This window comes from Arvicanthis niloticus, chromosome 18 (genome assembly GCF_011762505.2).
Source record: "Arvicanthis niloticus isolate mArvNil1 chromosome 18, mArvNil1.pat.X, whole genome shotgun sequence".
In the NCBI taxonomy this organism is placed as follows: domain Eukaryota; kingdom Metazoa; phylum Chordata; class Mammalia; order Rodentia; family Muridae; genus Arvicanthis; species Arvicanthis niloticus.
In genome coordinates, this window is record NC_047675.1 from 14,891,659 (window position 1) to 15,021,433 (window position 129,775).

At 45.1% G+C, this 129,775-nt stretch overlaps 1 protein-coding gene and 1 long non-coding RNA gene across 4 annotated transcripts; one reads left to right on the top strand and one right to left on the bottom strand.

The window, feature by feature from the left end:
- Window positions 1-37,732: 37,732 nt before the first annotated feature.
- On the bottom strand, window positions 37,733-40,554 carry Cbln1 (cerebellin 1 precursor). Its single transcript, XM_034522585.2, has 3 exons — window positions 40,258-40,554; window positions 39,984-40,103; window positions 37,733-38,760 (listed from the first exon to the last, which is right to left on the bottom strand). Exons 1-3 carry the CDS (start codon window positions 40,519-40,521, stop codon window positions 38,563-38,565), a joined length of 582 nt encoding a protein of 193 aa, XP_034378476.1. The 5' UTR covers window positions 40,522-40,554; the 3' UTR covers window positions 37,733-38,562.
- Window positions 40,555-41,059: 505 nt separating this feature from the next.
- LOC117723396 (uncharacterized) lies at window positions 41,060-97,271 on the top strand. Of its 3 annotated transcripts, none has more exons than XR_013104811.1 (5): window positions 41,060-41,251; window positions 80,089-80,176; window positions 86,048-86,163; window positions 94,655-95,005; window positions 96,902-97,271. It is a non-coding gene; the product is annotated as an uncharacterized LOC117723396 (long non-coding RNA). The 3 variants fall into 3 exon arrangements; XR_013104810.1 differs by lacking the exon at window positions 86,048-86,163 and adding an exon at window positions 41,600-41,785 and having other exon boundaries at window positions 41,061-41,251; XR_004608656.2 differs by lacking the exon at window positions 86,048-86,163 and having other exon boundaries at window positions 41,064-41,251.
- The last annotated feature ends 32,504 nt before the right edge of the window (window positions 97,272-129,775 follow it).

Consider the following 129,775-nt stretch of genomic DNA (forward strand, 5'->3'; position numbering starts at 1 on the left):
TGGCCTTTTTTTACTCATCTTTCCTAGGGGTTGCCTTTCTCAGTACAATGTAGGAATGTTTGCCCTCTTCTTAATTTCCCTTCTAGATGCTAGCTTTTAAAAAGAGAGAGAATTTGCTTATCTTTTCTTATATCCTTAGCCTGGCATGTAAGGAGATGCTTAAGAAGAATTGGTTCCACACACATGTCCCAAGTGTTGACAGGCATCCAGTCATGGAAACAGTTTGGGATTTGGAACCAGATCACTTGGTCTCACCCAGACCCTCCCACTTTTAATGGTTGGACTTTGGTAAGTTTCTTTGTTGTCTCCATATCTTAGCTTCCCATCTGGAGAAGAATAGCAAAGCTATGCAAGGAGTCTGGGAGCTAATACGTTTAAATGTTTATATGGAGTGCTTGGTTCGTGGTAGCCATTACTGTTAGATTAAATCTATTCCCATCCAAATCCATTCCCATCTGGACATTGTCTGTGATTCTGGAGATTTCTCTACTAAATCAACACCCTTCAGAGGGGAGAAAAACGAAAAATTACTCTGCTTGCCCTTTGGGTATTGTAACAATCCCTTCTCAGAGACCCACACATCCCCTATTTAGGCTGAGTGGACTTTATTTACAAGGACGTAGTTAATCAAGTTGATCTGTAATGTAAATGTGCTTCTCATTATGCGAATAGAGCACTAGACATGCAAATCCATAAGCATTTGCATGCCTAATGCAACAGTTCTTGTCCATCCTGTTCTGTTGCTATTTACTATCTAGTTTTTATGACTTATGGATTTCCAACCCTTTAAATTTATATCAGCACCCTGACATATCTGCAAGCAGCGACAGTTTTATGAGCAGTAAAAAAGCTACAGCACACCGCCACTAAATACTAATGACATAAATGGTAGCTGTAATGGCCCCTATTTTTATTACAATACCAAACCTCAATATATCGCAATTACCCCTGCACTCAGAGCAAACCAAGTCACACTGTACAGGATCCATCCAGTGGTGGGGACCAGCAGCAGTTTCCAGTCACAGCCAGCCTGTAGCGCTGAAGAGCTGAGGTCAGCTGTTACAGGAAGACTTTCCTCTGAGGTGTAAGAGACACAGAGCTAAAGCTCAAATGTTAAGGCAGGTCTCAAGTCCCAAGTGTTACCCAGATGTGTCTCACAAATTAAAGCTATCTGCCCTATCATCCCCACAAGCAGGTAGACTAAAATGGGAAAAAAAATACAAGGTCTACCCAGTCTAATTTACTTTGTGACCAAACAAGTCCTTTCCCTCTTGGGACCGAAGATTTGGGTAGAAATATGTATCCAATGCCAGCAACCTGGGACTAACTCTATAGAAAATCCAAGCCCACGATGTAGCCATTAATTTTCTACAGAATGAAAATATATCCAAGAGGACATTTTTACGCCTGGTTTTATGAGTTCTGATCTTGTACCTTAAAATAATAACACCTTGACTTTATTTTACGGCATTTTCTGTCTAAAACACTTTTCTGCCTGTTAATGACATTTATTCTCAGCATCCATGGAGAATCATCCTTTTTATTGCACAAGTAGGGAAACTGAGGTAAGGGGGGCTTGTACAACACATCAGGGTTAGCACCAGGTCTTTAATGAGATGGTCTTCTATTAAACTATGCTCCATGTCTCCAAGGCCACTCCTTCCCAGATATGTGTGTTGGAGCAACATCCCCTACACTATGAGAAGAATGGCAGAATGGGTACTTGGGCCAGCTGCTCCCCAAACCTCCAGCCCCATCAGTGTGCCCTTGTTCATGTAATTCCTGTGTTGTATCCTGGGAGGGCAACTGCCTTAGGGAGTTGTATATCATTGTTATCTTCCTGTGGACTGGGATAGTTTTTCCAGGGACAGTAAAATAGGGGGGCTTGGCATGGGCAACTGCAGGCCCCATCAGATAAGCACACAGGGACATCTTCAGGGAAAAGGAGACTGGATGGGGGAGATTAGCTGATTAGAAGATTCGAGAAATGAAAAGGCTTAAGAGAAAAGAAGAGGTCTGTGATAGCAACATGCCTAATGAAAGGCTTTTCCTACCTGCACTCATCTCTAGGCTGTTACATCTGCTGGGGATGGATGGTTCCCCATGAGGTGGGCACAGCAGTTGGCACAGAGATGTCTGCAAGGCAGCATTATAGCCCTAGAGCTCTCCATTTTTTCCTCCACCCAGGCAGTCCCAATCCACTGCCAGGAATAGCTGGAAGATGGTTACCCCACCTTACTTCCTCCAAGTTCATGTTGAACTCTTCATTCCCAATGTAATTGAATTTGGAGAACAGCTTTCAGAAATATAATTAAGATTAAATGTCATCTTATGGGTGGGGTCCTAATCTTGTGTCCTGGTTAGTTTTATATCAGCTTGACACAAGCTAAAGTCATCTGAGAGGAGAGACCCTCAATTGAGGAAATGCATCCTTAAGATCAGGCTACAGGCAAGTCTGTAGAGCATCTTCTTGATTCATGATTGATAAGGGAGGACCTAGCCTCCCATTATGGGTGATGTCACTGGGCTGGTGGTCCTGGTTTCCATAAGAAACCAAGATGAGCAAGCCTTGAGGAACACATCAGTAAGCAGCAATGGCCTCTACATCATCTCTTTCCTCTAGATTCCTATCTGGTTTGAGCTCCTGCCTTGGCTTCCCTCAGTGGGGTGTGACTCAGGACATGTAAGGCAAAGAAGCCCTTTCCTCCCCAAGTTACTTTTGGTCATAGTGTTTCATCAGAGCAATATTAAGTCTAAGATAACCTTTGTGACTGATGCTCTCATAATAATGATAATAAAACATGAGCCATGAACACACAAAAGGAAGACCATGTGAGGATGCAGTAAACAGGTAGACATCTACAAGCCAAGGAAAAGGCCTCAGTTTCAACCAAGTCTTTAGTTGCCTTCGTCTTGACTGTCAACCTTCTGATCTCTGAGGCCTACTTTCTGTTGCTTGAGCTGACTAGTCCGCAGCGATGACGACAACTGGAGCTGACTAAGACAAATAGTGAGAAGAAGCCACCTGGTGTCACTCTTTGCTATGGGAGGTTCACTAGTCTGAGTCCAGAACATATTTGGACAGTAATAGAAACTTACCTTGCAGCAAAATCAGTCTGATGGGATACAGGGGTTAGGGTTCACAGCACTCCAGTCAGGCACTAGAGACTTGGAAGCTCTCTGGAGGGTCGCTTGTCTTGAGTCTATATTGGTGTGCAGGCCAAAGAAACCAGAGGCTGGTAGCCTTGGCCCTGGCAGCAAAGGATAACAGCAGAAACAATAGGCATCCTTGCTTAAGAAGTGAAGTCAGCTCAGGCTTCCCTTTCCTCAGACCTCTCTACATCAGGACCGTCCACTGAAAATGCTTCCCACTTTAACAGCGGATCTTCTCCCCCAGTTAAACCTCTCAGGAAACACCCTAACAGACACGCCTAGATGTGCATCTCTCATAGGTTATTCTCGATCCCACCCATCAAGCTGATGATCAGAATTAACCAGTACACATCCATCCCTTATCCCAGCACATGTCCTACCTCATACCTGACCATAGCTCTATGTTATGCTTAATTTCTAAATGGAGACAGTAACAAGGTCATAATTCTACTTACCATGATATCCGACAAACAGTCAAAGACATACCAGGTCTTCCCTCCTGAATAGATGTCAGAGTCCCCGAGGAATGTTTACTCTTTTAATGTACCGTAACTTAAGTATGGTAACACTGAAGAACTGACGCTAACTCAATCAGTGGTATATCACATGGTAAAGTGAGAGGAAAGAAAGCACAGATACATGCTCAATATGTGTGTATATATGTGTATATATTTGTTTATATGTGTGTATATATGCACAGAAAGAATCATAACAAAACAGGATGGAAACAGTCACGGCAATTACAAGCCCTTTACCCCTGTAGCTGGTCATGTGGCCATAGCTGCTATTTATAGCAACCTTCTATCCATACCATATTCCTTCCACTGTCCGCAAGCAGATCAGCAGGGCCTGGTTCAGTACCTGGAGATCAGACACCACCTTCATTCTTGAAGGGTCTAGACTGTTTACCATTCTGTCTATTTGCAGATGTATAGTTTCCCTTGACGTTAGTCTCAGAACAGGCTAACACTCATAGATGTCCTTTGGATGTCTTGGACTCCAGACTACTCTTCCCTCCTGCATTGCCTTTGAGTCATCCTGCTTTCAAAGCAACCTGACTCCCATGCTCTTGTTCGGAACTCTAATACACATACTGGTTCACTAAGCTAGACTTAGGGAAGTTGTTTCTTTGGTCCAGTCTTGGTGAGTAGATGTTTATGTACATATTCATAGTCAAGGTGACAAAACCCCTGGCTATGGAAAAACATACTGTGTTTTAGACCCAGACTCAGAGCACACACGACCTTTTGGAAAGCATGCCCCAGCCCTCTAGGCAACTGCCGCCTAGGTGCTGAAACTGTTTTTAAGACAGTTGCAGTATTCTATCAAGCCAAATGCCCCAGAATGGTGGCAGGGGGACATGGTATGACCAGTGAATTTCATGAACTTGAAGTGACTGCTACACTTATTTGCCTGTGAAGCCAATTCTTTGATCAGAAAGAATGTTGTATAGAATACCACAAGGGGGGATACCACACTGTAAGTCCATGGATGATAGTTTGGGTAGAAGCATTACAAGACAGAAAGTCAAATCTGTTAGCAGAGTAAGTATAGTTTCCTGTAAGAACAAAACACTGCCTGTTCTATGATCTAAGTGGTTCAGTGTAGCCACCAGCTTGCTGGTTAGTCCTGCCAACAAATGCCACCATCCTGAAGTTGGATTTTTCCCTCCTCAATTAATATAATAATAATAATAATAATAATAATAATAATAATAATAATACCCCAAAACAAAAAACAAAAAAACCACCCTCACCACCTAAAAGTGTATTGTCTCAGAGTTTCCAGACCTCACTGTGGTTTGATATGAAATACCCATCTGTCTGCCATGTGCTTGAACACTGGTCTCTCCTGGTAGGGATGGTGGGAAAGGTTTTAGAACCTTTAATATGTGGAACCTCACTGATAGTCAGTCAGTGATAAGCCTAGAGGTTTCACAGTGCATGCCCACTTTCAGTTTGTTTTTCCTGACCACAAATGTAATGTGAGCAAATGATCTGCAGCTGCCCACCATTCCCCACCATTACGGAACACAGTAAGCCAGAAGAAGCCCTTCCTCCCTCAGACCGATTCCTGTCAGGTCACACCAGTGAGAAAGTAACTGATACAACCATCCACTGAGTTTAACCATCACAACCTGATATAGCAAACCCTGCCAACTGAGTGACATGAATTGAAGCCTTCATCTCATGGTCCTGGGGTTCAGAAGACTGAAATCAACATGGCGGCACAGCCATGCTCCTCCTGGATACTCCCAGCAAAGAGTCTCACCTTGCCTCCTCCAGTGCTGGTGGCCCCTGGCATTTCTTGCCTTGTGGCAGTGGCATGTCATCCTGCTTCTGCCTTCGATAGCAGTCTCTCCATGTCACTTCTTTCAGGGACACCAGTTGTCCTGGCTAGATTTATGTCAACTTGCTACAAACTATAGTCATCCGGGGGAAGAAAAGATTGAGAAAAATGACTCCATAAGATCAGGCTGCGGGCAAACCTATAAAGCATTTCCTTAACTATCCATGTGCAAGGGCCTAGACTACTGTGGGTGATGTCCCTGGGCTGGTGGTCCTGGGTTCTATAAAAAAGGCAGGCTGAGCAAGCCAAAAAAAAAAAAAAAAGCCAATGAGCACCATCCCTCCATGGCCCCTGCAGCAACTCCTGCCTTCAGTTCCTGCCCTGTTTGAGTTCCTGTCCTGACTTCCTTTGATGATGAACAGTGCAGTGGAAGTGTAAGCTAATTAAATCCCTTCCTCCACAACTTGCCTTTTGGTATTTCACTGAAGCAATAGAAACCCTAAGACCCAGTCACATTGACTTACAAATCCAACACACTCTATGTGGTGTGTGTGATGTGTTGTTTATAACGGCATACTGTCATTTGGGGTATGATTCCAAGTTTTAGAGAAAAAAAACCCATGTTTCTCCTGTGTGCCTCCATGTTGTCTTCATACCTTACAGTGTCAGAGAATAGATTTAAGGGCAACTTTAAACCCTACACTACCATGATGACTCTGTTCTCAATTGCAACACCAGGTTCCTATTTTGAAATAAGGTCCCGTCATAGCTATCAGGGATTAAGACTTGAGTATATCTTTTTGGAGAACCCATTATATTTACTAAATATTGTTGTTCATTTGTTCTTAGTAAATTTTTTTTGGCCTGTAAAAAAAAATTATTTCAAGTATGCAAACAAACAAAAAGTGCCAAAACGAACACTTGTGTCTACCTACCCTTGTCTTTAACAGATGTTCTGTTAAACAGATTCTCCGCCTTACTACTTAAACTCTTTTCTTTTTTTTTCTTTTCAAGACATAAAATATCACAGCAATGTATTTTGTAGGATTTCAGGCTCCACGCTCCACCCCGGAGTCAGCAGCCACAGAGAGCTGCTGTTGAAAGGTCCGGGACTCCCCAAAAAGGGGTCCACTTAAGTCACAGGATAACACGCACCCAAAGGACACACGAGAGACCGTCTTGCTGTAAAATACATGAGGTGGTTTATTATATCAGAGCTCTATCTTCACCATCTGGGATGTTTTTCAAGGCCTGGGATTTCTGGCCCTGGCTTCTATTTGTTAGGACCCTCTTGGACCCTGAAGCTGGCTCCTTTACTTGCAATGCACACACTGGTCTTTTTCAAAGAGTTTTATCTCTCTTTGATTGGAATCTCTTTTTTCTGCTTTCTGTAAATTCTTTCCTGTCACCTTTCTCTTTCTTTACCTCTCTCTAGTCTCCCCTATTCCTCTCTATTCCTGTGGACTCACAGCAACTGATCTCTATTTTTTTTTTCTATTCTTTTTTTCTAGACTTACACTAAACCTTCTCTATTCCTCTTCTCTATTTCTTTTTTTTAAATCTTCTCTCACTTGTTATTACCATTAATCATTTTAATATGTAGTATATTTCTTAAATCTTTCAATGACTTATCTTGTAGTCTCTGTAGCCTCTGGAGCCTTGTCTACACTGACAGAATGTCTCTATGAGCTAGTCTAGAAAGGCTGTGGGTAACTTATCTGATCTCTGCTTAACCTCATGTGTCCTGATTAAACTTAGTGGGGTCTCATATAATCTTCTCTCTCAAGACCTATCAGCGGAATCTGGCGTGGGCCTCTGGGTGTCCCTTACCTTCTGTCACATGGAGGTCTCAGTCAAATCTGCTCCAAATTGACCTGCTGCTGACCACGGCCTGATCAATTGACGGGGTCCCCAATCTGAAGACCAGAACCTGCAAAGGTCTTGTGAAAGTAAGGCTTTTACCTTATTTATTGTTTTGAACTCTGTGTAGACTGATGTATTTGTGAGGCTGCATGACTGCTGTTCACATCACACTAGAGACCACAACCTAATTCAGTCTGCAAACAGTACCTTGTCCACAGGTGTAATGTGAGCTCACCTCTGAAGCTCTAAGAAAGAAACCAAATCAGAATGAATAGCCTTATCTATAGCATTTCACAGCAAGGATTATTAAGATGTTGAAGGTTCATACAGTTATTAACAATTTTTAAAAGGCAATTTGAGTTACATTTGACACTTATTTGAATTTAACTTTTAACAAAATAGAAACTTTGGTCATAGTTTTATAAAAACCTTTTAAAGAGTTATTTCTGATTATAACAAGAACAATAAAGTAAACATTTTTATGTCTAACGTAAGAGCATAAGTCTTCACCACTTCTTTAATTTTATCTTGTCAGAACTCTCATCTTTGAACCAAATCTTAATGAAAATCTCATATAAATAATGAAATTGTCTCAAACAGTAATGGCTAAAAAATTTATCAAAACTGAAGGATATATATATATATATATATATTTCTGATTCATATATATATATTCCTGACTCATATATATATATTTCTGACTCAGGGCAGCCTATAACTTTTAAGCTGTAATTTTAGAAAAAAGCACTCCTTTACTTATAAAACTGGGAAAAATCATTATCAACTTCCTTATTACATACAGAAGCTAAAAAACTGCTGGCCCCCCCTTTTTTTTTTTTTTTTTTCTGCTTTCTGCTGGTGTCCTTCTCCTAGCCACAGAGCAGGGCGAATTATCAGTTTTTCTTGTGTAAATCAAGACTGCCTCACAAGTAAGTTTTAAACTAAATTAAGTAAGCGGTTTTAACCAGTTTTTTTCTTCTTTCTCTTTTTTTTTTTTTTTTTTACCCCGGCGACAGGGGAGGGGCCGGCAGCCATCTTGGCTGTAGTTACCTAAGCCACAGGGCCTGCTGGGTAACGTAGTTTTTAGGTTGGACACCATCTTGGAAGTGTCTCTAGCAGACAATCACTCGCGACCCGTGACGTGAAGAATGGCCTGAAGGGCCGGCGCAAACCGCCTGTTTTCCCCGCCTATCCGTGTTTACACAGCCTGCCCTGCCCGCGTTCATTGTCAGCCCATCGGTCCTCTCGGCGGCGGGAGGGCGTCTCTCCGTGCCGCACATGCGGTGCCACGTGGCGCACGGTGATTGTTTAAAGCTCGGCTCTTTCTCCCCAGCGTGCAGCTGCGGGGAGAGGCTGCCACATCGCATTAAAAAGAAAGTCAAAACAACATATAGACAACATATAGACAAAGGACATTAACATTAAAACATAGTCATCCGCGTCTAGACTTAAACAACCAGCTAAACTCGAGTCACAACCATCTCCCGTGCAGGAAGCACTCCAGCTCCTTCCTACTGGGATGTCTCCCAGATATTTGCAGCTTCAGGCCATTGGACCTCACGGTCTCACAACGGCAGCTGATAAACACTAGAATCAAACCAGAAAACAGAATCGGCAGCACACCCATTGGATCTCACGATCACACAATGGCAGCTGCCAGAAAAACGGAACCAGAATAGAAAACAGAAGCGGCGGCGGGTGCACCCAAATATAGCTCACTCACACAGACACACAGACAGTACACAGACTTAAACCCACCTCCAAGGGGTCTTCGGAAGTCCTGGGGTAGCTGCGTAAGCCTGGACGAAAGTTTCCCGGTCAGGGAACCAAGATGAAAGGTCCGGGACTCCCCAAAAAGGGGTCCACTTAAGTCACAGGATAACACGCACCCAAAGGACACACGAGAGACCGTCTTGCTGTAAAATACATGAGGTGGTTTATTATATCAGAGCTCTGGGCCAGCCCATATCCCATATCTCACATAGGGGATAGAGGGACTGACCTCGTGGCTCAGGGGCATAGCGCTTATATATGGGCGGGGTAGGGAAAAATCGAACTTTCGCGCGGGTGCACAGGATTGGTTGTTTTACCTCTTTTGAACACTAGTAGGCCGTACCATGGGGGAGGGTGTAGTTCTTCCCTTGGCCAGTCAGTTTCTGGGATGTTCTTAACAGGCCTTTGTACTGTAACTGCCCCCTCCTCTGTAACTAATTAGATGGACCCAAACCTGCTGGCAGGTGCTTTTCTGCCCAAGGTCTAAGGCGAAAAATTTATACATATTTGATAAGATGGCCTTTATAATTTTTCACTCTACACTGTGTGTTATTTCCACCCCTGTTTGCATCCCTTGGCGGTGTTTCTGTGTCACGCTATACCTGTCACAGGCAATCTCAGGATCACATTTTAGTCTGACATAAACACTACCTTTGAAATTGGCTCTTACTGTTCACCATTGGCTTTCTGTGATTTATCCATGTTAATACTCAGTTCTCTGCTTTACTTATTTCACCAACAGCTAACAATATTTCCTTTCTGAAGGAGACTCAGTAATAGATGGTTTTTGGCTGGGTGAGCTATCTAGTCTTTCCCACCACTAGCTAACTCTGCCATTATCCAGTGAAATTAATCATACAATCTATTCATGAATGACCGGCACAGTTTCAATGAAATTTTATTTACAAATACTGAAGTATGATTTTATGCATAATTCCTGCCAGTTATGAAATATGTGTTGTCTAAGCATTTTTTGCACCTATTTAAAAAGGTAAGTGGTAGGCTGGATTTAGCCTGAAGCTTGCCAACTCCTGAGCTGAATGATTGCCAAGCTGCCAGTGGAATTTCTAAAGTCATTATATGATCTTGCTGCATCCTCCTTCCACTGTCTCTGTGGCTAAAATAGCATGTGTGCACGCATGTGCACACACACATACACACACACACACACACACACACACACACTATAACACACTGCTTCAGCAGATTCCATGCCCTGGATTGTATGTGTCTCTGGATAGCTAGAAGCAAGTTTTTCTAGTTACCATTCTGTTGCTGTGATACACACGTTGAAGAACAACCTGGGGAAAGAAAGACTTATTTGGCTTATACTTCCAGGTCACAGTTCATCATTGAGGGAAGTCAGAGCAGAACCTCAAGCAAGAGCCTCAAGCAGCAAGCAAAGAAGAGTGACACTTGCTGGCTCTTTGGCCTGTGCTCAGCTAGCTCTCTTATACAGCCCAGAAGACGGGACACCCACATTGACCTGGGCCCTCTCAGATTACTTAATACAATCCTTCACAGGCATGTCCACAGGTAAGAATCTAATAAAGACAAGCATTTAAATGAGGCTTTTTTTCATAGTTATTCCAGGCTGTATAAAATTGACAGGTTTACCTGTCGTGCTAAATAAAGATAGATATATGCAGATGCAATGGGTACAAAAGTTCAGAGAAAGAGCTCATCTTCAAGAAAATTACATATATATGTGTATGTATATGTATCACATAATATATTATATGTTATATATTATATTTTATGTATATATAAAGTATATATAAATATGATATATTATCTCTATAATATATGCATTATCTATATGTAATATATACATAATATATATCACCAAGCAAGTATTCTACCAACTGAACAGCATCCCTCAGCCCAATTTAGGATTATTCTAGTGTATAATGCTGCAGAACTGATATACATGTGATAGAATTGGTGCTTCAAATAATCCCCTTTTCCCAGAGTAGCAATGTTGTCCCAGGACGCTGGGCAGTGGTAGCCAATTTTGCAGCTACACAGTCGGGAAAGGAAGCAGACAATCCACACTGTGCTGTGGCTCACCGAGAGTGTTGGGTAGTTAGCTGCTCTCAGTGCATCTTTAAGGGAATAGTTTTCAAGTTACTGAGAATTTATCAGGATATTCCACATTGTAAGCCAAAGAACATCTACACTGGGGAAAAACACCCAGCAAACTTTGAGAAAAGAGCAGAAAAGATGACTATGAGAGAGAGGGAGGGGAGCCTAAGCAAATAAGGACCAGCCTGTGCTGCAGACCGGAGCACAGTCACACAGGGTGTGGGCACATATTTGGTGAGACACACACTACACGTTTTATCTCCCTTCATAAGGTCTGGAATTCTTTTGATTAAAGTGTCACCCAGCTCTTCCACTGCAGCACTGTGTTCTAGCACAAGGAAGCTCATTGACCACACTCTGGTTTCTCTTCAGATCGTGTAAACCTTTCGCTTATTGACCGCACGTTTGTATTTTGCTCAGGTTGGCAGTAAACTCGGTCCATATGGCCTAAACCAAGAGGGAGTAGTCATTGATATGCAGAACTTAGATTATAAGTGTGTGTGTGTGTGTGTGTGTGTGTGTGTGTGTGTGTGTGTGTGTGGTATAAAACTAGACAGGGAATCATGAGTGAGGAGAAAGAGATTGTAAGAGAAGCATGAGATATGAAGGAAGAAAGGGGTTGAAAGGGGCATTAGAGAAGGTAGACAGTTACTAATAAAGAAAAAAAGGACACCTATGTTTGAAAGTGCCACAATGAGACTCATTGCTTAATTTTTTTTTTTTTAATTAAAATAGGACTCCTGAAGCAAAAAGATTCCGTGAGCTTAAGGTGGACAGGAGCCTTTTGAGGCTCCGCTAGAAGCTGAATTGTGATTGTTATCACATCTTCCCATGATTCCTTCTAGCAGCTACAGAACAGTTTCACTCATATCAAATCAGCTTCCATGGAATCACTGAGCCCATCACTAGGCCGAAGAGAGTCAAGATTCTGATTAGCCAAACTGGAATCACATGCCTGAAGACAGAAAAGGAATTGGCTTCCCTGAAGCATATAGATTGCTGGGTGTTTGTTGGGGAGGTGGGGGAGGGAGGGGTTCTCCAGTGAAAGTTTGAAAGCTGCCTCAAAAGGAGAAGTGAACAGTGGCTGACTGAGTCAACAATCAGGACACAGTCGGTATCAGTTTCTCATGACTTCCTCCTAAAAGCAAATTCCTGAGTGATTTCCCCCAGGGCAACAAAACCCAGACATTATACTAGGCAGCAGCTAGTCTAGATGAGGTTCTGGATGTATCCTGAGATAAAGACACTAAAGAAGACAGAGACCTAAAGGAGGTTACACTGCCCCCAACTCAGAGCAGTTTCAGAATGGGGGTGGCCAATGTACAGCAAAGGGGCTTTTTCTATTGGGGAAATCGTGCTTGTCTTTCCAGACCTGGTTCACAAGACTCCTCTTGACCTTCTACATCCAGGGATACTATATAAAACACTTGGAAGCTGCCTCTCTTGTCCTATAAGAATAATCTGGAGAAAACTAAGTACCAAAAACTATTCTTGGACCCAGTTTTCCATTAGAGAACTGGGGAGCCACAGTCCAGGTCACCTTACCTGGAGCAGAATCCCCCCCCACCCCCCGTGCATAATGGCAGGACACTAAAATGGCTGAGTTTCGGACTGAGGGGAGACTGGCTTCCAGGTAACTGTCTCAAGTTTTAGCTCCTGAAATTCTATCAGCTTCTCATGGTAAAAAGTTAAAAGTAAAATAACACTCCCTCATGCTCTGGCAAAGGAGGAGGACAAGTAACCGTTCTGAAATATGCCCAGTGCATTCTCCATGACAAAGGGCCGCTCTCTAGTGAAAAGACTTGTTTCACAGAGGCAGAGACCAATTACTCACCTGCAGCTCCTTCAGCCTCTCCGTCTCACCTAATGGGCTGTGAAGAAAGGCAAGAAACGCTTGGGAAGGTCATAGCTCAGATGGCAGGCCCACCAACGCAGTGAGATTTAATCACAAGCTACAGACTGCTTCCGCTCCCCAACATAATGCGGCTCCCAGTAGATGGTTACAGTAGAAAGTGCTGGGAGCCTCGAGCCCTATTTAGAAAGAAAAGCAGAAGAAAACCCAATGATGAAATATCCTTGCCAAAGCAAGGATATTAGAGGAATATGAAGCCATATTGGGGTGGAGAACCCGTGAACTCCTAAGTTAATGTGTATTGTTGACCACCACCACGTGAAGGACACCAGTGCCTCAGACTAATGGCACTGGCAAGACCTTCTCCTGTTCCAGGTACTGATGTTGACAAATGATTGACCTTTACCTAAAAACAGAACCTTCAAAGAGTATCAAGATCAGCTTTCTCTTCCTAAACGACTCTGTGGCCATGCCCCCACCAACTGCTCTCTTAGAGAGACTAGCTATAGAGAGCCCCCTACTGAGGTCAGTTAAGAAGCCTCCTGAACATAACTGGCTGGTGCATCTCCCTGCAAGCACAGTGCATCTAGTCCTGGTCATCACTCATAGGCAGGTTTTTTAGGATCTAGCCATGCAGGTCACATGATAACACCTGTGGTTACAGCCAACCTTAAATGCAAACCAACATCTATCTGGGTTCAGATACACCCTCTTATATAAGACCTACATACCTAAGCTCCTCTTGTCAAATACATTGTGTCCAGTTTTCAATTTAAAAAAAGTCACAAGATATCAAGAAAAAAAGTGAAAACAATTACTATGTTAATATTTCCAATGGGGAAAGTAGACATCTTGTAAAAACAGATGGGTAATGGAGACAGAGTAATGAAGTCTGAAGGAGAAACCCAATGATGTCTATGGCCGTACCACTGTGACTGCACCCCCATCTCATCTGATCTCCAAGGGAACTAAAGACAAGCTAAAACCAAAGTCAAAACCTCCTTAATAGAAGGCAAGCCCCAGGGCTGGGTTCCTCAGCACACTGGACCTAAATCAGAAGTCAGTGAACTTAAGGAAATGTCCATGGAAAACCCTGAGAATTAAACAGAAACATGTAAAAGGAATAGAATATCCAAGAACTATGGGTCAATTTTCAAAAAATTAACATCCAAGAAGAAAGAGAATAATGCAGAAAAACATCTGACATGTTAATAGCCAAGAAAATCTCAAGATTCATGATAGGAGTGAGGGCATAGATCTCAGAAGCCCTGGGGCACCAGGCAGGATAGACATCAGACACTAGCCCAGAAAGCCAATGACAAAGAAGAGGAAGGATGAAAATCATAGCAGGATGTGTCAGAATCTGTGAAAGTAACAGGAGAGAGGGGGGAAGAGAACTGTAGAGAGGACTACCAACCCGAGAACCCCTCAGCTAACAGACCATCCTCCAAGACAAGGGAAAAGGAAGACTTCCTCAGATTAAAGCTGAGGGAATCCATAGTCAGTAGATTTCCCTGTAAGAAACTATCAAAAACAGGTCTACAGGGATGGGGAAAGAATGTAGGTCAGGAACTCAGATTTCTGTGATCAAAGGGAAAGGTGAGATAATGTCTCTTATTGCTCCCAGTATTATTTTTCCTATAAGTAGATGCTTGTTCAAAGCGACAACAGCCTCAAGCCACTCTGGAGTACAGCACGTGGACTGATAGCAAATAAGACGGATGCTTACAGCATATGAAACAAACAAAGACAAATCCAGAAGAGATGTGGGCACTGGGAATACCCTGCTGTAAGACACCTGTACTTGGTGAAGTATCGGTGCTATTTGAGAGTACAATTAGATATCTGCAAAGATATGCAGCAAGCTCTACCACAATGGTTTTTTAAAAGTGTGTTTTCTCTGCTGGTTGCAGGTTCTCATTATGCATCTCAGAATAGCCTCAGACTTGTAATTATCCTGCCTCGGTCTCCAAGTGCTAGGACTTTACCCATATATCACCATGAAATATTTCACAACTAGTATACAAAGAGCAGAAAGAAGATGGAACAGTGTGGCATGCTTGGCTAAAACCTAAGAAAAAGAAGAAATGTGTTGGGCTAAATACAACAAACAAAGACAAAATCACAGCCAGGTAGCCCCGACTTTTAATGCAAGCACTTGCAGAGGCAAATGAACTTTGAGGAGTTTGAAGCCAGTCTGGTCTACACAGTGAGTCTCAGGACATCAGAGATTCATAGTGAGACTCTGTCTGCAAGGCAAGGCAGACAAGACAGAAGGAAGGAAGGAAGGAAGGAAGGAAGGAAGGAAGGAAGGAAGGAAGGAAGGAAGGAAGATACAAAGAAATAAAACAAAGAAAATTACAAACAGGTGGTTACCAAAAAATACTTGAAATGTGAATGATGTAAACACACTAAATGACATATTTCAAAATAAACCCCTTTCTATGCAAGTCCATGTGAAATAATAATAATAATATACTGTATATTCAAACAGCTCACTGAAAAGATTTTAAGTGTCCCCACGACAAATAATAAATACCTGAGGTGATAGATAGGTTAATTACTGATTTATCATGACACATTATGTATTGAAATACTAATTTTATCCAACAAATATATACAATGATTACTTCTCAACTAAAAACATATACGTTTTTTACAGCAAAAAAAAAAAAAGTCAAAATTCTTCAAAAAACAAACGAACAGACTAATAGTAAATGCAAAGATGCTATAAGGAAAGAAACTCACAGACCAGGACCCCTGATGTACAGAGATGCAGATCCTCAGCAACACTGACAAACCTAATGCAACATCACATTAAAATAATCATGAGCTACAAGCAAGTGGGGCTTATCCCAGATACACAAGAATGGTTCAGCGTGCAAGTCAATAACTGTGTGAGCAGAATAAAGGCTGAAACCCATGTGATTAACCGATTCCATGCAGAACAACCATTTTGGCAAAATTCAGCAGCTTTTCTTCATTAAACTTCCCAGGACATTAGGGAGCAAAAGATGTGCTCCAATGTAAAAAGGGCCGTATATTATAAGCCCTCCACAAGTAGCACACTCCTTGGTAAAAGCCAAAACATTTCTCTGAGATTAGAGACAAAGTATCACCATGTCTATGCACCATAGTGCTGGATGTCTTAGCCAGAGCAAGTAGGCAAGGAAAAGAGATGAGAGGCATTCAGAGCAGAAGGGAAGATGGAACATTGTTCAGTGCAGAGAAGTTATCTTTATACTGAGGATGCTAAAGACCACACAAAAATCATGATAAATGAATTTAGTAAAATATAGGACACAAAGTTGTTATACAAAAAAAAGTTGTATTTCTCCACATTAACAAACTATTTTAAAAATAAAAAAAGAAGGAAATCCTCTTTATAATAGAATTGAATTGAAAATAATAAAACAGCTGGATACCATGGTGCATGCCTTTAATCCCAGCACTCCAAACGGCAGTGCCAAGCAGATTGCAGTTTGAAGCCAGCCTGGTCTACAAAGTGAGTTCCAGGACAGCCAGAAGTATCTACATAGAGAAACCCTGTCTTGAAAAACTGGGGAAAAAGAAAGAAAATAATAAACTTAGAAATAACCTTAACCTAAGAGGTAAAAGATCTATATGCCGGTCTTAAAGACACTGATTAAATGAACGATAAACAAGGACAGCTATCAGAGATAAAGAGGGGCAATTACATAATGAGAAAGGGGTAAATTTTTCCTAGAAGGTACAGTATTCTTTAACACACATGCAGGTATTTCCAGAGTTAGCACACTCCTGAGGTAAAACTGGGGGGTGGGGGGAAGAGAGAGAAAGAGAGAGAGAGAGAGAGAGAGAGAGAGAGAGAGAGAGAGAGAGAGAGAGAGAGAGAGAGAAATTAAATTGAAGGCAAGAAAATTAAAAAGAAGTTTGAACCAAACTTAACTCAGTTCCAAATCTGGAACTAGAACTGATTCTTTAAAAATATCAATATAGCCTCCAGTCTCTAACAAAGGGAAGGGGTGGAGTGAAGACACAAATACTCCCATCAGAAATAAAACAGGAGTCCTCACTGCTGATTCTGTGGGTATTTAAAGATCCAGGAAGGAGCCAAGCAGTGGTGGCACACGCCTTTAATCCCAATATTTGGGAGGCAGAGGCAGTTCGATCTCTGTGAGTTCCAAGCCAACTCAGTCTACAGAGATAATTCCAGGACAGCCAGGGTTACATAGGGGAAACCCCATCTCAGGGGTAAAAAGAGAAAGAAAACAAAACCAAACCAAACAACAAAAACCTAGTTAAAAAAATAAGATCCACAAAGAAATAAGAATAACCATAACCACACTTTGATAATTTAAATGAGATGAACTAATTTCTTGTAAGGCATGGATATTACCAAAACTGAAGTAGTTACTATCTATTAAAGAAATTAGAACAATAAATAATCATCTTCCAAGAACAAGCTAGGCATACTAGAAGCTAGGCTGGTAATCCAATTCCTGGAGCGGCGGGAGCAAAAGGACCAGGAGATCAAGACCAGCCTGAACTCTTGAGCAAGATCCTAACCCCAAAAGAAAGCAGCAGGTTGCAGGTGACAACACTGGTGAATTTTACCAGAGGCTTGAGGGATAAATAAGACTGGTTCTCTATCGTCCTTTCCAGAAAACAGAAGCAAGGGACCACTTCTAATCCTCTCCGGAAGAGTAATACTAAAGCCAGACAGAGGTGTCCAAAGAAGAAAGACTCCAGGCCAAGACCGCTCCCCAGCATCGACGTAAAGATCCTTAGCAGAAATGCCAGAGAATCTAGTAATGTAACAGTGGACAAAAAGAGTAATACCCTATGACCCAGGCAGTGGGTTTACTCAGGTATGAGGGGATGGCTCAGAATCCAAATCGCATCAAAACAACCCAAAACATCAACAGGTTAAAAGAATGAAAAGGCTTAGTGAACTAGGAATAAAAGGGAGCTTTCTCAACTTGATTAAGAACATCTACAAAACCCCCACTCTAACACTACACGGAGAAGTAAGAAACTGGATACTCCCCCTACCTGAGATGGGCAAAAGGCACTCCACCAGTCCTGCCCATCATAGCAACAGAAGCGGAGTCCGGTGCAGTCAGAAGAAAGGAAAAGGCAGAGTGGATAGATCGGAAAGAAACAAAATAGTCTTTGTTTGCAGATGATGTGATCTCCTATGTAGAAAATTCCAGAGAAATCAACACAGTAAATCCTGGAACTTATAAGTGATTACAGCAAAGCTGCAAGTTACAAAGTTAATATTTATACAAAACTTTCCACTCCGCGCAGCAGCAGGCACATGCTGAAGAAACCCAGAGACTCGGCAGCTGCCATGCTGCAGTGGGTGGGTGGTGGAGACACACACACACACACACACACACACACACACACACACACGGAAGATACCCGGAAGCACACCCACCCCGCGGCATGGCGGCGTGCAGGTGGGCGCCACTATGAGTAAGTACGTGGTTGAGAAATGGGAGGAGAAAGTGGGATGGTGTGTGCACTATGAAGGCAGGAGGACTGGGTATTAGGACTATCTTGTACCTCACTGGTACAAATAGGCATAATTATGCTCTAATTGTATTTTGAGAGAAAAGTTTCCTTTTAACAGGAAGGGTGATGTGTAGGAGGAGCTAAGGTGGGAGGAGTACTGAGAGGAAGAAAAAGAGTAAGAAGAGGAGAAGAAGAAGGAGAGGAGAAGCTAGGTGATGAAAGAGAGATAGAGGGGGGAGACAGGGAAGCAGATGTTCATGTATCTCCACCAGTCAAAGATAGTTGATATATCTAGGTTGGGTAGTGGGTTACACCTCTGATTGAACAATACCAAACTTATAAAGCCTATGATTAACATTTCTTAAAAAAATGTATAAATGCAAAATGAAAAGGGGGCATGGGATAGGGGTTTTCTAAGGGGGGGGGAATGGGGAAACGGGATGGTATCTGAAGTGTAAATGAAAGATCTAATAAAAAAAAAAAAAAAGAAAATATGACCTGTGTCTAAACATATAGACTGTCATAAAATTATAATTGTTTTGGGTATTTTTTAAAAAGATTTTGAATGTAAAAGAAACTTCTGTTGACTTTGTCAAAAGCAAAATCAAAATGTAAGTTTTCTCAGCTACTGCTCTAGTACCGTGCCTTGCCTGTTTGCCTGTCTGCCTGCCTGCTGTCATGCTTCCTGCCATGATGGTCATTGGTTCACCCTCTCAAACTGTAAACAAGTCCCCAATTAAATGCTTTGAAGTATATTGAAAAAAAAAAAAAAAAAAAAAAAAAAAAAAAAAAAAGAAGGCAGGAGGAACTGGAGATGCAAGGGTGGGGAGGAACAGCCTGAGGTGAGTAACTCCTGATACCATCTGAGGCCACGGCTTGGTCCCAGTCCAGTGCTGCTGCTGAGGGCTATGTCTGGGTCTTTGGTCCTGAAGCAGCAGGAATATGTGTCGATGTCCCTGACCCATGTTTCGACCAGAGCCCATGCAGATGTCCCTAGTCTAGGCTGCCTCCTGGGTCCATCTTGTCTGAGGACTGTGCAGAGTTGGCCCCGTTCCTCACCTGCTGTGGCACCTGGGAAAGCTGGCTTCCCTTGCCTGGACAGCATGGAAGAGCTAGCCCCAAGGGCAGAAAAGTGAAAGGCCCCAACCCTAGCTGCTCTGCTGTCCCATCCCCTAGGGTGCAGGAAATCTAGAGAGCTAAACAACACAGCAACCACCCAGGACCAGATGCAGGGCTCTGAGTTGGCCCACCCCAACATCTACCCCATCTCTGAACTGCTGGAGCAAGTGAAGCTTCAGGATCTCCATGATACAGGGCAAAAAAAAAAAAAAAAAAAAAAAAAAAAACAAACAAACAAAAAACGGTATCTGTGAAGAGCCCCAGTGAGGGTCCAGTATTGAGAGTATAGCAGAAGCCAGAGAGGCCTCAAACCAGACCAATGCAATGAACATTTGCAAGAGAAGCTGTTTGGGCAAAAGGGTATATACACTGTGTGACACACCGCAGCTTTTGTTATTGTTGTTGGTTTATTTTTAGTTTTTGCTTTCTTTTAGGGGGTTGCAAGGGTGGAGGGGAGGTATGGGGGATGGGGTATGGGGGTGACACAGTGACACACCGCAGCTTTTGTTATTGTTGTTGGTTTATTTTTAGTTTTTGCTTTCTTTTAGGGGGTTGCAAGGGTGGAGGGGAGGTATGGGGGATGGGGAGATGAGTGGGATTGGGGTGCATGATGTGAAATTCACAAAGAATTAACAAATAAAAGAGCTATACACATATAAAATATAAGTATAAAATTTTTCCTTTCATTTCAGCAGCACGTGAAGATAAAAACACCATTTATAACCACATTAAAATGGCAAACACTTAGATATTAATCTAACAAAATACATGCATTATCCACATGCAGAAAAACTGAAACATGGTGGTGAAAAGCACATCTATCTGCAGGTGGAAAGGAGGAATCGGTTCTCACACGGACTTCCATCTTTTCCTAGCTTTGTTCAAATGGACCTGCCTGTCAAGCGCAGAATACGAAGCTTCTGAAAGGAAATGTGAGCGAAAACAGGTAGCCATTGGCCTGGCAAAGGGCTTTGAGATGTAGTATCAGGAGCAGAGTCTATGAAAGAGAATCTAAGTTGGGCTTTACTAAAAGCTAAGACTTCCGCTGTGCAAAAGAGTGGTGTGTTGCAGAATGAAAGGAGGATCCACAGGCTGGCAGAGAAATATTCTCAAAGCATATATATCTGATAAAGAACTTGTATCCCAAGTATACAAAGACCATTAAGAACTTAACAGTTAAACACAAAGAAATCTGGTTTTTTAGACCCAAACTCATATCTCACTAAAGAAAAAACTTTTAAAGGGTAAAAGATACTCAGCATAGTTGAAATTTGTAAGTTGCTGATTTTTTTTTTAAATGAGATACCACTATATATTAAAGCAGCTAAAATCCAAAAGCCCCAAAGCACTAAATGCTGGCAAGAATGCAGAGCGACAGACACACTCATGCATTGCTGGGGGGTTGTTTGTTTGTTAACGATGACACACAGCGTCACTATGATTCATCACGTAGGCTTTGGAGAATTTCCCAATTAATCTGAAAGCCTTTATCATATATGTGTGTGCTTGTGCATACATGTTCTCATGTGTGCATGTGGAGGCCAGACAACAGGCTCAGGTGTTTTCTTCAAAAACACTGCCCATCTATTTTGAGACAGCCACTTGATGACCTAGAGCTCACAAAGTGGGTCAGGCTGGCTGGCTGGTGAGCCCAGGGGATCTCCTTGAGTCTTTGTCTCCAGTGCTAAGATTATAATGTGTGACACCATGCCTGGCTTTTCCTCAGGTAGGTTCTGAAGGTTGAGCTCAGGTCCTTGGGTTCACCAAGGCAAGTATTTTACTACTGAGTCATCTCCCCAGCTTCTAGTCTGAAAACTTATGTCCACACAAAACCTTCGTGCGAATGCTTCCGGTATCACCTCAGTTGCCTCTACTGTAAGCAGCCAGCATAGCCTGAAGTAGCTGAAGAAGATAATAAAGTTGGTATCTGTAATTGGTTTCTTTAAAAACCGTGTTGTGTTATGTGAATATGATTTTGTTTTAATTCCAGATGTGGGATATGGGGCTTCTTCAGATTGTCCACAGCAACTATGATTGTCTTGTGCTCTCATGAGGGGCATAATTTTTGCCAGCTGCACATAGTTTATGTTTGGAATTTTGTGGACTCTTCAGAAGGTATAAATGTGAGAGCCCTGAGAGGGCCTGAGGTGGCAGCTGCTCCCCTTGATGCTGCTGGTTCCTGCTGCTGCATTTACCATTGCTGGATTTCTGGATTTCTGGTTCATTACATTGCTAGATTGCTGGTTGGAGATATCCTCCTGACAATAGAGATTGGACTTGCCACAAGGAACTTGATGCCCCTAAATCAGCAGGTAGTAGTCTAAAGAGGTCTACACCCCCCTTTCCCCTCTAACCTTCTTTCTCTCCTATCTAGTGGTGGGAGGGGTGGAAGAAATTAGGGTGGAACAAGGGTTGGAAGAGCAGTAGATAAAAGGACCCAATGAAATAACTAAAATTATGCCAACAAGTGGAACCCCACATTAGGTGCTAAATATAGCAGGACTTTCTGGGTCTGCCAGAGGTTAAATAAGGACACAGAGACTTATTAACTTTTATTATAGCTTAGGCCTTTGGCTTGGGCTACCTCCTGGCTAACTCAATCTTAATTAACTCAACTAATCTAGCCCTACAACCTGCCATGTGACTAGTTTTTTACCTCTCTGTACCTGTTCACATCTGTCCACCTCTGTCCACCCCTGCCCCCACTGGTGAATCTCCTGCTTCTGATTTCTTCTCCCAGAGACCCTTTCTTTGTTCAGAAGTCTTGCCCTCCACTTCCTGCCTAGCCATTGGCCTTCTGATCTTTATCAAGCCAATCAGCAAGCAAGGAAGGTAGGTGTTTACGAAATAGAAAACCCAGTGTTGGGCCATAGGAACAATACTAGAATCTGGCCAGCACTCAGCTCTTTGCCAGTACAGCGATGAACAATTGAATATACAGAGATGCCTTTACAATGTACCCCAGCAGGTACCTCCAAATGTGCGTTAATGAAAATAAGTAAGCTGTGGCACATGAGAGGAGATGCAGGAGGACCAACGCAGGCTGCCTGAGAAGCCAGTCTAAGAATGCTACATGCCACACAAGTTCAATCATGTAACATTCTAGGAATGATAGAGAGAGAGTTCAAAGGCCAGTGATGGCTGGTGGCTCGGGAGAGAAGGGAGGGGTGAGTATGTGAAGTGTAAGAGAGTTTTAGGACAATTAGATTTTTATGTATGGCATGGTAATGATGCACGAGTGGAATTACATAATTTTAAAAACTCTCAGGAGGTTTCAGCATAAACAGCAACCTTTAAAATATGCAAATTTTTATATTAGGGGGTAGGAAAATCCTGAAGAGAAACCATGACTCTCAGAGACTCTAAAGTATGCCATAAATGTCAGGTCTAACCTTGGTGAAGGGGCTAACCTTGGTGAAGGGGTGGGGAGAAAAGACACATAACTAAGTTACAGGAAATGGGCAGAAGGACATCAGCACCTGGGCTGATAAACTGATTCCCTACATGGACCAGCTCTGAAACCACTACATGTGCTCTAATTGATCCATTAGGTAAAGAGGCAGTAGGTGGTCAAAGCCAGTTTTCATATTAGGTGGAAATTTACTGACAAGAGCAAGAGCAGAGGTTAGAATAGTCCCCATGGTACTGGATTCAAGTTGGAGTTATCATTTTCAGCTTAATACAGGAAGAGAAACATATGTATAGATATATTCACTGATGTGTGTGTGTGTGTGTTTTATAAACACTTTCTTATTCTGCCAGCTAAGATGTCCCACAATCAATGACACTTGATTTCTGTGTTAGCTTTTTGTTACCACAACAAAATATCTATAGATAAACTATTCATGACTAGAAGAGGTTTGTTCAACTCAGTTTTGGAGATTCACTGCCCTGAGGCAGCCGGCAAAGCTCTGGTAGATGGTGGAAGGCAGTGATAAGTAGCAGACACACCTCAAGCCTGAAAGCAGAGAGAGGTATTTGGACCCTCCACAGCCCCTTCTGAGGCCATGTTCCCCAATGGCCTAAAGACTTTGCGTCCCTCACAGGTCACCATAGCAGTTTCCAATGTCATTATTCAATGAAAAGAACCAGTTCTTGGTGGAGAGATGGCTGAGTCTAAAACTGGCTTGGAAAATACTTAGTATGAGCCTGTGGTATCTTGATGTGTCCAAGGTTAAATAGCTCTAAAGAGACACACCCATCGAAGGTGAGGTGCCTAGTGAACACAGCTGCCAACTGAAAAAGCCTTGGAGACTAGGTTGGAAGCATTTGAACACAATGTAGAAAACCATATCCACAAATCCATACAAAGACAATTGAATAAAGACCTGGGGGAGGAGATGCAGCTATCACACACAAAAGTTTCTGTCACTGATGCATTCAGCACTCATGGAGGGAAGACTGCTGCTCACTCCTTGCAGACAGGCTGCATGTGATGCTCTGACAGACAGACAGACACTGGTAGCAGGTAAATGAAGATGACCCACCATGGGAAGCCTGGCAAACACTCTGTTCTGCCCATAAGGATTGACAGTAACAGTGATATACCTTTACAACGATGTGACAAGACATTTTAACTTTTGATGTCCCCCTACCCTCATCACTAGCCCCAGTCCAGTAAAATGAGGAAATACTGGACAAATCCCCAAGGGACATTCTACAGAAGACCTGGAAGTTCCCAAAAGTACCAAGGCTATCAAGACTAGGGAAGGTCTGAGAAATAGTGCACTTCTGAGGAGCCCAGAGAAACATGATGGTCAAATACATTATGGTGTCCTGGGTGGAATAATGGGAGAGAAAAGAGCATCAGGTCAAGCTAAAGAAAGCCAGCTTGTTAGTCATGATAAATACAACATACCAGTGTAAGATGTGATTAAGTCTGGATCTGGATTCCCCATGGGCTCCTGTTTTGATTCCTGGGCACCCAGCTTGTGGCACTATTTTGAACGCTATGAAACTAGATCCTTAGGGGCAAGACTTTGGAAAATGCCTGGCTCCGGCTTCCAGCTTTGCAAGCTCTGTTTTCTGACCCACCCTGTGAGGAGCTCTTGCCTCATGCTGAAGCTACCATGGACAGTAACACCTGCGTGGTCACGCCTTCTCCACTATGATGGACTGAAATCCTAAAACCTTCAGCCTTTCTCTGCCTTTAAGGGGCACTTGAGGAGTCTGTGCTGTCTTTTCAATTTTTCTGCAAAGCTAAAACTTTCCTGAAAATGAAAGTCTATTGGGAAGTCTCCTGCCTCTGCCCAGGTCTCATAGGACTTTCATTCCCTCTACCACAACACTGCCATTTGCCTGTGCTGATTACACTAGCACCCGAGCCTCTCAGTCCCATCCCTCCCACACTGATTTAAAAGGGAAGTACAATTACATGCAAGTGTTGCCAGTAACCCTGGCATAGCCTATCCCCCGACTGTTACCATTCCCAACCACACTGCTGTCTCAGTAAGGAAGAGCTCCTGTTTCTTATGCACTGACCTCTCTCTCTTCAGAGTCCTGGCTGTGCCTGGCCTTGCCCATTGCCCAGAGACCTGGACCTTTTCTGCATCCCTGGGTATCCAGTGCTTAACTAGATTCAGGAGCCTGGGTTTTCCTCTGGATTGCTGTCTTGCAAAGCAGCTAAGGACTTCTATTTTTAAAGCCCTTGGCCTCTCTCTGTCTCCCTCTGAAGGGTGCTCCAGGACTCAGCTCAGGATGAATGTTCCATCTCTCACATCCCCTGTCTTTCCTCTCCACTTTATGCCATTGCCAATACTGTCCTTCCCCTGGTGCTGTCAAGGGAAACTGAGCTCATAATTCTTCCCAGGAAGGCTTTAGAAAGGGAGAGCTTAAGTTCAATCAAAGTGTCAGGCTTGAATTGTTTGTGTGTTTTGGTGTAGGTGAGCAGACCCCCTTCTGGGCCTCATACCCTCTGCTCTCTCTCCTTCTGCCTGCATGGCGTTGCCTCTTCTGAAGTGCAACCTTTATTAGATGACAAAAGGATCAAATAAAATACACACAAGCACTCGCACACACACAAGCATGCACCACACATCCTCATACACATACACACACGTCACACACTCAGACACACATACACACACACACACACTCAGACACGTACATACACAGTCATGCATGTCACACACAGTCACACACATAATACACACACATACCACACACACATACACACACACTCAGACAAGTACATACACACAGTCACACATATCACAGTCACAAACATCATACATACACACACAGAGACACACACACTCAGACACATACACAGTCACACACACACACACACACACACACACACACAAACACACCTTCTGACTCTCTGCAATAGTATGATCACACCCACCTGAAGATTCCCCTCACCTGTACCATGTGTCCCCACAAATGTGTTTCTTCTCATGGCTTCAAGACCTACCATGCCCCTGCTGTGTCCCCAGCCTAATCCTCCAGGTTCAGATGCATCCTCTGGCTCTGGATCAACAATCTATTAAACATCAAGTTGATGTAGACATGAGGTATCTGAAAAGACCCTCCGGTGCTACCCCTCCCTGACTGACTTCTGGCCCCTTTCCCTCATTACCATTTCCTTCCTTGGGCCAATAGCCATCCATCCTACCACACAACCAGAAATCATGGGGAAATCAGAACCCACACTTCCATGCCCCTCCCTCATCTTCCTGTCTTCATTCTTCACTCTATCTAAAGGATCAGCTGCATCTTCCCCTCTCCAGCCTCACCATTGCTCACAGCCTTAGCACACCTGTCTGTGTCCCTCAGCCTGCTGCTGCTGTCACAGTCTTGTTCCCTTCTGCATATTCCCACATCTGCCTTCCAGGCCTTTCCCTCCTCAGCAGCTAGCATGGCACCTGCTCTGTGTAAAGACAGCCCAGCATCTCCTGCTTTCACCCCTCTCCCAGAGCCCAGCACTCTTGGAATGGAGGTCAGACCCTCTCCCTGGCCAGCCTCACCTTAACCTCCCTTCCTTCCCCATAGTGGAATAATATCCCCTCCCCCTTAGTCTCTCAGAGTATCCATGTTTTCCAGTCTTGGGAGTTTGGATATACTTCCTTCTGGCTGGAATGTACTCTACCCCACCAACCCTGGGAAGCTGATCTGTAATTGAAAAAATCTGTTGCCGTTGGAACCAAGGTTTCCTAAAAACAAGAGAACGTGTCTTCTGCAACTGTTTTCAGACTTATATATCTATTTTATATGTACGTGTTTGCCTTCATGAGTTCATGTGCATTGCACAGCAGAAGGACGAGGAAGCTACAAGAGGCTTTTGTCCGCTAGAACTGGAGTTTCAGGTGGTTGTGAACCATAATGTGGGTTCTGGGAACTGGACCCAGGGCCTCTGCGAGAGCTCTTAGATCAGTGATTCTCAACTTTCCTAATGCTGTGACCCTTTAATATAGTTCCTCATGTTGTGCTGACCTCCAACCATAGAATTATTTCCATTGCTAGTTCATAACTGTAATTTTGCTACTGTTTTGAATCATAATGTGTAAATATCTGTGTTTTCTGATGGTTTTAGGAGCCATGACCCACTGGTTGAGAATCATTGTCTTAGATGATGAGCCATCCTTCTACTCCTTCTAGCCCCATCTACATTGCCTAACAGTAGTTGAGCAGCTCTGTGGGGATACCAGAATAAGATCAGGGGGGCTAGCCTGTCACACTGTAAACTAGTCCCTGGAACAGCATATGGCTTAGAACAGGAGCTCATGGGTTTTTACATGAATGCCAGAGAAGGAAAGGTGGAAAATTGTGTTGTGTCATGTGATTTTTTTGGAAATTGTAGTATGGAGGATGTTTTGCTGAAGACACGTGAGAGGATGCTGAGAACAGACACATGCTTTTTTTTCTGGAAACTGCCTAGTGAAGTGGCATGTGATGCTTTTCTGGAGTGGACACTTGAGAGGACATGTGATATTTGGAAAGAGTATAAGTATAACCCAACAGACAGTGGACGATGCTCTGGCATTGGTTCACCTTGATTTCTTCTCTGATCTTTACTTGTTGTAACTTCATAAAGAGAAATGCACCAAAGAACTTCTGGTGGTATTCCAGCTACTTCTGGTCACGTTAGCAGACTCCTGCTGATTGGCAGAGCCTTGGGGTTTCTTCTGGATTCAAGCTGCTGCTGTTGACTCACGTTTGGTGTTTTGCTAGAGGACTGGACTGCAGACAACCAAGATTGGAATCGCCTCAAAGGAACTACTACTAAATAGGTCCACATTCCCCTTGTTCTATTAGTCATCTTCCTCCCCAGCCTTTAGTCAGTGGGCTATAAATGAGGTTGAAGCATTAAAAAAAAAAAAAAAAAAACCCTTATTAAAATAGGTTTTGGAAAATATAAGCCTACACCTTAGAAGCAAGCTTTTATTTCTCTGCTCCCTGTACAGCTCAGTGCTACCCTGCTATGAACCCAGATCATAAAACTGAGGCAGAATTAGGATAGCTGCCTCCAAAGCCCATGCTGTTAATAGGACACTTGCACTGATGCCCCTTCATTCTGATCCTGTGAGTCTGCACTGGGTGAGAGGCTTATTACCCAGGAAATCCCCGAGGCTCCCTCCTTGAGGCTAGACATCCACAAGTGAAGAGGGTAACAAACCACAGGAAAACTAGGGAATTGGGAGGGGGCTTGCAAAAATCCCTTGAGAGTATATAATTCCTCGATTCATCTATCCTTTCTTCCCTCCCTCCCTGCCTCCATCCCTCTGTCTTACTACCAGCCACTGACACTCATTAGAGTTAGTGTGCCTCTGTCTATTAACAAGCCTCACCACAGCTTTGCTGATTATCCCCATCTTCAGATGAGAAGACTGAGTCCCAGACCAAGCTATGAAGCATAACCCTTGCTGGAAGCTGCCAGCTGCTCAGAGAAGCACCAAGCAGGATCGTGGCCAGGCTATACCCCAAAAGACCCATGTTTCCAGAATCACTTCCCTGAGGAAGCTTCTCAAAGGAGCTCCTTTGAATGCTGTCTCATCATGGGAAACAATGGAGAAACTCAGCCCCTCCCCCCATACAAAGAGCTAGGTGAAATCCTCTCTCCAGAAGGTGTGGCTGTCATCTTTGTGGCATTAATGACTCTCTTTGCTGCATCTCAAAGGTGACACCCAAGGGACTATCACCATTTCCTGTCCCTGGACCCTCCAACTCAGCACTAAGTGGTCTTTTTTCTCAAGCCTTTGTCCTTCGTTAGGTTTATGTGAGCTACCCAAGGGAACATGGAACAATTACCATTCTGCTTAAAGTAGCCAGTTCCTGTTCCTTTTCAACCAGAGCCCTTCTAGAACACCAGGATACGGCTCAAATCAGAAGACTGGGGCCTTTCATGTCCCCTTGACAGGCTCCCTAGACTTGGAAATTAAGCTGACAACCTAACAAAAAGAGGGTGTGGTAGGCGTCATGGTGACAACACCAGAGAAGGTCTGGGATACACAGCCCAGAAAGAAGGAGCTGTGGGTTCATACTCTAGGAGACAAGTGGGCTCAAGGATGATAAAGGGCAAGAAGGGACAGCAGATGATGTGGAACTGACACTGTGAAGTGACAGACTAGACTGACAGGAGTGTGGTGGGTGGAATCTTCAGCAGGTGCAGCTGGTACAAGGGCCCTTGTGAAGCTGCCTTCATTACCTCGTCGAAGCCAGACAGGAACACGGAGCAAGGCAGTGGGCTGTCAGTACGACTACGGAAAGAGCCGCCTCCCTGGCATCCCGTATGAGGTGAGCCTGCTGGCTACATGGACAAGACGCCTCTCTCCTGTGAAATGGGAGCTAATTGCACGTCTCAGATGATCCCTTCCGGATGACACTATAACAGCCTGTGTGTAATCATGCTTCATTATGAGAAGGAGCCCATTCTCTGGTTTCCACTTCACCCTGGAAAGCAAGCACCTGCACAGAGCCTCTGACTCAACCTGTGCTGCCTCACACCCCCGGTGCCCCGGACCAAGCCAGGTTCTGGCAACTGGCTAATGTTTATAAAAACAGGTCTAGGCAACCAGTCCGTCTAGAACCTGTGATGTCACAGAAGCCTCTCACCCAGTGCCGACTCACAGCATCAGAATCTTCAGAGTCAGGAACTAGCAGGTGTGCTTCTCAAGGGCTTCGAAGAAGCTGCAAGGGACAAATGACAAAGGGACAAGATACCTAATTTACATGGACTCTGAACAGGCAGAGGTTCAGTAGCTGAAGACTACCAAGGCCTGATTTACCTTCCAGTGGGACCATGCCTTGTCATCCAAGAGAAAAAAAAAATGCAGGACAGGGAGAGAACAAGACAGAACCACGTTGTCTCTGCCCGTATCCAAGGGACAGTGAGTGGTTGGGTTTAGTTTGACAGTGATGATGCTTTCAGGGTTGGCTGATGGATAGAATATTGGCTATAAGCAAGACAGAAGAATCAGGCTGATGCAAGTGTCTGGTCTTGCCTCCAGGAAAATGATACTGATATTGGTAGGCAGAAAGGTACCTCGATCCTTCTATCTATCTATCTATCTATCTATCTATCTATCTATCTATCTATCTATCTCACACACACATACACACATACACACATACACACATACACACACACCTATGCATGTATACACTCGCACCTGCATGTGTACACACACACCCTTATACATGCACACACATACACTTACACATGCACATACACACATATACACCTGCACATGCGCAAACATATACACAATGTGAAGAACAAGAAATCTAATCCTATTTAGGATCAGTGAAATAACACCCATAAAAAATGGGAACTAGAATTTCTGAAGAAGCTGAAAAGCAAAGGCCTGTATTTCACTGAATGTTGTAACCTTTGTCACATTGTGTGAGATGCTTCCTGCTTCGTAGATCCAGTGTCTTCTCTCAGCTGCGTTCCCACTGTGATGGTCACATACCAGTGAACGGAAGGTATTTCTTTGTGTTGCTGGGGAGCCAGCTTAATTGTAAGATGGGCACTGTGTACAGCTCTCACTACCGCTCCCAACAGTCTTTGTCAGAGCCATAGCATTGTGATGTCACCAAAAGCTTCCATTGTTTCCTCAGAGGATCACAAGCTCATGAGTACTAATTTGTGGATCCAGAGCCTTTGTAGATTTTTCTGAGATACCAATTCTCGTTCCTCAAATACAGGTTGGGGACTGAAAATTCCCAGCTCTAACAAGTCCTGTTGTCAAGCCACATAGATGTATCCCATACATATATCAAATTAGGATCAGCTGGGATTTCTTTTCTTTGTTGAGAAGACAATTTACTGTGGAATTACAAGACAAGAAAGAATGAGAGGCAAGGGTCATCGGGTAACTCGATTGGGGCATCTGGTTGCTGTCTTCAGCAGGCACACGCATCAGTTTCTGTTCCTCAGTGTTCACGAGAGCTGCAAAAGCTCCAGCCCTTCCATTATTATTGCTTCAAATCTTTCCAAGAAGTCTTGACAAAATTCTCAGTCTCTCATTGACTCTAAAGAAGTGTCCTTCTGGCCTCTAAATCTATCCCTATGAAAAGGCAGTAGAGGTGCTTCTGAGTCAGGCCAAAGTCAGTGAAGAGAAAAGTTAATGAAGGGAATACACTCATTTCATCATCAAAGAGCATGAGGGTGTATGTGTGTGTATGTGTGTATGCACATATGTATGAATGTGTGTATATGTGTGTATCAGTGTGTGTGTCTGTATGTGTGTGTATTTGTGAGTGTGTATGATTGTGTGTTACATATGTTTGAGTGTGTTAATATGTACGTGTGTGAGTGTGTATGTGTGTGTGTATTTATGAGTGTGTATGATTGTATGTTACATATGTTTGAGTGTGTTAATATGTGTGTGTGTGTGTGTGTGTGTGTGTGTGCTCAGAGGTCAATGCTGGGTGGCTACCTCAAATGTTCTCCATTTTATTTTTTGAGACAGTGAATTTGAAGCTCACTGATTGAGTTTGGTCTCAGTGTGGATCCAGCTTCTTAGAGCAGAAGCAGGAGTACACTGAGGCTGTGGAGAAAGGCGGCAGAAAGCATCCCAGCCTCACAGAACCTCACAACCACTCACAGTGGTACGGGAGATGCTTTGGACCTGTTCCTGGTCTTGCACATCTTGGGATTGGAAATTTGACTGGGGCAACATGGATATGAATAAAAGGGGTGGGTACAAGCACAGAAAAGCTGGGATTGGATAGGTTGTGCTTAATCTGATGAAGAATACCTACTATGCATCCTGGAAACTCAGTGAGTTTATAACACACAGCACAGGGAGTCATAAGCTAGTCTCCATGGGAGATCCCTGAAGGGAAGCAGTCTCATTCAGGCAGAGGGAGCTGCAGGGCATGCTTTCTGAGAACACTGTTAATGTTTGTACTGGAACCAGGGGAAGCCTTTGCTATTTCCCTGAGCCTGATCTGGGGAAGGCCTTGCTACTTCCATGGGTTTGAGGTATTGGGGTCCTTGCCATAGCCACGCTCATGTCAATAACACACACTCATTCAGGGCTTCTCTGTTTCTTACACAAGTCACTCAGAGCTTCCCCACCCCTTCCCCACAGGACTGGGTACCCGTGAACCTCCAGAGCAGTCTTCTACCTAGGAAGCCTAAGGAGTCCAGAGAAGAAAGGAAAAGTACCCAACCCTCAGAAGCCACCCAAATAGGCACCCTTAGCCTGGCTGGTATTGAGAGCAGGTCCTGTCTCTCGGCAACTTCAAACTAAGCCATCCAACTGAGAGGGAGAGAACTGGAAGCATTACTGATGCCTAAGGTGGGCAGAACAAGTTAGCAGCATAGCGGGCTGTGAGCAGCAGCATCTTCACGCTATATTTGGGCTCACTTGGTCATTATAAACTCATCTGAACGCTCAGCAAAGTGTACAACGGGGAGTTTATTTTTGATCCTCTCAGATTACAAGGGAGAGTCTTTAATACATGATCTGAGCAGCGCACACAGCTTCCTTTCAAATGAGGAGGAAGAAAGGCCTGGTCGCCTCTCTTTGGTTAGTGATTTCCTCTTTCCTCTTTGAATGCTCGCAGTAATTTCTGGCCATGAAAGAAAGGGCACTGGGCGCTTTACCTGATGAGCAGGCTAAAGCAGGCTTCAGAACACAGAGTCTATTCTCTGTTAATTAGAACGAAATCCCAGTGATGGTCATGAGTGGATTTACCAGCCCCTTCATCGGTCAAGGCTACTCTTTGGTGATCTCCATCAGCTCCTTGGCACTGCTGGCCCTCTGTAACCAGTGATGTTTCAATATACTTCACTATAAACAAAACAGCCTGATCCTGGATTCCTGAAACAGTCGATTGGCTAATCCATGGTATTTTTTTAAAGATTTTAAAATTGTATTTATTATCAGCGTGTGTCACATACTGTATCCTCTTTGAGGAGTCAACCTTCTCCTTCTGTAAGGTCCAAGAATGAACTTAAGTCTCCATGCTTGTGTGGCAAGCACACTTGCTAGTGAGCCATACTTTCTTGTATTCATGGTATTTGATGCTGGAGTGAAGACAAAGTTGTTCTTGTCCTTAAAAAAAAAAAAAAAATAAAGCCTAGCCCCTGCCCACAATGGTGTTCACAACATGTTGGACATGGGTTTGGGCAAACAGCAGGGGAAGATGTAGTGTAGGTCAACTATAGACAACAGATACAGTGCAATTCCACCCTAACACAAGTGTGGCTGTCCAGAGAGACAGTAAGGATTTGGGGGAAGAGCCTAGTGCTGAGCCAGCACTCCAGACTCCTACAATCCAGTGAGCCCCAAAGCCAGTGTACCTGTGACTATTCTTCTGTTCATTCAAGAGATTCCCTTCTTGTTTAGTGTTATGGGTAGGCACAATCCAATTAAGAGGTCAGATGAGGAATAGAAGGGATAGTTTGCTGGGTTGCAGTTAGGGAAAACCACAGAGTGCTGAAGTCAGGTTGGAGCCTCAAAGACCTTCCTGGCCCCACCTCCACATGTTCTCACTTTCCCATTACACTAGACTATGTGTCTATCCCCAAGAAGTCCCAGTTGTGGCCCTAGGATGGCAAGAGGCAGGGGCAATATGGGAGAGGCTAAGAAAAGATGGGTGTGATGGTGTTAGCTAGGAGCCTCAAAAGCCTCCAGAAAGTCCTCAAAGATCATTTCAAGAAATGTCTCTCTCATCCCTTACCACAAACCCATCACTGTAGCCTCAGGAAGGGACATACGTGGGCTTTGGGATGTGTCCACACGACTTCTCAACCAGTCTCCATCATGCAAAGCAAAGCACCTTCTGGGAGACAAGACCTAGCCAACACCATCCCATGAATCTTTTCTTAGCCTCTTCCATATTGCCACTGTGTGCTGCCATCCTAGGGTCACAACTGGGACATCCTGGGGATAAACTCATCTTCTAGTGAAAAGGGAAGAAGGCGAGAGTGAGTGGGGGTGGGGCCAGGAAGTTCTTCCCAGATGCACTGAATGATATGAAAGGAGGGTACTTTCATATCAGTGTCCTTGCTGGGGACATAGGGGAGGAGGAACACTGTTCAGGGTCTAAAGGAATACACAAGGCCTGAAGACAGGAAATATCCAACAGCATTGAAAAATGCAAATTATATAAGCAACAGGAATGAAGACAACTATCTGGGGTGAGTCCTGAACCCACGATGCCCTGTGCTTGCTTGAGTGTGGAATATCTTTTACTATAGTGAAGACTACCATTGTCTTTGCTTGAAATATGAGAAACTGAGGCTCAAGAGAGAGTTGTATTATATGATGATGTCTGTGCAAGGAACTCAAGAGACCTTTGTAACAGTCTCTGGGAAACATTTCCCCCACAGTATTAATTCAAAAGCAGGTGGGCAGGTGCACCTAGGTAGTCCCTCTGGCTGTCCCCTCCCCCAGCCAGTCCTGGACTTTGCTGTTTGATGTCACTGAAAATGGAATACACCAACCTGTTGAGAGGGAACTGGCTGAATACTGGGAAGACTTAAATTCAGGCACAAATAGAAGAGTTAGACCAACTGAGAGAAACTATAGGCCACTCTTAGCATCCTAGAGCTGAAGAAAGAAAGTAAGGCTCAAATTGGTGCTTAGGACAGTGCAAAATCATAGAGGGGGAGGAGCCTCCCCCTAGGTCCCGGGCCCCAGGACCCTCTCCACCAGTGCCAGCCCCTCCTCTCCCCTACTCCCATTAAGAAGGTAATTAGAGGCCATTGAGGCTCTCTCTACACCTGGGTAATTATGTTCTCATTAGAATCCTCAACAGCACACGCTCCCCTTGCTGCTAGCGCTCAGACACTGTCCTCTGTGGGCTTCCCCAGTGCTGCAGGCTCCTGCCCGCTCCTGGGAACTTGGATGGGTGGCCTCCTTGCCTACTGGCCCACAGGACTGCTGGGCATGATGTACTTTATGAAGCTTCCCTGGGTTCTCCTCATCACATCACTGTGCTGCTTGCTCCATGCCTTTCTCGTCACAGAGAATAACACTTTAACCTCTGCTCTTAGAGAGGCAGAGGTGGGCGGTGGTAGGGCTAGGTAAGACTCCACACTCCTTAGAGGTAGGCGGTGAAGAGATGACAATTCGGCTGTCCTGTGTAGAAGGGGAAACTGCATACTATCCAGGCAGGTGAGGAGGAAGTAACCTCAGGGGGCTGGGGGTGGGGTGGGAAAGTTATTCAGAACTAGAGTGAAGCAAAATTTGGGGTGGTCCTGGAACCCTTAGAGGTTCTGATCTGAAGCCACTTATTTTAGATGAAAGCAGGAGGTAAGGCCCAGATCTGCCAGGGATCAGAGGCTTCAAAGCCTTAAAGGGAACCAAAGTAAGGTGGAGGTTTTTTTAAAATCACCCCACCCACCCACCCACTTACTTCCCAAGCCTCTAGCTGGGACAGGAAGTCCCCAGGAAACTGCAGATCTCCAGGGCTTTTCTTCTTGATTTGTCTCCAACTTGCCAATTGGTGTCTCTAGTGACCCCATCTGCGGCCCAGTTTTAATGCATTGGTCCGTTCACCCTGTCTCTGACTGAAGAAATATTCAGGCTCCATCTTCACTCCCAGAGAAGGTGTCCAGTTGTCACATGCCAGGAGCATGGGGTAAACGTGGGTGGCCATTCCATGTGAAACCCAAGGCAAAAAGGGGAGACAAGCCCAGCCCTGGTGACTCCTTCCCTGCCAGTACCAGACTGGGTCCTTCCTGGAAGTCAAGAAGCAAGCAGACAGTAAGCCTCCTAGGGAGAGCATTATCTGGCCTGTGGGTTGGGACAGCTCCCCAGGAGAGGCAGCCTTTTAGTTGAACTTGGGTCCACTGTGCAATGTGATTTGGGGGAAAAAAGGGGGGGGAAGGGTGGCTTCAACTTCAAGGCTGGGGTGGCATATGAAGGTACACAGAGAGATCCGTGGGAGATATCAAGTGGCACAGGAAAGGGCTGACAGGTAGAGGAAGAGGTGGGGACCCAGGTGAAAATGGGTTTCAGTGCCAGCCTCAGAAGCACGAACCCCATCCTACCAGAGCCCATGTAGTGCTGGAAATAATCAGGAAGAACTTTTCCTGCTCTTTCTCTGGGTCCACTGGCATTTCTTCCCTTGTTGGGATTCAAATCTGGGCCCCAGTGGGGACCCACAACCCCCGACCTTGATCCAGTCAGTATGTAGTGCAATGGAACCTGTATGCCCGTGTTTCCAGACCAGAGACTGGCTGGGTCCCCAGAACAGAAGGGACCCTTAGATGTTTAGAGTCCTCCCTGCCTTTAGACAGAAGGGAAGCCTGGGGACAGGGAGACTTCCCCAAGTTATCTAGGTGGAATTCATCCTGGTGGTTCCCCAGCACCAGAGCCCCTGGACACTAGACCTGGGATGGTTCTGCGCTTAGGAAAAGGAATGGACAGCATTCAAGAAGTCCTCTGAGCTCCAGGGTGTTCTGGGAGCGTTTGCATTGATAGCAGGCACTTAACCCCTACAGGCTGTAAGCTTGGAACCGCTTAGGACTGCAGGTTCAGACAGCTGAGTAGTTGATCAAGGTTGCACAGAATCTCTCGTCCTTGACCTGTCTTTCCCAGAAAAAAGACCGAAGACAAAGCTCTTATCAAAAAGAATTCGGTTTCTTTTTTTTAAATTAAATTTCCATAAGGCCCCTCTTCGGGTGAGACTGAAGCAGGGATGGGATCAGTGGAGATGGAAGAGACTAGCATTCGCTTGCATCTCACTCCGGAAACCCCCTTTTGTCCCCTAGAGTCCCTTGGGCCCCTGGCCTCGTGAAGGGCGCGGCTGCCAGAAGCACTCTAGACTGTGAGGTTGAGAAAGAGTACCGAGGTTTCCAGGCCAGCTGTGCTTGTGAAGCGCTGGGGATGGGGGTGGGGACAGAAGACAGAAATGCCAGAAATTTTGCCAGCGGTGTTGTTAACCCCTGTTTTCGCCACCCCTTACTCTAGAACCCTGAAACTCAAAACTGAATCTCAGCCCAAGAAAACCCTAGAGGAGGGCCCAGTACCACGAGAGCCCACCCAGGCTGCGGCTCTCGGTCCTGGACCCTCGGCTTCCGCCCGCTTCTGGCGTTGCATCACCCGCGTTCAACACAGGGTCAGCGTTCCAGACTTAAAACGAAGTCGTTTATTTCAATTTTGCTTTGCACATTATGTTTCGGTACAGTCAAAACTTCTGGACGAACCCCTTGAAAGTCCTGCGAATGAGCGCAATCGCAAGTCTGGCCGCCGCCGGGGTTGTTTGGCGGCTGGACCTCGGGTTCAGAGGCGCTGGTACAAAGTGTAAGGTGCTTCGGGAGCCGCGGAGCGGATAGAGCTGGAGACAGCCAAGGAAAGTAGGCGTGAAGACACTGTCACGCGGGGCAGGCGGGTTCGGGTAATAGAACTGGAAATAATTCCTGATGCATTTGGAATTGAGGGTGGGCAACACTTTGCTTCCAGGCCCTCAGTCACGCCTAGCAGGATTTGGGTCATATCGCTCAGGTTCCATCAAAGCAGGGGACACGGGGAAGGCAAAGCGAGCCTGCTGCGGGAGACAGCGCAGAAATGACTTTGCTAAGAAGGCCTTGTGCCCTGGCCTCTCCTTGCAGCTTCCAAGTCTCTTGCTTCTCCGCCCGCCTCAACCTCGCAACCCGGAAAAGGCGAAGTTTAGAAAGCTGTTTCAGAAAAATAAAAGTCCCACTTTGACTTTATTGGATTAAAGCAAAATTAAAATTTGGCTATTCACATGTATGTTACAGAGGAAGAAGAAGCGTCCCGAAGAACCTCCTTGGCGTTTGGTGGAGCCACAGGACACGGGGCATGGACAAGCATCAGAGAACAAACAGCAAGCAGCCTTAGATTTCACGATCACTCCGAACAGGACAGAAATACGGAATACAGCCAGCGTCCACCTGGAAGAGTTCTTCGTGTACAAATGATACATATACATATTTCTGTATAGTTAAACGAGTCACCACGAAGGTGAGTCTTTCCTCCCGCTAACAAGCACGGACGAATTCTCTCCAGCTTAACTGGCTTAGAGTTTGAAGAGCAAAATCTGTCATTAAAACTACCTGCCCCATTCAAAAACAGAAACAGAAAACAAACTGACCCCCTCTTCAAACGGGGTAGGGGCGTACTAAGTTTCAGTAAGTGGCAGGGTTCAGAGGGGGGTCGGGTCAGGAGAAACATCTCACATTACTTCGTTAATTGTTAGGGACATGGACATGGGTAAGGAACCATAATGACAAGGCAAGTCTCTTCCTCGATTACTGCGACTGGCTTGGGGGAGGCGAGATTAATTTTGGAAACGGGAGTGTGCAGAGCTAAGCGAAATTTACTTCTCTTAGTAAGGGAGCGGACGAAGTTGGACCGCGGGCGGCGCGCACCTGGGTACCCAGTGTAGCTAGGAACACGTAGGAAGTTTCCGGTGGCGCCGCTTCCTCGCCCTGGTAATTTTCGGCCTCTTTCTCACTCCCCTCCTGCCTCTCTCCTGCCTCCATTCCCGATATGTGCCAGTCAGAGGGGAAACACGAGGAATCCAGAAAAGGTTGAGTACTTCCAGCCCCCCATCAAGTTCCCCCGCTCCAGCTTGAGGTATGCTCGGTCGCCTTTCTCCATCTGAATGAGGACGCCGTTGCTAGCGGCCTCGCGTGTCACGTCTTGATCACCGGCGAAGGCTGAAATCACCGGCCACCCGTTCAACATGAGGCTCACCTGAGAAAGAAAACAACGGCCTGCATCAGAAGCGCCACCTAAGCGGGTACCCAAGCGGCAAGCGGAGGTGGTGACCCAACCTAGGCGTTTGGCCAGCAGCCACAAAGGCGTGATGGGGCACAAGGTGTACCGGGCGTAGAGGGGCTTGGCTGCTCACTGCGGAGGCTCTAACAGGGACCCACACAGTATCTAGGTAGTGGAAGGGTCTGCCTCTCCAGAACCGGCGGTCAGGCTCCTTCCAGTTTCTCAAACGAGCGCGCCAAGCGAATCTGGATTGGACATGATCCAATTTACTGAACCCGCAGGTGGCTGTAGCGTCCTGAGACCTTTGGCCTCTCGCCAGCTTGCCACGAGCCCTGAATTACTAAACAAATACCATCTTCACCCCTGGGCTCCCCACCCCCCTGTGTCTGTGGTCAGGACCGGTTAGAAGCAGCCAGGAGTGGCTGTCGGCAATTTCCAAGACCAGCGAAACTGCACTAGAGCTTCGTTCCCAAGTCACCCGCTCAATTCTCGCCCCAGATCCTATTGCGCCCGCCATCGCCTGTTTGTGTCCTTGCAGTGCCAGTGTCGGCCTAGGGCTAGGCGCCCTGTCCCCAGTCGCGTTTTCGGCCTCTGCGGGTGCTCTAAGGAAACGCAGACATCTCTGGGAACCTGGCTAGCGGGTGGGTGCTGGCGCGGACATGGCTGGCCCAGGAGGGAGTAGCACCACTACTCCCATCCCCACCTCGACCCTTTTCTCTGTCCACCCTATGAGATTCAAGTTTTAAAACAGGTCTGCAAAGGAAGGGTGTGGGGTTAGAGAACGAGATTCTGTCCGCGGGGGGTGGGGGGGAGACAGAAAAGCAGGCAGAAAGGCTTTGGGCTGCAGCGGATTGTTGAGCCAAGAAAGCAAGCATGGGGAGACCTTACAAAGGCCTTAGCTGTCTGTGAAGCTAACAACCTTTATAGGAAGTCCCTAAAGTCCCTAAGGAAAACCCAGGGATCTTTACAAAAGGGTCCAGAACGAGAAGGCAGGAAACTGTCTCTCAAGGATGCGTTCAGGAACCTTGGACATCTTAAGGGGCAGTGCAAGTCCAAGAGCCGTGTATGAGGCCCTGCTACCCGTCCCCAGAGCAGTGGGGGCTTATGCCACCGATTTCTGCCGCCTGCTTCCACAGAACCTCGGACAGATCCTTACTGTCAGGACCCCTTCTACTGAGACCCCCCAGGTGGCGGCTGACCTGGATGGTCTGTCTGTTGTAGACTTTCACCACGTGGAAGTTAAAACTGTAGATGCCTTTGCGCGGGGCGATGAAAGTGCTGCGTTCTGAGTCAAAGTTGTTCCCGATGTTCACTAGTACCTATAAGAAGACAGGAACGAAAGGGGATAGACCGGAGTCCGCCCGAGCGTGGCCTCGCGCTTCTGCAGAGCCCTTGGAGAGTATAATCCCACAGCCGCCTTCCACGCTTTCCCTGTCACCCCCTCACCAATCCATTCTGGATGCTGCAACTCACCTGGTCGAAGTAGATGATCATGGTGCGATTACTCATCTCGGACGGCTCATGGTTGGTACTCCTGATGGCAGAGAAAGCCACCTTGGCGCTGCCCGAGCGCACAGAGATGCCCAGAGCAGTACCCGTAGGGTCAGACGTGGGGTTGGAGTCACACACCACCAGGCACTTGCCCTCCAGTACGATAGGTTCTGTCTCATTCTGCCCGCGGGCTGGGCCTGCCAGCCACGCAGTCCCCAACAACAGCAGCTCCACGACGCCCAGCATCGCGCCTCCGGCGCCCACCCCGCCCCCCACCCCGGGGGCTGCCAGCGCCAGCCGCCCCCCTCCCCAGCCCTGCTCCGAAGCCCCCTCCTCAGCTCTGTGCGCAGCTCTGTCGACGCCTCCCGGGCCACTACGCCTCTCCCTCGCACTCCAGAACAAATGTCCCCGCGCGCCGTGTACCCGGAACCCCGCCCGGGCCTCAGGGGTGCCGCGACCGCCCAGCCGCACTTGGATGCATAGCCTCTGCTGCCTAGTCCCCGCTGTTGCCGCCGCCTCCTGTCCGCACTCGCCGCTGCTGCCGCCGCCGCCGCCGCTCTGAATTATTGATGCAGCGGGCGCTGCAGCCGGAGCGGGCGGAGAGCGCGCGCCGGGCACAAAGGCGCGGACCAAGCCTGGCCCCGCCCCCGCCCCTCCCAGCCAGTCTCCCTGAGCGGCCCCGCCCCACCTTTGCCTAAGCCCCACCCCTCGGCCAATCGCGACGCACCGCGCTCCCCACCGAGCCAATGGCTGCCCTGTCCGCGCGCGGCCACCTGACCTAGGGCGCCGTTGTTATTAGGAGCGGCGAGGCGGGCGGCGCGCGGCAGCAGGGCTGGGCTCCGGCCTGGAGTCAGCCGAGGGAGCGCGCGCGCGCTCCCGGACAGTCCGCCGCAGCCACTCGCCCCGAGCGTTCTATCTGGCCGCGTTGCCCACAGCTGCCTCGACCACCTCGCGTGCCCGATTCGCGGGCTTTCAGGTAGGAGGCGGCGCGCGGCGGGTCAGGAGTGTAGGATTGCGCCGGCCCAGGGGCGCGGCGTGGATGTGGGGGGCGGGCAGGAGCGCCCCCCCGTGGACACGAGCGCGCGGGGCAGGGACAGCCGCGGGCTGGTTAAGGGCACGTACGTGCGGGGCGGGGCCTGCGTGGGGGCCTGGGGCGCACGTGTCGTGGGAAGTAGAGTGGACATCGGGGGGCTTCTGGGGAGGACGTCCGAACGACCCGGAGTCACGCGTGGACTCTTTCGCTCGAGGGTAGGTGTGCAGACCGGCTAGGCGGGCCTCGCGTCCGGACTGCGCAAGAGCGGGTTGTTTCCTCCTTGGTTCTTAGATCGTGGTTTGCGTTCGCGCCCTCACCGGTACGAACTGTGCGCCCTTCCCGCACCTTATCACCGTAGACTTAAAACCACACACGAATTCGAAAAACAAAGTGAAACTACATCCTCGCCCAGTGGGAGATGAGGAGAAAGCTGCGAGTGTGGGCTGGTCCCGCACCTCGGGACAGGAACGCAGACAGGTAGGCCAAAGCCCCTGAGAGCCGCGGACCTTGCGTGGAATCCAGACCAAGAGGACAGGGTCGATACCAGTGCTGGAGCTCAGCAGCGGCCACCCGTCGCGTGAACCTCGCTGTGTGCAGCGATGCAGGCCACGGGCTATTGGTGCCAAGGTGGCCTCCGGAGTACGCCTCCAGCTTTTCCCGGGCGGGCCTCCAAATCTGGGGACAGCCTCACCTAGCCGCCTCCCCAGCCTCTTCTGCTTCTGAGAGGTGTTTTTAGTAGCAATTTAAAGAACTACCGGAGGAAACCCAATAGCGGACCTCCGCCTCTCTTCTGAAGCCTGCCTGTGAGTGCAAGCAGCAAGCAGCGGTTCACAGCTCCTATATTGAGAAATCCCCAGAAACCAGCTGTAGTTGCGCCTAATGTTCGCATACTTGTGCTCTGGCATGAAATAGGGGGCGAGAACTGGATAATGAAGCTACAGCTTTAACCCTGAAAGGCCTGGAAAACACCCACGGAGCCCTAAACTAACCTTGCAGTATCCTAGCCACTAGCGACATTGCCAGCCACTCTGATATCCTCTGGCACCTGCTGAGTGATGCCGGGTCAGGTGAAACGGAGAACGTGACATGGGGGTGGGGGGAGAGGTGTTTTCGTGGAGGACATGTTAGGGAAGATTGCTTTCACCCAGGTGGTAGCCAGCCTCTTCATCCTGTCCTCTGATGAGGCTTTGGTGAGCAGTGCCCACTGCTGGACTATCAACCTGATGTCAGAAATTTCTCAGCTTCTAATTGCAAACCCCTCGCTCACTGGCTCTCCGGTTTACAGTTGTTCTTCTCGGCCTGCAGGCCTTCTTTGCATGTCCATTCTGCGGATGTGATTAACTAACTCATCCTTTGTTTTCTACCCGGCTTTTGAAACTCCTTTTCCTGTCCCGTGAGTCCACCTAAATAGGCTCAGTGGCAAAACCTCCCATTTCCCTCCGTGTCCTGCTTGAGCCATTCCCAGACAGTTGCACTTTGTTTCCGATCGCTAGCCTGGGTCACTAGAAAGAGCCCGGTGGTGTACTATTCCCAACTCATTGAATCGCTTCCAGGCTCTGCCTTATCCTCCTTCTGCCTTCATTTGATGATTGTCTGTGAAGGCCTGCAAGCTCCACTTCTCTCCATGTAAGATTTCAAGTCCATCATGCCCCTAGCGTCCTCATCCCTCTCCTGGGTACTATGTTTAAAACACTAAATGAATGCTAATGTAATGTTTATAAGTCCGTGCTGCCCTGGGTTGTGATAACTACAGGATACCATGTAACTGAGACAAGAAAGTCATTACAAGTCTCAAACTCGGTCACTCTTTCAGAGTTAGGATTCTTCTAGAGGCAGGTGACAGCACCAGTCCAAACTGCCTTAAAATGTTTACTTGGTCGTTATAAGATGCCTAGGGTTGTCTTGCCTTGTAAGGTACAGCAACTGGACCTGTCACTAGGACATTAGCTTTTCTTTTCAACTTCTGGCTTCGTATTCGGACTGCTTTTATATGATACTGGTCTTTAGAAGGTGCTAGTACCGTAGTCCTAGTAAGAAACAGCCCCTTTTTGTCAATACTTGCAGCTAGAATCTCAGAACTATTCTTACACAGTACAGTTTGAGTCACCTGCCAGTTGCCCCCGATGATATTTATTTATTTATTTAGCTTTAGAGCCAAAATGCACCGCATGGGGAAGAACCAAAAAAATAATAATAATAACAAGAATTGATTGTTACATTCTATTTTTTCAAAAACTGTTGGAATTAGTTTTTATCTTTTCAATGTTTATGTTTCCAGAAGGGTGGATAGATACCTCGAATTCCTTAACAAATAAAATATTGACTTGAAGCAATAAAAAGAATCGGTCGTTTCTGGAATGAACAGCCATGGGTTTAACTTGTTTCAGCTTTCTGGTAGTGAAACACAGTTAAGGTTCGAAAGAGCTGCTTTGGTGAAGGTTGTGAATCAACATGCAAGAAAGATTTAGTGAGCTACAGAGTCTCCATAATGAATTTGAACTGCTTTTGTTATCCTTAGTATCTGCTTTAAGTGTGGCCTCTTATTTTGGTGAACTCAAAGGCAGTTTCCTCCGGCTGTGCTCTGAATTCACCTCCTCTGTGAGCTCTGAGAGGAGTGGAGTACCAGCCCCCCAAGCTGTCATGCTCTTGGCAGCCTAGCCATCTTACCTTTACCCCAGGGAGAACAGCCTGGGAGTGAGCCGGCACATCCAGGAAAGACAGTATTTTCTCACAGGATTCATGCCTTTTGTTACATCAAAATGCATTCTCCACGCCAAACAGGATTTCATCTCTGTAGCATTGGTTCAAAGGGCCAGTCAGTCCTGATCCCTGGAATTTGGTTCATTTCTTCTTAAAGTAAAAGGGAGGGCTTCTTTATTCTGTAGAGTGTTACATTTAGGGTATCAAAGGTCATTTCAAATCAGTGCCTGAGAGATAGAGATTCTACAAATTATCTGATCCTAAATTACTCGGAAGTATGAGTCTTTTCAGCTTTCCTCCTCTTGTCTGTTCAGACACAAATTAGGTGTAATGTTGTTGTCTTCTAGTCACAAGGTTCAGGCTTCAAAATTAACTTTGTAACCAGATACCAAGTCTTCTGTTTAGTAAAGACCAGGTTTATAATATTTTTTATCTTTTTATTAATTTTTTATTTAAAAAGAATACTTGTAATTTGCTCTTGGCTCTCATGTGAATATCAGGTTCTACATATTCTTAGTCCATGTTCTGAAAGAAACACTGTTCTCTTAATTTAAAAAAAAAGGCAACACAATTTTCAGAATGATGCCTTAAGTATTCTGTAGCATGTTAGGAATTTCATAGGAAAATTTTCTTCAAATAAATGAGATTTCCTTTAAGGTCAAAGGAAAAGATATGATGTGGTCTACAGACCTGCTCTCAAAAGAAAAAAAAAAAACTACATATATATGAATGAAACCTGAAACACTGGATACTTTTTTTTTCTCCAAGAAGTAATGATGCTGGTTTTGGTGGTTGATTATGGAGACAAACCAAGGTTTAGCCGATTGAGCAAATGTCCGTGGAGTGCCAGCAGTGTGGGAAATCAGGCCTCGGAGCTGCAGTCAGCAGCATGCACCATTTTTCTCACGTTTGCCTCCAGTGAGAAGACTCTGCTAAGCAGGCTTCTTGAAAACCGTGGCACCGGCTCTTCTTTCTACATGTTTACCTTTATCCTGTAGTCAGAAGGTAGTGGAAAGCTGCACACACAAGGAAATGAGAGAACTTCAAACAAATGATTTGAGTGGTTATTTCAGATTGAATGTGTGCGAGAGCTCTTGGGTAATGTCATTGTGGGTAGCTGGATTGCGATTTTGGAAGAGTTGTCTCGGTTTATTAATAAGGGCCTTTAGGAAATTCCTGCACTGTATATTCATTTACAGTGATATGGAGCCACAGCTCAGAGAGCTCTCAGATGGGTCTTTGAGAAGGCTACTAGCCAGAGAGATTGTTGAACCTTCCATCCCACAAAAGCAAAATGAAAGGAAAAAAACTGAGTAGACCTTTAAGGATGGAGAATGCAGAAACATGAGAATAGTGGCTATATTTTTTAAACTCCCTTTAGAAAGGAACATTTCCAAATTAAGTCAGAGGCACATGCGTGGTTCTTCCACCTCACGCCAGGCCTCAGTGACAGATGCATAAGCCAGCGAGCTCCCCATGTGTGTGCCCTCCACTGAGCCAGCCTTCCCTTCCTTGCTCTTGCCCAGGCCTGTGAAAGACAGCAGCAAGAGGTCCTAGGTGAGTGGGAAAGAAGCTGAGGTATCTGCCCACACGCTTCCTAGTGTAGCCAGGGGTTGTGGGGGAAATAACCCTGGAAGATCCTGCCTGTGCTGTCTCGCTTCAATAATCAGCCTCTAGCCAGGGCCCTGTTTCCTCTCCTGAGTGCTAGTGTGCTCTGGGAACACTCTTTCATCTTCTGCCGAAGGCCAGGAGGTCTGTTAGTCTGAAGGATTCTCAACGTCTGTTAATGAGTTCTAAGCCTGCCAACACGTGTTTGGTAAAAATCTCTCCATTTCACCTGAGTTTAGTTCCTTTCCTCCTGTGATCCCACAAATTTGCATCAGTATATAAAATTTTGTGTCCTGACGACCAATAAATTTTATATACTTCATTCTTTTGTAGAACCATTAATTGTACAATTATTTTTTAATGGGTATGAATTAAATGCTGACTTACTGCAGACTTACAGTAGCTGCATGACATACCAAAGCTATACACTTCAAATTAACATATTAAGATTATATAGTTTTCAGAATATTAAAGTAAAAATATTAAGAATATTTTAAGCATTAGCCAATGTTGGAATCCAATAATAGAGCTTGTGTGCCCCCCCCCCACACACACACAGACAGGCATTAATGTCTTGGGAAGTCATAAAGCTATCTTGAGACTTTGAAATATGAAGACCTTACCAAATGACTTTGTTGTTGGAAAAGCATGACAATTCTTGCTGTTTGATTTTTAAGCTTGTAAAGTTTTATCAGTGCCTACTTTAAACAAATAGGATTTTATTATCGTTAACATAAAATAGGTGATGATTTAGATTTTAAAGTAACAGATTGGAAGCAAGCCACAATCGATATATTGCAATATTTAGATACTTATGAGTGAATCCTTTTCATCAGCCATTTAACTTAACTGTGTATTTTATAACTGTTGCTTACATCATTTGAGCTTCTTGCCAAAACAGAGAATGCAAAGCAATTAGAAAGTAACCTTTGACAAATTAGCTATCTGCACACAGTAACAAAAGCTAGAACAAATTCAGTGAAATCACTACTCAGAGCTAGTACTCTCAGGCATGAAGAAGAAGCTGGCTTAATTCCTAATATTGTCTCGTGACAACTCTGTAAATAAGTATGGATGTGTCACAGTTGAGCTGATTTTCATGCCATATTAAAAGATTTCCTGAATGTTTTTTTTAATCTACTCAATTACTATGAAACTCACGCCAGTATGAAATGATGACTATTTAAGATGTTAGGGTTGTATTGAGATAAGGTTTCTGTAGCCTCTTAAGGTAAGATCTAAACTTTTGAGTGCCTTAATTCTTACCAAGTCATCTGCCTGCATTTTACAGATGGCTCTGGAGTGTAAGTCCTCAGGGTGCACCGCACATGCCTTCTCTGTAGTGATTCCAGAAGCAGAAATGTGAGAGAATGGTCTCCTTCCTGTGCTCCCTAGTCTGGCTTCTGATCAGCTGTCACCTCTCTGCAAGAAGTAGCAAGTGTCTACCCTAAGAGGTTGTCTGTGAAGATGGAATGAGAGAATTCACGCTATTGGCTAGGCATAGCTGAGAGCTGTCACCCAACTCCTAGTACCTCAGGCTCATCTCTACTACCCCATGCCTGCTGCTCCTGACACTAGAGGAGTCGAGTTCATTCCTGGCATATAAAAGTCCAGACAATGTCTTCCTTTAGTATTGATCGATAGAAGGTCTTTGACCTTCAGATTTAAAACAAAGACTGCCTGTGTACTTAGTAACAATGTGTACATAACTGACAGTTTCACAAACTAAATCCTTCTTTTCTGTATTTACTCAACAAACGTGTATTGACTACCCTCCACATAACATCTTATTTACTACGGGTACTGAACATTTGCCAGTGAACAAACCTAGAGCATGAGGAAAGATCTGATTTTGTAGCAGCCATGTTTTCCCCTTTCGATATCACTGGCACAAGCAGTGACTCGATCCTCATCTTGCAGGATCAGACTGACCGCCTGATCCAGGCTGCTACACAATTATGACAACCATACGTGTTGTTGTCAGCTGAAGCAACCTTAAAGAGATACTTTACAAGCCAAGATTTGACTGTTTTGTAGATGACATTTAATTTCTTTTTTTTTTTGCCATTTCTAACTAGGGATTTAATTGGAAAATCAGCATTATAAATTTTATGTTGTCATTTCTGTTTTTAAGTTTCAAGGACTGTGGGTCTGCTGCCTGCAAATTAAAGATGAAGGTAGCTGGGAACGCTGCACTTGGACATCCTGCCTTTTAAAGTGGTTTCCTGGGCTTTTGTCTGTGGAAAATATCATTTTAATAAATTTAATGTGGCCTTTATATATTAACTTTTTTTAATCTTCTACTTCAAATGTGCTCTGAGAAAGGAACATGATACCTGTGTTTAAGGTCAGGAACAGGCTGTATGGGGATTGCTGCTCTGGTTCAGCCTTTCTTGTCTCTGATTCCATTCAGTCAGAGAACCTTGGCTCTCTGACCTCTCAGCATCTCTATGAGACCTCGTGCTCCTTATGTGTGTATGTGATTGTCCATGTCCCATAGCTGTGGCTCTGCGTGATCTTCTTCTCCCTTTGTATAGGTGGACCCTCTCACCCCATGAGTGTGGAAGGGAAGCTTCTGACATTATGCTTATGTAAACATTGAGCTCTCTGTGTCTCCTGTATCTTCATAAATGACTTTTTGTATTGTGCTGGAAGAGTAGTTCTTTAAATAGAATGTTCTCCCACGGAAATTGCCCACAATGCAGAGTACACCTTGTAAAAGGTGAGGCTAGAATATAGGTGCACCCCCAGCAGTGCCCAGAAGCCTAGAGCAGCCTCTGGAGTCTCCACACCATATTTATAGCAGTTCATTCATGTAAGGGATCATGAAAGCCGTGGATTACCATCATCACGGAGGAGACAAAGACCTCAAACATGGCTCGGAAGATGGAGCCCAGTGGAGAGAGTTCTCCCTTGTTCTGTAGAAACCCACGTGCCTGTTTTGAGTCCAGTTTTCTTTAGAGCATATGTCTTGCTGAGCAACCAAAAGAATGTTTATATCCTAGTCACTCGGCAAAAGTCTGACACTGTTTCAGGGAGATTCATTTCAGACCTAAAGGATGGAGCTACAAGACAGATGAGATTTGGTAGTCACAAGAACTGGCCCTACCTTCGTTTTCTCTTTTGTTGCTAAGTGAAACTACATTTTTTTTTTTTTTTTGCTAGAACATAAATAGGGAGGCCTGAAATCAGTTTGGTTCTTCCCACCCCGTTCTAAATGAAAACAGGCTTGTTGCTGTCTACAGAGATGAGAAGCATTTGAGTCTCTGCCGTGTGGCCATCGCCCGAAGAGTTATTCCTATTAGATCAAGTTGCCCTATGTTACTGAGACAATTTCCAAATGATTAGTCATTAAAAACTCTACTTGATATTAACCAGGGTCACGATGCATTTAAAGGAAGCACAGGATTTCAGTTAGCTATTTCTGAAAGAATGCTGGTAGGGTGATCTTTGTTAGCCTAGGCCAAGATTGTGTCCTTTAACCTCTTCCGTAATTCTGGCGTCTGCCCGCTCCATACAGCAAATGTGTCTTCATACTGTTTTCTTAGATGCCCAAAACAGAGGGTTTCCTTTTAATATATTAAAACTAACGTAATGCTCGCTGGTGCTACCCTGGCGTTTCCCCATGGTTCTCAGCCTTGCAAACCACACCCAAGGATACTCATGGAAGTGCCTCCCAAGCCATGGTTTGCTTTCACCACTAAACCATTCATAACCAGAAGCAGAAATCCTTTCTTCCCATCACAAACACATCTCTTTCAGAAGCAGTTCTCTTGTGGATAATGATTAACGTCTGAGGAACTAGGATAACCTTATTTATGAGCACTGTGCAAACCTAGGCATTGTGTGTATGTGGACTCAAGGTTACATGTTTTTAAAAAAAAGCATCAGGTTAATTCCACTGGGAAAACCATCTTATACTGTTAACTCACTGAAAAGATATCTTCAGAGCTGACACGGGTCCATGTATACCTGGATAGAATTAATCATTAGTTAATAGAATTAATTGAGAGTTGCCAAAACAAAGCAATTGCCTATATACCGAGTGCTACTGAAAAACCAGCATGCCTTCCTCAGACAGATAGTCACCCAACAGAAGGCCTTCAGGTCTTTTGGATGCCAGAGTCTGGGTGTGTAAAGCTGGTATGGCAGAGGTAGCATTGTCCTAGTCTTTCAGCTTGCAGAGTGGGATGGTTTTGTCTCATCCTTCTAAAGTCTCTTCACGTTCTCTTACACACTGTCCCTCAAAAAAGTGGCCTTGGCTGAGACTCACGTTCTGGCTTGCTCTGACTTACCCTGAAATGTGACACTCTTTCCTTGTAAGCAATGTTGTTTAATTTGAAATTCTTTTTGTTGTTGTTTTTGGGTCTTACTTACATAGCTCTGGCTGTCCCAGAATTCCTTGTATAGAACAGGCTGATCCCAAACTCACAGAGACCCACCTACCTCTGCCTCCCAAGTGGTGGGATTGGAGTACATGGCACTATGCTCAGCTTAATTTGAAAATTATTAAAGATTATAAATCCCTCTGTTTTCTTCTCATCTGTCCCTAAATGGTGAGAGAGAGAGAAAGTGAGAGACAGAGAGAGACAGAGAGAGAGAGAGAGAGAGAGAGAGAGAGAGAGAGAGAGAGAGAGAGAATATCACTGCCAGAGACAGATTATTGGCTTGCCCATACCTTACAGTCATTTCTACAGCTGTGACACAACAACTGTATTTCTAATCTTAAGAATTGTTGGGGGCAGGGAGCTGGAGAGCAAGCTCAGTGGGCAAACTGCTCATTTTGCAAGCATGAAGACCTGAGTTCCATCCTCAAAACACAGGCTAAAGATCTAAAAAAGAAGAGGAGGAAGAGGGGAAGGAGAATAAGAAGAAAAGAAGGGGAGGAGGAAGAAGAAGAGGAGGAGGGGAAAGAGGAGGAGGAGGACGAGGAGGGGAAACTCAACAGGCTTGGTGGTGGAAACATATGGAGGAGGTGGAGACAGTTGGGTCCCTGGGACTTGCTCTCCAGACAACCTAGAATACTTGGAAAGTTCCAAGCTAGTGGAAGGCCCTATATAAATAAATGAGTGTGGCAGTACCATAGCATAACAGTTGAAGTTACTGTCTGCCACCCCCTACACACACACACACACACACGCACGCACGCACGCACGCACGCACGCACGCACGCACGCACACACAGGGATGCTCAGAAAATAAGAGGAAGGCAGAGGAATAAACTAAGAACAGTTAGGTGTCCCTTTTGCCATCTGTCATTTGGTTGCGTGGTGGATGTGTTAATCCTGCACTACTTTTTAATATCTCAGCTTTAATTTCTTTCTGCTTGAAAACTGAATTCAGAAGCTTTAATCTGGCCACAACGAAATAAGAGGGCATTTGCTTTTCTTGGAGGTACAACCTTCCGTTGTTCACGCAGAGGAAATCTGCTGGCTTTATATCAGGCTAGATGGTAGTGCCTAGTGATAAATGTGTTAATTTCCTAATGGATCCTTTTGCAAGGCATATTAGTAACAAAATGAGAAATAACTTCATTAAATTGAAACTTTTGATGTCTCAATATGAGAAGTGAGCAGCTGGGTTTAAATGTATACATTGCACACACCGCTCTTCCCAAGTGGGGGTTTAACAGCATTTGAGGAGTAAGTTTGTGGGTCATTTCTGTTTTCCTGCCATTTTAAAGATGTAGCATTTCCAAGTCTTAAGTTCCTTTTTGTTGAAATGCACCCATTTTTGTTTTCGTTTTTTTTTTTCCCTGTTGCTTAGCGGAAATATCTCCATTGTGCCTCCTTGTCAGCCACCCCTGCTTTTGTGCCTGACAGTGTCTTTTCTTCAGCAACAAAGTGGTGGACCTGACTGTTCTTGAGATGCCCTCCCCAAAGATCTGTGTTTTATATATCCAACCTTACCTTCCTAAAGGCATTCTGAGAATCTGTGTTCCCCTTTTGCAGTGTGCAAAATTGTCATCTCAAAAAGGGTACTGTGACCATTGACATTACACATAGAAGTGAATGATATACAAGATACTTACAAGATGGCTTCAGGTGTGTTTTGTTTATCTTGTTTTGTTTTTAAAATGGCATCTGCTAGCTAGGTATGTTGACTTATGCCTGCAGTTCCAGCACTTGGAAGACTGAGGCAGGAGGATGACAAGTCTGAGGCCAAACTGAGCTACACAGATACTTTCTCAGGAACACAAGGGCTGAGGTATAGCTCAGGAACACCCTGGCCTAACATGTAGAAGGCATGGGTTTGATCACCAGCATGGTCATCAAAACAAACAAAATATATCTGGTCCATTTTTTCATGTATCAGCAGGCACCTTAGCCTGGAAGAACCATAGTAAGGATACTTTTTCCCTCATGTGTATGTGTGTACCGTGTGTGTATATGTGTATGGGTGTTTGCATGTGTATGGGCATGTTTGTGGAGGCCCAAGGTTGACATTGTGTATCATCCTTCATTGTTTACCACCTTATTCATTGAGGCAGAATCTCATTTGAAACCAGAGCTCACCAGGGTGTCTGGTCTGACTAGCCAGCTTGCTCTGGGGAGCCCATCTTCATCTTCTGGGAGGTGGAATTACAGGTGAGCCACCACGCCCACCTTGGAATTAGAATTACCTGGGTTCTGGAGATCCGAACCCCAGCCCTTGCACTTGAGGGCTTAAAGCTCCGCGAGGATACTTTTAAGCAATGGTTATTGATGCCAGTTTCATGTCTGTGTAATTTCTAGCTTATGTTTTTACTCTTGATGTGCGTGTATCAGCCATTTATGTAGTGAGCCGATGGTGTGAAGCGAAGAAAATGACAAAGGTGTCCTTGTATACTTAAACCACGTGATTTGAAAATGAAACGCACCGAATGTAATGCTGGCTGCTTTTCTCTCATCCAGTGTTCTTTACCATACAAAGCACTATAGAGACTCTTAGTTTTAATATACCTTGAAATGCAAATCTGTTCTACAGCCAGCATACCAGTTTTAGCTTCTTTATGATATATTAAAAGGAACTTTGTCAACTAACAAAATCTGGAATCTAGTGATTCAGATGCCATTAGAACCAAATAATTGAGAGCTGCAGGGAGGCCATGTTAGGCCGAGTGAGAGCTCTCCATTCACTAAGCAAGGGTTTCTAATCAGATTGAGTACTCTTACTCTCTGTATAAGCAAACTGAAGCATCCATGTTTCTATTGATAAAATTGGGCTATAGCTATCCAAAAGGGCTTCAGCCTCCTACAGCCAGCAGAGTTTATCTTCAGTGTGCTGAATATCCACACAATACTCTATATTTTACATACAGCTTTTATTGCTAATGCAATAAATACCATACTTAATTCTCTATGTGCATTGTTTCAATTAGTCGTAGGAATAATCTTATGAACTAGGTACATTTATCTCATTTTGCAGGAGAGGAAATGAAGAACAAATAAAATGTCTTGCATCCCATGGGATGTGTTGAGGAGACGTTCCAGCATGTTCCGACTCTGGAGACTGTGTTCATGGCTAGTCACAACACACAGCTCAGCTGTGTCCACATGCGCCCCACTGCCAACTTCACAGTGCAAATAAGATGGCTTACATTATCTCTGTTGCAAATGGGAAAGCTATGCGATAAGGCTTCCAGAGACGAACCCCAAGTTGCACTGGGGTCATCTGTGGTCTTGCCAGTCTACAAGGAAGGGTCCTTTATCCTCCATCACTACCACACTGTTTTCTTATGGCCTGGAGTATCTAACTGTGCTAGATATAGTTCTGTCTCTGGTTTGGAGTAGGCACTCTGGATCTCCTTGATTAGTGTCTTCTCTCCATCATGCACCACTGCAGAAGGGAGAAGAGTATATAATACCTCCTCCATACATGGCCTGTCTTTCTTCCCATTTCCAGGACAGTAGGGAGATCTGGCAAGGTGGAAAACAAAGGCTTTGTCTTGGTCACCGTTAGCTTCCTCTTCTCTGACTTTTGTTCAAGCACATGCTTTTCCAGCCCCTTTGGTTGTTAGTACTTTGTGTTCTAAAGCACCTCCCCACCATAAAAATAGAAGAGGATCTGTGAGTCATTTACACTTTAGGTTGAATGTGCTTTCGTGACTTTCCCAAGGCTATCTGTGCTTAACTCCTTTCTTCCAGTTGCGGGGTGAAGCTCTCTGGACTATGCTAACTCCTTAGACAGGAAGGATGAGCTGGGAATCGCTGGCCTCAACATCAGACCTCTAGAGACCCATTGCCTGTAAATGCTTGCACTGCAGCCGATGTTGATCAGGCATTCAGAGCCGCCTTTGCTGAGCAACAGACTCAGCCTACGCTTGCTCTCGCTCCCTCTCTGCTTAAGTCAGTGCATTCCTGCCCTTCTCTTCTTTCCAATTTTTCTGAGATCATTTTTTCATCTTTGTAGTGATCATATCTTGGATTTTTCCTGTGTCCTGCAGCATGGTGACCCAGCTGTCCCCAGGAACAGGTACAGGCTTAAAGTGCACGTCTTCTGCTGTCTGCAGCCACTTGGTACCCAGAGAACCCAGAAATGACTGCCTAGTACTCTCTCTCAGGCTCATGTGTGAGTGTGTGTGTGTGTGTGTGTGTGTGTGTGTGTGTGTGTGAGAGAGAGAGAGAGAGAGAGAGAGAGAGAGAGAGAGAGAGAGAGAGTGTTGTGTTCACATACACCATGTATGTGGAGCAGGAAGCACCTGTGAGGTATATATTAACTTTCTCAGTTTCTGGAACAAAATGTCTGACATAAATAACCTAAAAGGGGAAAATATTTGTTTAGCTCAGTTTTCAAAGGATTTAGTCTGCTACACACTGAAAGCATAGCAGAGCAATCACATCGTGGAGGACAGAAGGCAGTGAGAGGCAGAAACAAAGATGGACCCCCAGTGATCTACTTTGTCTATGCCTTATCTCCCATCTCCCAATAGTGACACCAGCTGGAACCAGGCATCTAACACATGCCTATAGCAGACCTCAGATTCCAACTGTAGCCTGGTAAATGTCTGAGAAATGCCCAGGAAACCTCTGAGACCTTCAGTTCATCTATACAGTATTGTCAACACCTAGCTTATGTTGGTCCCCAGAAACCAACAGAAACAAGGATCCAAGAGCACAGTTCATTTGAGAGATGATGCCATGAGATAGCAAACAGAGAGACACATCGAGGAGAAGATGGCTGTCTTGGAGGAGTTTGGAAAGCAGGCAGCCTTCAGGATCTCTGGGGGTCTGAGGTGCAGGCTGGATGAGGACGTTATCCCACAAGCTCCCAGCCTTTGGGAGTGGTTTTTCCCTGTCCATTCCGGCATGCTTACAGTGAGCCATTAAGCTTCCTTTGCTTTCATAAAAGTCTTTGAGATGAGATCTAGAGAGACAGGCATTGCAGGAGCCCATGGAGTAGCAGGGTCTGAAGGCTGTGGACAGCTCCCATGTGCTTTCTCCTTGGATGGAGGTGGTGGGAACAGGGCAGAGAGCTTGTTGTCGTGAGACCATCCTCAGTGAGGGTGTCTGTGCAGCACATTGGGAAGAACTAGATTGTTTGTGTCTCCCGGGAAGCTCGTCATCTCAGACTTCATTGTGGCAGCTAAGAAGGAAAACAAAACTACCCAAGCAGTTAGTTCATTTAGCTAAACACAAGAGTCCTGCACTCATTGGTGTGAACTGCTTATTATTAATGCCGATCACAACGCTGTCTAATAATGATTACGCATGCCATTAAGTATGCACCGGATTAACTTTGTCATGAAATTTACAACAACAGTACACTTGATTCATATATGCACTCTTCATAATTTATTGCTCATGTAGCATGGTTATGACTTCAAAACAATCTCTAAGACAGCGTTGGTTTGATGAGTGTGTTACTCTCCATAGGTACCGTTTCTCTGTGAATGAGAAAAATCCACCACACGTGTGTTGTGTAGTCATCAGCTGTCCCTTCAGTGACAAGACAGTTCCCCTCATCTAATCAGATAGCTCAGAACCCCCGCCTTTGTGACTGCCCTTGTCATAGATCACTGACTGATACAAGTGGCTTTTATTATAACCAGTCATATAGCTTTAACTGTGCTGGGTGGTGTGGATTTAGATGTGTATTTGAACCTGATTCTGCCCTTGCAGCTCACGGTCTAGCAAAAACTCACACTAATTGTGTAGATGATTACTAAAGAATGAAGTAACATAAGCCAGATATGGTAGTGTGCACCTGCTATCCCAATATCTCAGTACTTCACAGTCTAAGGCAAAAAGAGTTTGAAGCCATCCTGTGCATATATAGTAAGAAACTGTCTCAACCAATCAATCAATCAATAAATAGCAGACTGAAGCAAAAGTAAGGGACTACACATCTCGTTACCCTCATTGTGGAGGAACTAAACTGTAGTTACTTGGTTTCCAGGAAATGTCTGTAAAGCAACCAGTCATTTTGTTTTCAAAAGTGAGTACTATCTATCATAGGCTGTTGACTGCATGGCCTTAGCTTTTGTGCTGAGAACTTCCTAAAGTCATTTACTGGTAAAGTCTAAGGACTTCCTTTAGCTAAGTGCACGGTGATAGCACTTTTTGAATCCAAGTTTAAAATGTCATTAGCCATGCCACAAAAAGCTAACCAGAACTTCACCACTACAACAGAGGCACATGCTCTCTAGAGTAAGGCTTAACATTCTCATAGACCGAGCCAGATGTGTTTTTGAATTTTACAATTTCACACGGGAAGAATGCACTGGGAAGCCGTGGTTAGGCACATTTCAGAATTGAGCTTCAAGAGCTGGAGGTATAGCAGGGAAGAGTGGAGAATGAAGCTTAGCAGAAAAAGTCAAGGCCACGAATAGGACAGAGCTAGTCAGAGGCAGGTAGACTAAGGGAAAGGCTAGTGAGATCCAGGGCCAAGAACCTGAGGTCTCTGGGGAGGCCAAGTGTGGGTAGGATAGATAAGTCCAACCAGGTCACATTGAGACCTTCCTGTAAAAAGGTTAGCGTGGAGATCATTTAAAGAGTCTATGTACCATCATCCTAGCTGCCGACCCAGGAACATGCCAGGTGGTCATGCACTTTCAAGCTGTGATAAACCCTTGTACATACCGGGGCCTGTAAATGGCAGGCCTGGTTTAAAAAGACTTAATCCTTGAATCCGTGTGGAGCAATGGTCAGAGACAAATACCAACTTCAACAAATGAGTGCCTGGCATTAGAAAGGACCGGGGTGTGCTGAAGTCATCACCCTTTTCCCTCCTATCCAAACTGCTTGGTATTCTTTATGTGTTCCTGACATTGTTCTACACATACTTCATGTCAGAGCTTCAAAGAACCTTGGGACCAGGTCATCACTCTACCATCAACATGGCCCAACCCTCTCCCCCATCTTAGACCTGGGCTTTGCATCTCAGTCCTGCAGCCTCTGCTGTGACCATAGCCCTTCAGAAAACCCAGCAGGCTTCTCACCCACACTTCAAAGTATGTTCTCTGAGCTTCGTGGGTGGCACCCTTGGCACATTCTCCCTGCCTCTCCCCAAGACCCTCCACTTTCCTGTCCCTCCAAAGCCACCACCATTCTTGGGATATACTGGCATAGTCCCATCAATATTTGTCATCTGTGTCTTCCCTCTGCCCAGATCTGAAGCATTACACAGTCCCTACAGCTCATACCTGTGTCTGAACTCCAAATGCCAAGAGCCATCAGCATGTTCATCCTGTTAGCTTTAGCTTGTGACTTACCATCCGGCACAGCGTTGGAGCTCCTAGCACAGTAACTGAAGGCGCAAGAGAGGCTCAAACAATGGACTTGTTTTAACTGCAGTGATTTGAGATATTGGACTCTAGGCTTGGTCTTTATCCCATTGCTCTTAGCTTCAGGCTGTATAACAGCTGTGGCTTATTTGAGCTGGGAAGGGAAAGAGGCTTTGATATCACAGAAGGAGTCAGGCAAGAAATCTCTTCAGAGGACCAACTTTGCCCACTACTGGGTCTTATTCCACCACTCACTCATGAGCCTGACACTTGACTCTGTCACTCCCTCTGGACACTTCCCTCAGCTACCTTGTTATCCCACTCGACATGGGATCCTTACCTGCCTAAAATTATGCCAAGACTCAGGCCATCCGATGGTTGAACCTAGATCACGTCTGAGTCCAAGCTGCAAAAAGGCTAGGAGAGTGAGCCTCTGGCTTCTGTGGGATTGCTAGTCTCCACTTCCCATCAGTACTCATAAGGGCTGGAAATCCTCAGACTATGGTCAGTTCAGATGCTGGGCCATGCTTGGGGAGAAAGGCTAATGGAGGATGCAAAGACAATGGCTGCTGTTGCCACACAGTCCCTACACCTGGTAGGCCTAGGTTACAGAGCAAGACCCTGGAGAGGGAGAGGGAGGGGGAGGGGGAGGGGGAGGGAGAGGGAGAGGGGAGAGAGAGAGAGAGAGAGAGAGAGAGAGAGAGAGAGAGAGAGAGAGAGAATATGAATATGCCACATCTTTTAGAACTTCCTTTCAGGATGTCTAAGCCTAATTAAGAGCTCCTTTAACACAATTCTAGAACTTGCTGAAAAAATAAAGTATCATGTTCAAATTAAATGTTCGGTGAGGGAAAACCCAAATAAAGGTAATGTTAGTGAAAGATGGGCAGACCATGGATAAGGGACAGGTGGTACCACTTCAGAGTGACCACTATAGAGGCTCTAACCACAAGCCTCAAGAGACAGGGGACACCCTGGCTCCCAGATCTGGACATGGGACACAGTGGTGTGTGGAAGGGACTGTTTAAGGGGCACGGTCCCCAGGCAGCCCCCTGGAGTAAGGACAGGACAAGCAGAAATGATGGATCTCCCTCATTTCCTCTCACCCTGCTGAGGACCCCACCCCTCCTGGAGGCTCAAGGGCCAGTGAGCCCATGCTGGCGACCTTACTGACCTACACTGAAGTACCAAGCATACTGACCAAGGCGAAAGCCTCCAGGAGAAAAACACAGGCAGACATGCTGCCCTTGAGGCTTGCTGGGGTGCCACCGGCTCCATTCTTTTCTTTTGTCCAGTGTCTCCACTCCGGGTGTCACTTTGCACTTTCAGTACCCCGGACCACAAGACAGCACTCATCAAGTTCTGATGCTGCATTTTGAGGGTGTACTATTTCCCCCTTGTTTGCAACTTAGAAGGTTCTATTGTATACCTCAACACCCTGAACCATTAAAGGTGATCAAATATCAACCAGGCCTTTTTTTTCCTTTCCCCAGGACTGTGATAAAAGAATGAGCTGTGTGGCCTGTGCAGACACAGTGTCAAGAATCTTGTCAAATCTTGATGCAGAAATCCTCTCTGCATCTGGTCCCGCCTGTGTGTCTCCTGTTGTCAGCCCACTGCTCTGGATTAGTGTCTAGCCTTCTAAAGGGGTAGATGTAAGGACAGCCATTGCAGTAACCCCCATGTCAATAACAAAAGTTATAAAGCCCACAAAGGACCCAACGACTCATGGACTGTACTCAGAGTCCTTCTGAAGTACTTAGTGAGGGATGCCTGGCCCAGTTCACTGTTTTCTTCTGGAGCATAATGTGTTCTTCACAGAGAATGGACGCCGCTATAGTCCCATAAACTAGTAGAATTAAGTATCACATGAGAAATCTAGATAAAAGAGCTTTTGGTTTTCCTATTTAAGATGACATTAATATAATTCTTCTTTTTAAACAACAGGTGATAAAAACAGGTGCAAAGAGCAGGCATGTGCCCTCTCCCACCCCTGCCCCATAACAACTTTAGCAGTGTGGGCAGAAAAAGATGCAATCTATGTGATCACATGGTGTGATGCTACATCTTTGTGGTACTGAGGTGCACTTTCTCTCCCCCTCCTTCTCCAAGTGCGTGAGTGCGTGCGTGTGTGCGTGCGTGCATGCATGTGTGCGTATATGTGTGTGTGTGTCTATGACAAAATCTTGGTATATACCACAGACGGTCCTTCAACTTGTGATTCTTTTGCCTCAGACCCTTGAGTGCTGGCATTTCAGGTGTGTGCCACCTCACCTACCTGCTGCTTGTGTTTTGTTTTGTTTTGTTTTGTTTTGTTTTGTTTTGTTTTTTGGGGGGGTTTCTTTTTTGAGACAGCATCTCACTGTACTGCCCAGGCTGGCCTAGAATTCACCATCTTCCTATCTCCCATCCCAGCCTCCCACTTAGCTAGGATTACAAACACAACCACCACATCCAGATTAAAACAGTTTGCACTCTGCTGCTCTCGCAAGGTCCAGGCCAGCCTTGGGGCAGCTGGTGGAGCAGTGTCTCACTAAAAACAAACATTGGAAAGTCCAAGTCTGGGCTGTGTCCTGTGGCAGCCACCTCCAAGGACCTTATTCCTGAGCAGCTTCTGACCCCTTACATGTTAATTATACACATGCAGTTCTCCTGCCAACGTAGGAATTTGCTTTATTATGTTAGACAACATTTGGATGAATCTACTGGTGCCGAATACTTAAAATTCCTTCTGTGGCATCTGTCATAGCATTTGTAGACATCAGTTGCTTATATATTTTTATTAGAAGGAGGAGTCCAAGAAAAGAGTGTGTTTGACACTTACCCAGAACGTAAGAATCACATGTTCAGTACCGTCCCAGGCATATGGGGATTCCCACATGGGTTTGCCAAACTTCAGAAGCTAATCCTGTGCTTCACCCTGCAGTAGGCCCTGCTTGGGCCACGTTGGTTCTCTTCACATGGTGTGTCTGTCACATGGTGTTGCTGCCCCTCCTTGTGGCCTGATCATGGACAGTAGAAAAGTGGGCTCTGGACTGCCAGGCTCAGAAGGCTCACTGCAGGCAAACAACAAAATTGTTCTGCGAAGATGCAAGTAACCACTGGCTGTGTCCTTAGCTTTCTTACCAGATCTTACCGCTCTGTGAAAGACATCCGTATTCTATGAGCTCTTAGCTCTCCTTACACAAGCCTACCCCTTCCTCCTCTCCACTATGAGAAGGGATGAGTTCTTCCAACCATCTTCACTTGTAAAAGCTTCCATCCACTGTTCTCAGTGCTCCTCCGTGGAGCTTCCCCAAAGGCTTGTCTGTAGGTCACTCTGTCTTATGCCTCTCCTCAGGACTGCCACAGTTGGCACCTGAACCTTTGATTGTGTCACACTTGCCTAATGTCTGTCTTCCCTCCTAGACTGTGACCCATGAGGGCAGGAACCAGGCCTGTTATATTTAGATCTGTTGTATTCGCCATTCTGTCAGCACTCTACAAATATCGCATGATAAATATTTGTCTTAAAATGCAGGGTCGGAATTAGTTAAAAGGCAGTTTGAGCTGCTTTTAAATTTATTCTAGTGCTTCTGCATTTACTGTCTGTGTTAATGACTTTTCTCACTGCTCTGACTAAATATCTGACAGAGGCAATTTAAGAAAGACTGTTATCTGGCTTAGGTTTGAAGGTACAATTTATCACTGAGGGGAGACATGGCGGCAGCACCATGAGGCAGCTGGTGGTCACACTGCATCAGCAGTCAAAAAGCAGGGAGAAGAATCCCAGTGGCCATGCTTACTCCTTTTCTGTCTGGGACTCAAGACTATGGAATAGTGTCATTCAGGGTGGGTCTGCCCTGCTTAGTTAAACCTTTCTGGAAACATCCTCATAGACACCTCCAGAGTAATTTTTATGGTTGTGCTGAATTCAGTCAATCTGACAATGAAGATTAGCCATAACACTATGTAAGATTGTTTCTCATTACCGTTTTGTTGTAAAATTTGTACATAAATGAGAATTTCTGTCAGTTGTATGCCCTTACTCAACCTCCGCCAAATGCCCAGCTTCCATTTGCACACCTCAGCCTGCATTTCCCAGTGGCCAATTCAATGCATGTCCCTGCCCCATTTTATCATTTCATTTGTAAATATTCTAGTCTTTAGCTTTCCAACAAAATAACCCGTAATTAATAAGTAGTAAATACTAACACTAATAATAATAATAAACTAACAGACCTCATGGCACAGACCTATAATTCCAGCTGCCCAAAAACCTGAGGCAGGAGGATGCGCGTTCAAGATTGACTTGAGCTATAGAGAAAGTCCAAAATCATCCTGGGCAACTTAGCAAGACTCTGTCTCAAAACGAAAAGTGGTCAAGGGGCTAAAGATTAGCTCAGTTGTGGGTGTTCACCTAGCGTGCAAGAGGCCCTGGGCTCAACCTCAGAAGCATGAAAGCAGATACCATAATCTTGTCACCAGTCCTTCAAGCATCATTTGAGAAAGCATGACTCAGCGTCACTGAGACTCCGAGTCAGTGTTCCTGACCTCTACATTGGTACATCCCCATTATTTGTTGTTGATCTGGGTTGGAATCTCAGTTGGCCTGTATATTAATTACAGTGTTTCCTAAATCAATCAATCTCTCTCTCTCTCTCTCTCTCCCCCTTCCCAGTTTGGTTGTTCTCATTGGCGCTGACAGTGCTGCCACTGGGGACGTGTAGTGGTTTTCTGGTCCCACCCACAGGTCCCAGTTTCCTCTGAATCATCTCTGCTGGAAATTCAACTTATGGTACTGCTTTGGGAAAGGTTTCTTAAAGGTTCTACCATCTCACAGTTCATATGGAGCTGGGAGTACCTGTCAGCCCAACCAACATACAGGAGGCTGGGGCAGGAGGATGGCAAGTTTGAGACCAACTTTGGCTACGGACAAGATCCTGCCTCACTACAGTAATAACCAGCAATAAAGAAGAACAGTTTGCAACGTCTTACAGTCTCTATTTTCATGTGGTAAAGTCACTCATTTATCAGGAGTTGTAAAAACGGTGATGCAGCCTTATGAGTTTTCTCTTCATTTACTAACTATAGTGTTCTGTCAGGTAAAGTCACACGGGAGAGGACAAGTCTGTGTTTTTTATTTCCTTTCACAAACTGATTTTCAAAGTAATGAGTTGTTCGCTGGTACGGTTCGAAAGGGATGAAGAAATGAATGAACATGTTGGCTTTTATTTTATTGTTAGTCTTACCAGTGTTACGTTTTAATATTTTTATGAATTGGCAACATTTATTTCTGTTTAAATTATGTCGCTGCCTATTAGAAGTCGAAACACATCAACTTGAGTAAATTTTACAGGACTGTAATTCTGTCTGCAAGCTGCCTGACTGAAGACACAGCACAGTTGGTGGAGTGCTTGCTTAGCATGTGTAGGCCCTGGCTTTGATCTTCAGTAAACCCCAGGACCGTGACACATGCCCATGTGAAGGAGCCAGGAGAATCCTAAATTAGGATCATCCAAGGGTATACAACAAGTTGAAGGCCAGCCTGGGATCCATGAGACCCTGTCACCACACAAAAGTCCCTTTCTTTATGGCATGCTTCACCATGAACATTTTCTTCCTCAGACCTCACATTTTTTAAAGGTGTGTGTGTGTGTGTGTGTGTGTGTGTGTGTGTGTGTGTGTGTGTGTGTGTGTAGGGTTTCCTTGGAGGCCAAATGAGGACGTTGGATCCCCTGGAGCTAGAGTTTCAGGTGGCTGTGAGCTGCCTGACATGGGTGCTGGGAATAGAACTCTGGTCCTCTACAATAACAACAAGTGTACTTAACTGCTTAGCCACCTCTCCAACCCCAGACCTCACAGCCTTCAGCGGGAATTTTATTTTAGTGACCACAGACTTGATAGGAAAGGGACTGGTTATTATTTACAGTGGACAAAGGTAGAAAATATATAGTGATAGAAAAAACTTAATCCATTCTGCATCTAACTGGCATTAGAGATAATGGTGTTTTTACCTGGCTTCACAGACCTTATGTCCTCTCCTGTATGGGAACCCCTGGGTCCATGTCCTGCCAAGTCGTTCCCAGTTGGCTGAACTTGGCACTGCTCAGAACCCCTGGGTAATCACATCCAGATGTGGTCATCAGTGAGACTAATGATCTCAGTTTGCCACTCTCCTTTGTCAGGTATCCCCTACAGCAGGCTGTCTGTGGCTAGACCACCAACCATTTATACAGTGAGGTTCAGCCCTTTCGTGTTGCTTTGCATTTTTTAGTAATCCTTTTTTTTCCAACCTTGTAGTTCTTCATAAATACAAAGATATCTACATGATTGCAAAGTCAAATCTATAAAGCAAGGAGTTGCTACAGCTGAGGTCTAGCATCTCCCCCTCATTCTCTTTCTTGTATGAAAAAATCATTTTAAAATAGGATCTATTCTTTTCCTTCTTGTGCCCAATATGGTGGTACACCCTGAGAGTGTAGTGATACCGGTGCTTGTAATCCCAGCACCCAGAAGGTAGACACAGGAGGATCAAGAGTTCCGGGCCAGCCTGGGCTGCACAGAGAGACCTGTCTCAAAAACCAAAGCAAATGAATGTAATAAAATGAGGCCTGCTGGTTTCTTTCACCTCCCCTGTGGTGTGCTCCCACACACACCAGTGTACCCTGGGTAATAACAATGCTGCCTCCTCGCCTGCCTGACACCTGCCCTTGGCCTCACTAGCGTGTTCTCGGCTCCACAGTTACTACTACTGCCATGTCACCCCTCCCCTCAAAAGGCCCCACAAGATCACATCTCATAAAGTGAGGGCCTGTGTCCTTTCCAGGGCACAGATCTGTCTCCTCTGACTCCCCACACTCTTATCTCCAAGCTCTCTCCCACCTTCTTCCTCTCCCCGCTGTATTCCAGGCCATGGTTTCTTGGCTGCTCACCTCAGAGCCTTCGAACTGCCTACTATGAGCAGAATTCCTTCTGACAGGTCTCAGGTCGCTCTCGCCTCCTGGCTCATGGGCATCTTGTCACAGAACATTACCTTTCCTACATCTAATGTTTCAGCCACTTGTTTCCATAGCCTTTGTACTTCCCACCATGCTCTGGGAAACTTACTCTTGGTACATTGGTGTTGTCCAGTAGGAGGGGATTTCCGTAAAGGTAGGGACCCTTACCACTCTTGTTCACCCACCTGTCCCCACTGCCTGCACAGAATAGGTACTCCTTAAATATTAAGTGAATGAATGAAGACTTCCTGAACTTCTGCTGAAACAATTACTGAACCGTGAGCCAGTGGGCACATGATCCTCCAGAGCCACACTGACTGCATGGCCCCAGGAGAACAGGCTCTCTTCCCATCCACGAGAGTCATGGCCTTTTCTTCTCCCAAGGCTTGTGGCTCTAGAAGTAAACAGTGCTGACATCAATATGACAACCCAAAGGTAATAGTAATGGCTCATGGCATAGTTGTTCACTGTTAATATGAACTCTACAGGAATTCATTAAATCATATTCATACAACAACCCAACAAGGGCGACATGACGGCCCCATTATAGAAATAAACCAATGAAGCATAAAGTTTATTTTTAATTGCCTATGGCAGTATTTCATGAGTGGCACAACTGGAGCCAGAGTCCCCATGGAGTTCATGGACCCAGGCCTTGAGCCAGTGCTCTGCAGGACTAGGGAGATGGTAGGTAGGCTCCTTGTCTCAACTCAGTACCCTCCACCAGTGGCGACTGAGCACTTGACAGATGGCTGGTTGCCCTCAATCCCACTTTAATTGCATCTAGACTTAACCAGTTTACCTTTAAACAAGAGCACACTGATTCTGTGTTGGACCACTCTACCACTGAGCTTGGTAAACAGGACTGGCAGAGTAGCAGTGTCATTCAAGTCTTCACACAGATGTCATGCAAACCCAAAGGTACAACCTGTTTCCAGGATTCCAAGAAATGGCTCAAACCCTCCATCAGTGTGATCCATGACTCGGGGATTGGACCGATCTAATCTCAAACAACGACACACCAGAGAACGGCCACCCACATATGTGTGCTCCTTTTTGTGAGAAGAAATGAAGGCACAAAGTGTTCTGGCTTCAGTTCGTCAGTTTTTAAGAGCATAATTGTATAAAATAAAAATTGTTTGAAGTTACTCTCCAGAGCTAGAGCATGGCATTGCAGGCTCGGCTGAAAATTACCAGTTACATTTCTATTGGTTTTAAAACTACATTTTTTATTTTAGAAATACACACACACACACACACACACACACACACACACGGGGAAAGACCAGTAAGACAAATTCTCAGCACCCAGAATTAATCACTGACATATTATCCATTATGTATATAGAAAATATGTCTTTTTCTAAGTGTATATATTTTTAAATTATACAAGTGATAATGAATACATTTTATCTTTAAAAAAAAAAAAAACACATTATTAAGGAATTGTCCCTTGGGTGTCCCTCCAAACACAACCTCGTCCTTATTCCCGAGAGGCAGGCAGCCTTGGAAACTTGATGTGTATGCTCCTAGCATTTTCTAAATGATTCTTAAGAGTGTGTGTGCATTTGCTTAGAAATGGACAGTGAGTGGGGCTTGAAGGCGCAAGCCTGCAAAACCAGCTTGCAAAGTGGAGGCAAGGACATTGGGAGTTTAAAATCATCCTTAGGTGCTTACAAGTTCAAGGCCAACCTGGGCTAAGGGAGATCCTGTCTCAAATAATAAATAAATAAATAAATAAATAAATAAATAAATAAATAAATAGTGGTGTCTTTACTATGTGCGTGAATTGCAACATTATTTTTATAATGTTACCACTCATTGTTTCTGAACTCTATACATGTTAATACATAAGTCATGAAACACCACTTTTACATAACGTACTGTGTTTAATTAACCACCTTTGCTAATGAATATTTAGGGTATGCCCAGTTTTTCATACTTCTAATGGTGACAAGGCACTACATACCCCAGTTCGGATACTCCTCTGAAAAGATAACTTGAGGGCACAGAATGTGATCATCTTCTGTGACGCTGGGTACTCACACTCGACTCCAGCCTGCCATTCAGCCACCCACCAATGAGTGCATGGAGCCTTCATCTTCCCTTCCACCGACATCAGCTCCTACTGGCCACCTAAAACTGACCTAGCTGAAGTAGGTGACTTGTGATTTCTGTTTGTGTTCCCCTGGTTATTAATGAGGTTCAGTGCTCCTTACTGAGCAGCGGGACACCTGAGTTTTCGGGTTTGGTGAAATTCTTGAGTGCCTCCCTACTCCTTTGTGTACTGTGTGGTCTGTGTGGTTGATTTGTGGGGTTCAATATAAGCCAGTCAGCACTCTTGTTCCCCGACTCTATAGCAAATGTTTACTCCCAACTTTTAACCTTTTTTTGTGATTGATTTTGTCGTGATGAAGGTTTAGAATTTCATGGTGGCCTCAGGAGACATCTCTCATTCTTGTTGAACTGATTACAAGTCTTATGGACTCTTCTAGAAGAGATGGAACTAATGTGTGACTTCCTGATTTATTGGTTGATTAATATTTCTGAAAGAATAAAAACTTTCCTTGTGCATATTTATAGCTTTTTCCTTAAGGAACAAAGTTCATTTTTACGTCGTTGTGAAGTGCTGGGCTGTGGAGGTAATGATTTTGTGATATCAAATAATAAAGTGTTGATGGTGGTAAAGCCTTATTATTGATTTTAAAGCAAGAGTTGATTTGCTTCTTATTGTGTGCTCTTTGCAGTTGTTTGTTCATGGTACTTCTTCTTGGAGGTTTATATTTATAGATAGATAGATAGATAGATAGATAGATAGATAGATAGATCTGTAGATAGATAGGTAAACAGATAGACAGACAGATATTGGAATCTGTTATCTATAATTACACTGAGAATGCATTTTGTATGTTTAAAAGTATTTTAAATACCATCTCTCTTCAGACTGAAATTACAGCAGACTAGAGTCACTTCACCAACCTTGAGTCCCAGCTCTCCTGCCTGCCCCGTGGGAACAGGCAAGCCACTGTCACTTATTTGTTGCTGTTCTTATCTGAAAGATGGATGGTAATAGTGCACACCTCCTGGGATTGCTCCGCCAGTTAAAGGAACTCTGCCTCATCAGAGCACCCTAAGCAGCACCCCAGTATGGAAGCAAGAGGCCACAGCGTTTGCAATCTGGTGTCTTCAGAGTCTCATAAATGAGGACAAGCTTAGTGCCCTCTGGAAGGTGGTGTTAGCTAAGGTTTGCTGATTGCCTTTCTATGCCATCAGTGATTCAGTAAAGTCAACCTGTAGGAAACACCACCCTGCTGGGTGTAGCTGACCCACACATGGCTGACTTCCCAGAAAGCATTGCACACTTCCAGCCACCCAAGCTCAGTGCTTTCCAACACAGTAAATGAAAAATGAAGGAAAACCCTGGGGAAGATATCTGTGGTGTGTGTGTGTGTGTGTGTGTGTGTGTGTGTGTGTGCGTGCGTGCGTGTTGGAGTGTGGTATGTGGTGTGTATCTGTGTGTACAGAGAGGAGAGAAATCTCAGAATAAAGTGCTTCACACATGTGATTGTATTGTATAGCTAGCTGAGTAAGATGTGTGTGGCTTCACCTCTCCTGCTAGTCAACAAGACTCCTGCCAGCCCCAGGCAGTACGTGCATTTAGCATCAGGTTGGTGACTATTCTTTTTTTCTTTTTTTTCCCATGAATTTATGTATTTATTCATTTTACATCCCAATCTCAGCCTCTCCTCCCAGCCAAAACCCTAACAAACCCCTCCCCCTCCTCCTCACCCTCTCCTCAGAGAAGGGGAAGCTCCCCATCTTTTTGTTGTTAACTGACAGCTAATAATTGCATATCTTGATATATTTATGATAAAACGTGATGGTATTTTTTGAATTGCTGGTAATTAAATCACAGTAACAAATGTGCTTATTTTTTTATGGTTTAAAACTATTTTAAATCTACTTGTTACCAGTTTTTAAATACACTCTTCCGTTTCTGTCCTCACTCTGTGCAACAGAGCCCTGAACGCGTTCCTCGTTGCTGAAAGTTTGTAGCTTTTGCTTGATACTTTGTTTTCCCTCTGCTCTGGCTCTGGCTCCTGCCCTTTGGTTCTACTCTGAGTTCCTTATTTTTCAGTTTCACATGAACAAGATCATACAGTACTTGCTTTTCTGCGCCTTGTTTATTCCACTTAACATGCTATCCTCTAGGTTCATCTACCCTGTCACAAATGACAGAATTTCCTCCCTTTAAAGGCTCTGTCTAGTCTACAGTCTATGTGCACATTTTCTTTATCCGATTGTTGATGGATACAGGTTGCTGGCTCTTGTGACCCATGCTGCAGTGGACATGGGTTGCAAATATCTCTTCAATATACTGATTTCCATTCCTTAAGAAAGCAACTGAGTTGCTTAGATTGTTCAGTGTTATTTTCCACAATGGCTGTCCTGATTCACATCCGTACCCTAGCACTGGGCACAGGTTCCTTTTACAGCAACCTCACTAACAGCTGTGATCCTCCCTCCTGTCGTAGCCATTCTGATAGAGAAAGGGGCCGCACAGCTGTTAGCAAACATCCTGTCATTTGTTTCGCACAGTTCCTGGCTAGAGGGTGGGTACCTGGAGCCTTGTGTGAGGTTTCCCTTCTGCCAGCTCAGTCAGAGTGAGAAGCCAAACGTCAGAAATAGGGAGCCCTCCTCCCAACCTCAACTCTGAGGTAGAAGCCATCATTCAAGATGGAGTGCAGTTAACATCTGAAGTAATACAAAAGGAGAACAGTGAGAATGGAGTCTCCCCAAAATTACTCCGACCATCACAGCTGCGTTAGAACTGTCAGCACACAAACTACAGGGCCCGAACCACATTCTCCTCGTCTTGGCCTAGAACAAGCACACGCCTTCCTCCAGCTCTGTGCACTGCTGACTCAGCTGAAATCATTGCCCATGAGATAACCGCTCATGGTCTCCCCCATCACCCCAGAGTTCTCCTGGCCTGCCAGGCGATAGCATGCAGGCCTTGCATGTAGAGGAGTCAGTGGAGAGGGCAGAGTGGGACCTGCTATTGGGGCTGGCTGCTTTTGTGGGTAGGAATAGCCCCTGTTCTCTGCCTGTGCCAGGCCGGGTATGGTGTTTACTTGCCGTCTTTGAATTAACATAGCCTCAACCATAAGTGTGTTGGTGTGCAGGATGCTTCCCCAGCAGGGACTTGCTCTGCTCTGACAACACTTTGTCAATCTTGGGTAAAATGAGGCCTTTCTGTTAAAGGGAAGGTTACCGTTAGTTTTCTATAAGAGCAGTAAAGATGAGAAGACCTTCCCTTAGGATAGAAAAACCACAAAATCCAGGAGCAGGGAGTGTCTTCTTTCTTATAGTATTTATTATCCCCACCCACACCCCTGCTACCTTGCCATACCGAAGTCATGAAGGAAACTAGTCACTTAAGCAAGCAGACCTTGCTTCAGATCTCAAGGACCTCAATTCTCATCCTTATCAGTGTCTTTTTAAATGAATGATGCCGTGACCTTCAGCTTTGTCCTCCATCGTGGAAGCTTGATTCGCAGAGACCCATCCGCTTTCTTAAATTAAGGCAGCTGCTGTCTGTATTCCGTTCAGCTTCTGCATTAGTATTGTCCCAAGTGTGACATTTATGCTCTTTCGCTTCTTCCTTATAAATAAATATCAAAGGAGGAAGACCAGTGTGAACTCCACAAGGAGTAATAAACTACAATAATACGCCATTGATTTTGTGCAGGATGTCTAAGTGTGTTTTTATGATTGTGTATGTTTATAGCTTTTTCACACAAGCGACATGAATTCTGGGCAATTAAAAAGGACGTGGATTTCAAAACATTTAGGAAGGAAATCTGCTCTCTAATGGCTGTGCGAGTTGGAGCTCCCGATGAAAACTGTAGGTTTCAGACCTCCGCCTTAAGAAACCAGAGTTATTGCCATTTTGTATTGTTTTGCAATATGATTACCCTGAGCCTGCATTTGGGGACTTTATTTTGGCTGCTAACATGGATGTAACCATTTAATCAGGAGCTGATAAAGAGTCGTTTACCCAGTGTGTATCCTCCTGTGAGCTCCCTCCCACCGAGCTTCCTAGACTGCAGCCTGAGTCCTGTGGAGAGAGAAGGGCACACCCCCTCCAGGCCTCCCCAACCCATGGAGGTAGAAGATACCTGTGAGCCCGACTGAGTTGCTTAGGACTGTGCAGGGGGTCCCATGCCAGCAGCCGTCCAAAGATGGCTTTGGGACAGTCGTCGTTAGGAATTCAGTGAGGTAATAAACACCCTGCACTGCCGGGCAGCTCTTTCCCTTCTTTCTGCCTTCTTAGAGCACTCCTGACATTCTCTTTGACTTTCTGGTGTGTGGTTTAAATTATTCACTAATGCATAATACCTTTGAAAAATAACTAAAGCATTACAGAGAACTTAGTCACTTAGACTCCTCCCAAGGCAGATCGCTGTTTCATCTCCTCTATCATGCTATCCGTCCCCTTCCACGATCAGTGTCTGCACCCTCCTAGACGCTTCCAGACATCCAAGCACAGTGTGAGTGTCAATGACACTGGGCAGCTAGATAGAACTGTTCTTAAAGGTCCTGTCCCCTTTATCAATATTGTCTGTGTGTCTTTCTGCAACCGGCCTTTTTTCTCCCGTTCCATGATCATTAGTCTGTCAGATCCACTTGGTTCGTATTAATTCTCACGGCATGCCTGGCCGCAGTTTCCTGAGCTTTTCTCCCACCCCAGGCCACTTGCTCTCCCAGTTTTCTGCTGTTAGAAACCTCTGACATCTGTGATTTCCTCGAGCACTCGAGTGTTTCTCTAGCTGTGTACCCTCCGGTGAGATTGCTGGGTATGCACAGCTCACCATATAAGAAAGTGACAGAGATGGCAAACGGCTCCAAAATGGAGGTTTCCATCTGTATTCACACCTGTTTCCCTGCGTCCTCACCAACCCCTAATATTATTAGACACTAAAATGTCTCTGCCTTTCGCAGTTGCCGAGCGGCATGATTTACTTCCACGTATATTTCCTTTATTACTGAGGAGATTGCGGCACTTTTCACTTTTCATGTTTATTGGTTGTTGACATTTCCTTCCTATGATGTACCCACTCAAACACTCTGCCCGTTTTTGTGTTGGGATGTTTGTCCTACTTATCCGTGGAAGTTATGCAGAGTGAGTGAGTGAGTGTATGTGTGAGAGTGTGTATGTGTGAATAGTGTGTGGTGTGTGTGTGTGTGGTGTGTGTGTGTGTGTGTGTGTGTGTGTGTGTGTGTGTGTGGTGTAGTGATGTAGCATATGTAGGGTGTGTGTGGTAGAGTGTGGAGTGTTAGTATTTGTGTGGTGCATGTACACCGCATTATGATCCCATGTCAGCTGGACATGTCTTAACCTCTTCCCAGATCACATCTTGTATTTTAGATTCATTTATGCTATCTCTTAACCCCATTGATCTTGACCTGGGTTGTCTCTTCCCATTCTTATTCTTTTACCCAGATTGCCTTGTGAACCCATATGGCACCATGATCATACGTGGGTGATGCTTCCAAATGGCTGTGCTCATTTGAAACTTGGGGCTGCGACTGTGCAATGACTGGGTGCTGGAAGCACTTCCTGCAGACATGGGATGCATCTGTCACCAGCACCCATTTTCTCAGCCCAGCGTCAGAACAGCCAGGCATTGTGGTAGACTGTCCCTGTTCTGACATATAATATAAACAACTGAAAGGAGGAGGGGTTCCTCTCCTCATGGTTTCCATGGATTCATTGCACAGTCCTTAGCTCCTTTGGCTCTGGGCCTGTGGTAAGACAGAATATGGTGTTCACAGGAGCATGCAGAGGAAGGCAGCTCAAGACTGAGGAAGGTATGGATCGGGGACTTTCAAAGGGTGGCTCCCAGTGGCCTACTCCCTCCTGTTAGGCCTCCATCTCCTAACATTTCCAGAATTTTCTCAAACACCACCAGTAGCTGGAGACCAAGTGTTCAGCATATGACTCTGAAGAGGACATTTCATATTCAAGCCACAAGAAGTGTCAAACTCCTCTCCCACGTGTGTCTGGACGGCAGGCTGGAAGTCTGTAGAAAGGGTGTGTGGGAATGATGCATGTGATCATTATATACAAGAGGAGTCTTCGTGTTTGTGTGTGTGTGTGTGTGTGTGTGTGTGTGTGTGTGTGTGTGTGTGTGTGTAATTGGGAAGGAAAAACCTAGCTCAGCAATTTTCCCACTGCCTGCTTTTCACAAACTGTTCCACACTCCCAGGGCTGTATTCCAGGTTTTTATTGTGCACTTTAAATTGGGACATATCTCAACAGTTGCATTTAATTGGATGATTATTAAAAACTGCAAGCAAGTTCAGTGGCTCACCCAGAAAATGCTCTGGGGTCCAGCTTGAAGGCTTAAGGAAGACCACCCTTCTCTGGGGTTCGCTGTCCTGCTGGGAGCTTCACAGTAGGGGGTAGCAAAGATGGGGCTGTGGGTGGACTTGTCCTCACGTGGGCTGTGGAGACCACCTTAGCAAGGGCTGCCCTAATGGCAGCCCCCTCCCATGTCCTTAAGTTTGCTCCATGTCCTTAAGTTACCTGCTTCTAATCATACATTTACTGAAAGAGTAAGCTTATCCCTTGTCACTGCCACAGCAGAAAGCCATTTATTGTCATATATAAATATGCAGTGAGCAGAGTGCACACAATTACAAGGGTATGAGATACTCTGAGGAAAGGATCTTGTTTGAGAGGCACGCTGAGTAACAAAAGGCACTGTTATATAACAGCCACAGAAGGGTTCCTGAGAGAACCAAAAGAGGAATCCCTTGCTACCTGACAGACTCAGCCGCAGTGTCAAAAGCCAGTCTGGGAATGCACTCTCCCACCCCTGGGAGCACATGACACACACAGTGACTGGAACATCTGTGGAATCTCTAATCCGTGATTTAGGAGTGAGTGGGTGACTATCCCACTGACTATTTGCCTGGCAAATTCTGATATCAAGACATACTTTCCCATCAATCATCCTGCAGTGAGGAAGGAAGACTGGCTTTAGCTTGTGTTTTCAGAGACTCCAGTCCATGGCCAGCTAACTCCACTGCCCTCCAGTCTATGGTCAGCTAACCCCACTGCCCTCTGCCCCGAGCTGAGGTGCCACAGCAGGATGCATGGTGCACAGCTCATTGACTGTCCCATGGTATCAAGAGAGGGCATTTTGAAGTTACTTCAAACAGGTCATGTAAGTGGGTTTTTAACTATTGGCTTATACCAAGGCTCCTCTTCTCCTCTGGTCACAGTCCCAAAGGCAGGCAGTTTTAATCCATTCTACGTGCAGACCTTCTGGTTTTTATTTATTTATATATGAAATATATATAAGAAGTTATGCAACAGCATCACCCCTTCCGTTTCTTCTTCGCTATGATTTTCCTATGGAGACATCTGTCTGGTGCCACTGTCGCCCTCAGCCCATTGTAAGTGATCCAATTGTTCTTGGGTTCAGGATCCTCTTTGTATTTCTATGGCTCAGAAATGTTTACAACGATGTAAAAATTCATATCTAACTTGTTTGGGTGTTTTTTTTTAATCACTTTTAGTAAGTTCTTGCTACTTTGTATCTATTGGTGTGCAATAAGGGTGGGGAGAAGATGGGGCCACTGTCCAGAAGTAACAGCTGTTACTTCTGCCTGGAAAGCAACATTATGTTTACCATAAAGATTGGCTCTCTTACTGCTTATGGGCAAATTGGCAATGGCATACCCTGCTGGAACTTGCCGAGTATCTGTCGCAATTCATGAATCTTTGGTTTTATTATTTGGTTGCAATTGGAATTGGGGAGTCATTGTTTTTAAACCTTAAGGAGTTCCCTCAGAACCTCTGCTCCTAGCTTCTCTTCTACGGCTGTAACCAGTCCACACGCTTACTGATATTCCCCTCGCCAATCTCCAGTGTTATTTTATATACATTAAATGGTATGGTCGTCATCTCTAGTGATTCAGTTGGGGTCTTTTGAAGCATGTGCGTGCGTGCGTGCATGCGTGCGTGCATGCGTGTGTGCGTGCATGCCTGTTCCTGACATTCTCGGCATGCCTCGGGCGCCCACTGTGATGATTTGGTTCGTTTGATTCATCTCTCTTCGTGTGCATTCTCTCTTCTTATTTCCTCACTTCTCATGATGTCTTTTTAAAGCAGATGCTGAAGACTCCTGTCCATTTTTTAAAGACACCACTGCTTATAGAAGCACTGGTGACACTTAGCTCAGGACTGTAAGTAGTTATCCAAACTCATCCTCTAAGTCGACTTCTCAGGGAGTAGAAAGTGCAGCTTGTAATTGGAGGATCACTGGAGTGCTGAGTTGGAGCTCAGGAGATGTTTGTCGAGTGACTGAGCGAGAGGTGCTGCTTTATTGGTAATCAAGACTACAGATGAAGGTGTGTTTCTTGAAGTGTTTACAGGGAAGGGCAGTTTACCCTACAGGACATCTTTCTTTCAGGCTGAAGCTCTTTGGGAGCTGTTAACATTAGCGCCTGCCCTGCTGCTGTGGCAGGGAGCACTTCACACAAATGCTGTCATGCCTCGTTCTGTTAGGATCAGTCTGAATGTCACTTGGGGGAATATATCCTTGGTGATGTGTCCTAGTCTTCTTCTAATCTGATTTCAGTGTGAAAATTATCATGGAATTATGTAGAAAAATGTCTCTCCAGCTGTCTATCTTTTTGTTTCATTTTTGTGGAATTTAATTCTCTAAAGGATACTTAAGGTCCAATGTATAATTATATGTATGTGTACATATGTATATACATATACATATACATATACATATATATATATATATACACATATAAAATTATACATTGGACCTTAAGGGTCAATATATATACATATATTGTACAATGTATAATTCTCTTAATGTCCAATGTATAATTATATATATATATATATATATATATATATATATATATAAAATGTATACATGTGTGTATGTATGTATGCATATATATACAAATGTATATATACACATATATATGATTATACATTGGACCTTAAGAGGATTATTATAGTGTGTGTGTGTGTGTGTGTGTGTGTGTGTGTGTGTGTGTGTGTGTGTATGAGATTATATATTGGCCCTTAAGGGTCAGTGTGTGTATGTGTGTGTGTATTACAATGTATTAAGGTTTAATGTATAATTATGAAGACAGTAGGTACATTTTAAGGTTGAGTTTCCTCACTGTCTTTTCTTTCCCAAAGCCATAGAACTATTTCATATGTTGATTTAATCTTTCAGATATTCAGAAGCTGAGAAGTTAGAGTAAGAAAGTCAAACTGAGTCCCATCCCTCGCTTGGAAAGGCAGTATCACACAGTGAATTCAGGTCCCACGGAGCCTGCTTGCTGGGAGTGCAGTCCTGCCCCTGCCCCTGCCCCTGCCCCTGCCCCTGCCCCTGCCCCTGCCCCTGCCCCTGCCCCTGCCCCTGCCCCTGCCCCTGCCCCTGCCCCTGCCCCTGCCCCTGCCCCTGCCCCTGCCCCTGCCCCTGCCCCTGCCCCTGCCCCTGCCCCTGCCCCTGATAGCAGTGTGTTTTGAGCAAAAACTTCCAGCTCACTAGGCCTCAGGTGTCCCATCTATAAAGTGCTGTACTAACAGTATCTCCTCGACCCATTAAGATGATAAAACTGGCTGTTATAAAATGCTGTGAGTTACCCTCCTCCATTGTGAGTGCAGCAAGCATTGGTGTGAGCTCGGAAAGCAATCAGACAAAAGAAAAATAAGGTTTGTTCCATCCTTCAGCATTTTATCCCGTCTACTCTTTCCAAGGAGGAAAAAGACCCCCTTCTGTAAACATACGTCACTGTATTGTTAGTGACAATGATAGCACGCTGTGGTTTTGAAAAGCAGTTGAGTAGTAAGAAAAGCGAAGCCTTACTGGCTGCCTCCTGGTCCTCGGGGACAGTGGTGGCACCACCTCCCTGCTGATCTCTCTGGGTCATCAGCTTATGTCTACCCCTGTACTGAAATCTCACTTTAGGCAAAAATCTACAGTTGTCTTTCATTCAGCTTTAAATTCTGCCTCCAAACTGTGCTCTCCCAGGCCAAAGGACCGCTGGGCAGCTTGTGTAGCAACAGCCATCTTGTGCCCGGAGCTGTTTGCAGGGACACTTCCACACCATAGTGAAGCTTGCAAGCTTATTAAGTCCTTCCTAACTCAGTACCCCTGCGTTCTGTAGTAGTCGACATCTGTGGCATATAGAATATTCCCAGGTTGTTAGGGACAGACTTCTGATTGACCATTTTTTTTTCCATATTTCAGTCTGTTTTATTATTAGTGTTTGGAAATGTTTCCCATTGGTATCCTCTGCCTGGGTTCTTACCATCTTCACATGCCGTGGTTCTGTTATTAAGAGCACAAGCCATTGAAAAGGTTTCATCGGCAGTACACAGATGGCCGTGTTTTGTAGCTATGACGTGGCTAATGGTCTTTTGAAATTTATGTTGACTTACTGTTTAATTTAGTCATTGTACTGGCGAGTTTTATATCGTCTTGATACAAGTTATAGTCGTCGGGGAAGAGAGAACCTCAGCTGAGATAGCATCACCAACAAACTGGCCTGTGAGCAAGCCTTTGGTACATTTCATTGATGGTGTGAGCAAGCCTTTGGTACATTTTATTGAAGGTGTGAGCAAGCCTTTGGTACATTTCATTGAAGGTGTGAGCAAGCCTTTGGTACATTTTATTGATGAATTAATGGGGGGGAGGGGGTCCGGCTCACTATGTGTCAGCCCTGAGCAGGTTGTTCACAGTTGTATAAGAAAGCAAGCTAAGCAAGCCATGGGGAGAAAGGCAGTAAGCATCTCTGTGTGTCTTCCGCTTCGGTTCCTGTCTCCACTTTCTTGCCTTTCTTGCTTTTCTTCAAGGTGGACTGTGATGGGGACATGAAAGCTAAACTAAACCTTTCCCCCCCAGAGTTGCTTCTGGCCATGGTATTTTATCACAGCAGTAGAAACAGTAAGTAACGCAGTCATCTTGAGCTAGATAATGGTGTCCTTGGGAGACTTCTGTGCACATTGTCTCATCCTAATCTTCTATCTGTGAGGGTTTGTCAGCCTCACAGGGAGATGAGGCGCGTGAGTCTAAAATCCTAATCTCCTCACTACCATTGGACTAACTGTGAATCCAAACCAGGCCTGGGCCACACCAGGAGATGTGGCAGCCATCAAAAGGGTATCAGAGATGCACTCACCTCCCCCTCCCTCTCTGGAGCATCAGTGGCCTCCAGGCATCCATGACAGGGGCTCTGTGGGTGTCTGAGGAGGTGGTTTCAGTTGTGCAGGCCACACTTCACCAAATGACTTGAGTAATACAAATTGGAGTGAAACTTGAGTCATTTGAGTAATACAAATGACTTGTTGTGAGAGTGAAGATTAAGTAAAGGTACATTGTGACCGGTCACAATTTCTAAACAAATCTTCCTGACTGATTGAGGCCTGACACTGCCAAAGCTGCTGCTATTACTGAGCATGTGGGAAAAACAAGACAAGACAACGGGGTTCTTGAATGCCTGCCTTCGAGTTGCTGGATCTCTAGAGTGTGATGGGCGCAGGTATGCTGCTCTTAAGATGTGCCCCTACCATGTCACCCAACAGCTGCTGCTGTGTTCAAACCCCACCGGTTCTCTAGTGTTTAGCAAAACAGAGGGGGTCTTTTATCCATATGGAGTGGTGGGTTTTGCTGGCTCTTCAGACATTATCTTTTGTAAGTGCTTAGCTGTGGTAAGTGGGAAAAGAATGTCTCTTTTAAATTTAGTAAAGAGCATTTCTGTGCATATGTGCTCTGCCACAGGCACACTTAGGTGGTAATAGAAATACCATGGAAAAGCAAACCCTCGGCTTTCAGCGCCATGAAGCCTGAGGCTTCCTTCTCTCGTCCCTCCTGGGGAGATGGTTAGGAGAATGAGAGGCTTCTCCAGTCTGCGTTGATAAGCTTGCTTGCTGTAAAATGTCAATTCTTTTTTAGGCTCTGGATCACACTGTAATAAATGTGAATGTAAGCAAGCGTGCAAGTGCTTTCTAAGCAGTCCTTGCTTCTACAATCACATGCGTTCTTTTATTTAGTAAATGTCAGTGAGAGCTGAGGAGGGGGCAGTGCCATTTGCATGATGTGCACTACCCAGGGCAGAGTCCAGCAGCTGAGCAGGCTTGCCCAGTGACCTGAGAGTCAAACAAACTCAATCTCCTGGGTCCCACAGTGACCTTCCCTGGATTAAGAGAGTGGATGTCTTTAAGAGAGATATGAGATAAGAATTCCACAGCTTTGCTAGGACAGACCGGGCATGCCTGGGGATGTCTGTGTCTCTGCACTTGAATAGGCTCCTCTTTTAGGATGTTATTCCTATGTTGTCCCAGTATGACCAATGACCATACTAATGAAGACACATCCAACCAATTATGGCAGGATTTATGCTTTTAAAAACATTTGATTATCAATTCAGGTAATAGGTCACAGGGAAGAAAGATAACACAGAAATATAATATGTGTATGGGAGTCTGAGGAAGACCCCAAGGGAGGGTGTATTGTTGCCGAGTACAGCCATATCAAGGGCCTGTTGCCTCAGACCCATGGAAGCAGACAAAGCCTTCCTTGGGGTGAAGCTCAGAAAAAACCCTTCCCCTGGTCTCAGTTTGAATGTTGGCAGTGTGTGCAAAAGCTATCAACCATGGCGTCCTCCTCCCCAGTGACTGCAGCCTGAGACTGTCCTGCTGAGACTAGCTAGCCCCGCCCACTGTGCTGCACAGGACGCAGTGAGGCTATGGCAGGCTGTTGAGTAGTTGGTGCTGCTCCAGCAGAGCTTGGCCCACCCAATCCCAGCTTGTCTGTGCATCTGTGGTTCTTCACTCCCTCATCCCCAGCCAGATTTCCAGGACCAAGCCTTGCAGGACACAGCTGGTAGGGTCTGGTCACCTGGGCTCAAATCCAGCTGCACTTCTCTCGTGGTACCAGGCTAGTACTCAACCCCTCTCTGCCTCAGCTCCCTCCTCTGTGAACAGGGACACCAGGAGCTCCCCAGAGGCTGGTTAAGTGAGTTCCTGCATATAAAAAGAACCCGTACTTACCACGGAATAATGCCAACTTGTGGGGCTTGTATTTTAGGCATTAAGAAAATATTTTTACAACTGAAATATCAAAAAAGGTGGAGACACTGGGGAATTCTTTGGCTTTAGAAGGTGAGTGTGTCCCAGCTGACAGTCAGATGCCATCTGACATTAAGATGTTCCTCTCCAGGCCTATGCACCTCTGCTTCACCTGGGGAAGATGCTTAAAGGTATCAAGAGTTTGGGTTTTTTTTTTTTATTATAATAAATCAAATTCTCATCCCCTCCTTCCTGTCTCAGTATGTTGCTTTCTCTTATGCTACGTTCTGTAAATGTATTTCTCTTCCTAATTTGGCTCTGTTTTTAGATCTAGCTGTGAATTCTTTATTCTCTCACATAGACATATGACAGTGGGGGAGGAGAGCATGCATATTTCCTAAATTTTCACCAAAAAAAAAAATCTGTCTTGCTATCTCCAAAGAGCGGAAATTCAGGGAGGAGCATCCAGTAGTCTCAGCTCCCTTCAAACTGTATTGAGTAGCGTGTTCAATAGGCCATGCACATCGATCAGATATTTGTCCTGAGCACAGTGAAGGCTTCAGAGGTGTGAGATGGGGCGTATTTGTGTGTACAGAGGGGATTCCACATCCTTGGGTAGCTCTGGGAGCCGTTGATACTTCACACACGTTCACTGTGTTTTGTCTTACAGGCTTCTGGAATCCACTTTGTCCATAGAGTGGCTAGAAGCCCCTGAATTGTATTTCTGGAGGCAGCCCTAACCAGCCACTGCCAGGAAGGTGAGTGTGAGTCCAGCTTTCTCACTGTGGGCTACAGAAACTCGGGGACACTCGGTTTGACTTTGCCCAGAGCTCCCCTGTGATCCAGCAGCAACCTTCCATTCATGGGATGTAAGGAGATTCCCCTACAGCCGCCTCCTGACCCTGTCTCCTCTCCCTGAGTTCCCCCGGCACTTCCACCTCTCAACCAACCACTCACTTCAAAGTGCTTGGTTCTAGATCTCTTTTGGGGCTTCCAACCTAAGACTGTACTCTTTCCACAACAAAAGTCTTAAGTTTAGTTGTGCCAAAATCACCGTGGACCCTAAGTTGATAAGACAATTTTTTTTTTTTTTTTGCCAAACTCCTGTTTGGACAAACATTTGGAGCTAAGTGCATCATGAATGCATACTTACTACTATGTAGCCCTTATCGGAAGTAATCTTGAACCATGACTACCTGTTCCCTCCCTGATTTGTCCTCCTTCAGTTCAGGATACCCAGGTCATACTAGAGGATGGAGAGGATAGGAGGAGCTTGGCATGGTATGCTCAGAACACTGGAGTGTGTGCTTTCTGAGTATGGATAGGCCCCAGCGACTATCCATTCTCAGTGGATAGTGGGGTGGGGGGACAGGTGAGTACTTAGTCGGTTTCCTTTGGGCTCTTGAGACAGGGACTTACTCTGCAATCCAAATCTGTCTGGAAGTCTCTACAGAGCTCAGGTGAATCTCAGTCTCATAGAAGTCCTCCTTTCCCAAGCCATCTGAGTACCAAGATTCCAAGTGGGAGCCACCAGGCCAAGCCATCTCTTCCACTCAGGCCTAGCTAACAAAGGCTTTGCTGTTTTCTAGAAGCAGCCTGAGTAAGGCAGTGCCATTCCAGGCTCAGAAAACACTTGCCCTCTCACAGTTCCCACTAATGGGTAAATCAAGTTTTACCTTAAATTACCTTAAGGTAAAGGGTTTATTATTAAGAATAAGGGTATCCCTTGCAGCTTCTTCCAGGATACCACCCTGTCCCTTGGTGATCCAAGATCCTATTACATGTCCAGCTTGGCCCCTTCCTTTCTCCTCCATTGTCTTACTTGATCACCTTTGGATGCTCACACACAGGACACCAGCAGAGGCCACATGACTGGATCAGAGCAGATTAGCATTGGGGAAAAAAATTTAATCCTGGTAGAAGACAATACGTTTGATTCTACACAAGTGTCCCTTATCCTCCACTTGTAAGGCAATTCCTCAAGAGTGGCTTGTTTTTGTTTTGGAGACACACACTGTCTGTGGGCTGCAGGGCAGTGTGTGCTCAGCCACAAGCTCTCAGACAAAGCCACGGCAGTGCTCTTGTTTACAGAGGTTGCCGTCTGAGAAATTAACGTCTGCTCTTGCTCCGTAATTAGGAAAATTTAGGGCCCTACTGCTCCAAAATCTTGCATTTGAAGTTGTATGTTATCTGGGTTTTCATGAGAATTTGTTGGATTTCTGTCATTAATAACAGGCGTAAACCCAGCAAGCAGCAGGGCGTGCGTTACATTTAATCAATTTGCTATCTGTATTCATGATGCACGTCCTCCATTTTGAGTCATGAAAAATTGAGAGGCCATTGCAAATAGAAAGAGCATCGTGGATTACAAATGATGTAACCAGAGCAGAAGCACTGTTAATTGGTCAATTGTGCTTGTCAGCCCATTTAAAGTGATTAAGGCAGGAAGATTAGAAAGGACATGAATGTGCTTGGGAATGGGAACCCAAGAACACTGGGGATCCATTCAGTCCTCAGTGCCCAGAAGAATGCAACAAAACCAAACGCTGTTTGTTCCAATTTTACTCAACAAATAATGGATGAGTGCACTCCATGTGCCTTAGACTGTGATGAACACAGCCGAAAGCAATGCAGATGCTGTCTGTGACCTCAGGATGACATCTCAGTGTGTTCAGAGCAGATGGACGTACAGTGTGATCTCCTTAGTATAAGGCCACAAAACCCTAAGGATACTACAGGTGTGTAAATGGTGGCTTGGGAGGAGGTGTCTCTTAGGAAGCAACATCTGAAGGGAAGTGAAGATGAAGATCTAAGGATGAGAAGGTTTAGGTCCAGCATCCCAGTCCCCACCCACCATCAAAGAAGGAAAGAGAATTTCTGTAGATAGCACCTGATGACAGATGCCTTTACTTGGCATGTCGGATTTTACAGTGGTTTTCTTGGGCTGGTGGATGGCACAGCCCTCCCTCAGGATGCTGGGCAGTAGCAGTGACCCACAGTCAGCCATGTAAACATGAGGGCACATGCATGTTCAGAGCATTTTAGACACAGGCACTCCACCAATCCTGTAAGCTGTTCAGCACTTTCTTCACAAAGGCTTTGTGTTGGAGATCTCAGCCCAGCATTAGGCTAAGGAAAGCTCTCTGTCATTAGGAGCCAGGAATCCTGTAGGTTAAGGGTGATAAAGGCATTCCTAAGATAGTCCTAACTTGGTTTATTGGGATGTAACCCCTTCATAAATTGATATATGAGGGGTTTTTGGTTTTGTTTTTGTTTTGTTTACTTATGGACTTAGGTGAAACTCAACCTAATGGGATGACTTCCCAGGACCAGAAAGCCCACTCTGTCACTTCTCTTGTGTGGACCCTTCTGTCATAGCTGTTCGGTTTAAGTAAACACATGGCCTCATTCACCACTGTAATCACGTCCTTCACACTCAACCAGGGCACACAGATGAGGTGAGGTGAGGTGAGGTGAGGTGAGGTGAGGTGAGGTGAGGTGAGGTGAGTCTGGCCTCTGCTTCTCGTCCACACTACCCTTTTCCAGCTTTTCGATTGTCTCACCTTCAGGTCATCTGACCTTACCCCTGCATCTCTGCTGTCTGTGATCCTTAGAAACCCAGTCCTCAGTGGCTCAGACACCTCCTCAGGGAGCCCCTGCCACCAGGGCTCCATGCCCAGGTCCTCAGCAGAGCTTTGCTTTGCTCTGCTCGGTGTATCTGTTACAGCCTGAATAACGTGCTCTATGCTAACCCAGTTCTCGGTATCATCTGCACTGCGTTCTAAGTGCCATGAACTCCAGTATGTATCACTCATGTTCAGTTTTGTGTCTACATGCCTGCAACATGCCTGCACTGTGGAGGGCCTAGGGAAGCTGGAATGGATCAATGAAGGACCATGTGAAGAGGAAGGCTTGGACTGTTGGAGTTCAGCTTTTGTGTGCAGAGAGCTATTTAAATATTTTACAGAGACCCACATAGAAGAAGTGGATATTCATTCTGACCAGGTGGTGACCAGGTGGCATTAATATTTGCGCTGTTTGGCTTCACACAGTACAGTCTATCAGCATACACTTCTAAGCCCCATGCTAGGTCTTCTCAACACATTGACTGGCTTCAACTGACTGAAGTGCTGTGGCACTCTCTTTACAAGATGAGACCAACCCAGATGAGGTGTGGTGATTGAGCAACACAGCAAACCTGCTGTATGAGATTGACAGTCTAGAACTTTGTGCAGAGCATCTGGGCAGTTTGGCAGGAGAAGGTTCTGGGTGGGATGATACAGTACTTCATGCATATAACTCACAGTGGACTTGTGAGTCTGTTTTGTTTCTGACCCCATAGCAGGTGCCAGAGATGCCAAATGGAGGGAGGCCATGCTGCTCAGCTGCTGGCAAGAGCTGGCAGTCTTTGGGAGTTGTTCCTGCACCCACCCTTATATTAGAATCTCTGGGAGAGGGGTTTAGGTCAGCTGAGTCAGGATATTTGGGACAGAGATTTCACATCTGTCCAGAATGTTTCAAGTTCTAAGCTCCGCTTATAAACAGTCAGGTTGAGACCTACGGGTCTGTCAGGAGAATGGCTAAAAAGAGCAAGACCATAAACCAACTGGAGAATTTCCATAGATGGCAGGCATGAGCCCAGCAATGGAGGCATGTTTTCTTGGTGTGTACCTGTACACAGAAAGCAGGGTTGGTAGTGCTCCAAGGATGGTTGCACAGCAGATAAACATCACACTTCCCTATCGCCTACCTCCAAGGAACTGATTTTAAAATTGTACACAGCATTCATCCAACAATTACTTTCCGTCTATGGGGCCAAGTTGAGTGGCCATAGCTTTCTTTTAAGCCAAGTATTGAATGTTGGATACTTCACCAAATAAAGAATTTTTATTAAGACCTAGTCTTTCCTAATTATGGAAGCAAATAGGCCCATGGTGTGGGTATGGGTAATAGCTGGATTTATGTTATTCAGTTGGCCGTGAGTTTTGAAGGTAAAGACAGCTGTGAGCCTCTGCAATCGTCCAGCGTAGTGATAAAATGTGATGTTTGCGAGCACTGGCTGCATTCCAATATGCTCTTCACAGAAGCAAGCTAGCATGTGCTAAGAAATTCCACACACAGGAGGAATGCTTCAGCCAGTGCTTCCATTCTGTGAATTCACTGTGTCACCTGTGACACCAAGGAGAGTGGTCCTGGATCGGCTATTCATCCCACTGGTCTCCTTGAAAGCCATGGGTATCAAGTGACAGGAACCATAGTTTTAGAAAAACCTTAGACGTAATTATTAAAGAACACAGCGTTTAACCAAACACAAAGATGACTCACAAGGGCCATAAGAGGAGTGCCATGTGTATATCGTAGCCCCTCGTTGGGAGTGGAGGCAGCCATCAAGCTAGGGTCACAGGAATACCTTCTCAGTACATGTGGCTCCTGAGGAAGACTTGCCAGTTGGTGGCTCTCAAGGCCGTGCTCCTCCCTATGAAGTACAGTTCTGTGTGGACAGCTGTCTGTTTGCTGCAGTCACACAGGGGCTTGAAACATACCTGTAACCTAAGATGCTTGGGCAGGAAGTGGGATGCGGATAAGACTGAGCATATGTGCACTTCTGAAAGAACTCTGGGGTAAATCTCATGTGTACCAGAGCCGGGAAGTGCTGGCGTCCTCTAGGTGAATGGCTAAAATAGATAACAAGGGAAGTCACCTGGGGTGCATACCCCACGAATCCCAGTATCAGTAAAGGACAAGGACTTCAGTGGGCAGGATGAACCCGTGCCCAGGCAAACATCCCATCCCTTTGTTGACTTATTGATCCCTAGTCCTGCAGAAATGACACAAAGCAGGATCAGGTAGCCATGGAGTGTGGACTTTACATTTCTGCACACACTTGGCTTTCTGGTCCCTCCTGAGTCAGAAGTTAAGCCTGTGCAGCTCAAACACAAGTGCACCTGCATGAGTGCTTGAGAGCTTTGGGGCTTCACATGCTGTGGTCTGAGCCTCACTGCAAAGTCCCATAAGACTTGTATTGGTCCCAAACTACTTGTGTGATGTCACAGCTCCATCTTCTCCAGAGCTCCGGAGCAGATCCATAAGGGAGTATGGAGCATCCCTGAGGAGAGCTGGGAAGACACTCCAGGGCTTGTCCTGACTTGGGGTAGCTATAGCTATGGAGTGGAAAGTCCACCACAAGCTGGGAGGGAAGAATAGAAAGATGTGTTTATGTTCCATGTGGGTTAGCCTCTCACAACCTTGGGCTCCAGGCCCAGTGTCCTGAGGAGCTGTCTGTAGGCAGTGATACATCACACACAGGCTGAGAGCAAGTACAGAGCAGATCAAAGGCACCATGGTCTGCTATGACAGTTCATGTTTGCTCCAAATGACAAACATGTCTCCAAAACTCCATCAGCTGTCATCTGGATTTCAACGTGGGCTTCCACCTCGCCCTTCTCCCATGAGGTCCTCCTCCTCTTCAGTGTCATTTCCTTGTTTCTACTGGTTTTTAGTTCTCATTGCCACCAGAGGGGAGTTCTAGAAGACGTGGTGAAGGAAACGAAACAAAAGGGCCACTTTGTCCTTAACTGTGCATGGAAGATGCTGGTGGTCAGACACAAAGACAGCCTATCCTATTCTAGGGGCCTCAGAATGGAAAGTGGTCTCGAGGATGCTCTTGTTTGGCTGTCCCAGTCCATTGACTTTCTCCATTGATGCGGCAGTAGCCCTGGCATCATATCCTTATGTGCTCGTGTTGGTAAGTCACAGGGAGATAATCTCTAATACTTTAAGGACAAAGTTTTCAAGAACAACTTGTCTTAACTTTGCAACCAAGGAGGGACTTGCCCATGATGTGACACCTTTCTACTTAGCTGTAGAGGAGCTGGGGATCTGGGTGTGTCCTCTGTCCACCAGCCCCTGTTAAAGGAGGTTCTCCAGCTGGTCTTCTCCCTCGCTCTAGTGTGCTACCAGCTCCTGACCATGGAGGCTGGCATTACAGGTTCTTTCCCTTGTGCTTGTCAGTAGTTACTGTTTTATCACTGTGACAAAGGACCTGACGGAAACTATTTAAAGGAGTACAAGTTTCTCTTGGGTCCTGGTTTCAGGGGTGTCAGTACATCATGGTGGGAGAGTATGGTGGAGCAGAGCAGTTTGCATATTAGTGGGCCAGAAACTGGAAAGAGGGCATTCAGGAAGGATTCAGGTGAGATATAGTCCCAAGCCCATTCCCCAGTGACCTGCTTCCTGTATCCAGGCCCCACCTCCTACTTGCCACCACTTCCCGGTAACAGTATTTCATTCGAATACCTCGTGTTCTGATCACCACTGGAAATTCTTCTCATACAAAGTCATGCTCCACTAGCCCTCTGGACATCTCTTCATCCAATTACCTAGACAAGATCAGCCATCACCAAGATTGAGGAGATGGCTCACTTGGTAAAATAAGACACAAGCATGAGGACTTGAGTTTAAACCCCAGAACCTAGGAGAAGTAGCAGCTGAAGAAGAAGATGTAGGAGGAAGGGGAGGAGGATAAGGGGGAGGAGGAAGAAGAGGAGGGGGAGGAAGAAGAGGAAGGGAAGGAGGGGGAGGAGAAGAAAAGAAAGAAGCTGCAGCTGTATGTACTGAGGTCCTTGTGTGGAGGAGGCAGAGATAGGAGGATCTCTGGAGCTTTCTTTTCTGCCAGTCTTCAAACATCAGTGGGTTTCAGGCACAGTGAGAAACCTGGTCTATAAAGTGGAGAGTGATTGAATAATAAACCTGACGTGAACACATACCCATAAATCATACATACATCACATACATGGAGAGAGAGAGAGAGAGAGAGAGAGAGAGAGAGAGAGAGAGAGAGAGAGAGAGAGAGAGAGAGAGAGATATTAGCCATCATTCCTTTGGACTATAGACTGAGTTCAGGTTTTAAAGGGGAAGAAGACAGACATGGAGGATGTTCTAGGTAAGTTTCTGTTGCTGTGATCAACCCGGTGACAAATGCACAAAGAAACTTGGGGAGGAAGGGATTTGTTTGAGCTTACAGCTCTCAGGCCACTCTCCATCACTGAGTAGAGTCAAGGCGGGAACTGAAGCAGAAGCCGTGAGGGAGTGTACCTAATCCTCATGGCTTGCTCAGCCTGGTTGCTTGGGTTTTTTTTTTTTTTTTTAAAGTGATTTATTTTTATTTTCTGTGTATGTGTCCTCTTCCTCTCCTTACTCCTCCCACAATAGCTCCTCCCAAATTACTGAGTTTATTGTAAAATGTAGCAGGGGAAGTATCCCACTACATAGCTGTGTTGAGATGACATAAAAAGTAGCCAGCACACCATCTAACAGACAGCAAAGCCAAGACAGCCTCCAGTCCTGCTGCTGTCACTTCACCCTATCCTTCCTAGGACCAGAGAGGATGCTGCCTGCTGAGGAAAGCCAAGAGGAGCCCGCCTCTATTGAAATGTAAAAATTACACTTTGCATATCAAAAGCATTATTGTGTTTCACTATGCATCTCCAGATTCTTCTTGCAAAACATTGAAGCTTAGCTCATAATTTGATGATAAAATATTGATTATTTATCCACAGCAGCATGCAGAGGTTCGAAGCACGTAAACAGGATGCCCACCCTGCATTATTTTGTATTTTAAGTCAATATGAAGATAGACATTCTACCCTTGGGACGAATTTTGATAAAATACTTTTGTCCGTAAAAAGATAATAATGTCAGAGTGTGTTCGTTCCTCCTATTGGTCTGGCTTCTGCTTCTCCACACACCAGCAGCTCCTGGTCAGTCTGAATGTTTTTTTATTTAAGTCATGTGAGTGAGAAAAATCAAGGACGTGGTGGGTTGGCAGGGAGCTTCCCACTTACCCCCACACCCGGGATGAGAGGAAATGAAAATAAAGGCAAGCATGACTTACAAACGAATCTGGGAGAAATTTCATTGGCCAGCCTTAGCAACTGCTTGTCTTCTGCTTCCAAGACAAAGAGCAGAAGTGTGGTCCGTCTCTGAGCATCTGCCCTGCTTGCCTACCCAGCAGGTATTGCCACCTGAATCCCAGGTAGAAGCTCTTCCAAATCAGTTCTTTTTTTCTTCTAAATTGCTTATTGGGTATGAATTTTACAAGCGTTACCTGTATTAGCAGTAAGAGTGGAGCTGAAGAGTACTACATGTTTCCAGGCTGCACAGTGAGAGCCACAGCAGGGTGGTAAAGCTGGTGTGGCCCTTTTCAAGGCCACCACTCTTATAGCTGCTGGCAATTGTCAGCTCAGGCATCTCTGGGTTTGTGAGACTAGTTTGATGATCCAGTGGGCATCGTCAAACACAGGATTTCTTCTGTTAGTCTTATGGAATGGGTCACTTCCTTCCGACCAGAAAGGGAAACACAGACACTCAAGATCTTCAGCTTCATTCACTGCTGCATGCCCAGTGTCTGGAGAAACTTACCTGTCTGCTTCACTGATTCATCTCACACACTGAGCTGTGACTAGGCAGTAGGACTCTGGGATTTACCAGTGAACCAAACAGGCATTCGAGTGGGTTCTCAAGAAATAGCTTAATGAATAAATGCTTGGCTACACTGGGTTAATCAGCAACTGCACTAGAAGGAAAAAGGCAATATAAGAAGACTGAAAATTGCGGTTTTAAACAGAGAAGGTAAATGTGAGAGGGGTGGAGGAGCCAGAGGAACCGCTGTAGAGGGGAGGGGCGGAATGTCCAGGCACTTGTAGGAGCCAGTGCCAGCATCCTGGGGCAGGGGTGTGCCTGACTTATTTGAAGAAAAGTGAGTGGCTGGGATGAAGTGAGTTGAACATTCATGATTAAATTAGAAGAGTGAGTCTAAGCTTCCTGGGGTCTCCCTACCCCATCTGTACCACACAGAGTCTCTAGGAAGAGTATACTAAGGACAGCACCCTGGACAAAGCTGCCAGGGAGCAACAAGCCTAGGATTTTTCAAGTAACAAAGCCACTTGTAACTAACCGGCAATGTCCCAATTGGACCTGGATATACAAATGCTAGGCCTGGGAAACTTGAGAGGCTTTGCCTGTGGTGGGGTTATAAAGACTGCCCCTCGCCCCCAGCTAATTCTGGGGCCCTGGGAAATAAACCCTAGCCTTGGGATAAAGTCTGGAATCTGTCTATATAGGGAAAGCCTACAGTGCTGGCAGGTGAAAAGGAACCTTTCAAATTTGCAATTTTCAAGTGTCAGAATGATATTGTGCCGCTCCTCTGATGCTTGGCCTGAGAAGCAGGTCCTCCTGGTTTCCATCAACACATCTGCTGGGTGAGGGTGGCCTTTGCTCTCTCAACCATCCAGACCCTGGCTGAGAATGCCGGCTCCAACATCGTCTTCCACAGTACCCCACCCCATGTACCTAAGGACAAGACCTAAGGTCTGCATAGTACTTCTAGAAGACTCTATTCTAATCAGAGGCTCTCACAGAACTTCTGTTCAAGGTGTTGGAGAGACAGAAACACACAGGTTGTCCTCTGAAAGGCAAGCAATCTAGCAGACAGGCATCCCTTTAATTCAGCCTATACATGATGCACTTCATGCTAATGCAAGACACTAGGTTGCAGGGCCCAGACTCCTCACCAGGAAAGATCGACATTGACCTGTGAGCACTTATGTATAGCCCATGACATAAGACCCTTTGTGCAACAGTTTCAAAGCAAGAACAGCCAAGATGAGCAAAGAGATTGGTCCTGGCTTAAGCATCTGAGGCCTTAAAGCCCACCCCCAGTGTTATACTTTTTCCAACAAAGCTCACACCTACTCCAACAAAGCCACACCTCCTAATAGTGTCACTCCCTGTGGGCCTATGGTGGCCATTGTCATTCAAACCGCCATACCTCACTCAGCTCATAAATCATGAAGCAGAGTCCTCAAACCTCAAGGTTAGAGCAAGCCTCCACACCTGACCTGCAGACCTGGATACGTTCCCCTGGACGAGCTTCTGTGGACCTGCTTCTCACATGGAGTAAAACTCACTGGGTTCTGGTGGTAAGGGATAACTTCCAAGGCTTGGTCATAAAGACCCTACAACTACTTTACTGTCTGGATGACTCACTGGGGGAAGCAGCTGGCATGACATGAGAATATGGTAACTACTGTGGGACAAAGTCCATATGCTGACAGCCTCAGGCTGCCTGCCCATGGACAGCCAGCATTGAAGTGTCAGTTATGTGAGTGAACCATGATGAAGGGGAGCCTCCTGGCCCACTCACCCTCTGAATGACAACAGCCAGAGTACCATGGCATCTGCAGGCTCTCAAGGCAGAGCCACCCCAGCTGCAGCCCTAAACTAACACCCAGCAAAAGATAGGGTGTCCATTATGCAGTCTGTCCTGTCAGTGGAACTGTTAGACAGCAGTAGATAATTATTCCAAGCAGGTCTCATCTTGATGTGGTCACTTCTCAGATAACTTACATAAGGTCTCCTCCGGCACCATGCATGGACCCTTCTTCAAACCCCACAGAAGCCACTTGTTCTGTATGAAACCTTGTCTTCAAGTACGTGTGTAACTCAGATGTGGAATTCCAGCTTCTCGGAAGCTCAGACAGGAGAATTGCTGTGAGTTCTAGGCCAGCCTAAACTACATAGTGAGCTTCCCATCAGCCTGGGCTACAGAGTAAAACCTGCCTCCAAAACCAAAACAAATGCTATCTACAGCTGTCTCTTCCCCTGGACTCCTTGGAGTGTTACCCCCTCCAGGAAGCCCACTAGATCCAGTAAGGGATCCTTCCTCTGCATGCCTACAAAAGTACTCTCTGCTGTCCCTTCTTGGAGGAATTGCCACATGGCCTCAGAGTACCAGAGCCAAACATGTTTTTTCACCTAAGCTTCAGCTACTAGGAGGCTCAGTTTTCCCACAGATGACCGCCAAGGCTTTGCGGTGGAAAGACTTCAACGCTAACCTAATCCTTTACTCTTTGTGGGATTAGTCAGTGATAGCCTGACCTCATTTTATCTACCTGGTCTTAATGTATTTTTACCCTGAGTTCCTCATCTTATCTGTTTTATCCATGCGTGTGTGTGTGTGTGTGTTCTTCTGTAAATTGCAACAAATTCTTAGTGAAATGAGGCAACACGAGCTCATCTTCCCTGGTCTGGGACATGGGCAGAGATTCCAAGTGCAGGAAGCAGACCTCTTCTGCTGCCCGTGGGTAGCACACTCTGGACATTCCTTTGACTTCTTATCTCCTGCTTCACCTCCCCATGGTGACAACATTCCGACTGACATGTGTGGAGAAAATGCCCTTAAAAGAGTCTCAGCCTCACCATACCTCATCAACATAGTCATCTATATTGAACTGTCGCACACACATGGTCGTCATCCAGATCCAAGGCTTTTGTGTATGGACCCCAGCAACAGAGCTTGCCCTTCCCCAGGGGCAATGCAAGATGGCCAGTTCAAAGTTCAACCACACCAAGGGCACAGACTCAACTGCCACTAACCCCAGAGCACGAAAGAAGTTCACTGACTCGGGGTCCTCGGCATAAGCACCGCCCAACAGCACTGAACTGGAGCAGAAAAGGGTCTTGATTTCTGCGGGCCTAAATGAAACCTCAGGGAGATTACGTTGTAGCAGCTGTCATGGTAAGATGCCAGTGTCATCAGGACTAGCCCACTAACTGCCTACCTCTAGCGTCTGCGAAGCAAACACTCTTTGATTTCAATTAACTTCTCACATCATGGTCAATAGGGGGTGAGCATATGAACAGAAAGGATGCCAGAGGGCTTTCTGTGGTACTCTCATTAAAACGCTAAGCTTCCAGTTTCACATGTATGAGCATATGTACACAAACACAGGCACACACAGTCAAAAGGACTCTTACTATTCCAGGGCCCCACCCATGATGAAGGGAATGCAGATTATGAATTCTGTCTCATAAGTGTGGATTGAGCCAATCTCTAGTCAAGGCCTCCATGGTTTCATTCCACCAATTTGGCACATTGAAGCCCCACAGCTGAGTCAGGGTGGGTAAGTTCCCAAGATCCAATCAAAGAAATGACTCCTGAGCTGGGTAGCACACATCTTGGAAGGCTAAAGGAGGATTGTAAGCCTGAGGCCAGCCTAAGTAACATAGTAGTAAACCCCTCAAAAATAAAAAGAAACACCTACTGTCCCAGGGTTTACAAGAATAACATCATAGTCTGTACATTTTTTGGCAAAATAAAATAAAATAAAATAGTCCTAAGGTAATCCACACCTTAGCCAGCAATGGAGCCACATAGACTAACAAAAGCACAGACTTCCCCATTAGACTGGGAAGCTTAATACTGTCTTTATTGCCCAATCACTTCTAACTATTTTATTAATTAAACTGAAGGATCTGAAGTTTTTACTCCTTAATAAATACAGTGTATCTAATTAACAAAATGTTTACAAACATGAGGACCAGTGGGTGGTAATGAGGCCAAACTTCATCCTACAGAACTGAGAACCACCCAGCCACCACCCGCTGGGCAGGAGAAAGAAGGGACAAAGTCATGCATTCTGTAGTGTCTGGTCACCTGTTATAGCTAGACTTAGAAGGGACAATATCTCTTAGAGTGTGCTTTTTGTCTTAATTCAGTCAAGCCACCGAGAGTGACGAGTCTGGCCCCTAAAGTCAGTATGATACCTGAGTATGATGTCATCAGTATGCGTAGTCAGCTTTTCATCTGCTAAGTGGGAGTTGAAGAGCAGGGAGGGGAGGGCTTACAAAACTGCCCAGTCACATCAGTGCTTTCTCCTTACCTGAGTGTCTCAAAAGTCTAGCGAGAAAGATATCTTTCTCATTTTATAACAAAAATATTGTTTGGAGAGGATTAAAGGATTCACCAAAAGAACGATGTAAAACCAACACGACAGCTGGGTTCAGCACCACGGACAGAGGCAGGTGTCTAGCATCTGCGTGAGCCAATTAAGCAAGGAGTGGGAGTGGGTGCTGTGTCTCTGGGGACAAAGTGGGGCTGGAGTGCAGTACACAAATTGGCATAACTTATTCTTCCTCCATCACCCTGGGCTCTTTAGAATATCTTCTGTCCTCCCATCCAGAGGACATGAGTGCCATTCCCAGTCACCCAGCATTTGTGTAAGGTATGGATGAGTAGACAAAAGGAAAAGTTATCTAAAGCCCATCAAAACCAACTCTTGGAAACACCATGAATAGGCAAAACCCTGAAGTCTGTGCTTACATGTTTCTCATGTGCAGCCTCAAACAGATCCTTGCTTCTAAGAACGATGGTGCTTCCTTTCTCTTTGTGGCTGGCTACCTTCTGATTTGGATTCCATAGCTGCTATGTTTGTCATATCAAAATAGAAGAGCAAACTCATAAACAAACACTCAGATATTTTTCCAAGCTAAGCTTGGAGAGGCACACATCACCTTTGCTCAGATGTCTCTGATCAGAACTCAGTCTTCAGCATTTATAGACATATAGAGGAGATAGCTAGGTAGATAGGTAGGTAGGTAGATAGATAGATAGATAGATAGATAGATAGATAGATAGATAGATAGATAGATAGGCAGACAGACTGATTGACTATAGATGAGTGGGTAGGTGAGTACATAGCTATGTAGATAGGTAGATAGATGATAGGTAGGTGGGTACATAGATGATAGGTAGACAGACAGACAGACAGACAGACAGCAGATAGATATACATACAGGCCTGGCCCAACATTGCTGGGGTTTCTAGTTCAGCCATTGGGCCCAGGTCTGGGGATTTTTAAAAACTATTTTATCTTTATGTGTATGTCTGTGCACCCATATGCATCTCTGGTGCCTCCAGATGTCAGAAGAGGGTGTCGGATCACCTGGAATGTCAGTTACAGGTGATTGTGAGCCACCATGTGGGTATTGGGCATCATACCCAGTACTCCGGAAGAGAAGTGCTCTTGACCACTGAGATGTCTCTCTCTGTCCAGCCTCTCCTCAGGAATATTATTAATATGGAAATTAGAGTTCCTTCCATTGCAAGGAACAGAAAGGGCTCACCAGTCTTAAATAAGATAGTAAGTCACTGGCTTATGTTTGTAAAACCGGATCACAGCATGACCCAGACTTCAACATCTTCCCAGGGACGCCTGAGCTGTCTGTCATTCATATCCTCCATGAAGGTGCTCAGGCAGTCTCCCCCAGTCATGGCTGACAACAGCTCCTGGCATATGTTTTTATCAATGGTCCTAGAGATTTTTTTTTCCATCTTCATAAAAGTAACATGGTATATCTGTTAGCACTAAGTACCCTAATTGGTGCCCGTATTCCAGGTGACCTAAGATGGTGCCCTTGTCCAAGCCTGGGCAGTAGCATCCCTGGATATGGAAGAAGCCTGTTCTATATAGCGCATACAAGCTAAAACAGACACAGGCAGCCCCTCCCACCCCCGAGAGCCACCATACTGCTGTCTCCTGATGGGGAAGACTGGTGCCAGGCAAGCCTCGACTGACACCATCACATCAGCATTGCTCACACTGGCTGTGGGAGGGCTGCAGTCCTGTGAGACGTGATGCTATCTGCAGAGCTGTGGAAGCAGAAGTGTGTCTCCCCACCCAGCCTCTCGGTGCTTCACCCATTCTCTGGTCATGTGACAGCGCAACTCTCCAGGTTCCTGTTAGAAGGTAAGGAGTGTGTTTGGCCCCTTTGCATAGACTTCCCAGCAGTCTTTCTCTCAATATCTTTACCCCATCCTGCAAGGTTAGATCATGCCTCCAAATACCTCAGAGACCTTAGGAGATAACAACTCCTAAAGCCTACTGGACCTCAAGAACCATGGACCAGGAAATCAGTTCAACATCCTGTGGGTATGACCATCATATATGTGAGTGTGAAGGCCTTCATTACCCAAGGAGACTCATCTTGAAGCAGGGCAGCAGCGCTAGGCACAGCTTCTCCAACATCCAGATAGATTCTTCAAGTACTTCATGATAGGATTCCATGCACCATTTTGCATTCTTGAGAAGCAGAACCTGACATGATAGCTTTGTCGACATTTCTCAACGTGGACTCCTTGTTACACGGAGTGCAGCAGTCAGGTTTTGTTCCTTTAAGGAAATAAATACTGAGGCAGGCTACCTAGTAAAGAACAAGATTCAGCTCACAATTCCAGAGGCTGGAAGGCCCACCAGCGAAGTGCCAGATCTGGCAAAGACCATCACATATACAATGGCATCCCGGTACAAGCATGTTGTGGGGAGAACATGTACACATCAAGACCAAAAGTCAGGCTGGGAATGACTAAACTAGATCTTAAAACAACTTCCTTTCACAAGAACTCAATTCTACCAGGACCACCTTAATCCCGTCTGAGATCAGTGACCCAGTGACCTTCTTTTTGGTCACACTTCTTATAAGACACTTCACCTCTTAAGTACCATACTTGGGACAGTTCTCGAACACGTGACCCCTTAGCAGAACAAACTACATCAAACCATAATACAGACTGATGTAGCATTGTATCCTGAGAGAAACTAAAGCATGTAATGTCCGTGTGATTTGGGGAGATGCTGAACTAGTTAGGATTTTTTTTTCTGCAGGATTTCTTTAATATTCTGATGTTTTGTGACTCTAGAACAGTGGTCCTCAGCCTTCCTAATGCTGTGACCCTTTTTTTTATTCTTTCCTACAATATATCCTGACCTCAGTTTCCCCTTCTTCTCCTTCCAGTCCCCCACATACACACAGACACACCTTCCCTCTGTCCAAGATCCACTCCTGCTCAGTTTCCCTTATGCTGAGATTCTTTAATACAGCTCCTCATGTTGTGGTGACCCCTAGCCATAACTACTAGAAGTTGCTACTTCATAACTGTGATTTTGCTAACTGTTAATATCTGTGTTTTCCAATGTTCTTACGTAACCTCAGTAAAATGTCAATCCCTCCCCAAAAGTTGCAACCAACAAGTTGCAAACCACTTTTCTATTTGCAACCAACAAGTTGCAAACCACTTTTCTAGAAAGAAGCAGACTGACATTGGCAGTACTCCCCTGTTTTATTTAACAAAGCCCTGTTTTATTTGTAGCATCCAGGGAAACTTTTCCCAAGATGTGGATTTATGAATTGTCCCCTGGAGAACTGTGTCCTTGGGAAATATATGTAAATGGTGGTGGCTGGGTTTGTGCGGCTGTGAAGAGGTCAGGTAACAGGCTTCTTAAGAGTTCCCAGAGGAGGTGAGGTTGCCGATTTTAGCAGAAAGCAGACTCTTCGCTTGAATTAGAACAAATGAAGTGTCAGTGTTTTTTGCAAAGCTGGTGGCATCTCAGGGTGTCTGGGAGCTGAGAAGTGCTAGACACAGGGGCACTGGAGCTTGCATGCCTGGGGCTGAGTCTCTCTGCTGTACCATTCAGGAGCCCTGCAGACTCGAGGGAGGCACTCTATAAGCATTCTTCGCCCTGAGAGAGAATGAATCTGGACCAGGTGGGGTGTGGGCGGTGTCTGGGAAGTGGAAGAGCCCACCCTGTGGCTGAGGCAAAGGTTGCTCTTGGCATCTCCCTCACAGCCACCTACCTATCCCACAGGGCTTTGCTGGTGGTCTGGAAACCTTCAGGAGGTGCTTCCCCCTTCTTCCCTGCCCTCCTGTGGTAGCTGAGCTAGGTGGCGTGGGACCTTGATTCCTTCCCATCTATACAGGCATCTTCCTGCATCTTCCTGAAGACATTGTTGGTCTCCGCTCCTCGGGCCAACAAGCAACATGGAAACAGATTCAGAGGCCCCACTGTTTGCTGACACTCACAGACTGTCCTTCAGGTCACCCTCTGTGATGTGTCACGGAGGGGGAGCCAATCCTCTAGTGCCTGTTCTATCAGAGTCGGCCTCTGTCTGCATCTGTCACTGCTGATTGCATTTGAATGACTTTGCCTCTTTTTTAAATAAAAGATTTATGCCTTACCTGTCAGAGCCTGCCTTTATTTGAAAATTTAATCTTGTTTCTAGGAGTCTAGATTAACTTATTAGATTTAGGCATCCCTCTCGTGGTGCTGGGAGAGAGGCGGAGCCTGCTTTCTGCACAGGCCTCATTGTCAGCCAGCAAAGGTAGAGGAAGCAACATAGCAGCACACTTGGGACCCTGCTTCTGCAGCAGGGCTTCCTGGGTACCTGGGTCAATGTCCAGGCCCCAGCTCCAGAATCTGTTTTCTGTCAGGGCTATGCATCAAACCCACCCTCTTTCTAGCTTTATGAAAGGACACCACCATTCTAGTGATGGCTATATCAGGTAGTCCCACCCACCTACCCACCCATGTCTTCTTTCTTGACAGAATTGTCCTCTCCTGCTTATGCCACAGGTTGGGTCTTGCATTTGATTCCTGGTGTGTGGGCTGGCACTTAACTCCTCTGACCAGGCCTCAGATCTCCTAGTCTGGTGCTGCCAAATCCCATCTCATAGGCACTTAGCATGAATGCTTTAGGGGAGGGTTCTTAGTGTGCTTCCTGCTACTACACTGAACAGCCTGGAGGATGAATCTAGAAATTTCTTCTACTTGCATGCTAAAAACCGAAGTCCTAGAACTTGACAAGGACATTTAGCAAGGACCTCGGAGCAGCAGCACCCATAGCAGGAGGTGGGAGGGGCCCTTACACAATACATGATGGACCATAATGCATCCCGGGAGTTACAGAACTTAATCTCTAATCACCTGTCATTGGTCTCATAGTCAACCCTCACAAGGGAGTCTAATTTCTGCATGAAGCTCTGGAAGGGGAAGTTAGAGCCATGGTTGAGGCCTTTGGGGCATGCCCTGAGTGTTTCTCTGGACACTTAGGTGACTGCGCCAGCCAGGTGGTGGAGCATAACTCCCTTTGGAGTAAGGAAATGACAATAAGAGGAGCAGTGAGTCCCAAGGTCACAATAGGGTCCAGCACCAAGGCAGCCTGTCCCAATCCAGCTCCCAGCTCCCAGCTCCCTTGCATCAGGGCTATGGCTGAGCTGTGTCTGCCCTTCTTAGATACAAACCCCAGCGCTTGAGAGAAATGTGCACTTGGACAGAGGGTCTTTGGGAAATCGGAAAAGTTAACGAGGTTGTAGAAACTGGCCTTGACCGTCTCTCAGGAAAGGCGGCAAGCCAGAAGCGCTGGCCCTGTATGTCCTCCTCAGAGCTGCCTGTAGTGTGGGCCACTCTGCCCACCAGCCACTACAGCACAAGATGCTCTCCTGGCCTGGGTCTCTCCTCTCCAACCCAACCGGAAGCACAGCGCCTGCAGCCTTGACTTTCCCGCTGCACTCTCGCCATCTGCTGGTCAGGAGAAGAATAGCAACAAGTCTGCACTTGGGATAGTTGCAGCTTCTGCGCCAGTTTGAGCAGGGACTACGCTTAGAGTGTATGCGCGCGCGCGTACACACACACACACACACACACACACACACACACACACACACTCGTGTACCGGTGTGCACCTATAGGCCCACATGCACACGTGCACGCACACGCAGGCGTACACAGGTAACGTGAACACTCAGGCACACATGCATGTGTACACACATAGGCACAAACAAGCAACCACGTGGCCAAGTTGAGCCTTTCCTCGCTTATCTCGCCTTTCTCCCCTAGCTACTCATCCCGAGGATGAGTTCTTGACCTGCACACTTGTCTAGGTCTTGAACGTCTTAAACTCTGGCCACAGCGGATGGGCGGGGGGGGGGGGGTTGTTTGTTTGTTTTGTTTGTTTGTTTGTTTGTTTGATTGGGTGGGAGGTCACACTTCTCTTCTAGTCAGGTTCACCCGATTGTTGGACCAACAGGCGGCAATCTAGAGCAGCTCTTGGTTTCACTGAACTGCCTTGTGGACTGCTGCACACAGAATCGGGACATGCACCTTGGGCTTTGTCACTTAGCAAACTACAAGGGAAGGAAGACACATCACTGTCCCCATAATTCTTCTGCTTGAGCCTTACAAGGTGTTGAGAGGATCCCAGGCCAATAGCCAGGCTGCGGTTGGGATCACAGTCCATACAAGGACTCTAATGGAGTGCACAGGTTCTTACAAAGCTCACAGTGTCCTTACTGATCCCAGCTTGTTTTGAAATGTGGGTGTTTGTTGATCTTAGACTTACATTCACTGTTTCTTACTTTGAAAACGTTGCATTAATGAAAACCGGAAATAAACAGGCCATTTAAATGTCCGTGTTCACAGCCCAAGTCACAATAGCAGAAAATAGAAGAAACTGCCCACCAGGGGGTGAACCGAGAAAGGAAATATGAAAAAGCATACAGTGGAGTATTGTTCAAACAACTGCAGCACAGATGAACCTTGAAGACACTACACTAAGTGAAACAAGCCAGCCACAAGAGACAAAAGCCTGGGGATGACCCCACCGGCTGTAGTTTGGATCTCAAGTGTGTCCCATGAAGGTCCACTTATTAAAGGTGCAGGGAGCAGCCTGTATTGCTATGTAAGGTGGTGGGCCCTTTAAGAGGTGATCAACATAGACAGGGTGCTTAGAGACAGAGTTTCAGTTAGGAAAGATGAAGCCTCGGCATTGGATGGAGGTGCTGGTTTCCAGACGTGTGGATATACTCAACTGCCCTGAAATGTGCCCTTCCATGGTAAAATAACATAGGCTGTTATAGTTTGAATCTGAAACACCCTTTCCCAGAAGTTCACAGTTTGAACATGTGTCTCCAGTGGGTGGTGCCATAGTGGAAAGCTATGGAACCCTTAAGAGGTAGGCCCTGGCTGAAGGTAATACCCACCCCAGGATCAGTCAGTCCTCCACTTTCTACATCCAAGAAATACAGTGAGTGAGCTACTGCCATGGCTCACCTTCCTGGCCTCAAAGGAAGTAGTTGTCAGCTTTGTCACCTTCCCCTGACAGTTAATATTTTCTACAGATTTTTCCAAGCTTGTAGCCACTATGTGACTGTCTCCTCACAATGCCCTATGAACCCTAAAATTTACAGGTCCAAGGAAACTGAGGCAGAGAAGTGAAAAACCCTACCAACATAGGCAACTTGAAGGAAAGTCATGAGTCAGCCCACAGCCTGGCTCCTCCACATACCTAAAGTCTCACGCTGCCAGAAAATGAAGAACTGTGTCCTTTCTTCCACCCCCAAGCTCATCCCAGGCTTCTGCCTGTTCCCCGGTGTAGCTTCTTCCCTGCCACATGCCACTCCAAATGTTGGAGAATTGCCTCCTGCCCCTCAAGTCCCACCCACTGGGTACCTCACAAAACTGGACAAACTTTCTCCCACCTGGGCCCTCACATGTACATTTGGCAGAGAGACAGCTGGGATTCTGCTGGCAACTTGTTTGAGACGGACACACTGGGGGTTCTCAGACCTCCTGCTGCCTCCGGTGGCCTCAGGCAGACACGTGCAACATCTCTGATGACTCCAGCAGAGAAGTCACCCGTTGCCACAGACTGCCATCATGCTGTGATTAGTTAATCACTAAATGCGTGGAGCTTTTAATTAACCACCAGCCCTGCTCGGGCAGCTGTTCCACGCACCACATCTGATCTCAGTCCCAGTCCCAGCTGACAGAGCGCTTCCATCACACAATGACACATGCTGTCATGATGCTGCAGAGACAGCTGCTGCCACAGCTATGGCCCTACTATGAGCCACCAGCTGCAGGAAGGAGAAAAGACGGCTATCCTGGAGTAGGGCCATTGGGTGTGGAAGGAGGAGAGGCTGGTGAAGTCTACACAATGTGAGTGTGGCTTGTGGTATCCTTCCATATATTATAATTAGCTCAACTCAAATGCAAGAGGAAAGGACCTAGTTCTAGCCAGACAGTGAAAGGCTTCAGGCATGGCCGAATCCAGGAGGGAAAGCAAAGACCAGCTGAGTTTGAACTCTCAGAAGAGCTACATTGTCTTCTTGGCATGAGTTAGCTGACTACAGGTGCAGGTAGACAGTACTATGGCCACTTTCTCTTTGCTTCCCTCTGATACGCCTATGTTTGCTTACCTCGGCACCTTGGAATAGGTCTGGTCTTAATTCTACCATCGCCTTATCGGATTTAATCTGAACCATTCAGGCAGATGTTCCTGTTATCCAGTAGCAACAGGATAGTCTAGTTCAATACTAAGGACATCTTAGACTTGATTCTTTCTCCTGGGCTGTCCTGTGCATCCTTACTCCTGGATGCCCCTGAAGTTTCAGCTAGAAAAACTGACAACAAAAATACAACAACTACAGCCCAAAGTCCCTTTGGGTCTGCCTCCAGTGGAATGCCAGTGATGCTCTGAAACAGAGACCAGAAGGCAGACAGGAGCAAGTGGCACTTTCAGCTCATGGGCCGCTGATGGCACAGGTTCAGCGCCTTGAGGCACAGCACATGAGCACCAAAATGGAGGCCCACACCGCACCTTCACTAAAACTTACCTGAAGCAGAAACTTAGCAGGACAAATAGTCTATTCAGCTCAAGATTTGGGAGGCTCAGAGTCTAAGATCAGGCAGCCCCGTTTATTACCACTAGTAAGGCAGACACACCAGAGGCCATTGTTATGATGGAAGCAACGCTCTGACACCTGGAACCCACCTGGAGAGAGGCCCAGCCTCAATCCCCCCACCCCAAGACACACCTTAGGACCCCTTCATGCTCTCTAGTCCTTCCCAATACCGTTTACTTTGAGGGATCATTCAGCATCCAAGCCACATCCCATACAGACACTCATGTAGCCAGCCTACATGGTAGGCTTGGGGTCAGGGCTGAGTGGACGGTGAGCACAGACAGAGAAGCTTGAGGCACAGGGAATGGCTGCTTTTCTCAGTCATGGCCCCTAGCAGTGTGAGGTGCCTGCTACTGTTGGAAGCACATCACACTGTAGCTGAGTCCCAGCATCAGTGCTAAGTATAGTCTCCTGGGTACCGCTTTCCAGTTTGCTTGGTGCCATGTGGTAAACTCAGGACCCGGTCCTAGTGCGCTGGTCCCTGAATCCACACACTTGCAACTCGGCAGCCCCTGGCCGAGGGCAGGGAAGGCCCCAGCACTGCACAGCCTTTGAAGGGCTGTATAGGGTCCTTCTGAGATCAGGAAATAGTAAAATCTGCAAAGCTTCCTTCTTTTAAAAAATCTGTTTTGACTTTCAACCCAGAATTTATCCTGTCTATAAGTAATGCAGGCACAGGGGAGGGAGCAGAGACTGAGGGAATGGCCAACCAGTAACCAGCCCAACTTGAGACCCATCCCATGGGCCAGCACCAATCTCTAACATTATTAGTGATACTGTTATGCTTGCAGATAGGAGCATGTTGTCCTCTGAGAGGCTCCACCCAGCAGCCGACTCAGACAGATACAGACACCCACAGCCAAACAGTGCACGGAGCTCGGGGACTCTGATGGAAGAATAGGAGGAAGGATTGGGGGCCCCAAAGAGAATTCCACATGAAGACCAACAGAGTCAACTAACTGGGACCCTTGGGGCTCTCAGTGTCCAAACCACCAACCCAAGAACATACACAGGCTGTGCCTAGGCCTCCCTGTTCACATGTAGCAGATGTACAGCCTGGTCTTCATGTAGGGTCTGAACAACTGGAGCAGGGGCTATCCCAAAAGCTGTTGACTGCAAGTGGGATATGTTCTACTAGCTGGGCTGCCTTGTCTGGCCTCAATGGGAGAGGAGTGCCTAGCCTTGAAGAGATTTGAAGTGCCAGGATGGGAGGGGATACCCACCGGCTCAAAGAAGAAGGGGAGAGGGGCTAGAAGGATTGGGGGAGGGAGTGACCAGGAGGGCAGTAAGAAGGATGTAGAGTAAGTAAAAAAAATAATAATAAAATTAGATTTTTAAAAATCAGTTTTGATATATGAAGTTTGCAGTGGTCCTAAAGTGTCCTCCTTCTCCTAGACCTAGTACCTGATGCTCCGGCATTCAGTAACTGTTGTCCCCCCATGCTTCACCAACCATGCACCAAGTATCTGTGTGCTAGTGCAAGGGAACTTGGGAGGAAGGTGCTACCAGTTCTCCGTGAGTAGTTTGGCTAGCTAGAGCCAAGCCTGAAGCTCATTACGGTTTTTTTCTTTTAATTTTATAGGTTTTATTCCTAATGGATATAATTATACATATTTATGGGTCTCCTGTGTTGTTGTGACACATGCATACATTGTACAATAGTATACCAGGGTAATTAACATATCCATGTCTTATCTCCAGGATGAGAAATTCAGACAGATTCCTTGCTCCTAGCTATTTTGAGATATTCACTATAATGCCACAGTTGGGAATATCTTGGAAGGTGCTCCTCCTGCTTATAGTAATTTGGCAGCTCTGGCCTCCGTTTCCCCTTCTCTCCCAGCCTCGGGTCCCTAATTCCACACAGTCACAGGTCCTATGGTATTTACTCTCGGTGTCTAGATTATTTTGTTAAATATTTTTAAAAGATTTATTTACTTTTATTTTATGTACCTGCATGTATATCTGTGTACTACATTTATGCAGTGCCCACAGAGGCCAGAATAGGGTGTTGGATCTCTGTGATGGTTTGAATATGCCCATGGGAAGTGGCACTATTAGGAGGTGTGGCCTTATTGGAGGGGGTGTAGCCTTGTTAGAGGAAGTGTGTCACTGTGGGGATAGACTTTAAGGATAAACTTTAATGCTCATGCTTTGCCCAGTGTGGAAAGAGAACCTCTTCCTGGTTGCCTGCAGATGACAATCTCGTCCTGGGTGCCTTTGGATCAAGATGTAGAACTCTCAGCTCCTCCTCCAGCACCATGTCTGCCTGGATGCTGCCATGCTTCCCACCATGATGATAATGGACTGAACCTCTGAAACTGTAAGCCAGCCCCAATTAAAATGTTGTCCTTTATAAGAGTTATCTCTGTCATGGTGTCTCTTCACAGCAATGGAAACCCTAAGACAATCCCCTAGCTACAGATGGTTGTGAGCCACCATGTTGGTTCTGGTCTTCTTAACCACTGAGCCATCTCTGAAGCTCCCTGTTGTTTAAATTCTTGAGCTTCACACATCTTTCTGTGGGACCTCTCCTTCCCAGCCTCGGTGATTTTTATATAAAAGAGAAGATTAATGCACACTTTCCTGGGGAGCAGGGAATCCTTGACACCACAGCTAGCAACGCAGGACTTATGTCTGTAACCAAAGCTCTTATGTCTTCAATTTCTCCAGATGTAATGAGAGGTGATAACACCCTATATACTAGTTGGAAATGAGTTCAGCATCTGGTGTAGGAGTGACAGGGCTCAGGAAACAACAAAGATCCTCAGGCTACACCCAAGCCATTCCCCTGGCCTGGATCCCACTCTAGCCTCCTCTCCCACACACCCTATTACCAAGTCCCTGACAAAGAGCTAGAACACCTGTGGATGTTTGTCATCCACCCTCCCTCCTCACCTGGTATGAAAGCTCCACCCCAGGGCTCTCCTTAAGACAAGATCCCAAGCTAAATCCGGACAGACTGGGCCACAGACAGGAAGTGGCTGGTGCATAGTGCACCCCCCATGCATGCAGCATGCCCTGACCTGTGTGTCCCCAGTCCTTTTCTATTTAAATTATAGTCACAATAAATATAACTGTATTTCCCAAGCAACATGCCCCACCCAGAGCAGCACTGGCTCATCGTGGCCAGCCCTAAATACCCTTATTTGACCAAGAAACCCATAACCTTCCACTGGTCTCCTCCATTCACCTTTGGGAGCTATGAATGGACATCAGGACAAGATCTTGCTCCAAAGTTGATGCTGGTGGCTCTCCCAGCTCAAGCTTGGATACTGAGAAGTGGCTGGAACAGAATGTGGAGGAGGCAGATGCCTGAACTTGTCTGATTTTTTTTGTGCGCCCCCCCCCCCCCACACACACACACTGAGCTCTACTTGAGCTTTCCCAGAGTCATTGTTCTGTATCTCTCATGCATTCCAGTTCCACCTTCCCACACACTTTCAGCCACCACAGGCCTCTGTTGTCTATGTTATATTCACACCTGCCACTTCTGAAGCAGCTGCTGTGTATCTGGACCAGTTCTAAGCACATTATCCAAATATCTTATGGAGCGATCACAATTAAACCTATTGTTTACAGAAAACAGACCCAGGATGTTAAAGAAATTGGTACACAGGCTCCATGCTGGTCTATAGCTCTCCCCTCCAGAACCAGAGCTCTATGTCACAGCACAATCCTGGAGCCTGTACTTCTACAACTTTGTAAGCCCTCCCAACACCACTACAATTGACATAAGACACAAGTGTCATTTTTTCCAGATGAGGAAACAAGTCTATGAGACCTAGCCTGTGTTCATGGAGCAGGAAGACAAAAAAAGAAAAAAGAAAAGAAAATGAACAGCCATTATGAGCTTGCTAAGAGTCTCATTGGCCTCTCCAAAGAACCCCTGCATGCAAAGGTCTCCCCCGCCCCACATCCTGTTTAGCAAGAAAATGCATGAAGAATTCTAAGACCCACACTCTACCCTTGGCACTTCTTCACTCCTCCCAATGGGAAAGCAAGATGAGTCTAGGCTTTAGTAACATCAAGAAGAGAAGAAGCCATCCATGCAGTGAGTCCAGGGATGTTCTGGTTGTCAACCCATTCTTAATGCAAAAATGGAAGGAGAGTTAACTTAGAAGCAGACACTTTACCACACAGAATTCAATAAGGAGATAGAAACATTGAAGAGGACTCAAGCTGGAAAGAAGACAGAATAGGAAAACCCAATAATTCAACTATAAATTTCAAAGGAAAGCATTATAAGAAGAATGAGTCAAGCAAAAGATAAAATGTCAGGACTCAGATATAGAGTAGAGCATTCAGACTAAATAAACAAAGGATATGGATAGTGTTTTTAAATCACAGGAACAGGAACATTAAGGAAATTCTGGGACACCCTGAAAAGATGAAACCTTTGAATTGTGGGTACAGATGAGATAGAAGAATCCCAAGCCAAGGACATAGACCAGATCTTCCACAAGAAAGAAAACTTTCCCAAATTAAGGGAATACACAGGCATACATATACAAGAAGCACATGGAGCACCAAATGGAAAAGGACAGATAAGAAAAATCCCCATGTTGTATTTATCATCTTTCAAACACTAAGTATACATAAAAAAGAAAATGTGTTGGAAGCTGCAAGAGGAAAAGCACAAGTCACACACAAAGGAAAACCCATCAAAACAGCAGCTGGTTTCTTAATGGAAACTTTGAAAGCCAGAAGAGCTTGGCTAATATACCCAGCAAAACTATCCACTATAATTGAAGGAGAAAAAATCTCCATGATAAAACAGTCTACAAATGTTATAATCAATAAACAAAACCTAAAGAAAAATACAAAATGCACTATTTGGGGCTGGACATTACTTATATACTATAGGGCTGGAGAAAGAAAATGAGCATAGCAAAGGAGCTCAGGAGAGAACATGAAAGCCATAGTTATTAAAACACAAAGTATGAATGAAAACGTAAACAATACCAAAAATCAACAAAACAATGACCACAATAAACACACATATTTCATTAGTAATTGTAAATATCAATGGTGTCAATTCTCCCATCAAAAGACACAGGCTGAATGAAACAAAATTCATCTATCTGTTGTCTACAAGAAAAACACCTTAGCTTTAAGATAGACACTGCTTAGAGTAAAAGGATAAACAAAAGTATTCCCATTAAATGGGACTAGACAGCAAGAAGGCACCACTCTTAATATCTAACAAAATAGACTTCAGACTACAGTGAGCTACTGAGCTACAGTTACACCACCTCATGAAACTATTCTTACGAAAAAACTTTAAGTGCTAAAATTATCTTAGATAAACCGATCACTATAGGCCAAGCGTAAATTTCTGTCCAGTGTGTCCCTGACCTCAAGGTTATGAGAATAGCCTGACAGCTTAACTGCTATGTTTGCACTTCTATAAACAATGCTTACTTCTTTCCTACCTTTCCTCTGATGGCGAAGAAAGGCTCCATATCATTTGAATTACTCGGACCTCTCAGCTGCCCTTTCTTCAGGGAACCCCAAACTAAAACTAGCCAGCAAAAATGAGGAGGGACACTTAATGAGGAGACATTACTGTGATCAACATAAATGCACAAAACTCTGGACACCCAATTTTAGGGAGGAAAATGTACAACTAGATATACGGACAAAGATTAACATCAAAGTAGATCAAAATAGGTCATCGGGACAAAAAAAAAACGTAGAGAAAAACATCAGAAGTAATTGACATCCTACATCAACTGTACTTAACAGATAGCTACAGATACTCCACAGAAACACAAAAGAATACATATTGTATGCCGCCTGACATGAAATCATTTCTGAAATAGACCATATCCTGGAATGCCGAATAAATCTTTATAAATTCAAAAAGATTGAAATAACCTCTTGGATTCTGTCTAACCACAATGAAATAAAACATAAAATTGACCACAAACAAAATCATGGAGATTAAAGAACTTGTTACTTAACTATGATTTCTTCAAAGAAAAAAATCAAGAAACAAATAAAAATTCTGGAATTAAATGAAAATAAAAACAACAACAACAAACCCCCTCTGGGACACATCGAAAACAACCCTATGAGGAAAGCTCACAGTTCTAAATGCCTATGTTTTAAAAAGCACCAGAAAGAGCACAAATAATTGACTTCATATTGCAACTCAAAAACTTGGAAAACCAAGAACAAACCAAATACAAACTCAGTCAACAGGAAGAAATAATAAAAATCAGTGCAGAAATCAATGAAATAGGGACAAAAACTTATAGAAAGATTCCGTGAATCTAAAAGCTGGTTCTTGATAAGATAAACAAGATTGGCAGGCCCTTAGTCCAACTAACCAAAAGACAGAAATAGAGGACACAAATTAATAGACTCAAAAACGAACAAGAAAGTATTATGACAGCAAAGAAATTCAGAATATTATTGGGAAATATTTTAAAAACCATGAAGCTGGGGGCGGGGAAGGGAATAATTTCTAGATTCAACAGACCAAGAAGAAATCAGTAACCTAAACAGACCCAAAACGGATAAGGAAATTGAAATATTAAAGCCTTCCAGCTTTAAAAAAAAAAATCCAGTGCCAAACAGATTTATAGTAAAATTCTACCAGATGTCCAAAGACATCCTTAAACTATTCAAAAAGAAGATATATTCAGAAGAATCACTCCAAATCCAGGAGGTGAAGGACCTCCACAATAAAAACTTTAAACTCTGAAAAAAGAGAACAGCAGTTCTTAACCTATAGGTCATGGCCCTCTGGGGTTAACAGGAGTCGGCATATCATGTATCCTGCATATCAGATGTTTACATTATAGTTCATAACAATAGCAAAATTATAATTATAAAGTAGGCAACAAAAATAACTTTATGGTTGGGGTCAGCACGACATAAGGAGCTGTATTAAAAGGTCACAGCATTAGGAAAGTTGAGAACCACTGCACTAGACTATGGAAAGACATCCCCTGCTTATGGGTTTTTAGAATTAATATTTTGGAAGTGGGCATTTTGCCAAAAGCCATTTACAGATTCAGTGCAATCCCAGTCAAAACTTCCACCTTATTCTTCAAAGAATAGAAAACCTATCCTAAAATTCATATGAAACCACAAAAAAAAAAAAAAACCTCAAATAGTCAAAAGAATCCTGAACAAAAAACAGTTCTGGAGGGCTGACAGTGGCAAGCTGACAGAACCATAGCAATAAAAACAAGATGGTACTAGAACAAAAAACAGGCATGTAAACTAATGGGACAAAATCAAGGATGTGAACATCAGTACGTGTAACTTCAGCCACTTAATATTTAACAAAGACATCAAAAGCACCCAGTGAGGAAAGACAGCGTCTTCAACAAATAGTGCTGGAAGAACTGGATGTCCTTATGCAGAAGAATGAAATTGGACCTGTTTCCACCCCCTTGTGTGAAACCTGACTCTAAGTGGATCAAAGACCTAAACAGGAAACACTGAAACTTCTAGGGGAGAAGAGACACTGTGGCCTACATGATACAGACACAGGAAAGGACTTTCTGAGTAGGACTCCATCTGCCCAGGAATTAAGTCTACAAATAACCAGTGGGACTTCATCAAACTAAAAGGCTTCTGCACAGCTAAGGAAGCAACCAAGTGAAGTGGAAGCCCACAGAATCCTTGCCACCTATACATCTGGCGGAGGATTAATAATATCCATACTGTATAAAGAACTGAAAAGACAATAAATTTTTTAAAATGACCCATGAAGGGTATGTAGGAAGGCTTGGAGGAAGGAAAGAGAGGGGGATATGATGTAATTATATTTTAATCTTAAAAGTAAAAGAAATAATTTTTTAAAACTTTAAAGAATGGCCGGGCGGTGGTGGCGCACGCCTTTAATCCCAGCACTTGGGAGGCAGAGGCAGGCGGATTTCTGAGTTCGAGGCCAGCCTGGTCTACAGAGTTAGTTCCAGGACAGCCAGGGCTACACAGAGAAACCCTGTCTCGAAAAACCAAAAAAAAAAAAACTTTAAAGAATGACACTGTGTCACATCTGTCATCTATATGATTAGTAAGACAGTGGTCCTCAAGAAATTGGAGCTGAGACAGTGATGGGTCAGTGGCAAGCTGACTGCTTAGTGTCTCTCTCTCTGTCTCTCTGTCTCTCTCTCTCTCTCTCTCTCTCTCTCTCTCTCTCTCTCTCACACACATACACACACACACACACACACACACACACACACACACCTCCTCTTCTCCTCTGTTTAAACCTAAACCTTATCTAAGTACCTCCAGACTTAGGGGACACAGGACCCCTTTATATAAACCTTGTTTCTCAGACTTACCTCTCCTGGGATCCACAGAGTAGGGGCAGGAAGCCAAGACTCCAGGGGATCTAGGCCCCGCCCCTCACCTCTCCCCCCCCCCCCAGATTCTCAACCTTTGGCCTGGCATGCCTCCTAGCTGGCTAGGAGTATGGCTGAGAGCATCTGAGCATAGCCACAGGAGTTAGCACCAGTGCTTCTTTTACAATTTGGCCTCAACCAGATTTATATAAAAATCACGATTTCTAATTTCATTTGAAAAACTCAAAGTTTGAACCATACCCACTCTTCCACAAAAAGCCCTGACCACCCAAGCCAGGTAAGAGCTGTCCTTTGAAAAAATGTGTCTGCTGTCCTCATCCAAGAAGTTCTCCTCTATAGGTTACTTGTCTTGCACTTGAATCTGAGACTACAGTCTCCTGCACTAGTCCAGATAGGAAATGCCTTTGGGGCAGGCCTTGTCATTTTTGATGGAGCTCCTGATTTTCCACATGTCTTCTGGACTAGTCAGGGGGATGTTGGGCCATTGGTCTCCTCCCATCTGTGGAATGAGAGCAAATTCTGATGTCTTCCTCAACCTCTGCCGGAGTATCTGCAGCTGAAAGGAAGCAAACAGAAAGAAGGCACATTGCTTTATGCAGAAGGTTCCAAGAATGTTTCCTCTCTTCAATGACCTATCCCCTCTCCTCTGTTGTAGAAATTATTTAATCTCAATCAGAAGCTTCTACCTGGCCTTTGATCATTCAGTTCCTGGGTAAAAGACACAGAAATTTCATTATTATAACAAGCCTTAATCAGCATCAGACTTGGGCAGATATCTACTGTCTAAGCTACTAGAATCTATGTTCCCATTAATAGCGCCCAAATTATTATTTGCCATGTTCTGTCTGGGCTGCTCTTAACTTCAGCTGGTCAGCCCTCATGGCCATGCTTTCACGACTCACCTGCCCTATGACATCTTCCTTCTCTCCTCATTGTTCTTCTCAGACCCCAAGCCCAGGAACCTCAAGCCCCGCCTACCTCAATTCTTCCCAGCTATAGGCTGTAGGCATCTTTATTCACCAATCAGGGATAACTGATTGGTGCAAGGTCACGTGGGTCTATGTGCAGATTCTCTCATCCTTGGGGGGCAACCAGGCCTTGGGGACCAATATTTAGCATTACAATACATAGCAAAAAAAACCAAACCTGAGCACTCCTCACACTGAAAAGGGAGTGAGACTGGGGACAGGCCAGCCAGGAACAGGATTCCATGTTAACCTGATATTTAATGAAGGCTTTGACAAGCATCATATTGATGCACTGTCTTGCAAAGGCTGTTTCTGTGAGGACCACTCAGTGATGGAGGTGAGGACCTCATTGTTCTCATTCTTTCCTCACTCCCATCACTTCCGCTTCAGCCCTCACTGCAGTCCCAGGTCCCAGTTTGCACTTATACTCCAGTTCTCCCTGGCAGCATTGCTGAACTTGATGTATCCTGTCTGTGGATCTAACTCAGTCACCACTCTCCACTCCACCCACCCTCAGTTCTGTTTATCACTAAAGGTTCCTGTCCCATAAAGAGTTCAAGAACCTCTCATTGGATGAATGAATGAGCCTCGGATGGTCTGAATGTTCCCTCCCAAACTCACGTGGAGACTTACTTGCCTCAGCAGCAGCTTTAAAAGACCAGGCCTTTGAGATATGACTAAGTTTTTAAGAGCTCTGTTCTTAGGAACAATCCATGCTTCAGTGGGTCAGTGGGTCAGATGTCATGAGTGGGTCTGTTATATATTTATTGACTATCATTTTCCTCTCTTTATCCTACACCTGCTTAACTCTCTGCCATAATATTATGAAGCATGAGGGCCATACCTGGTGCTGGTCCTTCACTTTAGACTTCCCAGACTATAAGCTAAGTAAACTAATGCTCACACTTTCCCTGGTTTGGGGTATCCCAGAGCAGCCAGGCATTCACCCACCTTCAGCCTCTGGATCCCACTCTGGTCACTTTCTGTCCCAGGGCTTTCTTCTTCAGTATTTGGTCCATGCTGCCCACCTTCAAGCCCTGGCAGTCCTCTCGGCCATACTCTCAGCATTCCTCAAGGTCTAGTTCATGGGGTCTTCTCTGGTCCCTCCCAGCTGACTTCCATGATATGCTTTGCATTTTGCTACACTCTCTGTAGCAACATTGAGCTCTACCATCCTTCGTGTGGTTGCTATGACAATCCCTGTGTTTGTGATGACCATCCCCGCCCCCCCCAGTGGTTACCATGACCATCAACCCTGTGTTTACCATGACCACCCCTTCCTCTGTTGCTGCAATGACCATCCCACCTGTGGTTGTGATTACCCCACCTATTGTTGCCATGACCACCCTCCCTGTGGTTGCTATGACCACCCTCTCTGTGGCCACAATGGCCTCTCTCCCTGTTGTTTAGATGATCCCGTCACTGTGGTTGCCATGACTGCCCTTTTCTCCCTATGGTTGGAAATGGCCACCCTTCTGTGGATGTGATGATTTCTCCACCTGTGATCATGATGCACCTACCCTTTGTGGTTGCCATGACTACCCCACCTGTAGTTGCAATGATCACCCCCCACATGTGGTTGCAATGACCACCTCCCTGTGATTGTGATGCCTACCCCACCTGTGGTTATCCTGACCACACCCCCATGGTTGCCATGACTACCCCACATGTAGTTGCAATCATCGTCCTAAATGACCACCTACCCTGTAACTTCAATGATGTCCCCACCATGGTTGGCAGTTGTCTGCATCACACAGAAGTCTTCAGCTGCACCTAGAACAACCAATTCCAGTTATCACACAGCACTGGCTCTGCCACTGGCTTCTCTTTCAGCAAGCCCTCAGCTCTCCCTCCTAACCCAATGGGGGCTTTATCCATAGGGAAACTTCACCCCCACCTCAAGGCGAATGACCACCAGCTTCACATTCACAAGCCTACCTGAACAAAGGTGGACTTTGTTCTCATAAACAGTCGATGCTTCAGTGGGTCAGATGTCATGAGCACGTTTGTTATATGTTCAGCCACCATTTGCCTCTCCTTATCTCTTTCATATCATGCCCAGGGAAAGGTCTTCATTCATCCCAATTGTTCTTCCATCCCAACCACTTAAGCCAGGGTTTGTACAAGCAGCTCTTGGTTGGCTTAAAGCAACCTGGCTTCAAGGAGGGCCAAATCTCCCCTCAAATGAGAGCAGTGTCTATACCAACTCAAACAATAATCAAAGTGCCATGGAGATCTTGGATAGAAACTACAAGGTCCCTAGGCTTTATGCATGGTTCCCCTAAAGAAACCTAGAGCTAGGGTAGGGCTGACTCCACTTCATCTCTGGTCTTCCTTTCTTGTGGCAGGCACACAGCACACTCCCAGAAATGTTTCTTCATTTGATTTCTGTTCTTCTCTCCCATCCAGATGACAAAGCTGATACAGAGCTAAGAACAATTCTGGTATCCCTATCTCCCCACCACCCTCAGACAGCCTTGTGTGAGCAGACTTCTGGAAAACAGTCACTGCCTGCCTCTCCTGACACAGACTTGGTAAAGGGATATCCAGGACATTTACACACACTTCTTGGCATTTGAGACTCTTCACCGTGGCCTCCCCCAGGAATTTCATAGCATGGAAAGAGACCATGTGCTTGCCTTCCCCTGCCCACTCTGTCACAGTGACAATGGAGTGACAGCTGTTCCAAGGAACACCAGACTTCACCCAATGGGAGTGGGATAGGAGTCTGATTCTGGTTTGTTTTATTGGTTGATTGGTTTGGGGGTTTTGCTGGAAATTTGAATGGGAAAAATGAAACTTAAGAGTTTGAGCTGGACCGTTGTGTAAGGAAGATGGTGCAGGAGACAACATACTGAGAAGCAGTCAGCCAGAGTCAAAGGAAAGAGGGCAGGCAAGGGACAGACTGGGAGGGTCATGGAACCCCTTTGTTGGCCCTATTGATTTCTGACTCCAACCCCAGATATTCTGTCCTGAGGCTTGGATCCTGGCATCCTCAGTTAGGTACTGGTTCTTGAACCACTTAACTTTCTGCTCCTAATCCCCAGGAGCGAACTAGCCTCTCCTTGCAGTCTTACATAAACTCAGTCAGTCAGCCCCTGGGCTCTTCCATCCAAAATGCTTTGATTGGTGCGTGTCTTGATACAGTGGCCCAGCCTACTCACGGACTCTCCTGTCTTCTTTTGCTTCATGTCTCATTTGGATAATTCAGTCAGTCATTTTGTTCCTAGATTTCTTACTAACTTTTTGTTATTTCAGATGACAACTTTTTGTTATTTCAAATGATTGCTGCAGGATATTTGATCACACTGAGACCCCTGAGATTGAGTTGTTTACTGGAAACATCTATTTTTAGTTGGGGTGCAGCTGAGCCTTAGCACGTACCATTAATTTAAGAGCTTTCCGCTTGAATATTGTAAACAGGATTAAATTAACCTGTTTACCATAGGTAACCTTGGCTCAAGACGCAGAGCATACAACCAGTTGGCAAGATGTGTACATAGGATTATTTTTTAAAAAAAATGGCAAGTAAGAGGGAATCAGAAGGACAGAGATGAACAGGAAGTAGAAGGGAGGGTCATTCAATTTGAAGGAGTTTTTTTTTTTTTTGAGAGAGAGAAGGGTGTTGCTGGTGGGATGCTGACTGAGGAGGAAGGTCAGCTGGGTGCCATCTCTGCCTCTCTGAGCTAGCAGGATTTCATCCCAGCATCTGATTCATGACTCCTCATTGGTAAAACCCAACAATTGAGATTTTGTTTTAAAAAACAACAAATTATGGTTGGGTTTTTCTGCTATTTGTTTGTTTGTTGTTTTTTATCTTTGTTTTTCGAAACGGGGCTTCTCTGTGTAGCCCTGGATGTCTTGGAACTCACTTTGGAGACCAGGCTGGCCTTGAATTCAGACATCTGTCTGCCTCAGCCTCTCCAGTGCTTTCATTAAAGGTGGGTTGTCATGTTCCAGGCAGGCTGAATGCTTGATATGCCAAAGATATGAAGAGGAACTAGGTGGAGTTTGGAGTTTGGAAGCGAGAAATAATTTAAAAATAAGCCAAGACAGGGTGGCATTGCAATCTTGAGAAAGCGTGTGTAGGATGGGAGGCACTTAGGCAGCCAAGGGGCTGTCAGAAGGCTGTCTCAGCCCTCAGCAAGCAGCTGTTTGTGGATCAACTTCACGCTCCTGCAGCAGACCCTCAACGTAGGAACACACTCCCCACCCCAGCCACCTTCCCAGCCACCTTCCCAGCCATGATCCGGGTCCCTAGGCACCCCCAACCCCTCCTTCTCATGGGGTATCCAACTGGATTTCAGTTCCTCTCCATACAGCTGTCCTCAGTCTGTCCATCTCACCTCTGACAGGCTATCCCAGGAGGAAGCCACATACTTCTGCTCTTAAGGTGATTTCCTTGCATAAATATTCAGAGGAAAAGGAAACCATCTGTCTTCCAGGGTGGAGAGAGGAAAAGAGGTTAAAACCTTTGGCTGGGTGGGAAGACATTATTATTGATGGTGTAGGAAGAAGGAAACAGGAAGCACTTCTCCCTCCCACCACCTTTTTGGAGCCTGTGATTTCTTCAGCTTTTACTAGATGACACAATGTGAGGAGAATGTTCTTTTTTGTTGTTGGGATTTTTTGTTATTATTTTAATATAGGCTAATTTTTTGATGTAGGGGTAATCAGATATAGGGTCAGATAAAGGCTGGGTTGGTAATGTAGGGAAGACTGGCCTTGAACAGACACCTGATCCTCCTGTCTCTGCTTCCTAAATTCTGGGATTATAAGCATGCACAACCATGCCTGACTTAATCACATCTCAACCCCCAACAGCTTCAGAAATAATCTAAAGAATTTGTGTTCGAGCTCTTGTTTTGTTTTGTGGGGTTGTACCTGTCCTTGAGGGGTTCTTGGGAAGCCTAGGGTGTTCGCTTCTATTTCAATTGTGACCAGGCACTAAAATATTGACATATCCACAAAGGGAAACTTTTTCAAACTTCTCTTCAGTTTAGGAGCTCTTGGCTTGCTGCTGGAGGAGGAGCTTCTTCTTTGAAGGCGTGGCCTGGGTGATTGCCCATGCTCTAGTGGATAAGTGGATGGACAGCGTTAACTGGACTTGGTGGATAATTTCAAATGAGAAGACAGAAGAAGAAGAAACAGAGGAGGAGGTCATAAAGTTGGAAGGAGGAGGTGTTGAAGGGAATGCAGAGGTGTTAGAGGAGGAAATGGAGGGTGGGTATGGTCATATATCATTGTATACATGTATAAAATTCCCAAAGAATATTTTTAATATTCATCTATTTTATATAATACGAGTGTTCTGTCTTCACACACACCAGAAGAGGGAGGGAATCAGATCCCATTACAGATGGTTTTGAGCCACCTGTTGCTGAGAATTGAACTCAGGATCTCTGGAAGAGCAGTCAGTACTCTTAACCACTGAGCCATCTCTCCAGCCCCCCAAAAATGTTTTTTTCTGGAGGTTTTTTTTTTTTTTTTTTTTTTTTTGCCTCAAAAACAAAAGACACTTTACTTCAGTTTACTTTTTAAAGTATGTGTATACACATGGGTTGTTTATGCATATTTAATTTATGACAGCAAAGAGAATATCACAACATGACACAAAGGCCACAGGCAAAGACTGATGCCTGAGTCCAGGCAGAGAGAAAGTGGGCCCTCCTCCCTTGCAAGCCTCTGTTGAGTCTATAGAAAATGGCCCAGAGGAAACCTGATGTTGAAGTGGCATCTATTCCTTGAAAACTAGCAAGCCAGGCAATAACGTTGAGTCTCTGAGGCCTTCTAACCAAAAGCTACCTGTGTCCTTCCCAGCCAAGTCTCATGCTGAGAGTCAGTGAGGACCCCAGTTTTGCTGTCCTGAAGCTTTGGACAGCACCCACTCTTGGCAGCCTTGCTGGGCTTAAGTGAAATGCTGGTAACCCAATGATCTGCTGGCATGGCATTTTGGACATGGCTTGCTGGGCCACATACTTCCTGGCCTCCGCTGGACACATGTACAGCGAAAACTAAACAGGCTTCACTTAGCCACACTCTCCTGCCACCCCTGACCTTCCGCATCAACAAAAAGATAGAAAAGAGCCCAGCAGAAAGAGACAGAGGAAACATGGAGAAGCCTGGGCCTTGAATGCACTCCTGCAGTAGGCTGCTTTTTAAAATAGTTCTCGTGCCTTCTCCTGTCAGCATCCTGTGTCATTCTCTCTATCTGGGAGCAGATGACAGAATGACTTGTTTCTCATAAACAGACTATGGCATGAATGATGGATGTTGCTTACCAGGTAAGGGTCCAAGCTGCTGGCTTCTGCTTAGCTCTCCCTTTTCCTCTCTTTCTTCTTTCTTGCTTCTTTGATTCAATCAAGTTATGTTTGGAGAGAGGCCCATCGCTTAGGAACCACAGATGGCCTCCTGCCAATTCAAGCAAAGAACTGATGCTCTCTGTTCCTGGGGTCTGTAAGGAACACACTCCTCCACTCAACACATGCAGCTTGGAAACAGATCTCTCCCATGTCAAGGCGATACCCAGGCTACACCTGCCTTTCTCAGAGGACCCAGTGAAGGCCTCTAGATTCCTGACTCACAAAAACTGTGAGATCATCAGTGTTTTGTTGTAAGCCATAAAACAACTGGATAATAGGTCACTGGTATGGTCCCCTCTCCTTAGGAGAGAACCAATGGCTTTGGCCTGCAGTATGTGATCACGTCCTGTCAGTCAGTCATGTAGAGACAGTGGGGACTACTATGCCGGCATGTGAAAAGTGAGAATATAGAATGCTAAATCACAAACATTAGCAGGTTCACTCTAAGACAGAGAATTCACAGCCTCTCTACAGGCAGGAACCACATGATTCTCAGAGCCCAAGTGATTTCTTAAGTAAATAAATAAATAAATAAATAAATAAATAAATAAATAAATAATTGGGCAAACAATCTGAGTTGATATAGGCAGGGATCAGAATCCATCAAGACTTAATCTGAGGGAATCTCCTGTACTTCCGGTGGGTAGTAAAGTCTTGCTGTATGTATACATTGAAGTATTGCCCAACCAAGGTATTTAGCATACACAGTGTATAATTATTAATATATTGTGACAATATTTTAATGTCCAACTTTCAACAAAAACAAAAGCTCTATAAAGTTTACTGGATGTTCTGAGGTACACCTGTATGTAACCCCTGCATTTGGGAGGAAGATCTTAAATTTGAGACCAACTTGGGCTACATAGTGAGACCATCTCTGAATAAGTAAATAAATAAATATTTAAGTATGTAAAAAAAAAAAGCATGAACATGGGACATATATTTAGGGGAATATTGCAAAGGGAAATTGTGCTTGGTTGTCCCTAAATATGTTTAGCAAGGACTCAGAGAATTAGAGTGAATCGTGTTTTAAATTTAAATAAAATTATATCAATAATGAAGCAATGGAGGGCAATTGAAATAAGGAGGTAGAAGTTATGACAATAGATGGAAGTTCTGGAAGGGAAAGGGACTATTGAGATTCAGCATTTGCCAGAAATGATTACTAGAAAGATTATGAAGCAGATTCTACATGGCAGAGGAAAGGACCAGTGAGCTTGAAGACAGAGTGGTTAAAAAAAACTATCTTGTTTAAAGGATGGAGATTAAGAACACGATTCAAGAAAAACTGGGAGACTTCAGAAGCAGTGAGGCAGCATCGAGCAGCCCAAGGCATGATGGGAGTCCCAGAAACAAGAAATGCAATGTTGGAGAATAACAATGGTCCAGAACTCCCTAGCCCTGAGAAGACAACTTTAAACACTGTTGCAGATTAAATGAAAATGTCTCCCTCAGCCTCATGAGACCTAATGCTGTCTCCAGCTGGCAGTGCTATCTGGAGAGATGGTAGAAAACACCAAGAGGCAGACCCAACAGAAAGAAGCAGGTCATTAGGCTGGGAAGACTCTGCCTGGCCCCAGTTCCTTCTCTAAGTGTCCCTCACTTCCATCAACTTATAATGCGCCCAGAATCATCGAGCCACGTACCATGGAGTGGAAGCCTGAAGCCAGGAGCCAAAATAAATCTTTCTTTTTAAAGCTGTTTGTCATAGGTGTTTGGCCATCAAGTGTCCTTTCACATGTCTTCTTTAGCAAGACATCCTTCCACCTGTGTGCCCCAACAAAACATCATTTGACATAACTAACTTCCCAAACAAACTAGAAGTTTCCACTTTAGTATATAGATCACAAACTGGCATGGAGAAGTTATTCAAAGCAAAGTGGTAGTACGTATTAGAAAGAAATACATTGTCTAGACAGCTGGCCACCTGAGTGAGGGCACTCACAGGCTCTGGTCATTGTTTGGGGATAGGAGTTTGGTTACTAGGGATACAGTAGGTACTTCTCTATTTTGATTGACAGAGTAAGTTCTGTGACCACTTCCCCACCTCATAAACCCCTTTCCATGATGCATCTGATCTTAATCAGTATGTGCCTGTTAATGTAAAAGCATAAGACAGTAAATAGATGACTCTCCCTAGAAGTTCACCTTGAGGACACAGTTTGCTTTATTTTGCCTTCATGGAAAAACAGTCCAGACTATGACTGAATAGAATCTAAGTTTGGTGATTGTTAAGGGGAAAGGAACTTATTACATTGTTCAGCAAGGGGGATGTTGTAGCTCAATGTAGGGCTCCCAGGTTGCTAACACATTGCTAGCTGCATTGTTCAGAAAGAGATGTGTATAGCGCTTTCAGGCTGCCAAGTGCGTGGTTAGAAGAGGGGTCTGTGTGTATGTAGTCTAAGCTAAGTGTCCCAGGCTGCTACGCTATTGCCTCCACTTGCCTGCTTCACTTCTCTCATTATCATTCTTTGCTCTCTTGTCTCATTTCCTGAATTTCTGGGCTCGGGCATCCTTCCTGAAATGCTGGGTCTAATTACTGGCTTCTTGTGTCCATCTTGTACTCTTCCAGAGACATCTTAGACAGAGGGGAGTGATTGACTCAGAACAAACCATTCACTGTGTGTATAGGGTAAGCTATTAATAGCATGTACGTATGAACCTCATCCTGCAATATGGAGTACAATGGGCCCTGACAGTGTAAAATATAAAAGCATCCCTCTCCATTCCTCCTGCTACCTACCATCGGGGCTGTGGTAATGACAAAACAAAACAAAACAAAACAAAAAAAAACCTGTGTAGTTCATGGATCACAAGCATCTGTTTCTCATCAGCCTGGAGGCCAAGAAATCGAAAGTTCGGGCGGGCAGATCCAGTATCCAGGAAGGGTACCTGCCCTCTGTGTCTGCCCATTGTGAGCTGCTAGCTTGCTGTGGTTGTTTTCTGTAACGGTGCTGAGCTGGTTAGTTTGGGGGTTAACATGGCATAACCTAGAGTTGTAAAACCCAACCAATCCTATTTTTAAAGAAACTCCATTTTGTGCAAAACTGGGGGCTAAACTCCAGTTCTAGGAAGAAAACCACAAAGTCCAAGTGAGAAAACATCCCATGGTACAATACCCCCCCACACACACACACCTTAGCAATAGTAAGTCAAGTTACAATAGCAGAATCAAGGTACATATAGATAACAGAAGACATCCTGCAGAGAACAGGTAACTTAGCATCCTGTTTGTCAGGTGGTTTTGCCCCTGTGTTTCTACAGATTGTGCCAGAAATGTAGTTTTTAAAGTATTAACTTTCTGACTGAATGAAAATTCCTCAAGTTTGCTGTAACCACAATAAAAACCCTGCACCACTAGACTTGGGACTCTCACTCTGACCAGCTGTGATGGAGACAGTGAGAGACCTTGCTAGCAAGCTTGTAATAAAAGACCTTTGTGTGTTTGCATGGGTGTTGGCTCCTTAGTGGGTTTTGGGGTTCCTGCAGCTTGGGTAAAATATTTTGGTGCATTGGTTGGGAAGCCCAAGACCCCTAGAACTCCCAACCAAAGGGTAGAAAGGCCAGCTGGTAAGGAGACATCTCATTGTTGGTCTTTATGTCAATGCCTTGTCTGTTGGATTTGTGTCAATGCCTTGTCTCAGATTTGTGTCTGTGTGCCTTGGCTGTCAGATTTTTCATTGTGGCAGAGACAACTAAAGTGGATGTGGAACCCTGCTACAGCAGACACAGATGCACTGAAAGGTCATAACTGCAGGGGCTTGGAAGACATTGCAGAGCTAGGCAGGCATAGGGGACGGAGTGCCCTGGGGTTAATTTCTGGGAAGAACAAAATGAGATGTACTGTTTCCACCCCAATAGTAGACTTGGTCTTAGGACATTTTAAGGCAGTCAAGTTCTGCAGACATAATTTGTCAGTTAAGGTTAAAAAAGAAAAGATGTAGACCTCATTTTTCCTCTCTCTAGCAACCCAATTCCCAGCCTATATACGACCCTACCATATAAGATGGAGCTGTGCTTGAATCCCTGGTCCTGGCCACAGAGCCCTCCACATCCCCTCAGAGGAACAGGGACCAGCCCAAGGAATGAGGGGACACTCCAGAAGAGTAAACAACTGGCCTGATTCTGCAGTTCTCCCCCTGAGAGCTGTTGCCCCTCCCCCATGACCAAGGAAACCAGCCTCATCTCTGTTAGCCCTTTGCTCCTAATGACTTACATAATTAAAAGTCTCAAAATGGCCCTTTGTTCAGAGAACCTACATAAGCCTGCTAGAAACTGTCCTTTTACTTATCAACTCACTTAGGATGACAATTACAGACATCTTGGGTACAGAGAGCTACGGGGAAAAACAATATCCATGGACTACTCAAAGAAAAGTGGACCTTGGTGTGGGCCAAGTATCCCACTCTTTTATAGTAATCCCTAACTGTTTATACCCACTGTTGTGGCATGACTTATTAACCAAGATAAGGACACAGATACATTTTACCCCTAAAGGAGCCAAAGTATTGAATGGAACAGGATGTCCCATCCCAGTGCTGACTGTGGACTGACTGATGAATACAGGTTGCTTAAGACTTCCAGAGAACCAAGCCATGAAATCAAAGTCTGGCTATAGCAATTCCTATCTTCGTAGGTTGAAACAGGCATGATGGGACAAGCCAAACACCACCCCACTGCCTGGATTTGTTGAGCTCAAAGCAGGAGTGGATCCAGTACAGCTCCAGCAGTACCCCATGTCTAAGGAAGCCCACGAAGGGATCATGTCTCACATCAGACAGCTATTAGATCTGAGGGTCTTGAGTTTGCCATTCAGTCTAGAATATAACTCAACAACAAGCCTAATTCCAATGACTACTACCCAGTGCAAGATCTGAGAGAAGTTAACAAAAGAGTGATGGACACTCACCCCACAATCCCTGACCTTGCTCTCTACCACCAGACCATGTTTGGCATATAGTACTGGACTTAAAGGATGCTTTATTTAGCCTCCCTTTAGCCCCCAAAAGTCAAGATTATTTTGCTTTTGAAAGGTATGACCCTGACAAAAGGATTAATGGACAACTAACCTGGACTTGACTCCCCTAAGGCTTCAAGAACTCTCCAACCACCTTCGATGAGGCCTTACATGAGGACTTGAGAGAGTTTTGCTCTCTGCACCCCCAAATAACCCTTTTACAATATGTAGATGATTTGTTCATTGCAGCCAGCACTCAGAAACTATGCCCGAAAGGCACTAAACAACTTTTACAGACCCTAGGGAAACTACAGTACCATGCAGCAACCAAGAAGGCCAAGATTTGCAAAAAGGGAGTGCAATATTTAGGTTACATCCTCAGAGGATGTAAGAGATGGCTATACCGAGCCAGAAAAGAAACAGTCCTGAGAATCGCCACACCCAAAAATGCAAGGGAAGTGAGGGAATTCCTGGGGACAGCAAGCTACTGCCACCTATGAATCTCTGGGTTTGCCAAATTGGCCAAGCCCCTATATGAAGCCACCAAGGAACATCCAGGCTTCACATGGACTGAAGCTATCAGAAAGCCCTGGATGCACTTAAATAAGCCCTCCTGTCAACACCCACACACACACACACACACACACACACACACTCTTAGGGCTGCCAGATCTAACTAAGCCCTCCCACTTGTTTGTATATGAACATAAAGGAATAGCCAAAGGAGTCCTTACCCAACATCAGGGACCATGTTGGTGCCCAGTTGTAGTGGGAGATATTTAAATCTCCAACCCAAATATGACTGGTCAATGAAAACACAGCTCAGTAATTATGAATATATCCTATAAGCCTAGATTAGGCAGATACCCCTACACTACTCTGTTCCCCAGCTATGAGACCCTTATAACTTAAGGATTTTCCAGACCCTGCATCTGTTCTTCTACCTCCTGCTTCCCAGTCATCCTCTCCTTCATCGTCTTCCTCCTCCATTGTCTTCCTCCAGTTCTCCCTCTGCTCTCTTCCACCAACCTTTATTTCTCCACCTCCCCTTCTTCTGCCCAATCACTGGCTCCAGCCTTTATTTTACAAATTAAGATGGGCAGAAGGTTCACTAGAGTTCACCTGTGTAATGACTCATACCTCCTCTGCAGCTCTCACAGGAAAGGGAAATTAGTATCAAAATACAAGGCGAGGGCTATCTACAACATGAGGTACCTTACGTATTTAAAAATAAAAATAAATAAAAATAAACCCTTGATCCAGTAGCTGTGAGATGGCCAGAAATGCAGTTTTTAAAATATTAACTTGCTGACCTATATGGAAATTCTCCAAGTTTGCTGTAACCACAATAAAAACTCTGTACCCCTTGAGTCAGGGCTCTCACTCTGACCAGCTGTTATGGGGACAGTGAGAGACCTTGCTTGTGAGTTTGTAATAAAAGAAACGTGTGTTTGCATTGGAATTGTCTCCTCTGTGGTCTTTGGGGTCTCTGTGACTTGGGCATAGCAGAGTTATCTGAGAAGAAGGAATCTTGAAGAATTGCTTCCTTCAGATTGGCCTGTGGTCCTGTGGGCAGGTGGTACCAAGTGACAAGAAAACAGTCTGAGCAAGCCACTGGGGATAAGCCAGTAAGCAGTGTTCATCCAGGGTCTTTGCTTCAGTTCCTGCCTCCAGGTTCCTGCCTTAAGTTCCTCTCCTGTCTCCCCTCTATGATAGCCTGCAACCTGAAAAGTGTGTCTCTCCTCCTCAAGTTTCTTCTTATTACAGTCTTTATCCCAGCAAGAGAAAGCAAAATAAGTCAGGGGCTGATCTCATGAGGCATACCCTTAAGATTTGATCACCTCTGAAAGCCTCTCCTCATGATGACATCACCTTAGAGTTTTAATACATGAATTTGAATTTGAGAAACACAAACATGTTCAGACCAGATCAGCCCTGTTAAAGTTTACTTACCCATTAGCTTTTTGCTCAAGTGGGAGCCACTCAAATCTACATCCAAGCCCATCTCTGCTTCTATCATCAGGGACTGAATCATATTCTTTTTCTTTGTTGTATCCTTCTTCAATGCTAATAGAAGACTCCTGTGGTCTCTGCCTGCCTCTTGTTCCTCCATATAGATTATACTTCCAGGACACAATCTATCATTGAAGAGAAGTCAGAGCAGGCACTTGCACAGAACCCATGAAAGAATGCTGTTTGCCAGCATGCTCAACTGAATTTCTTACACAGCACAGACACAGACCCACCAGCCTAAGAATGTTGATACCCACAGTGGCCCATGCCCTTTCACATCAGTCATCAGTAAAGAGAGTCTCTTACCGATGGCCACTGGCTAACTTGATCTGAGCCATCCCTCTACTGAGACTCTTCAGATGACTGTAGCCTATGTCATATTGGCAGCTGAAGCTACCTAAGTTGCCACACCTGATCCCAAGAGAGAGGGGGCCAAAGGGGTTCTGAAGGGAGAAGCATTCCTCCCAGCAATACATAATGAGGCTTATAAAAGGCTTCATTCACGCCAAAGGTTGTGATGTCCAAGAGAAGACCTCAGATGCTTCCCAGTGGGACACAGGCCTTCTGAGGAAAGGAGCTTCCACTCTGACCTTTGTTGAGTAGGTTTGGGTGGGAATGAGGGTGTTGTGTAGTGATTTTCTCCAAATTGAAATGTTCCCTCTTGGAGGAGAGAGGAAGGCTAAAGAAACTCACAAACTTAAGTTGTTATGTGGTTAAACCATGGAGAGCTAAAACTAACAAGATCCATAAGGTCCCTGTCTGAGGCTATACAAATAGTATGCTCCCTCAGATAGGAGAGTTTTCCATGAGATGAGCTGCCTGGAGGAGATTCTGCAAATGTGCAGAGAGATCTAAAATTTCAGCTTTCATGACTCAGTATTCATTTGGGGTGAAATTTTCAGTGACACAGGTGCCTTTGAGTTATCCCTGCTCCTGTAAGTAACCTCTCACCCACTCATTTGTATTTCCATTAACCCTTCACTCATATTCCTATAGGATCCCCCCAATAAACTTTAGTGTAATTGTTACATTGATATGTCACTGGTTTCCTGTCTATAATGAATAGATGTTTGTGTCATGTTTCACACAATAATCTGACACCTGAACACTGAGCAGAAGACAGGCCTAGACTCTAGAGAGATTACATGTTTCTGGTTATGGGGTAATAAGGCATACCACTGAGGCTGAACAGTCTGAGGATAGAGCCTCAGATGGGGAAAATCCCAATATGTGTGTAGTATGCTTTTTTTTTTTTTTTTTTTTTTACTGTGGTTATAATTGCATTGACCTTGTATTGGATAATGAGACACAAAACCAAGGCTAAGTCCTCTAACCTAAGGGGAAATCTTGGCAGGGAATTTACTGGGTGAATCCTGGCAAAATGTCTTCCTCTATATAATATGGAATGATGTGCCGGATTTATGAGTGGGTTCACTATGTGAGGGCAGAGATGCCCTAAGAATGGGTATGATGGTTTGTATATGCTTGGCCCAGGAAGTGGCACTATTAGGAGGTGTGGCCTTGTTTTAGCAGGTGTGTCATTGTAGGCATGGACTTGAAGACCCTCATCCTAGCTGCCTGGAAGTGAGTCTTCTCCTGTCTTCCTTTAGAACAAGATGTAGAACTCTCAGCTTCTCCTATACCATGCCTGCCTGGATGTGACTATGTTCCCACCTTGATGATAATGAACTAAACCTCTGAACCTGTAAACCAGCCGCAATTAAATGCTGTCCCTTATAAAAGTTGCCTGGGTCATAATTTCTCTTCATAACTATGAAACCCTAACTAAGACAGAAGTTGGTACCAGGGACTGGTGTATTGCTGTGATAAGCCTGACCATGCTTTTGTTTGGAAGAATGTAGATTTGGGGGGGTTGTATTTGGAAAGCAGTAGAATGCTTTAAGTGAGGCATAATGGGCTATTCTAGTAAGAATTATGGAAGACTTTTTTGCTGAGAGTGATTTGAACTGTGCAGACCTGGCCCAACAAGTTTCAGTGAAGAATTTCAGTATGTGGCCTAGAGACTGTTTTGTGGTGTTTTGATGAAAAATGGTGGCTTCTTTTTGCCCTTGTCCAAAATGTCTGCCCCTGGCTTCCTTTGGATGAAGATGTAGAACTCTCACTTCCTTCTCCAGCACCATGCCTGCATTGATGCTACCATGTTTCCTGTTATGATGATAACAAACTGAACTTCTGAACCTGTCAGCTAGCCCCAATTAAATGTCTCTTATAAGAGTTGCTTGGTCATGGTGTATTTTCACAGCAATGAAAACCTAACTAACACAGCTTGTTTGTCTAATAATGTGCATATTTTCATGTTCCTCCTTTGAGGAATTGTCCTCTCTGCAAGAGTTTGAAAATTGAGGGTGTAGCTAATGTTTCAGCCAAATGGTACAACATTGTGACCTTCAAGACAGCCCTTAAGGCTGTGGGAAAGAACTCTGAAAATATGAGTTCAAACATATAATTTGTCAGCCATGAAAAATTCAATACAAATTGTATAAGGAGCTTCACATATCTAAAAGAACAGAGGCAGCTACGCTATGAACCAGCTTGTCAGAGAGATACTAAGGAAGGAGATATAGAGATTTAGTGATGATCACAAGGCAAGATCCCACCCAGCTAAGTTTTTGTTTGTGCTTACAGAGGCAGGCAGATTCCTGAGTTCAAGGTCAGCCTGAAAGAGCTAATTTAGGTCTAGGAGTGGTCAGAATGGTAGTTTTAGGAAGGGAAATGCTGTTTCATGGGATGGTCAAGAGGAAAGCTGGAGTAAATGACTGAATTGATAGGTAAATTAAAAAACAGTGCTTTTGGTCTGCATGAAATGAGCTAGCAGAAAGCCATAGAAGTTCCTTCTTCCTTCATAGCAATTCTTCCTAGCAAGAGCTGAGCTGCCTGGAGATCTCTGGAAAGTGAACACAGCTCTTTTAGAAATTTTTTTCTAACAGAATTTCTAGTTTTGGTCAGAAAATCCATGGAGAGTGAACACAGATCTTTTAAAATGTTTTGTAGCAGCTATCTAGAGAAAGCTGTCTGAAGAGCAAACACAGCTCTTTGGGAAATTTTACTGGCTTTTTGATTTTGATTGAAAAACCCAAGAATTATTTTTAGAAATTTTCCGATGAGATTTCTGACTTAGTCGAGAAATCCAACAATTTTTTTATATCTGCTTTTCTGACTTTGATGGGAAATCCCATGACCTATCCAGAGGACATTTAGAATTTTTTCAAACCTGGAAGAGTTGAGTCTATCAGGGAGCTGTCTCCAGAAAAAGCTGTTTCAAGCAGAAAGCTATCTGAAGCAGACTACAGAACCAAGAGCTATCTACAGAGAGCTATCTAGGAGGTCATCGTGGGCAGAACACAGGCTGTCATCGTGGACCCACAATTTGACTTCAATTTGTTTGTTTCACTACTCCCAGACACCATTCTCTCAGCAACCTCAGCCTAGCCAAGGCTGGACCTTAGCAGACTCTAATTATTGGGGGACAAGGGAGAAAAATACAGAAAAAGGAAATGGGAGGGTAAAATAATAGCAAGGTTTGTTTGGAAAAGTCATAAAAAATCATACTTTAATTACTTACCTAAAAATAGCTGTGATACACATAAGATAGTATATAGATATGCAAATATAATTGAAATAAATTATATTTACTTATACAATGCTTCCCCCAAAGCCATAGACCATCCAACAAAAACCCCAACACCAGTCTTGAGCATTGTCCAAAAGACTCCAAAAATATTATGGGCTATTGATGTTGCCCTTGTTTGCCTCCCAGAAGTATAAGTCCCTATTGCTGAAGACACCTTACACTTTGGATCTATGGCCCAGATGCCCCCCTTAAGCTAGATCTGTTCTGAAAGCCTTCTCTGCAGACTAGCTTTCAAGGTACCAGAAAGCATCATGCAAACTTGCAAAGAAGGGGGAAAAACAATAATCCTACCCAACTATGATGGTTATGAACAGTGACTAACACTGCTCAATGACCCCAAAGGTTCAGTAGTGGGATGCATACCTTGACACTAGCAAACATCTTCCTAATTGGGCTTACAACCTGCTCGACAAGAGGGAAATCATGCCTACTACTGGAAACCTAGCCAGGGCTAGTGAAGTCATGGATCTTAGAAGAGAATCTACAACTTCCATTTTACTAGACAAGCATAATTCCGAACTATATTCTAAATGTTTGTTCATATACCAACAGATAAGTGTAGTCCTAACCCCTTATCAAGAAAACGTCTCTTTGCAATAAATGGAGGCCATTCTAAGATCCAGGGGAAGAGGCAGTTTGCTGTGAAATTGTATAACAGGGCTAGCTAGACAGAGCAGAAGTTCCTCTGTCTTGTATTCTGACAGAGGCCATTTCAGGTTTAACTAGAATTTTGTCTCCTTGATGAAGAATCTCATGGAAACATTATTCTAGGGACCCAAGGCCAGATAACTTATCCTGGCTTCCTTTAAACTGCCTGTTTATGCAGGACCCCCTCCAACTAACAGCTTATCTTAGCTTCTGTTAAACTGCTTGCTTCTATGAAACTTTCCTGCAGCTACAGAGCAAGTTGTCAGAATCTGGTTTTTTGCCTTCCAAAACTCTGTGTTCTAGATACTCAGGGATAAACTGAGGTCCCTATTTATTTGAATATAGTCCCAGATGACTGAAATAAAGACTTTCGGTTTGCTATAAGCTGTATCTCTGAGTGGTCATCTCTGGTAATATACTCATAACAACTGTATTTTCTGGAAATGTCAGAATCTATACTTATGAGGTCTCACCAATATGGCTGCCCTAACGTGAGCAAAATAAGGACAGGATGACACCCATAGACATTCTAACATGCCTAGGGGAAATCACATAGGGCATTAACCATACACAAAGAATTACAACTAAGGAACACTGAGAGCAGGAGACATCGTCTTCCCCCGGGAAGAGCATACCAGTTGGTCAATACCAAATGGTCAGCCTGAAAACATGCATCCAAGTAACATTAATACAGTGAACTGGTTGTACTTTTATATTTAGAAATATATATATTAGGAAAATATTATGTACATAATTATAGCAATTTAAAAGAGTCGATGAATTTGAAATAGAACAATGGAGGCGTATATGGGAGGGTGTGGGGGAGGGATGGGGGAAATGATTAACTATATTATCTTTAAAGATAGATTTCTTAAAGATAGAGCAATTTGAAGGGAACAAAGAGGAGGCAGAGCTGCCCGGAGGAGGCCTGCTGACCTATGAACAACCTGCCAGAGGTTGAGCAGATGGCTCACAGGTTGCTGTGTTTATGAGCTGTCAATCACAAACATGTGCTAAGGTGGGTTTGGGTTTTAGTGATTCAGATACCTGTGAGTCTTACCCACTCCTGT

Excerpts from the sequence above, each read along its gene's own strand:
- Cbln1 (XM_034522585.2), bottom strand. The coding sequence starts at position 40,521 with ATGCTGGGCGTCGTGGAGCTGCTGTTGTTGGGGACTGCGTGGCTGGCA. Across the intron at positions 40,104-40,257 it reads TGATCATCTACTTCGACCAG|GTACTAGTGAACATCGGGAA; the intron begins GTGAGTTGCAGC and ends GTCTTCTTATAG. Across the intron at positions 38,761-39,983 it reads ACAACAGACAGACCATCCAG|GTGAGCCTCATGTTGAACGG; the intron begins GTCAGCCGCCAC and ends TTTCTTTCTCAG.